Source organism: Somniosus microcephalus, chromosome 16 (assembly GCF_052327205.1).
Source record: "Somniosus microcephalus isolate GS21.2 chromosome 16, FLI_Smic_1.0, whole genome shotgun sequence".
Lineage (NCBI taxonomy): Eukaryota > Metazoa > Chordata > Chondrichthyes > Squaliformes > Somniosidae > Somniosus > Somniosus microcephalus.
In genome coordinates, this window is record NC_141002.1 from 13254417 (window position 1) to 13398595 (window position 144179).

General features: G+C 49.0%; 1 protein-coding gene across 1 annotated transcript; it reads left to right on the plus strand.

The window, feature by feature from the left end:
* Nucleotides 1–7986: 7986 nt before the first annotated feature.
* On the plus strand, nucleotides 7987–114756 carry LOC147105983 (uncharacterized). Its single transcript, XM_086009781.1, has 2 exons — nucleotides 7987–9201; nucleotides 114619–114756. The coding sequence occupies exons 1-2, from the start codon at nucleotides 7987–7989 to the stop codon at nucleotides 114754–114756; spliced, it is 1353 nt and encodes a 450-aa protein (XP_085865907.1).
* The last annotated feature ends 29423 nt before the right edge of the window (nucleotides 114757–144179 follow it).

Sequence of the window (144179 nt, forward strand, 5' to 3'; positions counted from 1 at the left end):
TTATTTAATGTAATTTATAGTTTATTTAAAAAGTGTGATGTTTTTTTAAAAATTTATTTGAAGGTTTACTGCTATTTTGGGCCAGTAGTATTTATAAGTTTTGACAGGTCTACTTGTTAATCTTATGAATGGGCTTTTCCCTCCTCTGATTGGCTGCCCATGGCTCACGTGATCCCAGGGGGCACATCGCGCTAACTACGCCCCTGGGATACGCAAGCACAGCGCGCCGGCAGCTGGGCCAGGCCCTGGAGCGGAATTCCACAGGGCCCTACAGCTCAACTGCCGGCGCGCAAGGTAAGTGCAGGTCGGGAGCTTGCACCCGCGGGAAGCCCCCGACCCGAATTTCTGGGCCAATATAAACTTAAGAAAGCAGCTTAAGCTAAGAGAGAGAGAGAGGGAAGCACACAAGGTGGATTTTATCGGATCCCACCCGTTCGGTGTTGGGGGGACCCGGGAGAAGGCGGGAAACCCAGAAGTTCGGGTTTCCCGGCACGCTGATCGACAGGCTGGCTTCCAGTCGTGTGGGGAACGCGGACAAGGAGACCACAGGACCAGCTAGGTGCTGGGCCCAGGATGGTTGGGGGTCCGATCCCCGACCCCGGGGCTGGAGTCATGGGCCTCGATTTTCATTGGGCCATGAGGCGGGCTTTTAGGCATGCGGGGGGTTAAAATCGCAAAATCTAGGGGTCGTGAACCCCCCCGCCTGGTTCCCACCTCCACGCTATTTCAACCTAGGTGTGTCTGATTGACCCGAATCAATCCCGCCTGCAACAGGCGGGACTTGTCTTTAGGGCCCTTAAACAACACTGATTGGCCTTTATAATCCCATTTTAACAGGCCCTTGCCTGTTTAACCCTTTTCCCATGTAAAACGCGCCTGGTGGGGATGACCCCTGTGAAACCTGGCGTGAACACTATTGGCTTGTTGACTATCAGCTGCAGGTCCAAAATTAAAGAGGATATTTGATCAGTCATCATTTGCAGGTGGCAGGACTTTTTTGTCTCAGGTCTGGGGGAACATTTACCAGGCATAACCACAGCTGTGGAAGTTTGGAGCCTGACACCCATTTCCAGTGTGTCCTCCTGCGAGACCCCTCTCGCCACCCTCACTCAGCGCTTCCTCAACTGAGGCACCTACCAGAAGCATGGGAGGCCCTTTTTTCCTTCCCCTCTTGGCATTAGAGGACCTCCAGCGCCATTCGTGAAATGACACACGCCACAACTGCAGAAGTTGCCATCAGAATTTTTATGAAAAACACACAACTGATGGCATTTCCACAAAATGCACAGCATTTCACCTCTTACGCGTGCTCCTATGTAGTGGTTCCCCTGTGGCTTCAGCAGATGTGGAGGCCCCTTGCTCACTTTCCTGCTGCTCCTGTCTCGACACCTTTGGCGGGCGTTCTCTGGGGTGGCGAGCCTGTGAAGGCTCGCCAGTAGTCTGCTGCTCCTGCGGCTGTGCAGAGGTTGAGACCTCTATCTCTGTTGGGTGTGTACTCTGGCGGGGCTCTGACCGAGGGCTCTGCAGTGGCATGGAAGTGTGAACGCTTGGAGAGGAGCCCCCACTTCCTTGAGGTCTGCCACCAACCTCCCACTCATGGGTCAGGTCCCCCTCAGTGCCTGCAAGTGGCTTGAGAGCGGCTTGCTGCACATCAGGGGGGCCATGGGGACCCGTATCTGCAATGGTATTCCTACACAGAAGGACTTCCATGAAGGTCTGGTTTCTCTGTTCAATAGATGCCCATCGCTCCTCAAGAGATGTCATTCTATTCTGAACACTCACCATGTTTTCCATATCCTGGCGACTAACCTCCTCCATGGCCGTAGCCCTCCTCTCCTCTACCATAGCCAGCCTTACCACGGAGGCAACAATCATTTCCACGTAGGTAGCCATCCTTTCCGTGGTGATGCGTTCATGCGCCAATGACTCCACAAAGGCTCGGCTCATGTTCGCAATGGACTCCTCCATTCGCTCCACACTCGCAGTGACCCTAGAGACAAAACTTGCCAGAGACTCCTGCATCTGTGCCTGGAGTTTCATCACCTCTGATGTTACGGATGGACCCAGGGGCAGAGGGTCAACATGCAGCTGAGCCGAGCTGGCAGAGTCCTGCGCCCTCCGACGAGGACTCTCCACTGCTGTCCCTGTCTCCACAATCTGCTGATGCTCACTTGTGAGCTGTGATGCACCAGGTGACAACTCTACTCTATGTCCCGAAGGTCCCACCGAGGTGTGAGTGTCTGTGCTGGTGCTGGGTGCGCTTATTTCTGATGACACTGCGCCCTCAGAGGTTGCAGATTCCTCTGAGGAGTCTGGCTGCTCAGGCTCTTCCTCCTGCACCGTGGGGACGGGGCTCTCGATGGTCCTGTGGGGGAGTCAAGGAAAAAGTTAGAGGTGTGATGCCAAGGTTACATGCACATTGCATTTTGCAGATGATCATAAGTCCATATGATGTAGCTTCAGAATCATTATCAGCGACTCATGCAATGCCAATGAGAGAGATGGAAAACTATTCTGTCACCAGCTTGCGGGGATGCTCCTGCCTGTCCTTCCCCAACGTCCACATCTCGGTCAGCCCCGGCAATCTCCAGGACGCCTTCCTCCCTAATGAGGGTGGCCCTCCTCCTGTCCTGGCTCGTTCTCTCCTGTTGTAAGCTCTCTTTTCCTGCAATGAGGGAGACAAGTGGAGGTTGAGTGAGAATGAAGGAGTGAGTGCAGAGATTGCATAGCATAGATACTTAGAAGGAGACAAAGATGGAGTGAGGTTGCAATACCAAGGGTGTCAGTTGTGTTCAAAGCATCAGGGTGAGAGGAAGTGTGAGGGCTGCATGGTGGCATAGTTCTGTGAATGTGAGCATAGAGAGAGAGGGAGTGGGTAAGGGTGCATGGATGTGAGTGTCTAGCGGGATGTGCAGGAAGAGATTGCTAAAGCTGAGTGCTGGTGAGGAAAGGCAATGGGGATCAGATTGAGGGTGATGGAAACATCATACAGTACTTACTTTTCCAGTGCGAAGAAGGTCATGGAATCTTTTCCTGCACTGCAACCACATTCTTCGTGTTAGCCCCAAGGAGTTGACTTGACCTGCCACCTCTAGCCACACAGCCTTGGTCTGGCTGGGAGGCCTCTTCCTCCCTGAAGAAGGGAAGAGGACCTCCCTGTGGGCCCTAGCACCATCCAATAATGCCTGTAGTGAAGCCTCATCAAATTTGGGCACAGATCTGGCCCTCCCACTGGCCGTTCCTCCTGCAGGCTCCTGTGCCATCTTAATGTTGAATGTTGGAAGCCTGCAGAGGAAGCAAGGCTTGCTGTGGACCTTAAAAGCAGCAGCAATGATGACGTCATATTCTGCGACTTTCTGACTGGAAATACTCAATTGCCAAGGCTTCCCACACGCTGGAAATCAATTGGTCAATTGTACTAAATTTGCATCAATCTCACAGACCCATTTACAATCGTGTCGGAATCACTAAATTCGGGGAACCCGCCAATTCCCCTCACCTGAACTAAAATCGACCCCACGATCTCCGGAGGGGGGAGGTGTTCCTGGATCAGACCCCCTCCCCCCACCCCAGGCCGGTGGGGGGGTGCGGGCTACCGGTGGGGGAGCTTGGGGGGCCGGGGGGAAGCACTCCTGCTCCTCCTGACTGACCCACAAGGATTGCTCCCCGAGGCTGAGGCCGCCTCGTTGCAGCCAGCAGGTATCCCGATCCCCGGCCGCCTGCAGTAAAACCTGCAAAGCAGGTTAAAGTAGAGGCTTCAGGCCTCATTATTATATTTAAATTGCCAACCCGTCTCCTGGTTGGGTTTTACATTTTTACAACTTTCACTCACCACCCCTCCGTGCCTCCAACCCACCCGTTCTTACCTCTGAAAATTCTGGCCACAGTCTTTCCTCATTGTAATTTGAGTTCAAAATAAATGAGTTAAATTTTGAAAGCAAACAAAGCCTTTATGTATCAAATGATTATTACCTATGCTTTATTGATAGTTAGTAAATGTAAACTTTCTAACTTTTGACCTCTATGAGACACAGAGTGAGAGAGAGATACAGATAGATGGAGGGGCAGTAACAGAGAGAGATGCAGAGATATACTTCCAGAAACTAATTACAAAACACCAATGTGTAATATTTGCAGAATAAGTTACACACACATGCTGCCAGCTCTAGAATGATCCACTCCCACCCAATGCTACTGACAGACACCAGTGATCCACCAGTAAACCAAACCTTTCCCAGTATACTGAACTAACAGATATCTAACTCCAACTGGTAGATCTCACTAGTATTCTATGCTTTAAAGCTGGTAGGGGATAAGAATTAAATACAGATGTAAGATTATATGTATACCACTTATTTATAATTTTCACAGAATATTAACCAGAGCCTTTGGAATTCAATCCCCAAAGCATAGGTAACAATCTCATGTTATATTCTATTTAATTTAAATGGGATTTGATGTATTTAGTTATTGCAAATCAATGGCCCTGATGTTATTCCGTGAATGGCACAAACACCCCTATAGTTATAAGGAAGTGTGTCTTCTGACTCACCATGTGGAGCGCCAGGAGAGATCAGTTTGCATTTTTAAATATTCAGAGCCCCAGTGATATTAACTTGTATCTTAATGAATTATGAAATGATATCAGTTCATTGGGCAGTGAGTTGTGGGGACTGAAGAAGGAATTGCATTTAAGGGGAAGCTAGATAAACACATGAGGGAGAAAGGAATAGTAGGTTGTGTTGATGGGGTGAGATAAGGAAGGTGGGAGGAGGCTCGTGTGGAGCATAAACACCAGCACAGACCAGTTGGACTGAATGGCCTGTTTCTGTGCTTTAAGTCCGATGTAATGCTGTGTAATATTATAAACTCAATAGAGGAACATGCCCGAAAAGAGGGGGGGAAGCGGGGAGTCGCTCTCAAAAACATTTCTGGTTCATTTAGGATGTTATTTTTACCGGTAAAGTTCAGGTAGACAAAAAGAATTCAAAATGGCAGCTCAAGCCAACTTTACCAAATTATTTGAGTGGCTACTTCCTGCTTCTTGCCATGTGTGGATTGGTACTTTTTTGTTCAAAAAAGGAACAATTTGATTGCTCAGTTTTCTGCTCACTTGTTCCTCATTGGTGCTTCCTGATGAAGCAAACTGTTTAGTCCGTTGTTTTTTAGTCAATCGTTTATTTGATTGATGACTTAAAAGACCAATCCTCATTTCAGCAAGATGTCCTGGAGAGTGACACCATACGTAGTTGAAAGGGATGGTATAATGGATATGTTTGAGATAGAAGACTATTATATACATATGTAAACCATAAACAATAAGCACAAATACATTTAAGTTAGTTTATTCTGTCATCAATTGAGCCAGGTGTCAGCCTCTCAGGTGGGCATAAAATAACCCATGGAACTATTCGAAAAAGAGCAGGGGAGTTCTCATGGTGTCCTCGTCAATATTGACTCTTCAATCAACACCGAGAAAAAGAGTTTAATTGGTAATTTATCTCATTGTTGTTTTTGTGGCCTTGCTGTGTGCACATTGGCTGCTGCATTTCCCTAGATGACAGCAGTGACTTCCACTTCAGACATACTTCACTGGCTGCGAAGCATTTTGGGAAGTCCTGAGGTAGTGAAAGGCGCTATAGAAATGCAAGTTTGTTCATGATTTATTAAGCTGAAACTGGCTCTCCTTTCCAATTCCTTCTTCAGTCCCCACAACTCACTCAGTCTTTGGGGAGGCTTCCTGATCCTTTCTGGATAGTGCCTTTCCCGAGTGTCTTGCTCTTGGTGCGGAGGCGATTCTGGCCCCCTGTCGTCGGTTGGTTCATCAGCTTCCGATGCTACTGTTTCTGGGGTAGATGCGACCTGTACGTCGGGTTCATCACCAGGTACGTATGGGCGAGGCATGGGGTTGACTTGTTCCTGTGACTCTAGGATCTGGTCAGCATGGCATCTCACGATGCTCTCCCCAACGTCCACTGTGTACATTAGTGGTCCCTGCCGTGTGCATATCGTTCCTGGCTGCCATTTTTCTGTTCAGTAGTCGCGGGCCAAGACTGGTTGCCCTACATTGAAGCTCCTTGTTGGCTTCTCATGGATGTGCTGGAATTGCTTACTCTCAACATCTCTTCGTACGTTTGGTCTGAGCAATTCTAGGCGAGATCTTAACCTTCGGTTAAAGAACATCATGGCTGGGGCCTGGTTGGTGACTGCATGTGTCGCATTCCGGTAGGCGAACAGGAAATTGTCCACAGCGGAATGTTTTCATTGTACATAGCCTTTATTGCCTTCTTAAAGGTTTGTACGAACCTCTCAGCCAATCCATTTGTGGCTGGATGATACGGGGCGGATGTGTAATGCCTTACCCCATTCTTTTTCAAGAACCTCCGGAACTCTTCGGACACAAACTGTGGTCCGTTGCCGGAGCAAATCTGTTCTGGCAAGGCATTCCTGGCAAAAATGGTCCATAGGACTGCAATAGTTTTCTCCGTGGTGGTGGAGGACATTTTGATGACCTCAGGCCATTTCGAGTGCGCATCCACAGCTATTAAAAACATTGAGTCCATGAATGGACCAGCAAAATCAATATGCACCCGTTGCCATGGAGATGAGGGCCACTCCCATGGGTGTAGAGGGGCCTGTGGTGGTGCATTTTGGACTTTCTGGCATCCTGAGCAGCTCTTGGTCAGGTCCTCGATTTGTTTATCGATTCCCGGCCACCACACATAAGCCCTGGCTAGGCATTTCATTTTTACCCCTCCCAGATGACCCTCATGAAGCTCATTGAGCACTCTATCCCTTATCTTGGGTGGAATTACCACTCGGGATCCACACATCAAGGTCCCCCGGCACACTGACAGCTGTTCTCTCCTTGTCGAGAATGCTGGCAACAGTGAGTCGCCATGTGCTGGCCATCCCTTCACCGTCAAATCATATACCCGAGTCAGTGTCGGGTCATTTCGGGTATCCTTTTCAATACAAGAGTTAGTTACCGGTAGGTATTCAACTATAGTCGAATGGAATATTTCGACAGGATCCACTGCTGGTGCTTCCTCTGCAGTAGGCAGTGGAAGGCGTGATAGCCCATCAGCATTTCCATGCTGTTTCGTGCCCTTATATTCAATCTCATAGTGGTGCCTAGAAAAAGTGACCATCTTTGTAGTCGTTGCGCAGTCATCACGGGAACGCCCATCTTCGGATTAAAAATGGAGACAAGAGGCTGGTGATCAGTCAGCAAGGTGAATTTCTGCCCGTGCAGATAGTGATTGAACTTTTTCACTCCCCACACTAGGCTGAAGGCCTCCCTGTCAATCTGGGCGTAGTTACGCTCGGCTGAGGTTAGTGATCGTGACGCAAATGCTATTGGCCTCTCTGAGCCGTCCGAGAATTTCTGCGACAGCACCGCGCCAATGCCGTAGGGTGACGCATCACATGCCAACCGAATTGGTAATGCTGGGTTGTAATGGGCCAATACCTCTTTCGATGTGATTTGTGTTTTGCTCTTCTGGAAAGCTCGTCTACATTCGTCACTCCACTTCCATGGCACCCCAGTTTGCAGTAGGGTGTTCAGTGGGTGTAGTATTGCAGACAAATTTGGCAAGAACTTATGGTAGTAGTTTACCAGCCCGAGGAACGACCTCAGTTGTGACACATTTTCCGGTGCTGGAGCCTTGACTACTGCCTCAATCTTCTCTGGGGACTTATGTAACCCCTCTTTATCGATAACGTGGCCACAATACTGTGGTAAACCACTAATCTGCCTGTACATAACATGTCTGGGCATGCCTCAGCTGGCTCCGCCCCTGGCTCCACCCCTAAGCCCAGGTATAAAGGTGATTGACCTCCAGTCCCCCTGGCTTTAAGGATCGGTCTACCAGCAGAGGCATGCTCGTATTCTTTTGTTAATAAAAGCCTACTTGTTATAAGTTTAACTCTTAGTCTTCTGGAGTTATTGATGGCGCATCAATTTTATTAACAAAAAGTTTTGAAATGGAGCAAATCCTGAAACTGGAATGCCTGGAACTGGACCCTCAAACGGCGGATGCATCAAATAAGTTCGAGCACTGGCTGAGCTGCTTCGAAGCATTCCTGCAGGCCTCCAGCACTATCGTCAGGACCGAAGCCGACAAACTGCTAGTACTGAACTCACGGGTGAGCCACCAAGTATATTCGATTACCCGAGACGCTGTATCCTACACGGCCGCTATCACGATACTAAAAGAACAATATACTAAGCCAGTCAACGAGGTCTACGCTAGACACCTCCTGGCTACCCGCAAACAGCGACCCGGGGAATCGGGTGATGAATACCTACGGGCACTGAGAGTCCTCGGCCGGGACTGCAAGTGCAAATCGGTGACGGCCGCGGAAAATACTGATGACCTAATCAGAGACGCCTACGTCGCCGGCATCAGGTCCAGCTACACTCGACAGAGACTGCTAGAGCAAAGTGGGCTCAACCTGCAGAAGGCTGTGGCCCTTGCTAACTCGCTGGACGTGGCCCTCCGACACATGGATGCCTACCCCCCCCGACCATACGGCCCTCCCCGCCCCGTGGATGTCGCGGGGGCCGCCATCTTGGGACACGGTAAGGCCACAGGCCTGCGCCACGCCACCACCTGCATCCCAACTACAGCTGCGATGTCCAGAGGCTCAAAGTGCTATTTCTGTGGCCAGGCCAAGCACCCCAGACAACACTGCCCGGCGAAGGACGCGATCTGCTCCAAATGCGGAAAGAAGGGGCACTATGCCAAAGTGTGCAGGGCGAAACCGACCAACTCCAGCAGCGCCGCGTGTGAGCCGTGCAGGTCGCCATCTTGGACACCACCAGCCGCGTGTGAGCCGTGCGGGCCGCCATCTTGGACATCACCAGCCGCGTGTGAGCGGTGCGGGCCGCCATCTTGGACGTCACTTTGGGACCAGGCCCCTGACTCCCCCACTGCCTCGCGCGAGTACAACAGCGACCCACCGACCTCAACGATGGCCTCCATCATCCTGGACCAATCCAGGCCTCACCAACTGGCCAGGTCCACGATGGACATCAAGGTAAACGGTCACGCAACAAACTGTCTATTTGACTGCGGGAGCACGGAGAGCTTTATCCACCCCGACACGGTGCGACGCTACTCCCTATCAGTCATGCCCACGCGCCACCGGGTCTCTATGGCCTCCAAGTCCCATGCGGCGGACGTCGGCGGCTACTGTGTAGCGACCCTGACAATAATGGGCACAGAGTACAAAGACTTTAAACTCCTTGTCCTGCCACAGCTCTGCGCTGCTGTGCTACTGGGACTGGATTTCCAGTGCCACCTAGAGAGTGTCACGATGGCGTACGGCGGGCCCCTGCCCCCACTTACAGTCTGCAGCCGGCAAAATTTTAAACAACCACCGCGCACAATATGCAGCCTATCCACCCTGAAAGTCAGCCCCCCCCCCATTGTTTGCTAATCTCGCCCACGACTGCAAGCCCATCGCAACAAAAAGCAGGCGGTACAGTGCCGGGGATAGAAGCTTCATTAAAATAGAAGTAGAGAGACTCCTGCGGGAGGGGATTATCGAGGGCAGCACCAGCCCATGGCGAGCCCAAGTAGTGGTCGTGAAGACTGGCGAGAAACAGCGCCTGGTCATTGACTACAGTCAAACAATCAATAGGTATACCCAATTAGACGCATACCCACTTCCTCGCATATCTGATATGGTCAATCAGATTGCACAGTACCGGGTATTCTCTACCATTGACCTGAAGTCGGCATACCACCAACTCCCTATCAGACCTGAAGACCGCCAGTATACTGCCTTCGAGGCAAACGGCCACCTCTACCACTTCCTCAGAGTCCCCTTCGGCGTCACCAACGGGGTCTCAGTCTTCCAAAGGGGGATGGACCGGATGGTTGACCAGAACGCGCTGCAGGCCACTTTTCCCTACCTGGACAATGTCACCATCTGCGGCCATGACCAGCAGGGCCATGACGCCAATCTAGAAAAATTCCTCCGAACAGCCCAGCGCTTAAATTTGACATACAACAAAGAAAAGTGTATGTTTCGCACCACCCGCCTCGCTATCCTTGGCTGTGTAGTGGAAAACGGAGTCATCGGCCCCGACCCCGACTGAATGCGCCCCCTTCTGGAACTACCCCTGCCTCACTACCTCAAAGCCCTGAAGAGATGTCTGGGGTTTTTCTCTTATTACGCCCAATGGGTGCCCAATTACGTGGACAAAGCCCGGCCCCTTATCAAGTCAACCTCCTTCCCCCTGGCGGCAGAGGCCCGTGCAGCATTCACCCGCATAAAAGAGGACATTGCAAAGGCTACAATGCATGCCGTGGACGAGTCCATCCCTTTCCAAGTGGAGAGCGATGCGTCTGACTTCACCCTGGCCGCAACCCTTAACCAGGCGGGGAGACCTGTGGCCTTCTTTTCACGAACCCTCCAGGGCCCCGAAATTAGACACTCCTCAGTCGAAAAGGAGGCCCAGGCTATAGTGGAGGCTGTACGGCATTGGAGGCATTACCTGGCCGGTAAACGCTTCATCCTGCTCACTGACCAACGATCAGTAGCATTTATGTTCAATAACAAGCAGAGGGGCAAAATCAAAAACGACAACATATTGCGGTGGAGGATCGAATTATGCATCTACAATTATGATATCTTATACCGGCCCGGGAAACTTAATGAGCCCCCGGACGCCCTATCCCGTGGAACATGTGCCAATGCACAGGTCGATAGGCTACGGGCCCTCCACAACGATCTCTGCCACCCGGGGGTCACCAGGTTTTTCCACTTCATTAAGGCCTGCAACCTGCCTTACTCCATCGAGGAGGTCAGGACCATGACCAGGAACTGCCAAGTCTGTGCCGAATGCAAACCGCACTTTTATAGGCCAGACAGGGCGCACCTGATAAAAGCCACCCGCCCCTTCGAGCGCCCAAGCGTAGATTTTAAAGGGCCCCTCCCCTCCTCTGACCGCAACACGTACTTCCTCAACATCATTGACGAGTACTCCCGTTTCCCGTTCGCTATCCCCTGCCCGGACATGACCAGCGCCACAGTCATCAAATGTCTCAATGACCTCTTCGCCATATTTGGTTTTCCCAGCTACATCCATAGTGACGGGCTCGTCGTTGACAAGTGACGAGCTGCGCCAGTACCTGCTCGAAAAAGGGATAGCCACGAGCAGGACCACCAGCTACAACCCCCGGGGTAACGGACAAGTAGAAAGGGAGAACGCGACAGTGTGGAAAACCGCCATGCTAGCCTTAAAGTCCAGAGGCCTCCCAACCTCCCGCTGGCAAGAAGTCCTCCCCGATGCGCTTCACTCCATGCGGTCACTACTCTGTACCGCCACGAACGCCACCCCTCACGAGAAAATGTTCGTCTTCCCTAGGAAATCCACCTCGGGGACATCGCTACCGCCATGGCTGACGTCTCCAGACCCCGTCTTGCTCAGGAAGCACGTGAGGAGCCATAAAACAGACCCCCTGGTTGAAAGAGTCCACCTCCTCCACGCCAACCCACAATATGCATACGTGGCGTATCCTGACGGGCGGGAGGACACGGTCTCCATACGAGCCCTCGCACCCTCAGGTGCCACCGAAAACACCATTACCCACTACCCATTACCATTACCCACTACCATTACCCACGACACACCCCTAGAAGGGAATCCACATCTAACCCAAGTAGACGGCACGCCAGGGCCCTGTATCCCACCCTTATACACCCACCGACCCCGCACCCACGAAGACGACACGCCGGTGCTCCGGCCCATGCGGGAAACGGCCGCGGGAAAAGAACCGCCGCAGCCGGCACCACGACGATCACTACGGCAGACAAGACCCCCGGAGAGACTTGCCTATACGAACTTCTGAGACACTTCACCCCGCCGGACTCATTTTAAACAAGGGGTGAATGTGGTAAACCACTAATCTGCCTGTACAGAACATGTCTGGGCATGCATCAGCTGGCTCCGCCCCTGGCTCCACCCCTAAGCCCAGGTATAAAGGTGATTGACCTCCAGTCCCCCTGGCTTTAAGGATCGGTCTACCAGCAGAGGCATGCTCGTATTCTTTTGTTAATAAAAGCCTACTTGTTATAAGTTTAACTCTTAGTCTTCTGGAGTTATTGATGGCGCATCAAATACGAGATCTGTTTTCTAAAAAACTCGCATTTGGGGCAGTTAGCTCGGAGCCCATATTCCTGCAATCTAGTGAGCACCTGCTCCAGGTTGGCAAGGTGATCACTGTCATTTTCGCCCGTGACCAGGATGTCGTCCAAATAACACTGGGTCCCTGGGATCCCTTGCAGGATTTGTTCCATTGCCCTCTGCCAAATAGCCGGAGCTGATGCTACTCCGAATACCAGCCGGTTGTATTGGTAGAGACCTTTATGGATGATGATTGTGAGGTATTTTTTTGATGCTTCTTCTACCTCCATTTGCAGATACGCCTGGGCCAGATCAATCTTAGTGAAGCGTTTCCCTCCAGATAGCGAGGCGAAAATATCTTCAATCCGCGGAAGTGGATATTGTACGGTGTGAAGGACCGGGTTACCTTAAAGTCCCCACAGATGCGAAGCTTCCTTGGTTCCCCAGGTGTGCTGCTCAACAACTTTTTCATCACAGGGACGATGGGTGTAGCCCACTCGCTCCAGTCTACCTTGGACAGTACACCTGAACGTTCCAGACTCTCCAGCTCTGCTTCGACGGCTGGGCAGATCGCATAAGGTACCGGTCTGGCCGCAAAAAATTTGGGGCTTGCGTTTTCTTCAATTTTAATCGTCGCTGTCATGCCTTTTAGTGTTCCGAGTCCTTGCTGGAACACTTCTTTCGCGTCAGTTAGGATCTTTGACAGTCGCCCAGGTGTGACGTCGTCATCCTTTTTGTCAGCCACAGTCAGTGCCTGTATGGAATGCCAATCCAGTTGTATTTTCTGGATCCATTCACGTCCCAGTAATGGTGGTCCTCCATCTTGCAATACATACAGGTCTAGTTTTGGTGTTTCCTTACCGTTATATATAACGGTCACCATTATTTTTCCTTTGGGGTAGACTTTTTGCCCCGTGTATGCCTTCAAAATAATTTTTATGTCTCTCAAGGGTATGTGTGAGAATAGCCGCTCGTAGTCCCGTCGGTTTATGACCGTTAGGGCTGATCCTGTGTCCAATTCCATCTTTACCTGGACTCCTGCTATCCTGAGAGTGACCCAAATGGTTCGGTGATCCTCCATTGTGATCACATTATGTAGTTTCAGACAACTCAGTTCCCTGCTTTCGGAGTCGTTACCACTCTTTTGTTCGTCTGAACTATTCTCCGTCATCTTATGTACCTTCTTGTACTTTTCTTTGATAGGTTTCTTATTGCTGGTTTTCTCTCCCGACCTGCAGACTCGTGCCATGTGTCCTACTTTTCCACACTGTCTGCACACTTTGTCTTTGAACCAGCAATCATTCTGGTCGTGTGTTGTTCTGCCGCAGCGATAGCACTTTTCTGTTCTATATGACATTTCGTTTGTGCCATATTCTTGCGGTCTCTGTTGTATCTCTGCAGCGCCCCGTGCTGCTGCTTCATATGATATCGCAATGCTGAAAGCCTTTTCCAGCGTAAGGTCCTTTTCAGATAAAAGCCATTTCTGGGTTCCTTCACTTTGAAGCCCACACACAAACTTGTCCCTTAAGGTATCTGCCAGTCCCGCTCCAAACTGGCAGTGTTTCGATAGTTTGCGCAGCTCTGTTAAATAATCAGCATTGCTTTCATCCTTATGCTGGTTCCGTTTTGAACTTGAATCTTTCCGCTATCAGCAGCGGTGTGGGGTTTAAATGTTCCTTTAGTATCGTTACTATGCCTTCAAAACTCTTTTCCATTGGCTTCGTTGGGGTTACTAGATTTCGTAATAAACCATACGTCTTTGCACCCATTAAATTTAACAATACCTGTAGTGTATGTGCTTTAAGTCAGAACTACTTTTTACAGCTCCTGTATACTGTAGTACTGGCAGTAACCACACTGGTATATAAGCTGTGCGCATGCCTCTGTACTCCAGTCTAGAGATTGCCCTCCTCCAGTAAAGACTTGTTATTTGTTTATGTACAGCATCCGTGTAATTATTTATCCACTGAACCACGGATCTAACAGTGGCGACGAGTGTTGATGCGAATCTACCTGCAACATTAAACAAACAAAAAAAAAATAGTCGAGTCCAGGAACACGGGCGTCGACCGCGAGCAACCGCCCAGCAGTCAGGTAGAGATCCAACTTCACTGGGGAGGCTGTGGAGAGAAGGGCTTGGTTCCCCAGCCACAACGAGCAGTAAGAGACCGACGACAGGTCCAGAGCAGACCCTTCCCGAGCAGCAGCGGCTGGAGCTGACCGACGGCAGAGAGAGAGAGCCGGGCAGTATCGACGGGGTAAGAAAAAGGGTGAAGAGAGCAGGGCGCAGCCAGGGGTTGATCACCGAGCGGCGTCGAGGAAAAATACTGCAAAACCGGAGAGAGAGCGGGTAAGAAACAGCCAGGTTCTAGACTGAGCGGCGTCGACAAATATCAAGAGAAGAACGCGCAGAGCAGAACCAGGGATCACGGGTTGATCAGTGTCTGCGGGGCGAAGCAAGGGGAGGCGCCAGTGAGCCGCGGAGAAGAAGGAAGAGCGTGGGAGACGCCATTTTGCGAAGCCGCAGCAGAGAAGACGGGCGAGCGCGGGAAGGAAGGAAAGCGCGGGAGACGCCATTTTGTGCCAGCGGAGATGAAGGGGAAGCGCGGGAGGCGCCATTGGTGATAGTTAGCGCACAACCAAGGATGCCGAAGAGTGGCAGTATCTCTTCGTTCGACAATGAAGTCGAAGATTGGGCGACATATGTGAAACGTATTGAGGTGTACTGCAGGGCGAATGAAGTGCCAGATGCTAATAAAGCACTGGTTTTGTTAAATTCCATGGGTGCAAAAACTTATGGGTTACTGCGAAATCTAATAACCCCAGAGAAGCCGGTAAACAAGAATTTGGAAAGCATAGTAGAAATCCTACAGGACCACTTAAACCCCACACCGCTGCTGATAGCAGAACGATTTAAGTTCCATAAAAGGAACCAACACAAAGATGAAAGCAATGCTGAGTACCTAACGGAACTGCACAAGTTATCGAAATACTGCCAGTTTGGAGCAGGACTAGCAGACACGTTAAGGGACAAGTTTGTGTGTGGGCTACAAAGTGAAGGAACCCAGAAACGGCTTCTATCAGAAAAGGACCTTACGCTGGACAAAGCTTTCAGTATGGCAGTATCACACGAAGCAGCCGCAAGGGGCGCTGCAGAGATACAACGGAGACCGCAAGAATATGGCACCAACGAAATGACCTATGGAACAGGGAAGTGCTATCGCTGCGGCAGAACAACACACGACCAGAAAGATTGTTGGTTCAAGGACCAAGTGTGCAGACAGTGTGGGAAAGCAGGACACATAGCAAGAGTCTGCAGGTCTGGGAAGAAAACCAACAGTAAGAAATCTCCACAGGAGAAGTACAAAAAGGTACACCAGGTGATGGACAGTGGTTCAGATGAACAGAAAAGTGACACAGACTCCGGAAGCAAGGAGCTGGGTTGTCTGAAACTACATAATGTAACCGAAATGGAGGATCACCAGACTATCTGGGTTACACTCAAGATAGACAGAGTCCAAGTGGAAATTGAATTGGACACAGGGTCAGCTCTAACAGTGATAAATCAAAGAGACTACAAGCGGCTATTTTCACACATACCCTTGAAAGCTACAGAGATTGTCTTGAAGATGTATACGGGGCAAAAAGTCTACCCCAAAGGAAAAATAAGGGTGAAAGTAACATATAAATGTCAGGAAATACCTAAAATGGATATATATGTATTGCCAGATGGAGGACCACCACTGCTAGGACGTGAATGGATCCGGAAGATACATTTAGATTGGCATTCCTTACAGGCACTGAAGGTGGAGGCCAAAAAGGATGACGACGTCACACCTGGACGACTGTCAAAAATGCTAACTGATGCAAAAGAAGTGTTCCAGGAGGGACTAGGAACACTAAAAGGAATAACAGCAACAATTAAAATAGAAGATAATGCAAGCCCAAAGTTTCTGAAGGCCAGACCAGTGCTTTATGCGATCAGACCAGTGGTTGAAGCAGAGCTGGAAGGGTTGGAACGTTCAGGAGTACTGTCCAAAGTGGACTGGAGCGAGTGGGCTACACCCATCATTCCTGTAATGAAGAGGTCGTTGAGTAATACGCCTGGGGAACCAAAGAAGGTCCGCATCTGTGGGGATTTTAAGGTGACAGTGAACCCAGTCCTTCACACGGTGCAATATCCGCTTCCACGAATTGAGGATATTTTCGCCTCACTATCTGGTGGTAAACGCTTCACAAAAATTGATCTAGCCCAGGCGTACTTGCAAATGGAGGTAGAAGAAGCTTCGAAACATTACCTTACGATCAACACCCATAAAGGTCTCTATCAATACAACCGGCTGGTGTTTGGAGTAGCCTCGGCTCCGGCTATCTGGCAAAGGGCAATGGATCAGGTCCTGCAAGGGATTCCAGGGACCCAGTGTTATTTGGACGACATCTTGGTCACGGGCAAAAATGACGGTGATCACCTCGCTAACTTGGAGAAGGTGCTCGCCAGATTAAAGGAATATGGGCTACGAGCTAATTGTCACAAGTGCGAGTTTTTCCAGAAACAGATCTCGTATTGCGGCCACGTCATCGATGAAGAGGGGTTACATAAGTCCCCTGACAAGATAGAGGTAGTAGTCAAGGCTCCAGCACCGGAAAATGTGTCACAACTGATGTCGTTCCTCGGGCTGGTAAACTATTACCACAAGTTCTTACCAAATTTGTCTACGGTATTACACCCGTTGAACACGCTACTGCAAACAGGGGTACCATGGAAGTGGGATGACGAACGTAGATGAGCTTTCCAGAAGTGTAAAGAATTGATCACATCAAAAGAGGTGTTGGCCCATTTCAACCCAGCACTACCAATTCGTTTGGCATGTGATGCATCACCCTACGGCATTGGAGCGGTGCTGTCGCACAAATTCCCGGACGGTTTGGAGAGGCCAGTAGCCTTTGCGTCTCGGTCACTAACCTCAGCCGAGCGCAACTATGCCCAGATTGACAGGGAGGCCCTCAGCCTAGTATGGGGAGTAAAAAAAATTCAACCACTATCTGCATGGACAGAAATTCACCTTGCTGACTGACCACCAACCACTTGTCTCCATCTTTATTCCTAAGAAGGGCGTGCCAGTAATGACTGCACAGCGGTTACAAAGATGGTCCCTGTTTCTAGGGGCGAATCAATATGAAATAGAATATAAAGGCACGAGACAGCATGGGAACGCTGATGGGCTATCGCGCCTGCCACCGCCTACTGTTGAGGAAGCACCAGCAGTGGACCCTATCGAGATATTTTATTCGTCGATAATTGAACGATTGCCAGTAACAAACACGGATATAGAGAAGGAGACCCGCAATGATCCGACGCTGTCATGGGTATATGAATTGACGGTGAGGGGATGGCCAACACATGGCGACTCACAGTTGCCAGCATTCTCATCCAGAAGAGAACAGCTGTCAGTATGCCAGGGGACAGTGATGTGTGGATCCAGAGTGGTGATTCCACCCAAGTTAAGGGAGAGAGTGCTAAATGAGCTACATGAAGGTCATCTGGGGGGAGTGAAAATGAAAAGCCTAGCTAGGGCTTATGTGTGGTGGCCGGGAATCGATCAACAAATCGAAGACCTAACTAAGAGCTGCTTAGGGTGCCAGAAGGTCCAAAATGCACCACCACATGCCCCTCTACACCCATGGGAGTGGCCCTCCTCTCCATGGCAACGGCTGCACATTGATTTCGCTGGTCCATTCATGGACTCAATGTTCTTAATAGCAGTGGATGCTCATTCAAAGTGGCCTGAGGTGATAAAGATGTCTTCAACCACTACAGAGAAAACGATTGCAGTCCTACGGACCATATTTGCCAGAAACGGGTTGCCAGAGCAGATCTGCTCTGATGATGGACCACAGTTTGTGTCCGATGAGTTCCAAAAATTCATGAGAAGGAATGGGGTAAGGCATTACACATCCGCCCCCGTATCATCCAGCCACCAATGGATTGGCTGAGAGGTTTGTACAAACCTTTAAGAAGGTGATAAAGGCCATGTGCGACGAGGAAATTCCACTACAGCATAAGATGGACAATTTCTTATTAGCCTACCGAAACGCGACACATGCAGTTACCAACCAGACCCCGGCCATGATGTTCTTTAACCGAAGGTTGAGATCTCGTCTGGACTTGCTCAGACCAAATGTGTGAAGAAATGTTGAGGAGAAACAATTCCAGCACATCAACGAGAAGCCGACAAGGAGCTTCAATATAGGGCAACCAGTCTTGGCCCGGGACTATCGAACAGAGAAGTGGCAACCCGGAACAATATGTACAAGGCAGGGGCCATTAATGTACACAGTGGATGTCGGGGAGAACATTGTGAGACGCCACGTCGATCAGATCTTAGCATCACAGGAATGCGTCAACCCCATGTCTCGAGTACCTGGGGATGAACCCGACATACCGGTAGTATCTACTTCAGACCCAGTAGCAGTGGAACCCGATGAACTACCCGATGAAAGGGGGTCAGAATCGCCTCTGCACCAAGAACAAGAACCTCTGGAAAGGCGCTATCCCGAAAGGGTCAGGAAGCTGCCCCAAAGACTGAATCTATAAATGGACTTTTGTTATTGAATGTACATGTAAAAATGTAATTGTTATTTGAATATTAAGGGGGTATTATTAATCTAAAAAGGGAGGATTTGTAATGTATGTGCTTTAAGTCAGAACTACTTTTTACAGCTCCTGTATACTGTAGTACCGGCAGTAACCACACCGGTATATAAGCTGTGCGCATGCCTCTGTACTCCAGTCTAGAGATTGCCCTCCTCCAGTAAAGACTTGTTATTTGTTTATGTACAGCATCCGTGTAATTATTTATCCACTGAACCACGGACCTAACAATACCGACGCTTTCTTGTCATCTGACACCTCATTTGCCTTGCAGTACACCTCTATTCGTTCGACATATGTAGTCCAATCTTCGACTTCATTGTCAAATGCGGTGATACTGCCACTCTTCAGCATTTTGGGTGTGGTTTAAAATGGCGTCTCCCAATGGCTAAAAATGGCGTCTCCCGCGCTTTCCTTCCTCCCCGCTGCTGCCAATGCCGCTCTCGGTGGTCCTCGTGGCAATGGCGGCGCCTCGCAGGTTTCTGCGTGTCTCTCTCTCCCTCTCTCCGATGCTGCTCGCCTCCGGAACACCGGCTGCGCCCTGTGCGCTCTGCCCTCTCTCTCTCTCCCCCGTCGACGCTGCTCGGCCCTTTGCTGTGCCGCTCGGTCGGGCTCTAGCCCACCGCTGTCCGGGAAGGGTCTGCGTACTACCTGTTGCCAGCCCATTTTGCTGGACCACCTCGACTGGAAAGCCAAGCCTAGCTCTCGACAGCCTCCCCCGCAATTCTCGAGTCTCTGCTGGATGACTGGGCGGTTGCCCGTGGTCGACGCCTGAGTCTCTGGCCTTGACCTCCATTCCACTGATCTCCAGGAACGAATCCCCGGGAGGTGATGCAGAGTTGCAGGTAGGTTCGAACTTGCCTCGTCGTCAATGTTGCGTCCGTGTATAATAAGACACAGACTGCGGAGAACGGTACAACAGGTGTTTACTCAACGTGGCTCACACTGCAACTGATCTGTACAGATTACTACTCAGGGCTATATACAGGTGTGGTCACTGCCGGTACTGCAGTATACATGAGCTGTAAAAGATAGTTCCCCACTTAAAGGTATATACATTACAAACCCCAACACCGCTGCTGAGCTGTGGTACAACAAGAGCCATCTCACCACCAGAAACATCGTTGAGCAGACGATCGGTGTGCTCAAGCAATGGTTCCGCTGTCTGGACCACTCAGGAGGAGCCCTGCAGTACTCGCCTAAGCGAGTCTCCCTCTTCAGGGTTGTGTGCTGCATGCTGCATAACCTGGCAATCCTCAGGAACCAGCCAATGCCACCAGGCCTTGGAGAACTACCAGAGGAGGAGGAGGAAGCGGAGGAGGAGCAGGAGGAAGAGGAGGAGGAGCAGGAGGAAGAGGAGGAGCAGGAGGAAGAGGAGGAGGATGATTAGCAGCAGCATCAAGGCGGGAGGGAGGCCCACAATGTTGAAACTGCTGATAACAAGTCGCTTCTAGGCCCCTGCTGAGGAAATGGCTTCTGTCATTGAGAACAACATGAATGAAACCAACCCGCAACCCCTAAGCCGGCCAAGGCAGCAATGATTCCAAAGGCCAAACCTGTACATTTTGAATACAAAAACTTTTTTATTTTACAAACTCTGTGTGTGTCATTTCTTCATGACAAACTAATAGAAACAAACACAAAAAATCATTCATTAATATAACTGGTTCTCTCAACCTGGAGATAATGTCCAAAACACTAAACCAAAGTTTGAACACGAACCTCGGCCTTTAATAAAAAATTGACCAACATTTCGTCACACCTCCTACTGTTTGCCCTTCAAGGGTGATCTTCCCTTGCGCACTTCCCCCCTTCCCACCCTCCTCTGTAATGGGGCCTCAGTGGCTGTAGCAAGGCTGCTGGAAGGCTGCTGATTGTCAGGACCTGAGACTGCAGATGCCCTTGAAGGACGGCCTCAACCAGCTCTGGGCCTGGAGGGCCCGGCTGCAGACTCCAACAACTCTGCATGGGCAGCAGCAGTCTGGGCTACAGGCGGTGGCAAGTGCAATGGGGAAGTGACAGTGGTGGCAGCAGGAATGCTGTCATCTTGAGAGAGGACAGCAACTCCCTGCTCGACCGACACACTGGCACTCCCAGGGGCAGCACCTCAACTTCCGGAGCAATCTGCTGGAGCACAAATTGCTGTCCATCTGCGGCGCGGTGAGAGCCCCTGGGAAATGTGTTCGGGCCAGCGAGGATGGCAGCAGTCAATGCTTGCGTGGCCTCAATCTGAGTCTGCTTGAGACCAGTCTGAGATTGGATCACAGCAGACAGTGACTGAATTGCAGCACTAAGCATTTGCGTGGCATCCGCCTGTGCTACAGCATAGTGCTCCACACTCGCCAGTGATTCAATGCATTCGGGCACCCTACCCAGTGCACCCATGAGCTCAGTGTGCATGTCCACCGCCTGGGTGTTTATTTCAGCGAAGAGTCGCTCCTCCTCTGCGTCCAGTGCAGCAGGACTCGCTGGCCTACTCTCCCTCTGGGGAGAAGGCCCCCGAGCTTCCCTAGCCACATCGCGCTGCTGCAGCCCGCTGGGTCCTGGAGCTTTACCCTCACCAGACCCTTCCCCCCTGCTCCCCTCCAGGGAAGACATGGTCCCAGTGTGGGAATAGGCTCCCTCGGGAGAGGGTGGCGTTGATGCTCCGGCTTCCTCTTCCTCCTTGCCTGCGGCTTCACTCCCACTGGCAGATTGAGGGCCCGTCTCCTCAGCTGGTGAATCACCATCTGAAAGCAGGGAGGTACAAAAGTGGCTTTAGCATGAGGACAGGGGGGCAGTAAGGGAGGAAGGAGTGCAGCGATTTAGTAAGTTGGATTGAAAGTGTCAAAGGCTGGTGTTGTGAGGGACAAGTGGAATGAGAGTGGAGAGAAAGCTGATGACCTTACCATTGCTGTCCAGAACAGGGTCGACCTCTCCAGGGTCGATGGGACCGATCACCTGTCTTGCCACAATCCTGTGGACGCGCGCCTCAAGATCGCTGAGGGGTTGCAGCTGAGGCCGCCCTCTACCCGTCCGTTGCTGCTGTCTCCTATTATGAGATACCTAAGCCTGCAAGAAAAAGGACGGCATCTGAAACATAGAAACATAGAAGATAGGAGCAGGAGTAGGCCATTCGGCCCCTCGAGCCTGCTTCGCCATTCAATGAGATCATGGCTGATCAGCCAAATTTAGTAACCTGTTCCTGCTTTCTCCCCATATCCCTTGATCTCTTTAGCTTCAAGAAAAATATTTAATTCCTTCTTGAATATATTTATTAAGTTGGCCTCAACTGCCTTCTGTGGTAGAGAATTCCACAGGTTCACCACTCTCTGGGTGAAGAAATTCCTCCTCATCTGAGTCCTAAATGGCTTACCCCTTATCCTTAGGCTGTGACCCCTGGTTCTGGACTCGCCCGCCACTTGGAACATCCTTCCTGCATCTAGTCTGTCTAATCCGGTTAGAATTTTATAAGTTTCAATGAGATCCTCTCTCATTCTTCTAAACTCTAGTGAATATAAGCCTAATTGACCCAATCTCTCTTCATATGTCATTCCTGCCATCCCAGGTATCAGTCTGGTGAATCTTCGCTGCACTCCTTCCATGGCAAGGACATCCTTCCTCAGATAAGGCAACCAAAACTGCACACAATACTCAAGGTGTGGTCTCACCAAGGCCCTGTACAATTGCAGCAAGACATCCTTGCTCCGGTACTTGAATCCTCTTGCTATGAAGGCCAACATACCATTTGCCTTCTTAACCGCCTGCTGCACCTGCATGCTTACCTTCAGCGACTGGTGCACAAGGACACCCAGGTCTCGTTGCACTTCCCCTTTTTCCAATCTATTGCCGTTCAGATAATAATCTGTCTTCCTGTTTTTGCCACCAAAGTGGATAACCTCGCATTTATCCACATTATACTGCATCTGCCACGCATCTGCCCAATCACCCAACCTGTCCAATAATACAATTTCTCTGCATCCTCCTCACAGCACACACGCCCACCCAGCTTTGTGTCGTCTGCAAGCTTGGAGATATTACATCTAGTTCCCTCGTCTAGGTCATTAATATGTATTGTGAATAGCTGGGGTCCTAGCACCGACCCCTGCTGTACCCACTAGTCACTGCCTGCCACTCGGAAAAAGACCCGATTATTCCAACTCTTTGCTTCCTGTCTGCCAACCAGTTCTCTAACCAAGTCAGTACCTTACCCCCAATCCCATGTGCTTTAACTTTGCACGCCAATCTGTTATGTGGGACCTTATCGAAAGCCTTCCGAAAGTCTGGTTTTCCCTTATCTATTCTACCAGTTACAAACTCAAAAAATTCCAGTAGATTAGTCAAGCACGATTTACCTTTTGTAAATCCATGTTGAGTTTGTCCGATCCTGTCACTGTTTTCCAAGTACTCTGCTATTTCATCTTTTATAATGGACTCTAGCATTTTCCCCACTACCGATGTCAGGCTTACCGGTCTATAATTCCTTATTTTCTCTCTACCACCTTTTTTAAACAGTGGCGTTACATTAGCTACCCTTCAATCCATGGGAACTATTCCAGAGTCTATAGAATTTTGGAAGATGACCAGCCACTTCTTTTTGTACCCTAGGATGTAGATTATGAGGCCCTGGGGATTTTTTGGCCTTCAATGCCATCAATTTCCCTAACACCATTTCCCTACAAATGCTGATTTCATTCAACTCCTCCCTTTCATCAGACCCTATGTTCCCCGACATCTCTGGAATGTTATTTGTGTCCTCCTTTGTGCAGACAGAACCAGAGTATGTATTTAATTGGTCTGCCATTTCTTTGTTCCCCATTATAAATTCCCCTGATTCTGACTGCAACCTTTTTCTCCAATCTTTTTCTCTTCACATATCTATAGAAGCTTTTACATTAAATATACAGCCATGCTATTGCCTGATGTGCCTCCCATAAGTGAATAGCCCTTACTGTATGCAGCCATGGTCTTGCCTGATGTGCCTCGCATAGTTGAATAGCCCTTACTGTATGCAAAGTGTGGAATGTACATGTGTGTTTCATGAGAGGGCCATAGGTGTTGGATGAGTGTTGGGCATTGGGGTTTAAAGACCCTCTGGCCATAGAGTGAGGTTGAGATGGAGGGATGGAGAGGTATTGAAAAAAAGCCAATCACCATGACGACCCGAGTGAGGTCGTTGAACTTTTTGCAACATTGAGTATGGGTCGTGGCCACCTGGAGGAGACGTGCTGAGCCACCTCCCTCCACACTCTTCTGTAGTCATGCAGGAAAGGCCTCCTGCCACTCTCAGGGTAGAGTATAGATCTTCTGCGGTCCACCGTGCCAACCAGAGCCTCCAAGGCCCGCTCGCTGAAGTGCTGAGCTCGTTCCCTCACCCGCTCCATAGTCCTTGGCTGGAAAATGTAGTCATAGTTCTCTCCAGGCCGAGATTCAAGGCTCCAATGAGCAGGGTGTGGCTGGAGAGCAAGATCGACCCTCCCCTTTAAGAACTGGCCGGCGCCAGTGTGTCTGTGTTCCATCGCTAACTGACATCACCTGCGCTGCGCCTGCGCTCTGAGTTAGCTCCTCGCTCCTCGGCCTTTGCGCCTTAAGGCAGGTGTGCAGCACCTGATTTAGTGCTCCAATCACCTCCAGGGGCGATAGAAACCAAGTTTGCAGTCACAGGCGTTAATTAGCGCCAGGAGCTAAATTTTGCACCCGGCCGATAATCGCGCCCCAAACGGGGCGATGCTGAATTTCTTCCCCTTTGTCCCTTCCTGTCACACTCTGGTTATTATTTCCCCCATCTCTATCCTGCTCTATTGCTTTCTCATTTCTCATTGACTTTTTAAATTCCCGCTCACCTGGATCCTCCCCCCCACTATTTAGTTTAAAGCCCTCTCTACTGCCCTAGTTATTCGATTCGCCAGGACTCTAGCCCCAGCATGGTTCAAGTGAAGCCCGTCCAAACGGAACAGCTCCCTCTTATCCCAGTACTGGTGCCAGTGGCCCACAAATTGAAACTCATTTCTCCCACACCAGTCTCTGAGCCACTCGTTCATTTCTCTGATCTTATTTACCCTATTCAAATTCGCTCATGGCTCAGGTAGTAATCCAGAGATTATTACCTTTGTGGTTCTGCTTTTTAATTTAGCCCCTAGCTGCTCATACTCTCTCAGCAGAACCTCTTTCGTTGTCCTACCTATGTCATTGGTGCCTACGTGGACCATGACAACTGGATCCTCCCCCTCCCACTCCAAGTTTCTCTCCAGCCCAGAGGAGATGTCCTTAACCCTGGCACCGGGCAGGCAACACAGCCTTTGGGACTCACGCTCTCGGCTGCTATGAACTGTGTCTATCACCCTAACTATACTGTCCCCTATCACTACAACATTTCTTTTTACTCCCTCCACTTGAATGGCTCCCCGTACCACGGTGCTGTGGTCAGATTGCTCATCCTCCCTGCAGTCCCTGCCCTTGTCCATACAGGGAGCAAGAATCTCTTACCTGTTAGACAATGCCAAGGGTTGAGGCTCCTCCATCACTACCTCCTGGATCCCAATACCTGCCTTGCTTGTAGTCACACCCTCCTGTCCCTGATCATGGGCCAAATTGGAAGTAACTACTCTAGTGTCCAGGTAACGCTCCCCCTCCCTAATGTGTCACAGTGTCTGAAGCTTGGACTCCAGCTCATCAACTCTGAGCCAAAGTTCCTCGAGCAGCCAACATTTGCTGCAGATGTGGTCGCCTTGGACCTCAATGGTGTCCACCAGCTCCCACATGTAACAACAACAACACATTGCCTGGTCTCCCATCTCAATTAATTAAGTAGTTTTAAAATTTGGAACATGTATATCTTTTAATCTACACAAAGGCACTTAAATTTAGACACCCAAGTTTGGAAATAAAGTGAGAAATATAGAAATACTCACCAACCAATCACTTACCTGCTTTCTGGTGACGTCGCACTTCAATTACTTTTTACTTCTTTACACTCACCGGTCTGTTGTAGCGGCTCCCCTGGGCCCCTGCTCCCCTGGGCCCCTGCTCCCCTGGGCTCCCGCTCCCTTGGGCCCGCGCTCCCCTGGGCCCCCGCTCCCCTGGGCCCCTGCTCCCCTGGGCCCCTGCTCCCCTGGGCTCCCGCTCCCTTGGGCCCCCGCTCCCCTGGGCCCCTGCTCCCCTGGGCCCCTGCTCCCCTGGGCCCCCGCTCCCTTGGGCCCGCGCTCCCCTGGGCCCCCGCTCCCCTGGGCCCCTGCTCCCCTGGGCCCCCGCTCCCTTGGGCCCGCGCTCCCCTGGGCCCCCGCTCCCCTGGGCCCCTGCTCCCCATGGCCCCACTGTTTTTGTAGCTCCGAACTCTCGCTCTCTCCTGGGCTCCCGCTGTGTTTGTAGCTCCGAACTCTCGCTCTCTCTGTCCTACCCCATCAACAGTGCGCTGGTATTCCTGCTCAAGTTGGGAGATTGACATTTGCTGCGTCACCTCGATACTGCTGGATGCCAGCGTGAACACTAGATAATTATAATAGAATTAACCGCAACTTGGTGGGCGTTTCTCATGTCATTGTAAAACCCTACTGGAAACTAGAATGGAGCACTAAATGGTTGGAGATCTGACATAATGGCCCAGAAATTCGGGTCGGGGGCTTCCCGCGGGTGCAAGCCCCCGACCTGCACTTACCTAGCGCGTCGGCTGTTGAGCTGTGGGCCCGCGTGGAATTCCAATCCTGGGCCTGCTCCAACTCCCGGCGCGCAGTGCTTGCATATCCCAGGGGTGCAGTTAATTCAATGCATCCCCTGGGACCACGTGGGCCAATCGGAGCAGGGAAATGCCCATTCATAAGTTTGACAGGAAGAGCTGTCAAAACTTTTAAATACTACGGGCCCCAAAACATCATTAAATCTTCAAATAAATTTTTTAAAAATCACATTTTTTAAATAAACTATAAATTACATGAAATAACTATTTTAAACAATAATTTAAATTTTTGAAAAAAATAATTTTATTTTCTAACAGGGCTAAAAATAAACTTACCTTTCTTTAAAGTATTTAAAAACAATAAACCTGTGGTAAAAATGTTTTAATTTTAATTAATTCACCACTTACCTTGTAAAAAGCAGGCCTTATGCCTGCTTTTTAAATGTGTAAATTCTGGAGACTTACCCTCCCGGAAAAACCTGCAAAAAAAACGTAAATTCGATGCGCACGCGCTGCCTCTCCTGCGCACGCGTTCGAACTCTGAACCCCTTCTTTCAGGGTAACGGAAGTGCTGGTTTCCCGCACATGCGCAGTGCATGCAGGAAACCAGCACTTCCATTGGGCCTGCGGGTGAGTACCCCGTGCGTACTCACCCGTGGAGACCCGAATTTCTGGGCCATTGAATTTCCACCCATTTTACCCTGCTACTTGAATGTACCCAATCGGAAAAACTACCTTACAGTGTAATACAATGCAGACATTCACACTGTTTTCATAATAAGATAGGTAGCTGGATACTAGTGGATCTCACATGGCCTTTCTGACGAGTCGGAGGACACACGGTAATGTGAGGATTTTATACAATTTTAAAAAGAATTACATAGATTTTACAGCATAGTAAAAAGCCATTTGGCCCAACTAGTCTGTGCCGGAGTTTGTGCTCCGCACGAGCCTCCTCCCACCCTTCTTCATCTAACCTGATCTGATTATCCTTCTATTCCTTTCTCCCTCATGTACTTATCTAGCTTCTTCTTAAATGCATCTATGCTATTCGCCTTAACGACTCCTTGTGGTAGCGAGTTCCACAATCTCACCACTCTCTGGGTAAAGAAGTTTCTCCTGAATTCCATATTGGATTTATTAGTGACTGTCTTATATCTATGGGCTCTAGTTTTGTACTCTGCCCATCTACACCCCCAGCCCCCGGCCCCCACAAGTGGAAACATCTTCTCTACGTCTACCCTATCAAACCCTTTCATTATCTTAAAGACCTCTATCAGGTCACCCCTCAACCCTTTTCTAGAGAAAAGAGCCCCAGCCTGTTCAGTCTTTCCTGATAAAAAATATCCTCAGTTCTGGTATCATCCTTGTAGATCTTTTTTTCACCTTCTCCAGTGCCTCTATATGTTTTTTGTAATATGGAGACCAGAATTGTACACAGTACTCCTAGTGTGGTCTAATCAAGGTTCTATACAAGTTTAACATAATTTCCCTGTTTTTCAATTCTATCCCTCCAGAAATGAACCCTAGTGGTTTGTCTGCTTTTTTATGCAGGGAGTTCCAGGATTTTCACCCAGCAACAATGAAGGAATGGCGATATATTTCTAAGTCAGAATGGTGTGTGACTTGGAGGGGAACTTGGATGTGGTGGTGTTCCCATGTGCCTGTTGCCCTTGTCCCTCTAGGTGGAAGAGTTCGCAGGTTTGGGAGGTGCTGCCGAAGAAGCCTTGGTGAGTTGTTGCAGTGCATCTTGTAGATGGTACACACTGCAGTCACGGTGTGCCGGTGGTGGAGGGAGTGAATGTTTAAGGTAGTGGATGGGGTGCCAATCAAGCGGGCTGCTTTGTCCTGGATGGTGTCGAGCTTCTTGAGCGTTGTTGGAGCTGCACTCATCCAGGCAAGTGAAGGGTATTCCATCACACTCCTTACTTGTGCCTTGTAGATGGTGGAAAGGCTTTGGGGAGTCAGGAGGTGAGACACTCGCCGCAGAATATCCAGCCTCTGACCTGCTCTTGTTGCCACATTATTTATGTGGCTGGTCCAGTTAATTTTCTGGTCAATGGTGACCCCCAGGGTGTTGATGGTGGGGGATTCGGTGATGATAATGCTGTTGAATGTCAAGGGGAGGTGGTTAGACTCTCGCTTGTTGGAGATAGCCATTGCCTGGCACTTCTGTGGCGCGAATGTTACCTGCCACTTATCAGCCCAAGCCTGAATGTTGTCCAGGTCTTGTTGTATGTGGGTATGGACTGCTTCATTATCGGAGGAGTTCTGAATGGCGCTGAGCACTGTGCAGTCATCAGCGAACATCCCCATTTCTGACCTTATGTTGGAAGGAAGGTCATTGATGAAGCAGCTGAAGATGGTTGGACCTAGGACACTGCCCTGAGGGACTCTTGCAGCGATATCCTGGGGCTGTGATGATTGACCTTCAACCACCACAACCATCTTGCTTTGTGCTAGGTATGACTCCAGCCAGTGTAGCATTTTCCCCCCAATTCCCGTTGACTTCAGTTTTACTAGGGTTCCTTGATGCCACACTCGTTCAAATGCTGCCTTGATGTCAAGGGCAGTCACTCTCACCTCAGCTCTGGAATTCAGCTCCTTTGTCCATGTTTGGACCAAGGCTGTAATGAGGTCGGGAGCTGAGTGATCTTGGCAGAACTCAAACTGGGCCTCAGTGATTATTGGTGAGTAAGTGCTGCTGGATAGCACTGTCGATGACACCTTCCATCACTTTGCTAATGATTGAGAGTAGACTGATGGGGTGGTAATTAGTTGGGTTGGATTTGTCCTGCTTTTTGTGGACAGGACATACCTGGGCAGTTTTCCACATTGTCGGATAGATGCCAGTGTTGTAGCTGCACTGGAACAGCTTGGCTAGAGGCGCGGCTAGTTCTGAAGCACAAGTCTTCAGCACAATAGCTGGGATGTTGTCGGGGCCCATAGCCTTTGCTGTATCCAGTGCGCTCAGCCATTTCTTGATATCATGTGGAGTGAATCCAATTGGCTGAAGACTGGCTTCTGTGATGGTGGGGACATCAGGAGGAGGCCGATATGAATCATTCACTCGGCACTTCTGGCTGAAGATGGTTGCAAATGCTTCAACCTTGTCTTTTGCACTCACGTGCTGGGCTCCATCATCATTGAGGATGGGGGTATTCATGGAGCCTCCTCCCCTCGTTAGTTGTTTAATGGTCCACCACCATTCATAACTGGATGTGGCAGGACTGCAGAGCTTTGATCTGATCTGTTGATTGTGGGAATACAATTCTGCTGCTGCTGATGGCCCACAGCATCTCATCGATGCCCAGTTTTGAGCTGCTAGATCTGTTCTGAATCTATCCCATTTAGCACAGTGGTAGTGCCACACAACGCGATGGAGGGTGTCCTCAGTGTGAAGATGGGACTTCGTCTCCACAATGACTGTGCGGTGGTCACTGCTACCAATACTGTCATGGACAGATACATCTGCGACAGGTAGATTTGTGAGGACGAGGTCAAGTAGGTTTTTCCCTCGTGTTGGTTCTCTCACCACCTGTTGCAGGCCCAGACTGGCAGTTATGTCCTTCACGACTTGGCCAGCTTGGTCAGCAGTGGGGCTACCGAGCCACTCTTGGTGATGGACGTTGAAGTCCCCCACCCAGAGTGCATTCTGTGCCCTTGCTACTCTCAGTGCTTCTTCCAAGTGGTGTTCAACATGGAGGAGTACTGATTCATCAGCTGAGGGAGGGCGGTAGGTGGTAATCAGCAGGTTTCCTTACCTGTGCTTGATCTGAAGCCATGAGACTTCATGGGGTTCGGAGTCAATGTTGACGACTCCCAGGGCCACTCCTTCCCGACTGTATACCACTGTGCCGTCACCCCTGGTGGGTCTGTCCTCCCGGTGGGACAGGACATACCCAGGGATGGTGATGGAGGAGTCTGGGACATTGGCTGAAAGGTATGATTCTGTGAGTATGACTATGTCAGACTGTTGCTTGACTAGTCTGTGGGACAACTCCCCCAATTTTGGCACAAGTCCCCAGATGTTAGTGAGGAAGAGTTTGCAGGGTCGATTGGGCTGGCTGTGTCATTGCCATGTCTGTAGCTGGTGCCGAGGTCGATGCCGGGTGGTCCGTCCGGTTTCATTCTTTTTATTGTTTTTCGTAGCGGTTTGTTACAACTGAGTGGTTTGCTAGGCCATTTCAGAGGGCAGTTAAGAGTCAACCACATTGCCGCGAGTCTGGAGTCACATATAGGCCAGACCGGGTAAGGACGGCAGATTTCCTTCCCTAAAGGACATTAGTGAACCAGATGGGTTTTTATGACAATACGATAGTTTCATGATCACCATTACTGAAGGGTAGAGAATTCGAGGATGGAGGCTATTCCCGTGAGAATGAGAATCGGTTGCAATGCAGAAAGACGATGGCGAAGTTGACGCGAAGTTGGAGGTCACCATACATCAGAAGTGATGGAGAATTGTAAAACCACTAGCCAGCAGCCAACAAAGCTGAAAAACCAGTAGAATGAATCACCCAGCTCAGCAGAGTAACAGCAGCAGTGGGGGAAGATGGCCAAAGTTACTGTAAAATATTTTAGCAGCAGAATCAGAGGCACAGCAGATAAGTCTTATGGTGTAATCCAGTGTAGTCCAGAGCAGAAGCATAGTGGTGTAATCCAGTGTAGTCCAGTGCAGAAGATTCGTCTTGATGTCCCGAGAAGTCCAGGAATTCAGCAACCAAATTTGAGAAGAGAATTCAGCAGCTCAGTGAGAGAAGCAGATAGCAGAGGGGTGGGGGATGGGTAACGGCGGTTGACAATATGAGTTGCAGTGAGGGCGAAAATGCACCAACTAATGGAGCCAGGAGAACTTGAACAGTGGAAGCGAGAAGATTTGGGAGAGAAAGATCAAAGGATGGCAGCAGATTCCCATAGGTAAAAGTGAAGCAATGAAGCGCTCCTTATGGAACTGCCAGCCTAGCAGCAACGATCTTGGGTAGGATAACATGGTATAGCACTGCGGGAGGCCTGCTCTCTTGGAGTTGTCATCTTTTAAAGTGAGCCCCATCTGCCTGTCCTGATAGTTTAGATGGATACTAAAGTTCCAAGGCACTATTCAGAGAGGAGCAGGGAGTTCTTCTCATGTCATAGTCAACATTCCTCACTCCAAAAACACTGTCAAAAACACATTAGCTGGTCATTCATCTTAGTGCTGTTCATGGGATCTTTTGTGTATAAAATGGCTGTCATGTTTGCCTGCAAAACAACAGCTGTTGTACTTCAAAGTACTACACGTAAAGCACTTTGAGATGCCTGAGAGATTTGATAAGGCTTTATATAATTGTAGGATGCAGGAAAGATTGGAAGTAAGGAGTTACATATTTTATGAGCTCCTGGGAAAGAATGAGTTAGAATAGGAGATTGTGTGATTTCAGCACAGTGAGAATGCAAGGAGGGGGAACAGTATAGGAACATAGGAGCAGAAGGAGGCCATTCAGCCCCTCAAGCCTGTTCCACCATTCAGTAAGATCATGGCTAATCTGTATCTGAACTCCATTTACACACTTTAGCTCCATATCCCTGATACCTTTAACCAACAAAAATCTAGTGAGCTCAGTCTTGAAAATTTCAATTGCCCCCAGCATCCACAGACTTTTGGGGGAGAAAGTTCCAGATTTCCACTACCCTTTGTGTGATAAAGTACTTCTGGATTTCACTCCGAAATGGCATAGCCCTAATATTAAGATAATGCCCTCTTGTTCTGGATTCCGTTACCAGAGGAACCAATACGTAGAATAGTGTATTTTTTTCAGGCCAGGAGGGACAGTGGAGAAATATCAGGAAAGCACTCATTGGTAAGTGATAGAGAGAGGAAAAACAAGCACGTGTTGGTGGAGAAGGAGGAATGAGAGGCTTGCACAGAGAAAAGGAAACTCGCCTGCCATAATGTGTGCGACCTGAATAAAAATGGTTAACCAGCTGTTTTCCTTGGTTTGCCAGTATCTTCAAGCTGTGGCAAGATTTGAAAGCCAAAGGTACAGCTGTCCTTCGGTCTTAATTGCTCTGCTCCCTGGAGTTGTGCCTTTTATTGCCTGACATGAGGATAGTTGTTCTGACAAGCCAGTTGAGAAAATATTTTACTGTGCTTAATTTGAATATTCTAATTTCCTTGAGAATAATTATGCAAGTTTCAGGCACATGTTGCAAGTCTTTCCATCTGGGCTGTCTTCTCACCTACAATAGGATTACCATATATGCCTTATACGGATGAAAACGTGTTATTTCAGGAGACAACTTATCATAGAATCACAGAATAGTACAGCACAGAAGGAGGCCATTCGGCCTATCGAGTCTGCGTCGGCTCTTTCGAAGAGCAATCCAGTCAGTCCCACTCTCCCGCTTTTTCCCCATATCCCTGCAATTTTTTTCTCCTTCAAGTATTTATTCAATTCCCTTTTGAAGGCTGTTTTGAATCTGTATCCACCACCCTATCAGGCAGTGCATTTCAAATCATAACCACTCGCTGTGTAAAAGAGTTTTTCCTCACGTCGCCTCTGGTTCTTTTGCCAATCACCTTAAATCTGTGCCCTCTGGTTATCGACCTTTCAGCCATTGGAAACAGTATTTACTCTATCTGAACTGTTCATGATTTTAAACATCTCTATTAAATCTCCTCTTAGCCTTCTCTGCTCTAAAGAGAACAACCCCAGCTTCTCCAGTCTATCCACGTAACTGTAATCCCTTATCCCTGGAACATTCTAGCATTCTAGTAAATCTCTTCCGCACCCTCTCCAAAGCCTTCACGTCCTTTCTAAAGTGCGGAGCCCAGAATTGGACACAATACTCCAGCTGGGGTCGAACTCGTGTTTTATAAAGGTTTAGCATAACTTCCTGGCTTTTGTACTCTACACCTCTATTTATAAAGACCAGAATCCCATATGCTTTATTAACTGCTTTGTTAACCTGTCCTGCCACCTTCAAATATTTGTGCACAAACACTGCCAGGTCTCTCTGTTCTTACAACCCCTTTAAAATTGTACCATTTGGCGTGTATTGTCTCTCCTCATTCTTCCTACCAAAATGTATCAGCTCACACATTTCTGAATTGAATTTCATCTGCACATGTCCACCCATTCCACCAGCCTGTCTATCTCGTCTTGAAGTCTATTTCTATCTTCCTATCTGTTTACTACACTTTCAAGTTTCGTGTCATCTGCAAATTTCAAAATTGTGAACTTGCTGGTTATTAGAACAATTGATTGTTTAGCTTTCTTTTCTATTGCTAACTGTTACTGACTGCCCATTCCCGATTTGTAGCTGTTTAAACTCCATCATTGTTGGTTTTCCTTCTTGCATGCTACCTGCTGATCAATATGTTTCCTGTCTGTTCAGTTGTTTTTCTTGCTGTTTTATGTATAAGAAAATTGAGTTGATCAGGTGCAAGTGTGATGCAGAAACTTACATAGATTTACATAGAATGTACAGCACAGAAGCAGGCCATTCGGCCCAACTGGTCCATGCTGGTGTTCATGCTCCACACGCGCTTCCTCCCACCCCTCTTTATGTAACCCTATCAGCATAACCCTTTATTCCATTCTCCATTATCCAGCTTCCCCTCAAATGCATCTCTGCTATTTGTCCCATCTACTCCCTGTGGTAGCGAGTTCCACATTCTAACACCTCTCTAGGTAAAGAAGTTTCTCCTGAATTCCCAATTGGATTTATTGGTGACTATCGTATACTGATGTAAAATATAAGAAATCACACAACACCAGGTTATAGTCCAACAGCTTTATTTGAAATCACAAGCTTTCGGAGCGCTGCTCCTTCGTCAGGTGAAGTGGAGAGATGCATAAAAACACAGCTTATATCGTCAGGGAATAATGTCAGATGTTTACAGGTAATCTTTCTAACTGCCATTTATCACACCTCGGCAGAATCACTGAAAAGACTACACGACAACATCAACAAGTTCCATCCCACCATCAAACTCACCATGGACTACTCCTCAGAATTGGTTTCATTCTTGGACACACGAATCTCCAACAAAGACGGACACCTTAGCACTTCACTCTACCGCAAGCCCACGGACAACCTCATGATGCTCCACTTCTCCAGCTTCCACCCTAACCACATTAAAGAAGCCATCCCCTATGGACAAGCCCTGCGAATACACAGGATCTGCTCAGACGAGGAGGAACGCGATGGACACCTACAGATGCTGAAAGACGCCCTCATAAGAATGTGATATGACGCTCAACTCGTCGATCGACAGTTCCGACGGGCCACAGTGAAAAATCACATAGACCTCCTCAGAAGACAAACACGGGACACAACCAACAGAGTACCCATCGTCGTCCAGTACTTCCCCGGAGCGGAGAAACTGCGCCATGTTGTTCGCAGCCTTCAACATGTCATCGATGACGACGAACAACTCGCTAAGGCCATCCCCACACCTCCAATATTCACCTTCAAACAGCCGCCTAACCTCAAACAGACCATCGTTCGCAGCAAATTACCCAGCTTTCAGGAGAACAGCGACCACGACACTACACAACCCTGCCACAGCAACCTCTGCAAGACATGCCAGATCATCAACACAAATACCATCATCACACGTGAGGACACCACCCATCAGGTACATGGTACATACTCATGTGACTCGGCCAACATTGCCTACCTCATACGTTGCAGGAAAGGATGCCCCGGAGCATGGTACATCGGTGAGACCATGCAGACACTGCGACAACGGATGAACGGACACCGCGCAATAATCGCCAGGCAGGAGTGTTCCCTCCCAGTCGGGGAACACTTCAGCAGTCAAGGATATTCAGCCTCCGATCTTCGGGTAAGCATTCTCCAAGGTGGCCTTTGAGACACACGACAACGCAAAATCGTCGAGCAGAAACTGATAGCCAAGTTCCGCACCCATGAGGATGGCCTCAACCGGGATCTTGGGTCCATGTCACGCTACATGTAACCCCACCTGACGTAGGGTCATCCAGACTCGAGTCGTTGTTGGCTTGTTCTCTCCACACAGATGCGGCCGGACCTGCTGTGATTTCCAGCAAAAAAAATGTTTTTTGTCTGTTTTTTTGTTTTTCATACAGACCCCAGCATCTGCAACATTTGACCCCTTGTGACCCCACCTCATTGTTCTTTGATGTAATGTTTTCCTGACTGACCTGTTTGGACACCATTTACACCTTTGATTGCTGTGATTATCTCTCTGCCGAGGTGTGATAAATGGCAGTTAGAAAGATTACCTGTAAACATCTGGCATTATTCTCTGCCTATATAAGCTGTGTTTTTATGCATCTCGCCACTTCACCTGACGAAGGAGCAGTGCTCCAAAAGTTTGTGATTTCAAATAAAGCTGTTGGACTATAACCTGGTGTTGTCTGATTTCTTACATTTGTCCACCCCAGTCCAACACCGGCATCTCCACACGATGTAAAATATAGAAGAAAAAATGCTAACAAAAAGTACAGAAAAGATGGATTAGGTTGAAATTATAATTTTAAAAAAAATAGGACAGACAGAAAGGAAGAGGAACTCTCCCAGAACCACGATAGGGTTCCCCTTGTCCTCACCTTTCACCCCACCAGCCTCCACATTCAACAGATCATCCTCTGCCATTTCCGCCACCTCCAGCCTGATCCCACCACCAAACACATCTTCCCCTCACCTTCCCTTTCAGCATTCCAAAGGGACCGCTCCCTCCGCGACACCCTGGTCCACTCCTCTATCACCCCCAACACCCCTTCCCCTTCGCCCGGCACCTTCCCGTGCAAGCACAGGAAATGCAACACATGCCCTTATACCTCCCCTCTTCCCACTGTCCAGGGCCCCAAACACCCCTTCCAGGTGAAACAGCGATGTACTTGTGCTTCTCGCAATCTAGTGTACTGTATTCGCTGCTCATGATGCGGTCTCCTCTACACTGGGGAGACCAAACGCAGATTCAGTAACCATTTTGTGGAACACCTCCGTTCAGTCTGTAAGGAGGACCCCGAGCTTCCGGTCACCTGTCACTTTAATTCTCCACGCCACTCCCACTCAGAACTCACCGTCCTCGGCCTCTTACATTGTTCCACTGAAGCTCAACATAAGCTCGAGGAACAGCATCTCATCCTTCGATTAGGCACTTTACAGCCTTCTGGACTCAACATGTCCTTCTGGAGCAAGGCGGCAGCGGTGATATAAAGAGGCGAGGAGCAGGTAGGCTCCACAGCGGCGGTGGTGGCAGAACTGCGTGGAGCGAGGCGGCGGCGGTGATATAAAGTGGCGAGGAGCAGGTAGGCTCCACAGCGGCGGTGGTGGTAGAACTGTGTGGAGCGAGGCGGCGGCGGTGATATAAAGTGGCGAGGAGCAGGTAGGCCCCACAGCGGCGGCGGACCTGAGTGGAGCGAGGCAGCGGCGGTGAGTTTAAGAGGCGGCGAGGCTCAAGAGGCGTACCAATCTCCGAGCTCAGAGGGAGGGAGAGAGGAAGTAAAAAGTAATTGAAGTGTGACGTCACCAGAAAGCAGGTAAGTGATTGGTTGGTGAGTATTTCTCTCTTTCTCCTTTTTTCCAAACTTAAATTTTGTGGTTTATAGTTTATAGGGTGTCTGTGTTATAGTGGGGACTGCTGGTAAACCACAGCCCTTCAGTATATCATTTAATTGTAGTGTAATTGGTGGGATTTGTTAGATCCGTGATTCTGGGAGTATGATGTTTTTCAATAACCACACGGATGCTGTAACTTAACAATCAACAGGTGTTTACTGGAGTAGGGTAGTCTCAAGACTGGGGGTACAGAGGCATGCTCAAGGCTTATATACAGGTGTGGTCACTGCCGGTACTACAGTATACAGGAGCTGTAAAAGTAGTTCTCTCTTAAAGGTACATACACTACAATTCCTCCCCTTTTAGATTAGCAGTACCCATAATATTCAAATAACAATTAACACTTTAACATGTACATTAAACAACAATAGTCTATTTATAGATTCAGTCTTTGGGGCGGTTTCCTGATCCTTTCAGGATAGCGCCTTTCCTGAGGTTCTTGTTCTTGGTGCGGAGGCGATTCTGGCCCCTTTTCATCGGTTAGTTCATCGGGTTCCACTGCTACTGGTTCAGTGGTAGATGCTACCGGTATGTTGGGTTCATCCCCAGGTATGCAAGACATGGGGTTGACTCGTTCCTGTGACGCTAAGATCTGATCAACGTGGCGTCTCACAATGTTCTCCCCGACATCCACTGTGTACATTAATGGCCCCTGCCGTGTGCATATCGTTCCGGGTTGCCATTTCTCTGTTCGGTAGTCACGGGCCAAGACTGGTTGTCCTACATTGAAGCTCCTTGTCGGCTTCTCATTGATGTGCTGGAATTGTTTATCCTCAACATTTCTTCGCACATTTGATCTAAGCAAGTCCAGACGAGATCGCAACCTTCGGTTAAAGAATATCATGGCCGGGGTCTGGTTGGTAACTGCATGTGTCGCGTTTCGGTAGGCTAATAAGAAATTGTCCACCTTATGCTGTCATGGAATATCATCATCGCACATGGCCTTTATCGACTTCTTAAAGGTTTGTACGAACCTCTCAGCCAATCCATTTGTGGCTGGATGATACGGGGCGGATGTGTAATGCCTTACCCCATTCCTTCTCATAAATTTTTGAAACTCTTTGGACACAAACTGTGGTCCATTATCAGAGCAAATCTGCTCTGGCAAGCCGTTTCTGGCAAATATGGTCCGTAGGACTGCAATCGTTTTCTCTGTAGTAGTTGAGGACATTTTTATCACCTCAGGCCACTTTGAATGAGCATCCACTGCTATTAAGAACATTGAGTCCATGAATGGACCAGCAAAATCAATATGCACCCGTTGCCATGGAGAGGAGGGCCACTCCCATGGGCGTAGAGGGGCATGTGGTGGTGCATTTTGGACCTTTTGGCATCCTGAGCAGCTCTTGGTGAGGTCTTCGATTTGTTGATCGATTCCCGGCCACCACACATAAGCCCTAGCAAGGCTTTTCATTTTCACTCCCCCCAGATGACCTTCATGTAGCTCATTTAGCACTCTCTCCCTTAACTTGGGTGGAATCACCACTCTGGATCCACACATCACTGTCCCCTGGCATACTGACAGCTGTTCTCTTCTGGATGAGAATGCTGGCAACAGTGAGTCGCCATGTGTTGGCCATCCCCTCACTGTCAAATCATATACCCGAGACAGCGTCGGATCATTGCGGGTCTCCTTCTCTATATCCGCGTTCGTTACTGGCAATCGTGCAATTATTGACGAATAAAATATCTCGATAGGGTCCACTGCTGGTGCTTCCTCCACAGTAGGCAGTGGCAGGCGCGATAGCCCATCAGCGTTTCCATGCTCTTTCGTGCCTTTATATTCTGTTTCATATTGATTCGCCCCTAGAAACAGGGACCATCTTTGTAACCGTTGTGCCGTCATCACTGGAACGCCCTTCTTAGGATTAAAGATGGAGACAAGTGGTTGGTGGTCAGTCAGCAAGGTGAACTTCTGCCCATGCAGAGAGTGGTTGAATTTTTTTACTCCCCAAACTAGGCTGAGGGCCTCCCTGTCAATCTGGGCGTAGTTGCGCTCGGCTGAGGTTAGTGACCGAGACGTAAAGGCTACTGGCCTCTCCAACCCGTCTGGGAATTTGTGCGACAGCACCGCTCCAATACCATAGGGTGATGCATCACATGCCAAACGAATTGGTAGTGCTGGGTTGAAATGGGCCAACACCTCTTTTGATGTGATCAATTCTTTACACTTCTGGAAAGCTCATCTACGTTAGTCATTCCACTTCCATGGTACCCCTGTTTGCAGTAGGGTGTTCAGTGGGTGTAATACCGTGGACAAATTTGGTGAGAACTTATGGTAGTAGTTTACCAGCCCGAGGAACGACCTCAGTTGTGACACATTTTCCGGCGCTGGAGCCTTGACTACTGCCTCAATCTTTTCAGGGGACTTATGTAACCCCTCTTCATCGATGACGTGGCCACAATACGAGATCTGCTTCTGGAAAAACTCGCATTTGTGGCGATTAGCTCGTAGCCCATATTCCTTTAATCTGGTGAGCACCTTCTCCAAGTTGGCGAGGTGATCACTGGCATTTTCGCCCGTGACCAGGATGTCGTCCCAAGTAACACTGGGTCCCTGGAATCCCTTGCAGGACTTGATCCATCGCCCTTTGCCAAATAGCCGGAGCCGATGCTACCTCGAACACCAGCCGGTTGTATTGATAAAGACCTTTATGAGTGTTAATCGTAAGGTATTGTTTCGAGGCTTCTTCTACCTCCATTTGCAAGTACGCCTGGGCTAGATCAATTTTGGTGAAGCGTTTACCTCCAGATAGCGAGGCGAAAATATCCTCAATTCGTGGAAGCGGATATTGTACTGTGTGAAGGACTGGGTTCACTGTCACCTTAAAATCCCCACAGATGCGGACCTTCTTTGGTTCCCCAGGCGTATTACTCAACGACCTCTTCATTACAGGAACGATGGGTGTAGCCCACTCGCTCCAGTCTACTTTGGACAGTACTCCTGAACGTTCCAACCCTTCCAGCTCTGCTTCGACAGCTGGTCTGATCGCATAAGGCACTGGTCTGGCCTTAAGAAACTTTGGGCTTGCATTTTCCTCTATTTTAATCGTTGCTGTTATGCCTTTTAGTGTTCCGAGTCCCTCCTGGAACACTTCTTTTGTGTCAGTTAGCATTTTTGACAGTCGTCCAGGTGTGACGTCGTCATCCTTTTTGCCCTCAACCTTCAGTGCCTGTATGGAATGCCAATCTAATTGTATCTTCCGGATCCATTCACGTCCTAGCAGTGGTGGTCCTCCATCTGGCAATACATATATATCCATTTTAGGTATTTCCTGGCCTTTATATATCACTTTCACCCTTATTTTTCCTTTGGGGCAGACTTTTTGCCCCGTGTACATCTTCAAGACAATCTCTGTAGCTTTCAAGGGTATATGTGAAAATAGCCGCTTGTAGTCCCTTTGGTTTATGACTGTTAGGGCTGATCCTGTGTCCAATTCCATTTTCACTTGGACTCCGTCTATCTTGAGTGTAACCCAGATAGTCTGGTGGTCCTCCATTTTGGTTACCTTATGTAGTTTCAGACAACCCAGCTCCTTGCTTCCGGAGTCTGTGTCACTTTTCTGTTCATCTGAACTACTGTCCATCACCTGGTGTACCTTTTTGTACTTCTCCTGTGGAGATTTCTTACTGTTGGTTTTCTTCCCAGACCTGCTGACTCTTGCTATGTGTCCTGCTTTTCCACACTGTCTGCACACTTGGTCCTTGAACCAACAATCCTTCTGGTCATGTGTTGTTCTGCCGCAGCGATAGCACTTCCCTGTTCCATAGGACATTTCATTGGTGCCATATTATTGCGGTCTCCGTTGTATCTCTGCAGTGCCCCTTGCGGCTGCTTCGTGTGATAGTGCCATACTGAAAGCCTTGTCCAGCGTAAGATCCTTTTCTGATAGAAGCCGTTTCTGGGTTCCTTCACTTTGCAGCCCACACACAAACTTGTCCCTTAACGTGTCTGCTAGTCCCGCTCCAAACTGGCAGTGTTTCGATAGCTTGCGCAGTTCCGTTAGGTACTCAGCATTGCTTTCGTCTTTGTGTTGGTTCCTTTTATGGAACTTAAATCGTTCTGCTATCAGCAGCGGTGTGGGGTTTAAGTGGTCCTGTAGGATTTCTACTATGCTTTCGAAATTCTTGTTCACAGGCTTCTCTGGGGTTATTATGTTTCGCAGTAACCCATAAGTTTTTACACCCATGGAATTTAACAAAACCAGTGCTTTCTTAGCATCTGGCACTTCATTCACCCTGCAGCACACCTCAATACGTTCCACGTATGTCGCCCAATCTTCGATTTCATTGTCGAACGTAGAGATACTGCCGCTCTTCAGCATCCCTGGGTGTGATTTAACTGTCAAAAATGGCGTCTCCCGCGCTTCCCCTTCTTCTCTGCTGGCACAAAATGGCGTCTCCCGCGCTTTCCTTCCTTCCCGCGCTCGCCCTTCTTCTCCGCTGCGGCTTCTAAAAAAAGCGTCTCCCGCGCTCTTCCTTCTTCTCCGCGGCTCAATGGCATCTCCCGTGCGTTCCCTTCTTCTCCCCGCGGACACTGTTCAGCCCTTGAGTCCTGGCTGTGCTCTGCGCATTCTTTTTGTGCGCCTTTCCCGTTTCCGCCGCTCGGTCCTGAACCCGGCTGCTGCTTTACCCTCTCTCTCTCCATTTTGTTTTTCCTCAACGCCGCTCGGTTTTCAACCCCCGGCTGTGCCCTGTGCGCTTCACCCTCTGTCTTACCCCGTCGACGCTGCTCGGCTTTCTCTCCGCCGTCGGTCGGCTCCAGCTGCCGCTGTCCGGGAAGCGTCTGCGCTGTACCTGTCGTCAGCCTATTGCTGATCGTCATGGCTGGGGAACCATGCCCGGCTCTCCACAGCCTCCCCTGCGATGTTCACTCTCCGCCGGACGACTGGGCAGTTGCTCGTGGTCGACGCCCGTGTTTCTGGCCTCGACTTTCTTCCACCGCCCTCCCGGAGCGAATCCTCGAAGGGAAATGCAGAGTTGCAGGTAGATTCGAATCGACACTCATCGCCACTGTTAGATCCGTGATTCTGAGAGTATGATGTTTTTCAAAACCACATGGATGCTGTAACTTAACAATCAACAGGTATTTACTGGAGTAGGGTAGTCTCAAGACTGGGGTACAGAGGCATGCTCAAGGCTTATATACAGGTGTGGTCACTGCCGGTACTACAGTATACAGGAGCTGTAAAAGTAGTTCTCTCTTAAAGGTGCATACACCACAGATTGATTTGATTTAATTTAATTTGAATTAATTAAAGGGTAAGTCATGGCAGGACAGCTCGGCCATGTGGTATGCACCTCCTGCGCTATGTGGGAAATCAGGGACACTTCCTGTGTCCCTGACGACCATGTGTGCGGGAAGTGTATCCAGCTGCAGCTACTGACAGACCGGATTGCGGTGCTGGAGCTGCGAGTGGATACATACTGGAGCATTCGTGATGCTGAGGACATCGTGGATAACACGTTTAGGTAGTTGGTCACACCGCAGGTAAAGGCTGCACAGGCAGGAAGAGAATGGGTGACCACCAGGCAGAGTAGTAGGTGCAGGCAGGTAGTGCAGGGGTCCCCTGTGAACATCCCCCTCTCAAACAGATATACCATTTTGGATATTGTTGGGGAGGATGGCTTATCAGAGGAAGGCAACAGCAGCCAACTTCCTGGTACAGTGGGTGGTTCTGCTGCACAGGACGGGAGGAAAAAGAGTGGGAGAGCTATAGTAATAGGGGATTCTATTGTAAGGGGAATAGATAGGCGTTTCTGCGGCCGCAAACGTGACTCCAGGATGGTATGTTGCCTCCCTGGTGCAAGGGTCAAGGATGTCTCAGAAAGGCTGCAGAGCATTTTGGAAGGGGAGGGTGAACAGCCAGTTGTCATGGTGCATATAGGTACCAACGATATAGATAAAAAATGGGATGAGGTCCTAAAAGCTGAATATAGGGAGTTAGGATGTAAATTAAAAAATAGGACCTCAAAGGTAGTAACCTCAGGATTGCTACCAGTGCCACGTGCTAGTCAGAGTAGAAATAGAAGGATATTTCAGATGAATACGTGGCCAGAGGAATGGTGCAAGGGGGAGGGATTTAAATTCCTGGGACATGGGAACTGGTTCTGGGGGAGGTGGGACCAGTACAAACCGGATGGTTTGCACCTGGGCAGGACCGGGACCGATGTCCTAGGGGGAGTGATTGCTCGTGCTCTGGGGGAGGGTTTAAACTAAAATGGCAGGGGGTTGGGAACCTGAGCAGGGAGACAGAGGAAAGGGAAACAAGGATAGAAGCAAAAGACAGGAAGGAGAAAAAACAAAGGTGGCAGTCAGAGAAATCAAGGGTTTAAATCAAACATGGCCACAGTAAATAATAATTCTAAAAGGTGTAAGAGTGTTAAAAAAACAAGCCTGAAGGCCTTGTGTCTTAATGCGAGGAACATTCATAATAAGGTGGATGAATTAGCTGCACAAATAGAGGTAAACGGATATGATATGATTGGGATTACGGAAACATGGCTCCAGGGTGACCAAGGCTGGGAACTCAACATCCAGGGGTATTCAATATTCAGGAAAGATAGGCAAAAAGGAAAAGGAGGTGGGGTAGCATTGCTGGTTAAAGAGGGGATTAACACAATTGAAAGGAAGGATATTAGCTCTGATGATGTGGAATCTGTATAGGTAGAACTGAGAAATACAAAGGGGCAGAAAACATTAGTGGGAGTGGTATACAGACCTCCAAACAGTAATGCGGAGGTTGGGGATGGCATTAAACGGGAAATTAGAGACGCGTGCAATAAAGGCACAGCAGTTATCATGAGTGACTTTAATCTACATATAGATTGGGTTAACCAAATTAGTAACAATACTGTGGAGGAAGAATTCCTGGAGTGTATACGGGTTGGTTTCCTGGACCAATATGTCAAGGAACCAACTAGAGATCAGGCCATCTTAGACTGGGTATTATGTAATAAGAAAGAATTAATTAGCAATCAAATTGTGCAAGGCCCCTTGGGTCAGAGTGATCATAATATGATAGAATTCTTCATTAAGATGGAGAGTGAAGTAGTTCACTCAGAGACTAGGGTCCTGAATTTAAATAAAGGAAAATACGATGGTATGAGGCGCGAGTTGTGTAGGATTGATTGGGGAATGTTACTCAAAGGGTTGATGGTCGATAGGCAAAGGCAAACATTCAAAGATCGCATGGATGAACTACAGAATTTGTTCATCCCTGTTTGGCATAAAAATAAAACAAAAAAGGTGACTCAACTGTGGCTAACAAGGGAAATTAGGGGTAGCATAAGATCCAAGGAGAAGACCAGAAAAAGCAGTAAACCTGAGGATTGGGAGCAGTTTAGGATTCAGCAAAGGAGGACAAAGGGATTAATTAAGAGGGGGAAAATAGAGTATGAGATTAAGCTTTCAGGGAACATAAAAACTGACTGTAAAAGCTTTTATAGATATGTGAAGAGAAAAAGATTGGTGACGTCAAGCGTAGGTCCCTTGCAGTCAGAATCAGGGGAATTTATAATGGGGAACAAAGACATGGCAGACCAATTAAATACACACTTTGGTTCTGTCTTCACAAAGGAGGACACAAATAACCTCCCAGAGATGTCGGGGAGCATAGGGTCTAATGAGAGGGAGGAACTGAAAGAAATCAGTATTTGTAGGGAAATGGTGTTAGGGAAATTGACGGGATTGAATGCCGATAAATCCCCAGGGCCTGATAATCTACATCCTAGGGTATTTAAGGAAGTGGCCCTAGAAATAGTAGATGCATTGCTGGTCATCATCCAAAATTCGATAGACTCTGGAACAGTTCCCATGGATTGGAGGGTAGCTAATGTTACCCCACTATTCAAAAAAGGTGGTAGAGAGAAAACGGGGAATTATGGACCAGTAAGCCTGACATTGGTAGTGGGGAAAATGCTAGAGTCCATTATAAAAGATGTAATAGCAGAGCACTTGGAAAACAGTGACAGGATCGGACAAAGTCAACATGGATTCACAAAAGGTAAATCGTGCTCGACTAATCTACTGGAATTTTTTGAGGATGTAACTGGTAGAATAAATAAGGGAGAACCAGTGGGTGTGGTGTACTTGGACTTTCAGAAGGCTTTCGATAAGGTCCCGCATAAGAGATTAACGTGTAAAGTTAAGGCACATGGGATTGGGGGCAAGGTACTGACTTGGATAAAGAACTGGTTGGCAGACAGGGTCTTTTTCTGAGTGGCAGGCGGTGACTAGTGGGGTACCGCAGGGATCGGTCCTAGGACCCCAGCTATTTACAATATATATAAATGATCTAGATGAGGGAACTAGATGTAATATCTCCAAGTTTGCAGATGACACAAAGTTGGGTGCGTGTGTGTGCTGTGAGGAGGATGCCGAGAAACTCCAGTATGATTTGGACAGGTTGGGTGATTGGGCAGAAGCATGGCAGATGCAGTATAATGTGGATAAATGTGAGGTTATCCACTTTGGTGGCAAAAACAGGAAGGCAGATTATTATCTGAATGGCAATAGATTGGGAGAAGGGGAAGTGCAATGAGACCTGGGTGTTCTTGTGCACCAGTCGCTGAAGGTAAGCATACAGGTGCAGCAGGCAGTTAAGAAGGCAAATGGTATGTTGGCCTTCGTAGCGAGTGTAGGATTCTCAAAATTGGACTTTGTATTAATAAGGGTCAAATGGCAGAAGAGGCCGTGATTTTAAAGACTGTTTTAAAAGAAGCCCAGAAAAAGGGGCATACAAAATGGCCACCATACCATGTGACCAGCTTACTGGGACACTTTAAAATGGTTCCTGCGAATCCTCAGACAGCTTTGTGGATTCAACCCACAGCAAGTTCTGGAAGCCGTTTCTGAGAGAACGAAACCAGACCCACACATATACATATGGATTAGATGCAGATCCAGTCAAGATTGGCCTGGAGACAGAGGCCATCCAAATGTTGACCCAGACAAAAGGGGACAATTTCATATTCATGAGAACAGCACCCAGGACTAGATAACGGGATCAGCAGGACATTAAAAATAATGAATGTCATTCCAGACCGGAGATGGGCCTTTACCGGCCGTTTAAAACATTTTAAAATATAATAACTACCCCGCTGTGCTCCCAGCCTGCCAAAAGTTAAACAAAGACTAACCTGATTTTGGGTGGGAAGTGAAGACTGCTGAAGAAAGGTATAACTGGAGGGGTTGGAGTGGTATGGACACTCAGGCAGAAGAGACGGCAGACACACACTCGGAGAGAGACACATGACCGAGTGGCAGTGGGTGAAGAGGAGTCGCTTCGGGAGAAGATCAGTAAATTCCTCTCCACCACTGGAGGAGGAAGAAGAATTAAGCCAACATCAAGAAGGCCGCTCGAGCCAGCGTCCCGCCCCGGGGAAACACATCGGGAGATCATCGACCATCCCCGGGCCATTGCCAAAACGAGAGGCCATCGACCCAACTCGGGAGAAGAGACAAAAACGAACTGAAGAAACGATGGGAGCCAGCCCAAGGCTCCTCTGACCGGGGTCGAGCCGACGATCCCCAACCCCGCCGACAGCCAGAACCAGCCGGTGTCCAGCTGCCCCCGACCCCCACCTCAGGAGAGGTGTGGCGCAGCTCATTGGGGCTCCACGATCCATGTGGAGACGGAACGCCTGAAAGGATCAAACACAGGCTGGTTCAAAACCTTGTACTTTCTAGTTGGATTGGTGAGCATGTTTCTGCCCTTCACAATCAGATCTAGATAGGTTTAATAAGGGGGTGGATTTAAGGGTACAATTAACATGGGTTGTTGTCCCTCGATGTTCCGTGTTTTTCCTTATTTCATGATGATCTTTTGTAGAGTATAAGATGCCTGTATTTGCCTTAGTTAGTACTGTGTCATTATGATTTGTTTTGTGTTTTTCCCTCCCATGTAGTCTCTTATCTGCTTGCATTTGATTTGATATTTTTCCTTATGCAATAACATTTCATTTTGTTTCATCAAACTTGGTCTACAAGAGTTTTCTCTACATTGTAGTTCCTGCCCCAAAGCCCAGAGTACAGAATCTAAGGGGCGAGTGGGTCGAACCACTCAAAGTTTTACTGTGCAAGAGAGAGAGGCCTCTAGAGAGAGAAACCTCAGGGACACCTCTCGAGGAAAACCCCTTACACGAGAGGGTTCGAGTACAAGAACAAGGATGTCTTGCTGCAGTTGTACAGGGCCTTGGTGAGACCACACCTTGAGTATTGTGTGCAGTTTTGGTCGCCTTATCTGAGGAAGGATGTTCTTGCCATGGAGGGAGTGCAGCGAAGATTCACCAGACTGATACCTGGGATGGCAGGAATGACGTATGAGGAGACATTGGGTTGATTGAGCTTGTACTCGCTGGAGTTTAGAAGAATGAGAGGGGGTCTCATTGAAACTTATATAATTCTAACAGGACAAGACAGACTAGATGCAGGAAGGATGTTCCCGATGGCGGGGGAGTCCAGAACCAGGGGTCACAGTCTAAGGGTAAGGGGTAAGCTATTTAGGACAGAGATGAGGAGGAATTTCTTCACCCAGAGAGTGGTGAACCTGTGGAATTCTCTACCACAGAAGGCAGTGGAGGCCAATTCATTAAATATATTCAAGAAGGAGTTGGATATATTTCTTAAGGCTAAAGGGATCAAGGGGTATGGGGAGAAGGCAGGGACAGGGTACTGAATTTGGATGATCAGCCATGATCGCTTTGAATGGTGGAGCAGGCTCGAGGGGCCGAATGGCCTACTCCTGCTCCTATCTTCTATTGTATCTATGTAACATAGTGTTCAACAATTTCAGATCATAACCTCAGCCCCTATCATATATATTTTTTTCCACACTTTTTTTTGTTTGTGTTTTCTTTTCTTCTCTCCCACAGGCCAGCTATCTTTCACTCTGCCAGCGCAATTTACACTTCATCTCAAGCCATCTTTTCTTTCTTAACCTGCCCCATTACCATCTCCTTTTGCCTTGAATATCTCTTAATATCTCTTAATGTCTCTTAGCCTCTCCTGCCTTCTATCCTATCACAGACCTTCCCTTTTGTTCTTTCACCCCCTCCCCCCCCCCTTTCCCAGCTCCTGCACTTGCTTAAAAACCTGTTCCAGTTCCTGCTTTTTTCCTGGTCATCGACCTGAAGGTCATCGACCTGAAACGTTAACTCTGTTTCTCTCTTCACAGATGCTGCCTGACCTGCTGAGTATCTCCAGCATTTTCTGTTTTTACTTCAGAAAGGAAGAGGATTGTGTTTGGGTAAGAGTGCAAGACAAGCCAAAATAAAGCAATAATTGTTTCCTCTCCAGTTAAGGATGTTTTAGCGACTTATGTTAGTACTTTAATGTTACAATAATAATGGTGCTCCTGACATTAGAGCAGCATTGTTACTGCAATATTAGCCATTGTCTCAGTGTGTGAGCTGAAACTGATAAAACTGTTGAGCCCAGGGAGACTGTTATTTCCCTGGGCCTGTCAATTCACATAAAGATTGTGTGATGGACAAAATGCACACTCGATATATTATGTACAATATGGTAAGACAAGATAGATAACCATCAGCATCCTTTCATGGTTCAGGAGATATTCATCTCACTCCTGTTAGTTAAACGGTCTGTTGTCGTGGGAGTGATTTCTGGCAAAAACAATCTTGTGTAAGTCAGAGGAGATCGGTCAGGTCTCCAAGCTGCGGACTGCTTTAACTGCCTCCTCAGAGGTGCTTTCCGTATTTAGCATTTCTCTCTCGTGAGATGGGGAAGAGCAAGATCCGTATGGAGACAATTCCCTTAAAGATATAAAAGACCTGGTAACAGCTGAAGGAACACTTGGCTGATTTGCAGGGGAATTGGACGCTATAAAGGTATGGTAGTCATGGGATAGTATGTAGTCTAGTGGCTTACTCAGACTTCTTTGACTTCCTTTGATAACAGGCTTTCAATATTCCTTCTCATAAAGACTTCTCTCCCTTATCCAACAATTTTCAGTCTGGGGGGCTATAGCTAACACCGAGGAAGAATAATACAAGAAGGCATTAGAAAACTTGCAGACTGGGTAGTTAAGTGGCAATTAAAAATGTCACTGATTACAAGAGAATTACATAGAATCTACAGCTCAGAAATAAGCCATTTGACCCAACTGGTCTATCCCCATATTTATACTTCACACGCGCCTCCTCCCACTGCACATTCATTGTGGAGACGAAGTCCCGTCTTCACACTGAGGACACCCTCCATCGTGTTGTGTGGCACTACCACCATGCTAAATGGGATAGATTCAGAACAGATTTAGCAGCTCAAAACTGGGCATCCATGAGGCGTTGTGGACCATCAGCAGCAGCAGCATTGTATTCCACCACAATCTGTTACCTCATGGCCCAGCATATCCCTCACTCTACAATTATCATCAAGCCAGGGGATCAACCCTGGTTCAGTGAGGAGTGTAGAAGAGCATGCCAGGAGCAGCACCAGGCGTACCTAAAAATGAGGTGCCAACCTGGGGATGCTGCAACAAAGGACTACATACATGCTTAAAAGCAGAAGCAGCATGCTATAGACAGGGCTAAGTGATCCCACAACCAACGGATCAGATCAAATCTCTGCAGTCCTGCCACATCCAGTCGTGAATGGTGGTGGACAATTAAACAACTAACAGGAGGAGGAGGCTCCATGAACATCCCCATCCTCAATGATGGTGGAGTCCAGCACGCAAGTGCAAAAGACAAGGCTGAAGCATTTGTAAACATCTTCAGCCAGAAGTGCCGGTTGGATGATCCATCTTGGCCTCCTCCTGAGGTCCCCACCATCACAGAAGCCAGTCTTCAGCCAATTCGATTCACTCCACGTGATATGAAGAAATAGCTGAGCGCACTGGATACAACAAAGGCTATGGACTCCGACCTATTTTGTAATGTAGGAAACGTGACAGCCAATTTGCATACAACAAGCTCCCACAAACAGCAATGTGATAATCTTTTTTTCGTGATATTGTTTGAGGGATAAATATGGGGATGCAGGACACTGGGAATAACTCCCCTGCTCTTCTCTGAAATAGTTCCATGGGCTCTTTTACGTCCACCTGAGAGAGCAGATGGGGCCTTGGTTTAACGTCTCATCTGAAAGACGGCTCCTCTGACAGTGCAGCACTCCCTCAGCACTGCACAGGAGTGTCAGCCTGGATTTGCACTCAAGTCTCTAGAGCAGAACTTGAACCTACGACCTTCTGACTCAGAGGCAAGCGTGCTATCAACTGAGCCACAGCTGATACCCTATCCCAATCACTGTTCCCAGCTCCTTCACCCCAATCACTGCTCCCAGCTTTTGTCTCTTTCCCTGCCCCTTTCATTTCCATCCTTTTCCCCATACCCTTCATTGCTATTCATTTCCCTCAAGCCCTTCATTGCCATCCATTCTGCCCATCCCTCTCCCCTCACTCCTGCTCCAACCTGAGTGATGTGCTAATGAACAAAACTAAACTCCTCTGTAAAATGTAAATTCTCTCGTGAACAGAATACAAAAGGACAAGGATCAAGCAAGACACTGTCGTTATTTTCTAACTTTAAAGAATTTAATTTAACTTAAGATGCGATGGATTTTACCAGAAAGAAAGTGATAGCTTCTCATACAACCTTTTTCCAGCAACAAAGGATTGATGAAGTCCCTTGTTCTTGGCAGGAATAGAAGTTTCCTCCTACACAGTCTTTGTCGTATTATTCCAATGTCATATGTGGTTCTCCTGTAAACCCTTGTAGAATGTTTCATATGTTTTTCTCTTCAAAATCTGCTGTTTGACCAGCTTCCATATATGGGTTGTTTTTCAAAGCCTAATACCAACACTAACTGACGAAAGGTCATTGACCTGAAACGTTAACTCTGTTTCTCTCGCCACAGATGCTGCCTGACCTGCTGAGTATTTCCAGTACTTTCTGTTTCTATTTCAGATTTCCAGCATCTGCAGTATTTTGCTTTTGTACTAAAGAATCTCTTATTAGAGTCACAATCCTTGCTTCCTTATCTCTGCAACTGTTAGAAGTGTTTCTTTTTATCAGTTCCATGGACCTTGTTTGCCAGTCCTGGTCTTGTAGCTTCCAGTCTTGGTGACACACACCCATGATCCTTTGCAGGACATGTCAATGGTCAAATTTCCCAGCTTTATGCTTTTGCTCAAGTTAACAGTTTGGTCTTTTATCAAATAATCGAGGGTTTCAAGTCTGTTCATTTAGTCTGCTTTAAAAACAAGTATTAAATGTCCGTATTGAAAAGTCCAACACCCTTCACCTGCCTGCTCATCATCGCTCCTAGCGTTAACGGAAGTGATTCCAGCTGCCGTGTGCCGCAGGTGAGAATTCCTGTCCTCCTGAGAATTCACAGCTGTCGTATGCAGCCAGTGGAACCACTTCCCTTAGTGCTGAGGGTGGTCCTGAGAGGAAAGGGACTGGGCTGGTCCATTCGCATCCGGACTGGGATCAGAGCAGCAATGAGGGGTAAGGGGCCTGGTCTGCGCTGAACACTGATCCTCTAACTGGGACCTAGAAAGCCTGCCATCAGTAGGAAATTCTGATGGTTCTGTATGATGACAGGTCTTGGCCATTCATGAATAATTCTTAATATTTGGTTTAAAACTGTGGGAGGAGGGGAATTGCTTCAATTCTACGTTGGATCCCAGACACAGCAGATGGCCATCTGCCAGCACCTGTTTCCTCATATAGTCAGACCTATTCTCTATGCTCATCAAGACAGTATTCTGATGGATTTGTGAAGAGTACACTTCCAAGGGTCTCAAAACTTTCCTCCTTCTAATTCACGCAAGACATGCTCAAATTTAGACATCTTTTTCATGAATGGGATGTTTATGAAAAGTTGACGTGTTGCCATATTGATCCTCTCGCATTATCTGTCCATGGTTCCTCCATTATTGTGTGGCAGGATTTCAGCTTAAATCCTGACATTGATGCTTCAATCTCTCTTTTGGGAGATCCCATTTGTGTTTTGGCTTATCACTTAGAGCTGGTCCTTTCTGAAGAAGCTGACACAGACTGAGGGACATTCCATGGATGTCGGAAGTCCTCTGGTGCCTCATCCAAGCAGTTACTCTTCACCTATTATCGCGCAGAGCGAGTATCAGCAGTCTGTTCAACCATGGGCAGCAGCACAGCTGAGCTAATCTTGTCTAGGACTACTGAATTCCACTGCGCTGTACTGGGCCTACTGCAACACCACACATGCTACTGAGTGGCCTTTCAGGAGCCTTGTTTAATAATCTCTATAATTTAAAGCAGGCAGCTGATGCCCGCATACTACTTTTTCCATCTGAATGGTCAGTGCCAAGACTTCCAGACTTAGAAATTGGACCTCGACAGAAACCAGGTGATGTCACTGCAGCCTCGAGATAACGGCCGCAGAGCTACCGGGCAGAAATCCGCGCTGGGGGCTGGAGATTTGTAGTGCAGCACTAAGTTACCATGTAACGCTCTCCTGGTAGCATTAACAGAGGCCTCCGACCCGAAGTTCCCATCCAGGAGCGGCGTTGCAGCTTCTTATAGCCTCTGGGAGCAAGGCTGTGGAGTTCGCAAGGCATTGTGGGCAATGACAAGGACTATGAATTAAAGGGGCCATGCACTCAGAACTAATAAAAATTACAATGCAGTGAAAAAAAATGCAGTTTTCAGCCCTCTCTTCCTTTCAAAAAAACCATTACCATTATAAAGAATTCCCAAATGGGAATCTTCAATTCTTAAAGCTGAATTCCATTCCGAACCTCAAAAAATGGGAAAAGTGCCTCAGCACTAACACAAATGGCTCAGCAAGCCAGGGCAAGGCACCCAGGGTCTTGGACGCAGCACTCCAGCTTTATGCAGAGTGTCAACACTGCAAGAGCGGCCCTCTACCCACAGGGGCCAGGAGGTCCTCCAGAAAGAAGGATGTGGGACCAGATCACTGAGGCCGTCACCGTCAGTCGTGTCACCCCCACCACCTGGCTCCAGTGCCTAAAGAAGCTTCATGACCTCAGACCAGTGGTCAAGGTCAGTGAATGCATCTTCAAAAGCCGTCTCTTACCAGCTGCACCACTAGCCTCACGCACTGCTCAATGCACGACTCTCCCCCCAAATCACTCACCTACCAACAACCTGTACCAATCACGAGGCACATCTTCCATTCCTAGCCTCACCTCACCCCCTTGGAGGAGATGGTGCAGGCCATTCTTGGCAGAGGCATGGCTGGGCCTTTGGCCAATGGTGGGGCTGAAAGGATAGAAGATGCTGGTATCCTCATATATTATCCTCTTTCTCACATACACCTCTTGCTTTCCTGCCCTCCCCTCACCACAACTCCACCCTTGTGCCTTCCTCATTTTACACACCAAAGAAATGCAGCCTGCCCAGCCAGTGGAGAGGAGTGTGAAGAAGAAGAAGAAGATGAAGACGTTTGATTTGACACTCCCAGCCACCAGCTCCTCAAGGTCGACCAGCAAGGCCATTTGCAGTGTTCCCCACTGAAAGTCAGCAGCCTTCTACCAGCCATGTTGAAGCCACTTGGTAGCACTGCGTGACATCACTAGGATAGGCAAAGGCACACACACAATACAGTCACTAAGAAAATGCATACGGGTGATGAGTTGATTTCTTGATGTCACATTGGATGGATAGATGTGTAAAGTTGTATTGGAATGTTTGTTTTGTGGTGGCTTTTATTTCAGCATTGTAGCCTAAGGACGCTGTGATGGTCAATAATAGAGAGAAGGTAAGGTGTGGGACAAATGTTGAAAGGGGAATTGGGGTTGCTGTCACTGGGACCGCAGGTGGATGATTCCATCCCAGATATCCTGACCACAAAGGTACTGTCTGGGATGCATCCTTCCATCTGCTTCCTCCTCTACTGTTTCCTCCTCCTCAGCTCCTTCCTCTTCTGTTTCTTCCTCTTTTGTGTCTTCCTCTTCCCTCTGCGAGTGAATGCTGTAAATCTGAAATTACAGCATAAAATGCTGAAAGTACTCTGCAGGTCAGCTAACATCTCGACCTGAGATGTGAACTCTGTTTCTCTCTTCACAGATGTTGTGTGACCTGCAGAGTATTTGTAGCATTTTCTGTCTTCTCAGAGGCCTTCCTTTACCATCCGAGGCCTTGCAAGCATCCAGCAGCACTCCCTACACACTTAAAAAACTTTGAACATGTATTGCAGCAAATCACTACTTCAATAAAATCAAAAAAAAACAGTCCAGAAGTTTAAATGCATACTTACCTGAAAGACGTGTGTGTCCCTTTAAGAGGTGCTGACCATACCTCAGTCCGTCTGCTTGCACATTGGGTTTACCTGGCATGCTTAGAACCCAGCGTGCAAGCAGCGCTAGGGTCGAAGTTGGCCGTGGCGATGGATTTTCAGAAGGCCATTGATAAAATCCCACATAAGAGGTTAGTGTGCAAAATTAAAGCACATGGGTTTGGGGGTAATATACTGGCATGGATTGAAAATTGGTTAACAGACAGGAAACAGAGAGTAGGAATAAATGGGACTTTTTCGGGGTGGCAGGCGGTGGCTAGTGGAGTACCGCAGGGATCAGTGTTTGGGCCCCAGCTATTCACAATATATGTCAATGATTTGGATGAGGGAACCAAATGTAATATTTCCAAGTTTGCTGACAACGCAAAACTAGGTGGGGTTGTAAGTTGTGAGGAGGATGCAAAGAGGCTTCAAGGCGATTTAGACAAGTTGAGTGAATGGGCAAATACATGGCAGATGCAGTAAAATGTGGATAAATGTGAAGTTATCCACTTAGGTAGGAAAAACAGAAAGGTAGAGTATTATTTAAATGGTGCTAGATTGGGAAATGCTGATGTACAAAGGGACCTGGGTGTCCTTGTACATCAGTCCTGAAAGCAAACATGCAGGTGCAGCAAGCAGTTAGCAAGGAAATGGTATGTTGGCCTTCATTGCAAGAGGATTTGAGTACAGGAGCAAGGATGTCTTACTACAGTTGTACAGGGCCTGTGTGCAGTTTTGGGGCTGGATTTTCATTGAGGAGGCGGGTAGGAAGCGGGACAACAACTTTCGGGGTTGTAGTCCTGCCTCCATCGAGTTCTAGCCAACCCACGCGATTTTGACTTGATTGACCTTGTTGAGCCCACCCAGCGGGCTCAGCAGGCCAATTAAGGGCCACCCGGCAACAGGTGACGTCACAGATTGATGTTTCATCTGTCAAGACCTTTTGACAGATGAAATATCAGCATTTGACAGCTGTTTGAAGCTGTCAAACACTGACAATCTGTACTCCAGGTTAATTCCTTCCTCTCAGGATGATTCAGAGATCTCCCCGGATCAGAAAGCTGAATGCTGCAGATTTTGACAGTTCGCGGCCATTTTGCTTTCTGTGCTGGTGAGATGAGGGACTCCTGAGGCCTGAAGGAAGGAAGGCTGTAAAGTTAAGTACATCATAATCATCATAATCATAATCAACTTTATTGTCATTGTTAGTGCACAAGTGCAGTACAACAAAATGTAGGCTTGCGGCTCCCGAGAGTGTACATTTAGATTAAGACATTTAAACATTCAACATACATTTGGCTTGTAATACATTAACATAAACATAACCATAATAAAGTGCATTGGCAGATGTGCAGGCTTTAGAGTTTATTTGTGGAGTTCAGTAGGATGACAGCCCTGGGAAAGAAGCTGTTCCTAAACCTGGTCGTATGGGTGCGAATGCATCTGTAGCGTCTCCCAGATGGCAGGAGGGCGAACAGACTTCTTTAAACACTTTACACACACCAAACACACTCATCTCTGCACTCATGCACCCATCACTCACCTGAACACCAGCCATCTTGACCCTTCCAAGCCCTTCATCCCGACGGTCCGCCTCGCTAACTTGGCGTGGTTTGGAGCCGTCGGGAATCCCACACTTGAGGAATAAAAATAGGGATTAGGCTAAAAACTGCCTGTTAACTACCTGTTAACAGGCAGTTAATTGGCACTAATCCCCTTCCCGCCTCGGGGAGGCGGCTCCCAGTGCGGGTCGGGTACCCGCCTCCTTTGAAACTGGCATGGAGGCAGGTTGGGGGCGGGATGGGTTCGTGCCCCCCCCGATTTCAAGGTTTTAACCCCCCACACGCCTCCAATCCCGCCTCCACAACTCAATGAAAGTCCTGCCCTTGGTCTCCTTACCTAAGAAAGGATATACTTGCCATAGAGGGAGTGCAGCGAAGGTTCACCAGACTGATTCCTGGGATGGCAGGACTGTCGTATGAGGAGAGATTGGGTCAACTAGGCCTGTATTCACTAGAGTTTAGAAGAGTGAGAGGGGATCTCATTCAAATGTATAAAATTCTGACAGGGCTAGACTGACTGGATGCAGGGAGGATGTTTCCTCTGGCTGGGGTCTCTAGAACGAGGGGTCACAGTCTCAGGATACAGGGTAGGACATTTAGGACTGAGATGAGGGGAAATTTCTTCACTCAGAGGGTGGTGAACCTGTGGAATTCTCTACCACAGAAGGCTGTGGAGGTCAAGTCACTGAATATATTTAAGAAGGAGATAGATAGATTTCTAGACACAAAAGGCATCAAGGGGTATGGGGAGAGAGCGGGAATATGGCATTGAGATAGAGGATCAGCCATGATCATATTGGCTGGCGGAGCAGGCTCAAAGGGCCGAATGGCCTACTCCTGCTCCTATTTTTCTACGTTTTTATGTCACCTCTCCACCATTTTTTTTTGCTGGGTGCTACCTCAGAACGACCATGCTACTGGGACTTTGAAAACAGAGGACGCTACAGGACCCGCCACCAGCTGGCAGAAGAGCATCGGCCACCGCTTCCTTGACATTATGTCACGCTAACAGGTGGGGCTAAGGTAGGGAATTCCCCCCTCACCCCCAGTGCCTACATCCATCTCCATACCATCGCCTATCTCTGCCCCGCCTCAGCTCATCTGCTGCTGAATCCCTCATCCATGCCTTTGTTATCTTTAGACTCAACTATTCCAGTGCTCTGCTGGCTGGCCTCCCACCTTGCATCCTCCAAAACCCTGCTGCCTGTATCCTAACTCATACCAAGTCCTGTCCACCCAGCACCCCTGTGCTCCCGGTCCGACCCCACCTCGATTTCAAAATTTTCATCCTTGTTTTCAAATCCCTCCATGGCCTCGCCCCTCCCTATCTCAGACTGCGGGGAAAGGTTGTGGGGGGAATGGGACAGATCGGCGGGGGGGTCAGACAGATCGCGCAGGGAGTGCGACAGATCGCGGGGGGAGTCAGACAGATCGCGGGGGGAGTCAGACAGATCGCGCAGGGAGTGCGACAGATCGCGGGGGGAGTCAGACAGATCGCGGGGGGAGTCAGACAGATCGCGGGGAGTCAGACAGATCGCGGGGGGAGTGGGACAGATCGCGGGGAGTGGGACAGATCGCGGGGGCAGTGGAACAGATCGCGGGGAGTCAGACAGATTGCGGGGGGAGTCAGACAGATCGCAGGGGAAGTCAGATAGATCACGGGAGGAATCAGACAGATCACGGGGGGAGTCAGACAGATTGCGGGGGGAGTCAGACAGATCGCAGGGGAAGTCAGATAGATCACGGGAGGAATCAGACAGATCACGGGGGGAGTCAGACAGATCACGGGGAGTGGGACAGATCTCAGGGAGTCAGACAGATCGCGGGGGGAGTCAGACAGATCGCGGGGGGAGTCAGACAGATCGCAAGGGGAGTGGGACAGATCGCGGGGAGTGGGACAGATCGCGGGGGGAGTCGGACAGATCGCGGGGGGAGTGGGACAGATCGCGGGGAGTGGGACAGATACCGGGGGGAGTCGGACAGATCACGGGGAGTCAGACAGATCACGGGGGGAGTCAGGCAGATCACGGGGGGAGTCAGACAGATCACGGGGGGAGTCAGACAGATCACGGGGAGTCAGACAGATCGCGGGGGGATTCAGAGAGATCACGGGGGGAGTCAGACAGATCGCGGGGGGAGTCAGACAGATCATGGGGAGTGGGACAGATCTCAGGGAGTCAGACAGATTGCGGGGGGAGTCAGACAGATCGCGGGGGGTTCAGACAGATCATGGGGAGTGGGACAGATCTCAGGGAGTCAGACAGATCATGGGGGGAGTCAGACAGATCACGGGGGGAGTGGGACAGATTGCGGGGAGTCAGACAGATCACGGGGGGAGTGGGACAGATTGCGGGGAGTCAGACAGATCACGGGGGGAGTGGGACAGATTGCGGGGAGTCAGACAGATCACGGGGAGTCAGACGGATCTCGGGGAGTCAGACAGATCACGGGGGGAGTCAGACAGATCACGGGGGCAGCCAGACAGATCACGGGGGGAGTGGGACAGATTGTGGGGAGTCAGACAGATCACGGGGGGAGTGGGACAGATTGCGGGGAGTCAGACAGATCACGGGGGGAGTCAGACAGATCACGGGGGGAGTGGGACAGATTCCGGGGAGTCAGACAGATCGCAGGGGGAGTCAGACAGATCACGGGGGGAGTGGGACAGATTGCGGGGAGTCAGACAGATCACGGGGGGAGTCAGACAGATCACGGGGAGTGGGACAGATCTCAGGGAGCCAGACAGATCGCGGGGGGAGTCAGGCAGATCGCGGGGGGAGTCAGACAGATCGCAAGGGGTGTGGGACAGATCACGGGGAGTCAGACAGATCACGGGGGGAGTGGGACAGATCGCGGGGAGTGGGACAGATACCGGGGGGAGTCAGGCAGATCACGGGGGGAGTCAGACATATCACTGGGGGAGTCAGACAGATCGCGGGGGGAGTCAGACAGATCACGGGGGGAGTCAGAGAGATCACTGGGGGAGTCAGACAGATCGCGGGGGGAGTCAGACAGATCACGGGGGGAGTCAGAGAGATCACGGGGGAAGTCAGACAGATCACGGGGGGAGTCAGACAGATCACGGGGGGAGTGGGACAGATTGTGGGGAGTCAGACAGATCACGGGGGGAGTCAGACAGATCACGGGGGGAGTGGGTCAGATTCCGGGGAGTCAGACAGATCGCGGGGGAGTCAGACAGATCACGGGGGGAGTGCGACAGATTGCGGGGAGTCAGACAGATCGCGGGGGGAGTGGGACAGATTGCAGGGAGTCAGACAGATCGCGGGGGGAGTCAGACAGATTACGGGGGGAGTCAGACAGATCGCGGGGGGAGTCAGACAGATTGCGGGGAGTCAGACAGATCACGGGGGAGTGGGACAGATTGCGGGGGGGGGTGGGACAGGTTGCGGGGAGTCAGACAGATCACGGGGGGAGTGGGACAGATCACGGGGGGAATGGGACAGATTGCGGGGAGTCAGACAGATCACGGGGGGAGTGGGACAGATTGTGGGGAGTCAGACAGATCACGGGGGGAGTGGGACAGATCACGGGGGGAATGGGACAGATTGCGGGGAGTCAGACAGATCACGGGGGGAGTGGGACAGATTGTGGGGAGTCAGACAGATCGCGGGGGGAGTCAGACAGATCGCGGGGGGAGTCAGACAGATCGCGGGGGGAGTCAGACAGATTGCGGGGAGTCAGACAGATCACGGGGGGAGTGGGACAGATTGCGGGGGGGGGTGGGACAGGTTGCGGGGAGTCAGACAGATCACGGGGGGAGTGGGACAGATCACGGGGGGAATGGGACAGATTGCGGGGAGTCAGACAGATCACGGGGGGAGTGGGACAGATTGTGGGGAGTCAGACAGATCACGGGGGGAGTGGGACAGATTGTGGGGAGTCAGACAGATCACGGGGGGAGTGGGACAGATTGTGGGGAGTCAGACAGATCACGGGGGGAGTGGGACAGATCACGGGGGGAATGGGACAGATTGCGGGGAGTCAGACAGATCACGGGGGGAGTGGGACAGATTGTGGGGAGTCAGACAGATCGCGGGGGGAGTCAGACAGATCGCGGGGGGAGTCAGACAGATCGCGGGCGGAGTCAGACAGATTGCGGGGAGTCAGACAGATCGCGGGGGGAGTGGGACAGATTGCGGGGAGTCAGACAGATCACGGGGAGTCAGACAGATCACGGGGGGAATGGGACAGATTGCGGGGAGTCAGACAGATCGCGGGGGGAGTGGGACAGATTGCGGGGAGTCAGACAGATCGCGGGGGGAGTGGGACAGATTGCGGGGGGAGTGGGACAGATTGCGGGGAATCAGACAGATCGCGGGGGGAGTGGGACAGATTGCGGGGAGTCAGACAGATCACGGGGGGAGTGGGACAGATTGCGGGGAGTCAGACAGATCACGGGGGGAGTGGGACAGATTGCGGGGAGTCTGACAGATCACGGGGGGAGTGGGACAGATTGCGGGGAGTCAGACAGATCACGGGGGGAGTGGGACAGATTGCGGGGAGTCAGACAGATCACGGGGAGTCAGACAGATCACGGGGGGAATGGGACAGATTGCGGGGAGTCAGACAGATCGCGGGGGGAGTGGGACAGATTGCGGGGAGTCAGACAGATCGCGGGGGGAGTGGGACAGATTGCGGGGAGTCAGACAGATCGCGGGGGGAGTGGGACAGATTGCGGGGGGAGTGGGACAGATTGCGGGGAATCAGACAGATCGCGGGGGGAGTGGGACAGATTGCGGGGAGTCAGACAGATTGCGGGGGGAGTGGGACAGATTGCGGGGAGTCAGACAGATTGCGGGGGGAGTGGGACAGATTGCGGGGAATCAGACAGATCGCGGGGGGAGTGGGACAGATTGCGGGGAGTCAGACAGATCGCGGGGGGGTGGGACAGATTGCGGGGGGGTGTCCACAGTTACTTTCCTCACAGTTCTTTAAGTACACCTGGAATGGTCTGGCTCAGGTGGAGGAGGCACAAACGCTGATGTCATTCAAGAGGCAGATCGATATGGTGTTGGGAATGGAGACGGTCAGTTTCTGCAGCCAGAAGAGCTAGATAGTCTGAATTTCCACTCTCATCTGAACTTATTGTGAACTGAAACCATTAAAACAAAGAGATTAGCTGGCCATCCATCCCAGTGTTGTTTGTGGGATTTTGTTGCGTTGATATGCGTAACAAAATCACTGCACTTAATAGAGTAAGTAGAGTAAACCAACATTAAAGCGATCCAATTTGCATTAAGTATCTGCTCTACATAAATAATCAGAATAATTAATTACTAATTAATTTGAAATCAAACTAATTATTAATAGACTTCAAGTGATTCTATTAGTTCTAGATATAAATTAATACTGTAGGAATTAACGAATTCCTACGAATAACTGAGATCGACACAAGAGAACAATTAAACAGGTCTTTACTCAACGGAGATGCCAGGAGGACTGCCTGGGCAGCCCCGTGGTTTGCAACGTGACATCATCGCGTTTGCCCGCGTTTTCCGGCGCTCTTAAAGGGGCCACGCCCCGTACATGCAAACTCTATATACAAAACACAGTAATGCCTAACACAATGGTACAGGTTTAGGCTGGTGTTGGAACATCGTTAAAGAGAATTATATACAGTTAGCCAGAGTCATTCAGTGGTTCTGCCACATGCGCCCCCCCAGAATTCGCTTTAACGGACAAAGTCAAACAGTGAGGGGGTCTGACGAGCCTGTCAGAACGACTCCTGTACTCTCGATGCGGACGCTGCTGGTCGGCTGGCGGTCTGCCGGGCGGTGGCACTCGGTCTGCCGTAACGACGATGGGTGGCCGACCCCGTTTCAGCAGTTGAGCTGTCTCGACGGGGCGGCCGAGGTCTAAATGTGCTGGCTTTAAGCGGTCGACCGAAATGTGGTCCGGTTTACCACCGACATCTACCGTAAAGGTTTTGTCCCCTGCGTCCAACACGCAGAAGGGACCGGTATATGGGACCTTGAGCGGAACCCTATGTGCGTCATGGCGAATAAAAACGTATTCAGCCTTGTGAAGCTCCGTGGGAACGTGTGACCTCTGCAGCCCGTGGTGCGGAGTGGGCACCGGTGCGAAACATCTGGCCACCTCTTGGTGACTAGCAAGCTGGGCAGACGCGGACCATGGCTCCGTCGATGTTGGTAGGAAGTCCCCTGGGACTCGCAGCGGCTGACCATACACAAGCTCCACTGATGAAGAGTGAAGGTCTTCTTTGGGGGCCGTGCGAAGGCCCAACAGGACCCACGGTAGCTTGTCTGCCCATCCAGCGTCCTGGAGGCTGGCCCTCAGGGCGGCTTTCATTGACCAGTGGAAGCGTTCACAGAGGCCATTCATAGAAACATAGAAACATAGAAGATAGGAGCAGGAGTAGGCCATTCGGCCCTTCGAGCCCGCTCCGCCATTCAATGTGATCATGGCTGATCATCCAAATTCAGTACCCTGTCCCTGCCTTTTCCCCAAATCCCTTGCTCCCTTTAGCCTCAAGAAATATATCCAACTCTTTCTTGAATATATTTAATGAACTAGCCTCCACCGCCCTCTGTGGCAGAGAATTCCACAGGTTCACCACTCTCTGGGTGAAGAAATTCCTCCTCATTTCAGTCCTAAATGGCTTACCCCTTATCCTTAGACTATGACCCCTGGTTCTGGACTCCCCGGCCATCAGAAACATCCTTCCTGCATCTAGTCTGTCCAGACCTGACAGAATTTTATAGGTTTCGATGAGATCCCCTCTCAATCTTCTAAACTCCAGTGAGTATAAGCCCAATCGACACAATCTCTCCTCATACGTCATTCCTGCCATCCCAGGTATCAGCCTGGTGAATCTTCGCTGCACTCCCTCCATGGCAAGAACGTCCTTCTTCAGGTAAGGTGACCAAAACTGCACATAATACTCAAGGTGCGGTCTCACCAAGGCCCTGTACAACTGTAGCAAGACATCCTTGTTCCTGTACTCGAACCCTCTTGCTACGAAGGCCAACATACAATTTGCCTTCTTAACCGCCTGCTGCACCTGCATGCTTACCTTCAGCGACTGGTGCAAAAGGACACCCAGGTCTCTTTGCACTTCCCCTTCTCCCAATCTATTGCCATTCAAATAATAATCTGCCTTCCTGTTTTTGCCACCAAAGTGGATAACCTCACATTTATCCACATTATAGTGCATTTGCCATGTTTCTGCCCAATCACCCAACCTGTCCAATCGTACTGGAGTTTCCCGACATCCTCCTCGCAGCTTACCCTCCCGCCCAGCTTTGTGTCGTCTGCAAATTTGGAGATATTACATCCAATTCCCTCGTCCAGATCATTAATATATATTGTGAACAGCTGGGGTCCTAGGACCGATCCTTGCGGTACCCCACTAGTCACTGCCTGCCACTCGGAAAACGACCCGTTTATTCCAACTCTTTGCTTTCTGTCCGCCAACCAGTTCTCTATCCAAGTCAATACCTTGCCCCCAATCCCATGTGCCTTAATTTTGCACGCTAATCTCTTATGTGGGACCTTATCAAAAGCCTTCTGAAAGTCCAAATACACCACATCCACTGTTTCTCCCTTATCTATTTTACCAGTTACATCCTCAAAAAATTCCAGTAAATTAGTCAAGCACAATTTCATCAGACCTTATGTTCCCCGGCATCTCTGGGAGGTTATTTGTGTCCTCCTTTGTGAAGACAGAACCAAAATATGTATTTAGTTGGTCTGCCATTTCCTTGTTTCCCATTATAAATTCCCCTGATTCTGACTGTAAGGGACCTACGCTTGACTTCACCAATCTTTTTCTCTTCACATATCTATAAAAGCTTTTACAGTCAGTTTTTATGTTCCCTGCAAGCTTACTCTCATATTCTATTTTCCCTTTCTTAATTAATCCCTTTGTCCTCCTTTGTTGACTCCTAAACTGCTCCCAATCCTCAGGATTATTGCTTTTTCTGGCCAATTTGTATGTCCTCTCCTTGGATCTTATGCTATCCCTAATTTCCCTTGTTAGCCACGGTTGAGTCACCTTTTTTGTTTTGTTTTATCGCCTGTGGGTGGTAGGCTGTGGTGCGGTGTAATTTGACATCGAGTCCTTGGGCCACTGCATTCCAGAGTTTGGAAGAAAACTGCAGTCCCCTGTCTGACGAAATATCTGCAGGCACTCCGAAACGGGCGATCCAGGAGGAAATGAACACCCTGGCCACGTCCGCCGAAGTAGTGGATGACAGGGGGACTGCCTCCGGCCATCTGGTGGTGCGGTCAACCATGGTCAGGATGTGTGAAAAACCATGGGAGGGTGGGAGTGGTCCTACCAGGTCCACGTTGATGTGGTCAAAACGTCGCTCCGGAACTGTGAAGGTGGGCAATGGAGCTTTGATGTGGAGCTGTACCTGGGCCTTTTGGCAGACCACGCAGGTGTTGGCCCACTGCATGCCATGCCATACAAATTTCGCTGACATCAGTTTCTGAGAGGCCTTCATTCCTGGGTGTGACAACCCATGTGTGGCATTGAACAATTTGCGGCGCCAGACGACCGGCACGACAGGGCGAGGATCCTGTACGGAGACGTCACACAACAGCGTGGTACCTGCCGAATGGAACTTGACGTCGGCCAACTAGAGGCCAGTGATGGCCGTTCTGTAAGCTTGGACTTCCAGGTCTGAGGCTTGGTCCACTGCCATGAGGGCGTAGTCGATGCCCAAATGAACCGTATTGACGATCGCGCGGGAGAGGCAGTCTGCCACCAGGTTGTCCTTACCGGCCACGTGCTGTATATCCGTGGTGAATTCGGATATGTAGGTCAGTTGACACTGCTGTCGGGCTGACCACGGTTCGGCGGTCTTGGCCATTGCAAAGGTTAGCGATTTATGGGCCACAAAGGCGGTGAAAGGACGTCCTTCACATAGGAACCGAAAATGGCGGATGGCCAGAAAAAGGGCGAGCAACTCCCAGTCGAACGTGCTGTATGCTCTCTCGTTCTGCCGTAGTTGATGGCTGAAGAATGCCAATGGCTGCCACGTCCCGTTCACCCACGGCTGTTGCACGGCACCGACTGCATAGTCCGACGCGTCGGTGGTGAGGGCGATGGTGGCTCCTGGCAGCAGGTGCGCCAGCATAGTCGCGTTGGCTAAGGCGCTTTTGGTGTCGGCGAACGCTTGGGCCATGTCATCCGTCCAGTCTACCGGGTTCTTGCCAGTCTTGCCCTTGAGGGCCTCGTACAGGGGCTGCATGAGTAGTGCCGCCTTAGGCACGAAACGGTGGTAAAAGTTTACCATGCCTAGGAATTCTTGCAGGGCCTTTACGTTCTGCGCGCGTGGAAAGGATGTCACTGCCTCTACCTTCGAAGGTAAAGGAACCGCTCCCTCTGAGGTGATGTGATGCCCCAGGAAGTCAATTTGGTGCAGGCCAAACTGACACTTGGCTGGGTTGATAATCAGGCCGTGTTGGCTGAGGCGTCGAAAAAGGGTGCGTAGGTGACAGGCATGTTCTTCCTTCGTAGGACTGGCAATTAGAATATCGTCCAGGTAGATGAAGAGGAACTTGAGGTCCCGCAGCACGAAGTCCATCAGGCATTGGAAAGCCTGGGCGGCGTTCTTTAACCCAAACGGCATCCATAAAAACTCGAAGAGGCCGAATGGGGTGATGACTGCGGTCTTCTGGACATCTTGTGGATTAACTGGGACCTGGTGGTAGCCCCGGACGAGGTCGACTTTTGAGAACACGGTGTTCCCTGCCAAATGGGCAGAGAAATCCTGAATGTGGGGGATCGGGTACCGATCAGGAGTGGTGGCGTCGTTTAGGCGTTGATAGTCGCCGCATGGCCGCCATCCGCCGCCAGGCTTCGGGACGATATGAAGGGGTGAAGACCAGGGACTATTTGACTGGCAAATAATCCCTAACCGTTCCATGGTTGCGAACTCCGCCTTTGCGACTGCCAGCTTGCCAGGTTCCAGGCGCCGGGCCCGCACGTAGACCGGGGGGGCCGTTGGTGGTGATGTGGTGTTCCACACCATGTTTCGTGGCTGTGGAGGAGAACGTGGGTCTTGTCAGGTCGGGGAGTGTTGCGCAGTCTTCTATTTCAGATCTGGCCAGGGCAGCTTGTACCTGTTCAGGCAGTTGGCTGAGGAAACTCTCGTGGAATAGGAAGCATTCCCGTTCTGAGCCCAGGAGTGTGAGCATTTGGCTCATCAACTCTGAAGGCTTGGAGTCCCCGAGCCCGGGCATAGCGAGTAATCGACGGGCGCGCTCCGATTTTGTGAGCCCGAAAACCTGCAGTAACCGCGCTTTGAGGGTTTCATACTTGCGCTCCGTTGGGGGGTTTTCGAGGAGGCTGACGATCCGAGAGGTGGTAGAGCTGTCGAGTGCGGAGACCACATAAAGGTACTTGGTCTGATCCGCATCGATGTTCCTCAGGGCAAACTGGGCCTCGACCTGAATAAACCACGAGGGCGCTTGCTGCTCCCAGAACTGCGGTAGCTTCAGTGAAACGGCGTTTGCTTCCATGCTGTGCTCTTCTTTTGTGAAAACGTTCACAAAAACGGGGTCACCAATGTAGGAATTAGCGAATTCCTACGAATAACTGAGATCGACACAAGAGAACAATTAAATAGGTCTTTACTCAACAGAGATGCCAGGAGGACTGCCTGGGCAGCCCCGTGATTTGCAAAGTGACGTCATCGCGTTTGCCCGCGTTTTCCAGCGCTCTTAAAGGGGCCACGCCCCGTACATGCAAACTCTATATACAAAACACAGTAATGCCTAACACAATGGTACAGGTTTAGGCTGGTGTTAGAACATCGTTAAAGAGAATTATATACAGTTAGCCAGAGTCATTCAGTGGTTCTGCCACATTACTAACTAATAAATACAGATCAGAGATGGTCGCACAGGCAATGTGTCAGGACTGATATGTGGGGGTTTGTGGGCAGCAAACTGTCCCATGTTGGCACATTGGCAGGAAATGTCTCTGCCTTGAGTCTCTCCAACTCAGAGTCATTGAGCTAAATGGGGGTGTTAAAAACTCTGACACATAAGACTGGATAGTTTTCTCCAGAGTACAGTCACACCTCAGAGGAAAGCACAGGTGCAGGAAGGGGAGAGTGCGACTGTTAGTCAGCAGGGTAAGGGGAACGTAGGGAAGGTAGAGAAGGAGGTCCCCTAATAGGTACAATATACTTCCTACCCGTGAGGATAAGAATGAGGGCTGTAAAGAGGAGGGCCATAATGCTAGTCATGGCATCGTGGAGCAGGAGGCAGTGCAAGGGTGGCGGGGGGAGGGTAGTGGGGATAGGAGCAGAATAGAAAGCTTGTAGTCTTGGGGATAGTGTCCTCTGCAGTCACAACCGAGAGTCCAGAAGAGTGTGTTGCCTACCTGATGCAAAGGTAAAGGATATCTCGGAGCAACTGGAGAGGAACTTGGAAAGGGAGGGGTAAGGTCCAGTTGTCGTGGTCCATGTTGGGACCAATGACATAGGGAAGAAAAGGGAGGAGGTCAATCTAAGGGAATAGCAGAAGTTAGGAACTAAATTTAAAAAACAGGTCTTCACGGGTGCTAATCTCGGGATTGCTACTCGAGCCATGTATTAATTGGTATCGTGATGGACAGATCAGAAAGGTGAATGCGTGGCTGAAAGACTGGTGTGGGAAGGAGGAGTTCCCTTTCATGGGACGCTGGCACCAGTGTGGGGACAGGAAGGAGCTGTACCGCTGAGATGGACTCCACCTGAACTAGAGTGGGACCAGTTTTCTAGTGGAAAGGTTAAATAATCATGTGGATAGGGCTTTAAACCAGTAAGTCAGGGGGAGGGATCTGATGAAAATAAGTCTGAAGCTAGAAGAAATAGGTCAGACCAGGGTAAGGAACAAGGGGAACATAAACAGTCAAAGAAGAGATGCAGCTATAGAATGCAAGTTTAAAATGACTGTTAAAAATAAAATGAGGGGAACAATTAATAAAAACTAATTAAATTACCTGTATAGCATTGTGCACAGCATCTGAATCAAAACAGGCAATAATCCGAAGCAAGGAGCCAGATGTAGTAGGGCTAACTGACACATGGCTATATAAAGAATAGGACTGACAGTTATATATCATAGGATATAAAATACTTTGAAAGGATAGGGAAGGAAGACGGGTTGGGGGTGAAGTGTCTGTACTAATAATGCAGTAGACAAAAGGGACATAACTAACATTGAGATAGAAACAGAATCCATACAGATTGAGACAAAGTATAAGAAGGGATCAATCCCGTTAGTGCTGATATTCTGCGGACCAGCTAATAGTGGAAAGGAAGTGGAGGAAGAAATATGTAAGTAAATCTATGAAATGAGTAAAGGTCATCGAATAATAATCTTGGGAGATTTCAACTACCCCCAAATAAACTGGCAAGAAGTGGTAGGAAAAGGGAAAAAAACAATGGAGTTATTACAGTGTGTACAAGACTCCTTTCTTACCCAGTATGCAAGACGCCCCCAAGAGAGGAATCACTACTGGATCTAGTATTGGGAAATGAATCAGATTGGGTGGGGGGGTGGAATAGTCAACCTGAGGAGGACTGCAACAAATTACAGGAAGGCATTAATAAACTTTCAGAATGGCATATAATTGGCAAATGAAATTCAACACAGGTAAATGTGAGGTATTACATTTTGGTAGGAAGAATAGGGAGGTCATTTATCACTTGGAGGGTGCGAGTCTGGGTGGGGTAGAGGAGTAAAGGGATCTCGGAGTACAAATACACAAATCACTAAAAGTAGTGGCACAAGGCCATGAAAAAAGCAAACCAAGCACTAGGATTTATTTCCAGAGAGATAGAATTGAAAAGTAGTGAAGTTATGCTAAACCTGTATTGAACCTTGGTTAGACCACACTTGGCGTACTGCGTACAGTTCTGGTCGCCATATTATAAAAAGGATATAGAGGCACTGGAGAGGATGCAGAGAAGTTTTACAAGAACTTCACTACTTTTCAATTCTATCCCTCTAGAAATAAATCCTAGTGCCTGGTTTGCTTTATTTATGGCCTTGTTAACCTGTGTCGCTACTTTTAGTGATTTGTGTATTTGTACTCCGAGATCCCTTTGCTCCTCTACCCCACCCAGACAAGAAATGTGAGGGTACACCTATCAGGAAAGGGTGAACAGGCTGGGTCTCTTTTCTCTTGAAAAAAGAAGGCTGAGGGGTGACCTAATAGAGGTCTTTAAATTATGAAAGGTTTTGATAGAGTGGACACAGAGAGAATGTTTCCACTTGTGGGGAAGAGCATAACTAGAGGCCTTCAATATAAGATAGTCAGATATCCAATAGGGAATTCAGAAGGAACTTCTTTACCCAAAGAGTGGTGAGAATGTGGAACTCGCTACCACAGGGAATATTCGTTGAAGCGAATAGTATAGATGCATTTAAGGGGAGGTTAGATAAGCATATGAGGGAGAAGGGAATAGAAGGTTATGCTGATAGTTAGAAGAGGAAAGACGGGAGGAGGCTCGAGTGGAGCATAAACACCGGCATGGACTGGTTGGGCCGAATGGCCTGTTTCTGTGCTGTATAATAGCAAAATACTGCAGATGTTGGAAATCCGAAATAACAACAGAAAATGCTGGAAAAACTCAGCAGGTCAGGCAACATCCGTGGAGAGAAATTTGAGTTGACGTTTCGGGTTTGACCCTTCTTCAAAACTGGAGAGAAAAGGAACTAGATCGAAGGCAGGGCTGCGATCGGACAAAAGAATAAAAGAACCAAAAGAAGTAAAAGAGATTCGAAGCTAGACGAGATGGTAATAGGCTGTGATTAGGTGTAAAGTGTACTGGCAGGGCAAAAGATAGCTGCCAGGTGTGAGAGAGAAACAAAAGGAAAGGGGGGGGGGAAAGGAAAGGAGTGGAAAAATATAAGTGAAAATGAAATGGGGGCCGAGGTTATGATCTGAAATTGTTGAACTCGATATTGAGACCGGAAGGCTGCAGACTGCCTAATCGGAAGATGAGGTGCTGTTCCTCGAGTTTACGTTGAGCTTCCGTGGAACAGTACAGGAGGCCAAGGACGGTGAGGTCCGAGTGGGAATGGAGCGGTGAATTGAAATGACAGGCGACCGGAAGCTCGGGGTCACCCTTACGGACTGAACGGAGGTGTTCCGCAAAGCGGTCACCCAATCTGCGTTTGGTCTCCCCAATGTAGAGGAGACCGCATCGTGAGCAGCGAATACAGTATACTAGATTGCGAGAAGTACAAGTAAATCGCTGTTTCACCTGGAAGGGGTGTTTGGGGCCCTGGACAGTGGGGAGGGGGGAGGTATAGGGGCAGGTGTTACATCTCCTCCGCTTGCACGGTAAGGTGCCAGGCGAAGGGGAAGGGCTGTTTGGGGTGATAGAGGAGTGGACTAGGGTGTCTCGGAGAGAGCGGTCCCTGCGGAATGCTGAAAGGGGAGGGGAGGGGAAGATACGTTTGGTGGTGGGATCACTTTGGAGGTAGCGGAAATGCCGGAGGATGATCCGTTGAATGTGGAGGCTGGTGGGGTGAAAGGTGAGGACAAGGGGAACCCTATCGTGGTTCCGGGAGGGAGGGGCAGGGGTGAGGGCAGAGGTGCGGGAGATAGAACTGACACGGTCGAGGGCAGTGTCAACCACGGTAGAGGGGAATCCTCGGTTGCGGAAAAAGGAAGACATGTCTGAAGCACTGGTGTGGAAGGTGGCATCGTCGGAGCAGATACGGCGGAGGCGGAGAAACTGGGAGAATGGAATAGAGTCCTTACAGGAAGCGGGGTGGGAGGAAGTGTAGTCCAGGTAGCTGTGGGAGTCAGTGGGCTTGTAGTAAATATTGGTCGATAACCTATCCCCAGAGATGGAGACGGAGAAGTCGAGGAAGGGAAGGGAAGAGTCAGAGATGGACCATGTGAAGGTGAGGGAAGGGTGGAAATTGGAGGCAAAGTGAATGAAATTGTCAAGTTCGGGGCGAGAGCAGGAAACGGCACCGATACAGTCATCAATGTATCGGAAAAAGAGGTGAGGGAGGGGACCCGAGTAGGACTGGAATAAAGATTGTTCCACATAGCCCACGAAAAGGCAGGCATAGCTAGAACCCATGCGGGTACCCATGGCAACACCTTTGATTTGGAGGAAATGAGTGGAGTTAAAGGAGAAGTTGTTCAATGTGAGAACAAGTTCAGCCAGGCGGAGGAGGGTCGTGGTGGATGGGGACTGGTCGGGCCTCTGTTCGAGGAAGAAGCGGAGTGCCCTCAGGCCATCCGGGTGGGGGATGGAGGTGTAGAGGGATTGTACGTCCATGGTGAAAAGGAAGCGGTTGGGGCCAGGAAACTGGAAACTGTTAAAGTGGCGGAGGGCGTCCGAAGAGTCGCGGATGTAGGTGGGAAGAGACTGGACAAGGGGAGAAAAGATAGAGTCAAGATAGGAAGAGATAAGTTCCGTAGGGCAAGAACAGGCTGAAACGATGGGTCTACCAGGGCAGTCCTGTTTGTGGATCTTGGGAAGGAGGTAGAAGCGGGCTGTGCGGGGTTGGGGAACTATGAGGTTGGTGGCAGTAGGGGGAAGATCTCCAGAGGAGATGAGGTCAGTGACAGTCTTGGAAACGGTGGTTTGATATTCGGTAGTGGGGTCATGGTCCAGGTGGAGGTAGGAGCAGGTGTCGGAGAGTTGGCGTTCAGCTTCCGCTAGGTAGAGGTCAGTACGCCAAACAACAACAGCACCACCCTTGTCAGCGGGTTTAATGACAATGTCAGGGTTGGATCTAAGAGAATGGAGTGCTGCAAGTTCAGAGGGAGGTAGGTTGGAGTGAGTGAGGGGAGCAGAGAAATGGAGACGGCCGATGTCACGGCGGCAGTTAGCGATGAAAAGATCTAGAGAGGGTAAGAGGCCAGGGGGAGGGGTCCAGGTAGAATGGGAATTCTGCAAGCGGGAGAAAGGGTCAGCTGAGCTCTTTTTCCGCCGCCTTCGTCTCCGTGCCCACTTCTTTGGCCAGGAGTCCTCCCCCCGCACAACTGACCCTTTCTCCCGCTTGCAGAATTCCCATTCTACCTGGACCCCTCCCCCTGGCCTCTTACCCTCTCTAGATCTTTTCATCGCTAACTGCCGCCGTGACATCGGCCGTCTCCATTTCTCTGCTCCCCTCACTCACTCCAACCTACCTCCCTCTGAACTTGCAGCACTCCATTCTCTTAGATCCAACCCTGACATTGTCATTAAACCCGCTGACAAGGGTGGTGCTGTTGTTGTTTGGCGTACTGACCTCTACCTAGCGGAAGCTGAACGCCAACTCTCCGACACCTGCTCCTACCTCCACCTGGACCATGACCCCACTACCGAATATCAAACCACCGTTTCCAAGACTGTCACTGACCTCATCTCCTCTGGAGATCTTCCCCCTACTGCCACCAACCTCATAGTTCCCCAACCCCGCACAGCCCGCTTCTACCTCCTTCCCAAGATCCACAAACAGGACTGCCCTGGTAGACCCATCGTTTCAGCCTGTTCTTGCCCTACGGAACTTATCTCTTCCTATCTTGACTCTATCTTTTCTCCCCTTGTCCAGTCTCTTCCCACCTACATCCGCGACTCTTCGGACGCCCTCCGCCACTTTAACAGTTTCCAGTTTCCTGGCCCCAACCGCTTCCTTTTCACCATGGACGTACAATCCCTCTACACCTCCATCCCCCACCCGGATGGCCTGAGGGCACTCCGCTTCTTCCTCGAACAGAGGCCCGACCAGTCCCCATCCACCACGACCCTCCTCCGCCTGGCTGAACTTGTTCTCACATTGAACAACTTCTCCTTTAACTCCACTCATTTCCTCCAAATCAAAGGTGTTGCCATGGGTACCCGCATGGGTCCTAGCTATGCCTGCCTTTTCGTGGGCTATGTGGAACAATCTTTATTCCAGTCCTACTCGGGTCCCCTCCCTCACCTCTTTTTCCGATACATTGATGACTGTATCGGTGCCGTTTCCTGCTCTCGCCCCGAACTTGACAATTTCATTCACTTTGCCTCCAATTTCCACCCTTCCCTCACCTTCACATGGTCCATCTCTGACTCTTCCCTTCCCTTCCTCGACTTCTCCGTCTCCATCTCTGGGGATAGGTTATCGACCAATATTTACTACAAGCCCACTGACTCCCACAGCTACCTGGACTACACTTCCTCCCACCCCGCTTCCTGTAAGGACTCTATTCCATTCTCCCAGTTTCTCCGCCTCCGCCGTATCTGCTCCGACGATGCCACCTTCCACACCAGTGCTTCAGACATGTCTTCCTTTTTCCGCAACCGAGGATTCCCCTCTACCGTGGTTGACACTGCCCTCGACCGTGTCAGTTCTATCTCCCGCACCTCTGCCCTCACCCCTGCCCCTCCCTCCCGGAACCACGATAGGGTTCCCCTTGTCCTCACCTTTCACCCCACCAGCCTCCACATTCAACGGATCATCCTCCGGCATTTCCGCTACCTCCAAAGTGATCCCACCACCAAACGTATCTTCCCCTCCCCTCCCCTTTCAGCATTCCGCAGGGACCGCTCTCTCCGAGACACCCTAGTCCACTCCTCTATCACCCCAAACAGCCCTTCCCCTTCGCCTGGCACCTTACCGTGCAAGCGGAGGAGATGTAACACCTGCCCCTATACCTCCCCCCTCCCCACTGTCCAGGGCCCCAAACACCCCTTCCAGGTGAAACAGCGATTTACTTGTACTTCTCGCAATCTAGTATACTGTATTCGCTGCTCACGATGCGGTCTCCTCTACATTGGGGAGACCAAACGCAGATTGGGTGACCGCTTTGCGGAACACCTCCGTTCAGTCCGTAAGGGTGACCCCGAGCTTCCGGTCGCCTGTCATTTCAATTCACCGCTCCATTCCCACTCGGACCTCACCGTCCTTGGCCTCCTGTACTGTTCCACGGAAGCTCAACGTAAACTCGAGGAACAGCACCTCATCTTCCGATTAGGCAGTCTGCAGCCTTCCGGTCTCAATATCGAGTTCAACAATTTCAGATCATAACCTCGGCCCCCATTTCATTTTCACTTATATTTTTCCACTCCTTTCCTTTCCCCCCCCCCTTTCCTTTTGTTTCTCTCTCACACCTGGCAGCTATCTTTTGCCCTGCCAGTACACTTTACACCTAATCACAGCCTATTACCATCTCGTCTAGCTTCGAATCTCTTTTACTTCTTTTGGTTCTTTTATTCTTTTGTCCGATCGCAGCCCTGCCTTCGATCTAGTTCCTTTTCTCTCCAGTTTTGAAGAAGGGTCAAACCCGAAACGTCAACTCAAATTTCTCTCCACGGATGTTGCCTGACCTGCTGAGTTTTTCCAGCATTTTCTGTTGTTATTTCTGTGCTGTATATCCTATGTAAGGATAAAACCCCTGTTTCAGATGGATTGCATCCACTCATATTAAAAGAAATTAGGGAACAGATAGCAGAGGCACTATTAATTATATATAAAGATTCATTAGAAAAGGGAATAGTGCAAGAGGATTGGCGGACAGCTAATGTGATTCCTATATTTCAAAAGCTATTCACAATATATATTAATGGTCTGGATGAGGGAACTAGATGTAATATCTCCAAGTTTGCGGATGACACAAAGCTGGGTGGGCGTGTGTGCTATGAGGAGGATGCCGAGAAACTCCAGTATGATTTGGACAGGTTGGGTGATTGGGCAGATGCATGGCAGATGCAGTATAATGTGGATAAATGCGAGGTTATCCACTTTGGTGGCAAAAACAGGAAGGCAGATTATTATCTGAATGGCAATAGATTGGGAAAAGGGGAAGTGCAACGAGACCTGGGTGTCCTTGTGCACCAGTCACTGAAGGTAAGCATGCAGGTGCAGCAGACGGTTAAGAAGGCAAATGGTATGTTGGCCTTCATAGCGAGAAGATTCGAGTACAGGAGCAAGGATGTCTTGCTGCAGTTGTACAGGGCCTTGGTGAGACCACACCTTGAGTATTGTGTGCAGTTTTGGTCGCCTTATCTGAGGAAGGATGTTCTTGCCATGGAAGGAGTGCAGCGAAGATTCACCAGACTGATACCTGGGATGGCAGGAATGACATATGAAGAGAGATTGGGCCGATTAGGCTTATATTCACTAGAGTTTAGAAGAATGAGAGGGGGTCTCATTGAAACTTATAAAATTCTAACAGGACTAGACAGACTAGATGCAGGAAGGATGTTCCTGATGGCGGGGGAGTCCAGAGCCAGGGGTCACAGTCTAAAGATAAGGGGTAAGCCATTTAGGACAGAGATGAGGAGGAATTTCTTCACCCAGAGAGTGGTGAACCTGCGGAATTCTCTACCACAGAAGGCAGTTGAGGCCAACTTATTAAATATATTCAAGAAGGAGTTAGATATATTTCTTGAGGCTAAAGGGATCAAGGGTTATGGGGAGAAAGCAGGGACAGGGTACTGAATTTGGATGATCAGCCATGATCTCATTAAATGGCGGAGCAGGTTCGAGGGGCCGAATGGCCTACTCCTGCTCCTATCTTCTATGTTTTTATGGAACAAGTCCAGGGAACTATAGGCCAGTTAGCTTAACATTGGTGGGAGGAAAGATAATGGAACCTTTACTCAAAGATGTCATGGAAAAGCATCTGGACCGGAATTTTCTGGGGTCCATGCGGGCATGATCGGAGGTGGGTCGGGTGGGAAATTTGAATAAAGTTGGAGTGGGTTGGGAACCCGCTGCCATCCGCCCCCACGCGCCTTTCCCTCGGGCACATTTGCCAGTGCGGCAGCGATCCGACCGGCAGAAGCGGGCGACCTAATTGAAATCATTATAAGCTTGTTGTAAGAGCCTTTTTTCCCCTTCATTTTAAATTTCCCAGCCTGGCCACTGGATTCACGCAGCTCAGGAACCACGTCTGTCAATCTGAGGCAGGAGTTGAGTGACCATTGCTCCAGCTGATTACTTGACAGCATCAAATGTACTATAAAGGCTCCGACCTCACAGCTGATCACTTTTCTCAGGCAGAAGCTGTTACTGACTACATTGCCAGCACAGATTTAACTTTCGGTCGGCTGCAAACATTTCTAGCAAAGTCTCCATCCAGTGTCGCCTCATTGGAAGAACTTCTCTCACCATTGACAGATTGCTTCTGTCATCACTACTTGACCTGCCATCTATTCCATCAGCATGGGGTGCCGTTTATACTGTCTCACCTTGGTCCTCAGAATCGGACCACGATCAGCCCACACACCAGCAACACCAGGCACACCAGCAGCACCAACAAAAACACCGCCAACCTTCTCCGCATCCACCTAATGCTGCACAGGACAGAGGGCATCAGCACCCGAGCACATTGTTGCCCAGGAGGCCAGGGATGGCCTCATGATGTCCACATTTACTTAACTTTATGGTGTACACCTATACAATAACCAAGCCATTCACCATTGCTGGAGGTTCCATTATGTCTCACGAGCTACCGCAACTCACTAAGCCACTTCCAAAGGTGCACACAAATCTGTTCAAGATGGGAAAGTGGTGAAAATAAAGATTTTAATGGTTGACAATACATTAATGCAAACTTGCCATTAACATTGACTAAATCATTCAAGTGGCTATCCTTGTGAACCTATTTGTGAGTCATCTTTCTCTTCTGCATGCTTCTACGAGGTGCTACCCCTGTGGCTTCAGCAGAGGTAGAGGCAGCCTGCTCACTTCCCTGCTGCGACTGCATAGACACTTTTGGCGGACATCCTTTGGGTTTTGGAGCCTCTGATGGCCCTGCCTGTAGTGTATGTACCTTTAAGAAAGAACTACTTTTACAGCTCCTGTATACTGTAGTACTGGCAGTGACCACACCTGTATATAAGCCCTGAGCAGGGATCTGTACTGTTAGATTTTAGACTACCCTCATCCAGTAAACACCTGTTGATTGTTGATCTGCAGTCTCTGTCTATTTATTGAAGAACACCATACCTTAAGATTCATGGATTTAATAGTGGCGACGAGGTCGATTCGAACCTACCTGCAACTCTGCATTTCCTCCCAAGGATTCGCTCCTGGAGGACAGTGGAAGAAAGTCGAGGCCAGAAGCACGGGCGTCGACCAGGAGCAACCGCCCAGTCATCCGGCAGAGAGTGAGCATCGCAGGGGAGGCTGTTGAGAGCTGGGCTTGGTTCTCCAGCCATGACGATCCAGCAACAGGCTGGCAACAGGTACAGCGCAGACCCTTCCCGGACAGCGGCGGCTGGAGCCGACCGACGGCACAGAAAAGGCTGAGCAGCGTCGACGGGGTAAGAGAGAGGGTAAAGCGCACAGGGCACAGCTGGGGGTTGAAGACCGAGCGGCATCGACGGAAAACAAAAAGAGAGAGAGGGTAAAGCACAGCCGGGGTTCAGGACCGAGCGGCGGCAACGAGAGAGGCGCACAGGAGAACGCGCAGAGCGCAGCCAGGGCTCAAGGGCTGAGCAGCGTCCGCGGGGGAAGAAAGGAAGTGCGGGAGACGCCATTTGAGCCGCGGAGAAGAAGGGAGAGCGCAGGAGACGCCATTTTTGAAGCTGCAGCGGAGAAGAAGGGCGAGCGCGGGAAGAAAGGGAAGCGCGGGTGACGCCATTTTGAGCCAGCGGAGAAGAAGGGAGAGTGCGGGAGACGCCAATTTAGCCAGTCTAACCACACCCAGGGATGCCGAAGAATGGCAGTATCACAGCGTTCGACAATGAAGTCGAAGATTGGGTGACATATGTGGAATGCATTGAGGTGTACTGCAAGGCGAATGAAGTGCCAGATGCCAGGAAAGCACTGGTTTTGTTGAATTCCATGGGTGCAAAAATGTATGGCTTACTGCGAAACCTAATAACCCCAGAGAAGCCAGTGGATAAGGATTTCGAAAGCATAGTGGAAATCCTACAGGACCACTTAAACCCCACACGGCTGCTGAAAGAAGAATGATTTAAGTTTCACAAAAGGAACCAGCATAAAGATGAAAGTAATGCTGAGTATTTAGCGGAACTGCGCAAGCTATCGAAACACTGCCAGTTTGGAATGGGACTAGCAGATACGTTAAGGGACAAGTTTGTGTGTGGGCTTCAAAGTGAAGGAACCCAGAAACGGCTTCTATCAGAAAAGGATCTTACGCTGGACAAGGCTTTCAGCATGGCAGTATCACACGAAGCAGCCGCACGGGGCGCTGCAGAGATACAACGGAGACCGCAAGAATATGGCACCAATGAAATGTCATATGGAGCAGGGAAGTGTTATCGCTGCAGCAGAACAACACACGACCAGAAGTATTGTTGGTTCAAGGACCAAGTGTGCAGGCAGTGTGGAAAAGCAGGACACATAGCAAGAGTCTGCAGGTCGGGGAAGAACACCAGCAGCAAGAAATCTCCACAGGAGAAGTACAAGAGGGTAGATAAGGTGACGGAGAGTAGTTCAGACGAACAGAAAAGTGATACAGACTCCGGAAGCAAGGAGCTGGGTTGTCTGAAACTACAAAATGTAATCAAAATGGAGGATCACCAGACTATCTGGGTCACGCTCAAGATAGACGGAGTCCAAGTGAAAATGGAATTGGACACAGGATCAGCCCTAACAGTCATAAACCAAAGGGACTACAAGCGGCTATTCTCACATATACCCTTGAGAGCTACAGGGATTGTCTTGAAGACGTACATGGGGCAAAAAGTCTACCCCAAAGGAAAAATAAGGGTGAACGTGATATACAACGGCCAGGAAACACCAAAAATGGACCTATATGTATTGCCAGATGGAGGACAACCATTACTAGGACATGAATGGATCCGGAAGATACAATTAGATTGGCATTCCATACAGGCACTAACGGTAGAGGCCAAAAAGGATGATGATGTCACACCTGGACGACTGTCAAAAATGCTAACTGACGCACAAGAAGTGTTCCAGGAGGGACTCGGAACACTAAAAGGAATAACAGCAACGATTAAAATAGAGGAAAATGCAAGCCCAAAGTTTTTTAAGGCCAGACCGGTGCCTTATGCGATCCGCCCAGCCGTCGAAGCAGAGCTGGAAGGTTTGGGACGTTCAGAAGTACTGTCCAAAGTGGACTGGAGCGAGTGGGCTACACCCATCGTTCCTGTAATGAAGAGGTCATTGAGTAATACGCCTGGGGAACCAAAGAAGGTTCGCATATGTGGGGACTTTAAGGTGACAGTGAACACAGTCCTTCACACGGTACAATATCCCCTTCCGCGGATTGAAGATATTTTCGCCTCGCTATCTGGAGGAAAACGCTTCACTAAGGTTGATCTGGCCCAGGCGTACCTGCAAATGGAGGTAGAAGAAGCCTCAAAAAAATACTTCACGATCAACACTCACAAAGGTCTCTACCAATACAATCGGCTGGTGTTTGGGGTAGCATCAGCTCCGGCTATTTGGCAAAAGGCAATGGATCAAGTCCTGCAAGGGATTCCAGGGACCCAGTGTTATTTGGACGACATCCTGGTCACGGGCAAAAATGACAATGATCACCTTGCCAACCTGGAGCAGGTGCTCACCAGATTGAAGGAATATGGGTTACGAGCTAATCGCCACAAATGCGAGTTTTTCCAGAAGCAGATCTCGTATTGTGGCCATGTTATTGATGAAGAGGGGTTACATAAGTCCCCTGAAAAGATTGAGGCAGTAGTCAAGGCTCCCGCACCGGAAAATGTGTCACAACTGAGGTCGTTCCTCGGGCTGGTGAACTACTGCCATACGTTCTTACCAAATTTGTCTACAGTATTACACCCACTGAACACCCTACTGCAAATGGGGGTACCATGGAAGTGGAACGAAGAATGTAAACGAGCTTTCCAGAAGTGCAAAGAATTGATCACATCAAAAGAGGTGTTGGCTCATTTCAACCCAGCACTACCAATTCGATTGGCGTGTGATGCATCACCCTATGGTATTGGAGCGGTGCTGTCGCACAAATTCCCAGACGGGTTGGAGAGGCCAGTAGCCTTTGCGTCTCGGTCACTAACCTCAACCGAGCGCAACTACGCCCAAATTGACAGGGAGGCCCTCAAACTAGTATGGGGAGTAAAAAAGTTCAACCACTATCTGCACGGGCAGAAGTTCACCTTACTGACTGACCACCAACCACTTGTCTCCATCTTTAATCCAAAGAAGGGCATGCTGGTGATGACTGCGCAACGGCTACAAAGATGGTCCCTTTTTCTAGGGGCGAATCAATATGAAATAGAGTATAAGGGCACGAAACAGCATGGAAACGCTGATGGGCTATTACGCCTGTCACTGCCTTATGTGGAGGAAGCACCAGCAGTGGACCCTGTCGAAATATTTTATTCGTCTATAATTGAACGCTTGCAAGTAACTAACGCGGATATAGAGAAGGAGACCCGAAATCATCCGACACTGTCTCGGGTATATTATTTGACGGTGAAGGGATGGCCAACACATGGCGACTCACTGTTGCCAGCATTCTCATCCAGAAGAGAACAGCTGTCAGTATGCCAGGGGACAGTGATGTGTGGATCCTGAGTGGTAATTCCACCCAAGTTAAGGGAGAGAGTGCTCAATTAACTTCACGAAGGCCATCTGGGAGGGGTGAAAATGAAAAGACTTACTTGGGCTTATGTGTGGTGGCCGGGGATCGATCAACAAATCGAGGACCTAACAAAGAGCTGCTCAGGATGCCAGAAGGTCCAAAATGCACCACCACATGCCCCTCTACACCCATGGGAGTGGCCCTCCTCTCCATGGCAACGGGTGCATATTGATTTTGCTGGTCCATTCATGGACTCAATGTTCTTAATAGCAGTGGATGCACACTCGAAATAGCCTGAGGTGATCAAAATGTCCTCCACCACTACGGAGAAAACGATTGCAGTCCTACGGACCATATTTGCCAGGAACGGCTTGCCGGAGCAGATTTGCTCTGATAACGGACCACAGTTTGTGTCCGAAGAGTTTCGGAAATTTATGAGAAGGAATGGGGTAAGGCATTACACATCCGCCCCGTATCATCCAGCCACAAATGGATTGGCTGAGAGGTTCGTACAAACCTTTAAAAAGGCAGTAAGGGCCATGTGCGATGACGACATTCCACTGCAGCATAAGGTGGACAATTTCCTGTTAGCCTACAGAAATGCAACACATCCAGTTACCAACCAGACCCCGGCCATGATCACAGAAATCACAGAAACCCCACAGTGCAGATAGAGGCCATTTCGGCCCATCGAGCCTGCACCGACACATATCTCACCCGATCCCCGTAACCCCTACACCAACACATATCCCACCCTATCCCCGTAACCCCACGTATTTAATCCCCCTAACACTAAGGGTCAATTTATCATAGCCAATCATCCTAATCCGCACATCTTTGGACTGTGGGAGGAAACCGGAGCACCCGGAGGAAACCCACGCAAACACGGGGAGAATGTGCAAACTCCACACAGACAGTCACCCGAGGCCGGATTCGAACCCGGGTCCCTGGCGCTGTGAGGCAACAGTGCTAACCACTATGCCACCGTGCTTTAACCGAAGGTTGAGATCTCGTCTGGATTTGCTCAGACCAAATGTGCGCAGAAATGGAGAATAAGCAATTCCAGCACATCAATGAGAAGCTGACAAGGAGCTTCAATGTAGGACAACCAGTCTTGGCCCGCGACTACCGAACAGAGAAATGGCAACCCGGAACGGTATGCACATGGCAGGGGCCATTAATGTACACAGTGGATGTTGGGGAGAACATTGTGAGATGCCATGTCGACCAGATCCTAGCGTCACAGGAATGAGTCAACCCCATGTCTCGCGTACCTGGTGATGAACCCGACATACCGGTAGCATCTACCCCAGAAACAGTAGCATCGGAAGCTGATGAACTAACCGATGACAGGGTGCCAGAATCGCCTCCGCACCAAGAACAAGACACTCCAGAAAGGCGCTATCCAGAAAGGATCAGGAAGCCGCCCCAAAGACTGAATCTATAAATGGATTATTTCAGTTAATGTGCAAGTTAAAAGTGTTAACTGTTATTTGATTGTTATGGTACTGTTAATCTAAAAGGGGAGGAATTGTAGTGTATGTACCTTTAAGAAAGAACTACTTTTACAGCTCCTGTATACTGTAGTACCGGCAGTGACCACACCTATATATAAGCCCTGAGCAGGAATCTGTACTGTTAGTTTTTAGACTACCCTAATCCAGTAAACACCTGTTGATTGTTGATCTGCAGTCTCCGTCTATTTATTGAAGAACACCATACCTTAAGATTCACGGATTTAATACTGCCAAAGTCATAGAGTCATAGAGTTATACAGCATAGAAAGAGGCCCTTCGGCCCATCGCGTCCACACCAGCCATCAAGCCCTGTCTAATCCAATCCCATTTTCCAGCATTTGGTCCGTAGCCTTGTATGCTATGGCATTTCAAGTGCTCATCCAAATGATTCTTGAATGTTGTGAGGGTTCCTGCCTCTACCACCCTTTCAGGCAGTGAGATCTAGATTCCAACCACCCTCTGGGTGAAAAAGTTCTTCCTCAAATCCCCTCTAAACCTCCTGCCCCTTACCTTGAATCTATGCCCCCTTGTTATTGACCCCCTACTAAGGGGAAAAGTTCCTTTCTATCTACCCTATCTATGCCCCTCATAATTTTGTACACCTCAATCAGGTCCCCCCTCAGCCTTCTCTGCTCCAAGGAAAACAACCCCAGCCTGCCCAGTCTTTCTTCATAGCTGAAGCGCTCCAGCCCAGGTAACATCCTGGTGAATCTCCTCTGCACCCTCTCCAAAGCAATCACATCCTTCCTATAGTGTGGCGACCAGAACTGCACACAGTATTCCAGCTGTGGCCTAACCAGCGTTTTGTACAGCTCCATCATAACCTCCCAGCTCTTATATTCTATGCCTAGGCTAATGAAGGCAAGTATCCCATATGCCTTTTTAACCACCTTATCCACCTGTTCTGCTGCCTTCAGGGATCTATGTACATGCACACCAAGGTCCCTCTGATCCTCTGTCTTTCCTAGGGTCTTACCATTCATTGTGTATTCCCTTGCCTTGTTAGTCCCTCCAAAATGCATCACCTCACACTTTTCAGGGTTAAATTCCATTAGCCACTGTTCCGCCCATCTGACCAACCCATCTATATCGTCCTGCAGACTGAGGCTACCCTCCTCGCTATTTACCACCCCACCAATTTTCGTGTCATCTGCGAACTTACTGATCATACCTTTTACATTCACATCCAAATCATTAATGTAGACCACTAACAGCAAGGGACCCAGCACCGATCCCTGCGGTACCCAACTGGACACAGGCTTCCAGTCACAAAAACAACCTTCGACCATCACCCTCTGCCTTCTGCCACTAAGCCAGGTTTGGATCCAATGTGCCAAGGTACCCTGGATCCCATGAGCTCTTACCTTCTTGACCAGTCTCCTATGCGGGACTTTATCGAAAGCCTTACTGAAATCCATGTATACCACATCCACTGCACTACCCTCATCCGCACACCTAAGTCACCCCCTCGAAAAATTGAATCAAATTGGTCAGACATGATCTTCCCTTGACAAAGCCATGCTGACTATCCCTGATTAATCCTTGCCTCTCCAAGTGGAGACTAATTCTGTCCCTCAGAATTTTTTCCAATAATTTCTCTACCACTGACATTAGGCTCACTGGCCTGTAATTCCCTGGTTTATCCCTACTACCCTTCTTGAATAATGGTACTACGTTAGCTGTTCTCCAGTCCTCTGGCACATCCCCTGTGGCCAGAGAGGTTTTGAAAATTTGTGTCAGAGCCCCTGCAATCTCCTCCTTTGCCTCACACAGCAGCCTGGGATACATCTCATCCGGGCCTGGGGATTTATCCACTTTTAAGCCTGCTAAAACCGTTAGTACCTCCTCCCTCTCGATGCTAATATGTTCAAGTATATCACAGTCCCCCTGCCCGATTTCTATGCCTACATTGTCCTTCTCCATAGTGAACACAGATGCAAAAAATTCATTTAAAACCCCACCTACATCTTCTGGCTCCACACACAGATTGCCACTTTGGTCCCTAATGGGCCCTACTCTTGCCCTAATTATCCTCTTGCTCTTAATATACTTATAAAACACCTTAGGATTTTCCTTTATATTGCTCGCCAGTGTTATTTCATGGCCCCTCCTCGCTCTCCTAATTTCTTTTTTAAGTACCCCCCTGCACTTTTTATACTCCTCTAGGGCTTCCTCTGTCTTTAGTCCTTTGTATCTGCCAAAAGCCCCCTTTTTTTCCTAATCCATTCTCATACATCCCTTGACATCCAAGGTGTTATGTATTGTGTGTTCTCCTCCCACCTGTGGTGGCGCTGTCACAGCAGATACATGGTTGGGTGTTCTCTTGGTTAAGTTTAGCTCTCTTTGTTCGGAACTCTCCAGAACTTTCCTTTCCTTCCTGAATAAAGCACTTCATGTTTGAATATCTGGGTTCTGAGTTCCAATTGTGTCTAGGTAGAAGGGTACTGACACAACAAAGTGGCAACGAGAATCGGATGAATCTGCATTGTGGGAACTGTCTTGTTTTCGACTACTAAACACTCGGAACAGAGATTGCAGCATCACATTTACGTTACGGGTGCAGTGAGTAAACAGAAATTTTAATTTGAAACGTGAGATGGCTACTATATTAGGAAACATCGGTGATTTTGATGAAAATGTGGAGCAATGGAGCGCTTATACGGAACGTTTTGACTCTTTTGTATTGGCGAATGCAGCGGCAAACGAAAAGGTCGTGCCTACCTTTTTGAGTGTAATGGGGCCGAAGACATTCAATTTACTTCACAGCCTTGTGCTGCCAGATAAGCCAGGAACTAAAACATATAAGCAACTAGTGGAAATTCTTGGAGCACATTTTTCACCAAAACCTCTGGTTATTGCTGAGAGATTTAGATTTCACAAACAGAATCAAGAGGAGGGTGAATCAGTGACGATGTTTATTGCTGCGTTAAAAAGGTTGTCAGAACACTGGGAGTTCAAGGAGGTGCTGAATGACACCATTAGAGACAGACTTATGTGTGGTCTGCTAAGTGCAGCCACACAGAAGCGCCTTCTTACTGAGGACAACCTTACTCTTGAAAAGGCCATTGAAGTTAGTGTCTCCATGGAGATGGCGGAAAAGGAGGCTCACCAGTTGAGTTCAACAGGGAGAGTTCACAAGGTGTCGTCTGAACCTAAAGGTGCGCGGAACGGCACATGTTACCGTTGTGGGAAAACGGGCCATCACGCTAATGACTGCTGGTGTACGGAGCTGGAATGCCGAAATTGTGGCAAAAAGGGTCACATTGAATGTGCCTGTAGAGGTAAAAAAAGAACAGACAGAGCTGGGAAGCATGAAAGCAAAATGTATGTATTTGAACAAGAGAGGAAAAAGAGTGTTCATTCAGTGCAGTATGATGGAACAAGCAAAACAGAGGGGAGCGACACCTCTGAGGAGGAAGAGGTGCACATACTGATGGTTGCAGGTGGTTCAAATGGCTACTGGGTTTCACCACTGGTGGAGGGACAATCAGTGCGGATGGAGGTGAACACAGGTGCGGCTGTGTCCCTTGTTTCAGACACTGTCTACAACAAAATGCTAAAGCATCTTACCCTTCAGCCAACAAACATTGTGCTAAAGACGTATACCGGTGAACCTGTGGCCATGAGAGGCGCCATTGAGGTGACAGTTAAATTCAACGGACAGACTGCGAAACTGCCACTATATATGGTAAAGGGAAATTACCCATCGCTACTGGGATGTGCGTGGCGAGAGAAAATCACGCTGCACTGGCCTGCAGTCCGCATGATGTCAAAAGGGGAGTCAGGTCTGACTGCAGTGTTAAACAAACATGCAGAACTCTTCAATGGGGAACTTGGGAGCATGAAAAAGATCAGCGTGAGACTGGACATTAAACCTGACAGCAAGCCGAAGTTTCACAAAGCCCGGCCTGTACCCTATGCAATTAGGCCAAAAGTTGAGGCTAACTTGGAGGTCTTAGTCGAGAATGGAGTCCTGGAGCCTGTGAATGTGAGCAAATGGGGCACACCCATTGTTCCTGTCCTGAAAAAGGATGGATCTGTTCGAATCTGCGGGGATTTTAAAGTGACTATTAACCCGGTGCTGTCTGCGGAACAGTACCCTCTTCCCCTCATTGATGATCTTTTTACAGAGGGCAAAAGTTCAGCAAAATAGACTTATGCCAGGCTTATCTACAAATGCATGTCGATGACAAATCAAAGGAGCTGCTGACAATTGTGACACACAAGGGGCTATGCAGGTACTGCCGCCTTCCGTTTGGAATTACGTCAGCCCCTGCTCTATTCCAAAGGGCAATGGATCAGATTTTGAGTGGACTGCCAGGAGTCCAGTGCTACCTGGACGACATCCTTGTCACTGGGACAAATGAGGAGGATCATCTTCTGAACTTGGATGCGACACTACAACGACTGAAAGAGTACGGACTCAGAGTTCGTAAAGACAAATGTGAATTCTTTCAGTCTTCAGTTGAGTACCTGGGCATGTGATTAACGCTACTGGCCTGCATAAGGCGCCGTCAAAGTTCAAGGCGATCGTGGAGGCCCCAGCACCCTAGAGTGTGAGCCTGTTAAGTTCATTTCTGGGGCTACTTAACTACTATGGGAAGTTTATTCCAGACTTAGCAACATTGCTGAAGCCGTTACATCAGTTGCTATGTCAAGGCAAAACATGGAAATGGACTGAACTGTGCAACGAAGCATTCGCCCAAGCAAAGAAAGCATTGCTGAAATTGGAGGTCCTGACACACTTCGACCCAAAGCTACCCATGCAGCTAGCATGTGATGTGTCACCATATGGTGTGGGAGCAGTCATATCCCACATCATGCCTTCGGGTGAAGAGAAACCTATCGCCTTCGCATCACGCACCTTGAACAAGGCTGAGAGTAACTATGCACAGATTGAGCGTGAGGCCTTGGGAATCGTTTTTGGAATTCAAAAATTTCACCAGTACCTGTTTGGGAGAAGGTTCACACTCCTGACGAACCACCGTCCATTGACTTCAATCTTCGGGCCCCACACCGGAATTCCGTCTCTTGCTGCAAGCAGGATGTAAAGGTGGGCTTTACTGTTGTCAGGACACACATACGACATCAAATATCGCAAATCAGACTTGCACGGCAACGCAGACGGTCTCTCGAGGCTACCCTTGCCTGTTACTCCCCCAGAGCCTCGTCAGATAGACATCTTCTACTTTAGACAAGTGGAGGGAGCACCTGTCACGGCAGTTCAGGTGCGAAGGCACACCCGCAATGATCCAGTCCTGTCTGAGGTAATGGACGATGTCATTCGAGGGAGAGCTATAGGAGATTCTCCTAGTTTGAAACCTTACGTTTCAAAAAGAAATGAGCTCTCCGTCCAGGCAGGTTGTCTTCTTTGGGGACGCTGTGTCATCATTCCGCCACCTCTGAGGGAACCTATACTGCAACAACTTCATACAGGCCACAGTGGGATGGTTCAGATGAAGGAAATGGCAGGAAGCTACTTCTGGTGGCCAGGTCTCGATGGAAATATTGAGGAGAAAGCCAAAACATGTTCCCCATGTCAAAGGGTCTGGAATGTTCCACAGCTGGCAACCCTACACCCCTGGGATTGGCCTGCAGAAGTGTGGCAGTGAGTACATGTGGACTTCGCCGGTCCTTTCGAAGAGAAGATGTTTATGGTGGTTGTGGACGCTCGTAGCAAGTGGCCGGATGTCGCTGTGATGAGGTCTACCACGGCAGAGAAAACAATTGAGAAACTTGGTGAGATGTTCAGCCATTATGGCTCACTGGAACAACTCGTAAGTGACAACGGTCCACAATTTGTATCACAGGAGTTTTCAACCTTCCTGCATGTGAATGGTGTCCAACACATCAGGTCTGCGCCCTATCATCCCTCTACTAACGGCCTGGCAGAAAGGTTCGTGCAAACGTTGAAGCATGCCTTGAAGGCATCACAAGGTCAGGGCTCAATCCACCTGCAGGAACGAGCCGCATGCCACAACCAAAAATTCCCCCGCTTCGCTCATGATGAAGAGGCAGTTGCGGACAAGTTTTGACTTACTCAAACCTCCAAGGGCAGAACAGGTTGTCCATTGTCAACAACAAGCTCAAGTTGAAAGAGTGAGAAAAGAGCCAAGGAGAGACGGTTTCACCCTGGAGAGCACGTCCTAGCTCGAAACTACAACACTGGACAGAAATGGGTTCCTGCTACGGTGATCATGCAGACGGGCCCTGTGTCTTACACGGTTGAGACTGCTGAGGACGTCGTCTGGAGAAGACACACAGATCAACTGTTGCTAGGAGCAGAGACAGCCACAGAGGCTCCAACGGCTGGTTGGCCTGAACTGTTTCCGGATGATACCGCAAACCAGCATCCTTTGCCACAGTGCTCTTCTCCAACACAGGAAGTCAAAGAGACTGTTCCACCTGTGCAAACTCCTGACTTTCGACTGACACAGGCACCTTCTCTATCTAGGCCTGTGTCAATGCCTACTGCTGTGGAAGCCAGCGATGACCACCGGTATCCTGTCAGAGAGCGGTGGCCTCCAAGACGCTTGGATCTGTAGGCTTAGTGACTTACCCACAAGACTGGGGCAGAATAAACCCCAGGGTAAAGTCAGGGTTTGAGGCAGTCTACCTCTACCCTTGGTTAGTTGAGTGCATTGAAAGTAACTTACCTGTTGAGGAATAATGTGGACCTTTCATTTAAGAGGGGAGGAATATGTTATGTATTGTGTGTTCTCCTCCCACCTGTGGTGGCGCTGTCACAGCAGATACATGGTTGGGTGTTCTCTTGGTTAAGTTTAGCTCTCTTTGTTCGGAACTCTCCAGAACTTTCCTTTCCTTCCTGAATAAAGCACTTCATGTTTGAATATCTGGGTTCTGAGTTCTAATTGTGTCTAGGTAGAAGGGTACCGACACAACACAAGGTTCCCTGGGCTTGGTGGTCCCACCCTTGACCTTTACGGGAACATGTAGCCATTGTGCTCTCTCAATTTCCTTTCTGAAAGACTCCCATTGCTCCGATGTGGATTTTCCTACAAGTAGCTGATCCCAGTCCACTTTGGCCAGATCCTGCCTTATCATATTAAAATCGGCCTTCCCCCAATTTAGAACCTTTATTTCCAGTCCATCTCTGTCCTTTTCCATGACTACCTTAAATCTCACCGAATTATGGTCACTGTCACCAAAGTGCTCACCTACTAACACTTCTACCACTTGCCCGGCCACATTCCCTAGAATTAGGTCCAGTACCGCCCCCTCTCTTGTCGGACTTTCTACATGCTGGCTCTAAAAGCTCTCCTGGATGCACTTTAAGAATTCTGCATCCTCTAAGCCTTTCACACTCTGACTATCCCAGTTAATGTTGGGGAAGTTGAAATCCCCCACTATTATTACCCTATTATTTGCACATTTCTCTGAGATTTGCCTACATATCTGTTCCTCTATCTCCCCCTGACTGTTTGTGGGTCTATAGTACACTCCCAGCAAAGTGCTTGCCCCCTTTTTGTTTTTAAGTTCTACCCATATGGCCTCATTAGATGAACCTGTTAATATATCATCCCTCCTTACAGCAGTAATTAACTCCTTAATTAATATTGCGACACCCCCTCCTCTTTTACCCCTCCTCTGTCTCGCCTGAAGATTCTATACCCCGGAATATTGAGCTGCCAGTCTTGCCCCTCTCTCAACCATGTCTCCGTAATAGCAACAATATCATACTCCCATGTGTTCATCAACACCTTCAGTTCATCCACCTTATTCGCAAGACTCCTTGCATTAAAATAAATGCCATCCTGCCTTGCCCTACTCCCTTGTGCCGTTACATATTTGCTCTGCCTTCCAAGCTGACTTGTTTTTTCCTCTATATTTGGCTGTATATCACCCCCTGTTATAGCTCCACTCTGTATCCCAGCCCCCTGCCAAGTTAGTTTAAACCCCCCCCAACAGTGCTAGCAAACCTCCCCGCAAGGATATTTGTCCCGTTCTGATTCTGGTTCAGGTGCAACCTGTCCGACTTGTACAAGTCCCACCTTCCCCAAAAGCAGACCCAGTGATCCAGGAAACAAAAGCCCTCCCTCCTGCACCAACTCTTTAGCCACGCATTCATCTGCTCTATCCTCCTATTCCTATACTCACTAGCACATGGCAACGGGAGTAATCCAGAGATTACAACCTTTGAGGTCCTGCTCTTTAATCTGCTACCTAGCTCCCTAAATTCTTGCTGCAGGACCCCATCCGTCTTCCTACCCATGTCGTTGGTCCCAATGTGAACCACGACCTCTGACTGTTCACCCTCCCCCTTCAGAATGCCCTACAGCCGTTCAGTGACATCCTTGACCCTGGCACCAGGGAGGCGAAAAACCATCCTGGAGTCACGTCTACAGCCACAGAAACGCTTATCTGTTCCCCTTACGATAGAATCCCCTACCACTATTGCTCTCCCACTCTTTTTTCTCCCTTCCTGAGCAGCAGAAGCACCCCTGGTGCGAGGAAGTTGGCTGCTGCTGCCTTCCCCTGGTAAAATGTAAGGAGTACCCTTCGTCGTCCAGTACTTGCCCGGAGCGGAGAAACTACGCCATGTTCTTCGCAGCCTTCAACATGTCATCGATGACGACAAACACCTCGCTAAGGCCATCCCCACGCCTCCACTACTCGCCTTCAAACAGCCGCCTAACCTCAAACAGACCATCGTTCGCGGCAAATTGCCCAGCTTTCAGGAGAACAGCAACCACGACACCACACAACCCTGCCACGGCAACCTCTGCAAGACATGCCAGATCATCAACACAGATACCATCATCACACGTGAGGACACCACCCACCAGGTACATGGTACATACTCATGTGACTCGGCCAACGTTGTCTACCTCATACGTTGCAGGAAAGGATGCCCCGGAGCATGGTACATCGGCGAAACCATGCAGACACTGCGACAACGGATGAACGGACACGGCACAACAATCACCAGGCATGAGTGTTCCCTCCCAGTCGGGGAACACTTCAGCAGCCAAGGACATTCTGCCTCCGATCTTCGGGTAAGCATTCTCCAAGGCGGCCTTCGAGACACACGACAACGCAAAATCATCGAGCAGAAACTGATAGCCAAGTTCCGCACTCATGAGGACAGCCTCAACTGGGATCTTGGGTTCATGTCACGCTACATGTAACCCCACCTGACGTAGAGTCATCCAGACTCGAGTCGTCATTGGCTTGTTCTCTCTACACAGATGCGGCCAGACCTGCTGTGATTTCCAGCAAAAAAATAGTTTTTTGTTTGTTTTTTGTTTTTCATACAGGCCCCAGCATCTGCAACATTTGACCCCTTGTGACCTCACCTCATTGTTCTTTGATGTAATGTTTTCCTGACTGACCTGTTTGGACACCATTCACACCTGTGATTGCTGTGATTATCTCTCTGCCGAGGTGTGATAAAGGGCAGTTAGAAAGATTACCTGTAATCATCTGGCAGTACTCTCTGACTATATATGCTGTGCTTATATGCAACTCTTCACTTCACCTGATGAAGGAGCAGTGCTCCAAAAGCTTGTGATTTCAAATAAAGCTGTTGGACTATAACCTGGTGTTGTGTGACTTCTTACATTTGTGCACCCCAGTCCAACACCGGCATCTCCACATCATGTTCCCCTGGTAACTCATCCCCCTGAACAGTATCCAAATTGGTATACCTATTTGAGAGGGGGATGGATTTGAGAGGGGGATGGCCACAGGGGTCCCCTGCACTACCTGCCTGCTTCTACTGCTCTGCCTGATGGTCACCCATTTCCCTTCTGCCTGTGCAGCCCTTACCTGCAGTGTGACCAACTCACTAAACGTGTTATCCACGACCCTCTCAGCATCACAAATGCTCCAAAACTCATCCATCCGCAGCTCCAGCGCCTCAATGCGGTCTGCTAGTAGCTGCAGCTGGATACATTTCTGGCACACATGGTCATCAGGGACACCGACAGTGTCCCTGAATTCCCACATAACACAGCTGGAGCATAACACGGGGCTGGGCTGTCCTGACATGACTTACCCTTTAATTAATTTAAATTAATTCAATACCACCAATTAAAGATATACTCTAGGGCGCTTGTATGGCAGAAGTCCCGCTACACCAGAGAGACCCTAGAAAGTATAAACCACAGGATTGAAGTTACCTTACAGCTAAATTATATATTTAAGGGCTCTGGTTTACAAACAAACTAGATGATGATTATCACACCTCAGAAACTATAAATCACAGAGTTTAAGTTTAAAAAGAGAGAAATACTCACCAACCAATCACTTACCTGCTTTCTGGTGATGTCACACTTCAATTTCTTTTTACCTCTCTCCTTCCCTTTGAGTTCTGAGTTCGGAGACTGGTACGCCTTACCTGGTCTCTGGAGCCTTTTATAGCCCCGCTCTGCCGCTCGAGTTTCCCGCCGACGCTCTGAGGCCTTACCTGGTCTCTGGAGCCTTTTATAGCCCCGCTGCTGCCGCTCGAGTTTCCCGCCAACGCTCTGAGGCCTTACCTGGTCTCTGGAGCCTTTTATAGCCCCGCTGCTGCCGCTCGAGTTTCCCGCCGACGCTCTGAGGCCTTACCTGGTCTCTGGAGCCTTTTATAGCCCCGCTGCTGCCGCTCGAGTTTCCCGCCGACGCTCTGAGGCCTTACCTGGTCTCTGGAGCCTTTTATAGCCCCGCTCTGCCGCTCGAGTTTCCCGCCGACGCTCTGAGGCCTTACCTGATCTCTGAAGCCTTTTATAGCCCCGCTCTGCCGCTCGAGTTTCCCGCCGACGCTCTGAGGCCTTACCTGGTCTCTGGAGCCTTTTATAGCCCCGCTCTGCCGTTCGAGTTTCCCGCCGGCGCTCTGAGGCCTTACCTGGTCTCTGGAGCCTTTTATAGCCCCGCTCTGCCATTCGAGTTTCCCGCCGGCGCTCTGAGGCCTTACCTGGTCTCTGGAGCCTTTTATAGCCCCGCTGCTGCCGCTCAAGTTTCCCGCCGATGCTGCGACTGTGCAGGGGCCGACTCTGCCATCGCCATCTGAGGAGCCATCTGGGGCTCTGACTGGGATTTGGGGGGGCAATGGGGGAGAAGTGGAAGTGCTTTGAGAGGAGCCCACGCTCCCCTCTCCTCTCTCACTGTCATCCCTCTTATGGGCCACCCGCACCTCCCTGCTAGCAAGGAGCTGGAGAGAGCACCTTGCTGCACATCAGTGGGGCCATGAGAACCCACATTTTTGCTGACATCCCTCCTAGACAGGAGATCAATGAGCCTCTGCCATCTCTTCTCCATAGAGACCACGTGCTCCTGTGAGTGGCCCATTAGCTGTTCCATGCAGGTGGCCATCCTATCCATGGAAGAGCCTACAGTCACCATCGTCTGCAACACAGTGGTGCTCATGTTGGAGATGGACTCCTCCATGCTCTAAACATTTGCAGACATCGAGCTCGCAAAACGTTTCAGAGCCTCCTGCACTTCTGGTTGCATCTCCAGGAATGCCCTCTTTCTGGATGGCCCCCGAGGCTCAGCGTCTGCATGCAGCTGAGCAGAGCTGGGAGGGTCCTGTGTCCTCCGGTGAGGAGTCTCCACTGCTGTCCCTGTCTCCAACATCCCCTCTTGCTCACTTGTGACTTGTAACGGACCCGGTGACAACACTACTCTATCTCACGTTGGACCCACCGAGGTGTGCGCCTCTGCACTGGTGCTGGGTGCACTGTTCCCTCAGAAGCTGGAGGCTCTTCTGAGGAGTCACCTTGCTCTTCCTCCTGTACAGTGGCAGGGGGGTTCTTGATGGACCTGTGGGAGAGTAAAGAGATGAGTTAGATATGTCATATGAAGAATGGGCGCACATACCATTATGCACATGATGACCATTCAGTGGCTGATGACATCAGTCCCCATATGAGTGACTCATGTATGTCATGTAGCTGTATGAGATGTAATTCTGTTACTAGGTTGCTGAGATGTCCCCCTCTCTCCGTCCCCCACCTCCGTTGCTCGGCCACTCCCGAGACTTCCAACGCAGCCTCCTCTGCTGTTGTGAGGGTGGCAAATGATGGAGGCCCACATCCAGTTCTCTCCCTCTCCCTCTTATTGTGGGCTCTCTTTTGCTGCAAGGAGGGAAAGAAGAGAAGCTTGAGTGAGAGTGATGAATGAGTGTAAGGAATGAATGGGTTACATTTTAGAGGGAGACTATGAAGGATTGGGGTGGCAATGCCAAGTGGGCTCCTTGCATGTTGTTAGTTGGTATGATTGCATTATGATGAGGGTGAGTGTGAGGGGTGGCTGGTAAGATGGGGATGTGATAATGTAGATAGAGAGAGCGAGGGATGGGTGGACATGCAAGATATGTTGGTGTGAGTAATGATGTGCAGGAGTAGGGTTGGGAAGGCAGAGTGATGGGGATGTAATGAGAGACACAGCAGGATGAAGTTGAGTGTGGCTTTGTACTCACCTTTCCTGATCTAATGAGATAATTGAAATGTTTGCGACACTGCACCCAGGTCCTCCTCACCACGTCCCTGCTGTTGACCTCCTCTGCAATTTGGAGCCAGGCTCTTTTTGTCTCCTGGGGAGCTCTCTTCCGCCCATTGGAAGGGAAGAGGACCTCCCTACGTGCTCTGACTCCCTCCACAAGGGTATGGAGGGAGTCATCGGAGAACCTGGGTGCGGCCCTCGGCCTCTGTGCAGCATCTCTCCAAATGTTTGGAGCAATGAAACCCTCCAGTGTGCTGCCTGCACACTCCTGCATGAACCTTCAAATGCAATGTGGCTACGGCTCCTTTAAATATACTGGCTGACAACGCCTCGTAGATTAAGTCATCACACCTGCACCATTTAATTGGGCTGGGTAACATGCAGGACGGGTTTAATCGGCCCCATTAACGCAAAGTCAATTTCTGCAGTGGGATGGAAGCAGCCGACATGCCGCCCGCCCGCACCTGGCCCGCCCAGGTACAGAAAATTCCGGTTAGACCACACTTGGAGTATTGTGTACAGTTCTGGTCTCCATATAATAAAAAGGATATAGAGGCACTGGAAAAGGCGAATAAAATATTCACAAGGATGATACCAGAACTGCGAGGATATATTTATCAGGAAAGGCTGAATAGGCTGGGGCTCTTTTCTCTAGAAAAGAGAAGGCTGAGAGGTGACCTGATAGAGGTCTTTAAGATAATGAAAGGGTAGACATCGAGAAAATGTTTCCACTTGTGGCGGAATCCAAAACTAGAGGTTCGTGTGGAGCATAAACGCTGGTATAGACCAGTTGGCCCGAATGGCCGGTTTCTGTGCTGTAGACTCTATTTAACACTTCAAAGTGACTCACTGCACGTCTTGTCCTTTGAAATGATTCTGAGAGACATTAGATGCCATATAAAGGCAAGTTTTTCATTAGACTGTATGAGATGGGCGTATGATCCTGGTCTCACTGAAGTCTGCACCTGCAATTTCCAGCAAAGGTAACCAATGTTCCCGTTTAACATACGGCCCGGCCATGCTGCTATCTGAAGCTCCTGCACAGGCCGCTTGCCGGTTTCTCAATGGAAAACCCGCCCATGCGCGGAAGTTTGAATGGGCCACGCACCCAAAAAAAATTAGAGGGAACTTTGAAGCTAACAGCCAGGAGTGGTATCCCGGGCTGATATTGTTTCTCTCGACCCGAGGGCAGCTGAACAGTTGCCCCAACTGTGATCAGTGAAGACTGGAGATCCACCGTTCTGGTCGGTGGGGCTGAATTACATGCTACCTTTACCAACTAAACCAACAGGGCAGCTATCGTCGGGTGTGATTTTCTGGCCTGCAGACAAATCGCTGTGTCCCAGTAGAGCACCTCACCTCCAGAGGAAGGAAATTCTGGCAAGACCACCCTGCACCTCAGCAGGGTATCTTCCAGTTGAGTGATCATGGAGGAGGGCTCAGCACAAAACAGCAGAGTGTGAGGCCCAGATCGGCTTACTGCTTTCCTACAGAAAACACTTGTCTTGTCCCATTAGAGGCCTGATGGTTAGTTGCTGCAGCATGCAACGTACTGAAGGTAAAAGGAGCTCTCCCTCCGGTAGAGGCAACAATTAACTAAGTCCTGCAGCCTAGAAGCTGCCAGGTTTGTTCCTGGATTGTGCTGAGCTAGCTGATCTCAGCTCTTAGTGTTAGCCTCAGCATCCCTGGATTGAGAAGGGAAATCCCAGCCAGAATTCGCTCCAGTGAATATCCAGTGATACCCGCTGAAAAGAAAGGAAAAAGAAAAACTCGCATTTGTACAGCGCCTTTCACAACCTCAGGATGTCCCAAAGCGCTTTACAGCCAATGAAATACTTTTGAAGTGTAGTCACTGCTCGTGAGTGAACGTTGGGTAAGGCAGGATGGAGAACAGTGGTGGCGCCACCTCCATGGTCAAATAGCCTACTGTCTGGGCTTGTACCTGAAGAATGACCCTTGGCCGAGGCACTGGAATGTATTTATAAATCCATACCACAGCAAAATTCAGCACCTTCGAGAGATGTGTGCAGAAAATTGGAGGTTTTTTTTTAGAATATACATAAGGGGTCAGTTCTAGGACCACTGCTTTTCTTGATATATATTAATGACTTGGACATAGGTGTACAGGGCACAATTTCAAAGTTTGCAGGTGACACAAAACTTGGAAGTATAGTGAACAGTGAGGAGGAGAGTGATAGACTTCAGGAAGACAAACAGGCTGGTGAAATGGGCAGACGCGTAGCAGGTGAAATTTAACGCAGAAAAATGTTAAGTGATACAATTTGGTAGAAAGAATGAGAAGAGGACATATAAACTAAATGGTACAATCCTGAAGAGGGTGCACGAACAGAGAGACCTGGGGGTATATGTGCACAAATCGTTGAAGGTGACAGGGCAGGTTGAGAAAGCAGTTAAAAAGGCTTACAGGATCCTGGGCTTCATAAATAGAGGTATAGAGTACAAAAGTGTGGAAATCATGATGAACTTGTATAAAACACTGGTTCGGCCCCAACTGGAGTACCATGTCCAATTCTGGGCACCGCACTTTAGGAAGGATGCGACGGACTTAGAGAGGGTGCAGAAAAGATTTATGAGAATTATTCCAGGAATGAGGGACTTCAGTTAAGGGGATAGACTAGAGAAGCTGGAGTTGTTCTCCTTGGAACAGAGAAGATTGAGAGGAGATTTGGCAGAGGTGTTCAAAATCATGAGGGGTCTGGACAGAGTAGATAGAGAGAAACTGTTCCCATTGGCAGAAGGGTTGCGAACCAGAGGACACAGATTTAAGGTGATTGGCAAAAGAACCAAGGTGATGGAAGAAAAAACTTTTTTACGCAGCTCGTGGTTAAGATCTGGAATGGTGGTGGAGGCAGATTCAATCACGGCTTTCAAAAAGGAGTTGGATAAGTATCTGAAGGAAAGAAATTTGCAGGGCTCCGGGGAAAGGGCGGGGAGTGGGACTAGCTGAAGTGCCCTTGCAGAGAGCTGGCACAGGCTCGATGGGCCGAATGGCCTTCTTCCGTGCTGTAACCATTCTATGATTTTAAATATCAAGGCAGTTAATATAACTTTGAGTGAACCATAAGACAGAGCCAGCTAAGTTAATACTTAATGATATAATACTTTCTTCAATCAATAATGCATAACAAAGTGTCATCTCAAAAATCTCTGAAGATGAAGCACTGGAAATAACAAATACTTTATGTAAGAAAAATCTTACACTTATGAGGCAATGGAAAAAAGAGAAAGGCACACATAGGGAGAAAGGAAGACAGACTCCTTTTACTCTAATTTGATTTTTTTTAAGAAAAGTTGAACTTTTAACGCAAGCAAAGCCCCTTTGAGGGAAACAGATGGAAAGGTACGTTAGAAGGGATTGTTGAGAGAGATTGGGGATTGTGAGAAAGAGATGGAGGGTTGGCAAGGAAAGATGCCAACTTGGGTGGTCAGTAAGTGACTGTATTACGCGGCTAGGTTGTTCGAAAATGACTTGAGGTGTTAAGGCTTTGAAAGATTTGGGTGTGAAACATTGCATGTTGAAGATATGTCCTCCTCAGGTACAGGCATGCATGAGACGCAGAGAATGAGCTGTGAGGTTGTGTGAGAGCTTGACATGGGTGTGGAGTGCATGTGGAACAGACAACACTTTGTGGCATGCAACCTTTGGGTCACCCACAGGGTACATCACACTGTTGGATAGTCTTTCCTTTCCAGATTCCTTTAAGTGTGCCCTACTCTACTGCATCTGTTCCCTGGCCTGCATCAAGTATGCACAGTGTTGAACCCGCTGACTGTCTGTTACCACAATTGATGCACTGGTGCCCTCGGGGGAAGGTGCCCTGGAACGCCAACATGGGGCAACCCTCCTGGTGCCTACCTCATTTAGCAATCCATCAAACAGAGTCAGCTGCTGTACCGTTCCAAGACTCCTCCACAGAATCTGCACTTCCATGTTGGGTGTCCTTTCACTTCACCTACCTGCCCGCCACTTCTCCTCCTTCCACCAACCCCTTGGCCAAAACTGACCAATATCGGAAATTGATGCTGAAGCTTGATAAAAGCAATCATTTACTTTTTAGTGCGCACGCCCCTTTAATTTGAATGTGCCGGCCAGATTTGTCACTTCCCTCACTGGGCTTACTTCTGCAAAAGGCCGAAGCCTCACTCGCTACGGGTAATTATTGAAGTGTCCTGGAGTGGAAATTTGAGGCAGTTACTTCACTGCTCCTCCGACTAGCCTTGCTCCAGCATTGGGCACAAACTCCTCAAATGGCAGCAGCAAACATGAATACGGAAGCAAAGCATTGGCAGCAAAATCAATGGCAGAATGCCGAGCAAAAATGCCACTGGTGTATGTTGGACATCCTGGAGAGATGTATGCTGGACATCTTGGGGAGTTAAGGGTTAACAGTCGAACTTCTTTGTGTTTTAAAGCAACAAGCTTTCCAAGATATAAACAGGATGACTCTGAAGTGTCGTGAGGGGAATGCATTGCTTGTTTTCTGAGATGTGTAGTGCTTGTGTGAGGGAATAAGTGTTAGTAATGATGTCACCCGTGAGTGGTTTAGTTTTAGGGTAATAACCATGGGTAGTAGGGATCCATTAGCTACAGATAGCAGTTGCTAAAGCTTTTATTTCAAGGATACTAGCAAATGTTAAGTCAGGAAGTCCCATGTAGAGGAGTCGTTCTGAGGTAAACAATTGCAAACTGTTTACATGGATATTCTGTTTTCAAAGGATTTGGCAAATAGATACGTCATACAGGCTTGTCCATGACATTTTGCTTTGATGTAGTCAAAATATGGTGTATAAAGAGCATGATTTTCAACAGTATCTCAGAGTGTACTCGAAAGATACAGAAACCAGGAAAAAGTCACTCTCTGTCTTCTTAGGCAGTCCCTGGGAACTGAGGATGAATTGCTTCCACACTAAAAATGAGTTTTCAGGTAACTGATGAGTCCAATGCGGATCTACAGGGGGTGATTTTCATTCAGAAGTCGGGAAGGAGGCGGGGCTACAACTTTTGGGTTGTAGTCCCGCCTCCATCGAGATGCGGCCAATCCACACGATTTTCACTTGATTGACCTTGTTGAGCCTGCCCAGCGGGCTCAGCAGGCCAATTAAGGGCCACCCGGCAACAGGTGATGTCACAGACTGAAATTTCATCTGTCAAGACATGTTGACAGATGAAATATCAGTGTTTCACAGCTGCTTGAAGCTGTCAAACACTGACAGTCTTACTTCTAACCTGAGTCCTTCTATGTAGACTCAGTTAGAAATCTCGCTGGCACTGAAAGCTGCAGGCTGTCACTTTTGACAGATCGCAGCCATTCTGCTTTCTGTGCCGGCTGAATGATGGACTCCTGAAACCTAACAGAAGAAAGGCTGTAAAGGTAAGTATAGGTAATTTAAACTTCTTTACACACTTTAGACACACCAAGCACACTTACCTTTGCACTCATGCACCCATCACTCACCTGAACACCGACATCTCGCCCCTCCAAGTCCTTCAACCCGACGGCCCGACTCCTCTAACCTGGCGTGGTTTGGAGCCGTCGGGAATCCCACATGACAACCTTCAAAATAGGGATTAGGCTAAAAACTGCCTGTTAACTACCTGTTAACAGGCAGTTAATTGGCACTAATCCCTTCCCGCCTCGGGTCGGCGGGTCCTAGTGCGGGGCGGGTACCCACCTCCTTTGAAACTTACATGGGGGCGGGTTTTGGGCGGGATGGTGTCGAGACCCCCGAATTCGGGAATTTAAGCCCCTGCACGCCTCCAATCCCGACTCCACGGCACACTGAAAATTGACCCCATAGTCTCTGCCACAGGTGGGGCAGACAGTGGTTGATGGGGCGGGTGGGTGGGGTGCTTGGGTTGACGTGCGCTCCTTCTGCTGTTTGCGCTTGGCTTCCGCTTGCTCCCGGTGAAGAGACTCGAGGTGTTCAGCGCCTTCCCGGATGCTTCTCTCTGTATGCGGTTAAAGACCGAACAGCTTTTACTGAGTATCAATAAAGTCTGTTCCTTATGCTCCACGACAAAATCTCGTGCTTACTCGAAACTTGTTGTTGTGAACCAGAGGAGAAAGGAGGTTGACTGCTGACACTGTATAGGGCGAAATGTCATAATGATTGTGCCAGAAATGTAAAAAGCTGAACAGCCAGTAGGACGTGTAAGCCGTGGCTCAGTGGCAGCACTCTCGCCTCTGAGTCAGAAGGTCGAGGGTTCAAGTCCTACTCCAGAGACTTGAGTAACACTCCAGTGCAGTACTGAGGGAGTGCTGCACTGTTGGAGGTGACGTCTTTCGGATGAGACGTTAAACCGAGGCCCAGTCTTCCCTCTCAGGTGGATGTAAAGGATCCCACAGCACTATGTCGAGGAAGAGCAGGGGAGTTCTCCCCAGTGTCCTGGCCAATATCCCTCAACCAACATCACTAAAAAAACAGATTTAATGGTCATTATCACATTGCTGTTTGTGGGAGCTTGCTGTGTGCAAATTGGCTGCCACATTTCCTACATTACAACAGTGACTACACTTCATTGGCTGTAAGGTGCTTTGGGACGGCCTGAGATCGTGAGAGGTGCTACAGAAATGCAAGTCTTTCTATCTTTCAGAAGTTTCTTGAGCTGACCAGTCCCTTGGATCCAACAATGGCCACATATCAACTTGGTGAGCCGCACCTTTTGGGCGGTTCCTTGCCCGTGATTGGGCAGCCAAGCGAGGGCCAGCATTTAAAAATAATTCAATGGTATGACATTGAAAAAATCAGCCATAGGCCCGATTCCTTTCCTCCCGCGCAGTGCCGGGAAATGAAGCTTCACTCTACTCACAAGAGGGCCGTCCAGTTAGCTCCTCGTGGCAGCTAATCATTTCTTGAATGACTCCAGAGTTTTTGCCTCTACTACTCGACCCAGAAAACCTCTCCAGGAATTAATCACCCTTTGTGTGAAGAACTGCTTGCTGACATCTTGAATTTGGTTTTTGTTACCCATTTTTATTGTACCTGTGTTCTGAAGTTGTTATTTAACTTGAAGTAGTGCCCAGGATTGACCTTTTCTATTCCACTTATTCTCTTAGCTGCTTCAATAAAGTCCCTTTTCATTCACTTCTTTTCAAGGCTTAAGAGTCACAAGAATATTCGGAACAGAAGGAGGCCATTCAGCCCCTCAAACCTGCTCCATCATTCAATGCGATCATGGCTGATCTGCACCTCAACCTCATTTACCAGGCCTTTGATCCAAATCCCTTGATACCCTTACCCAACGAAAATCTATCGATCTGTCTTGAAAATGTCAACTGACCCTCAGCATCCACAGCCTTTTGGGGGAGAGAGTTCCCGATTTCCACTGCCCTTTGTGTGGAAAAGTGCTTCCTGATTTCACTCCTGATTGACCTAGTTCTAATTTTAAGATTATGCCCCCCTCATTCTGGACTCCCCCACAGAACAACAACTTGCAATTATATAGTGCCTTTAACATAGTCAAACATCCCAAGGCACTTCACAGGAGTATTATCAAACAAAATTTGACACTGAGCCACATAAGGAGATATTAAGACAAATGACCAAAAGCTTAGTCAAAGAGGTAGGTTTTAAAGAGCACCTTAAAGGGGGGGAGGGAGGGAGAGAGGTGGAGAGATTTAGGGAGGGAATTCCAGAGCTTAGGGCCTAGACAGCTGAAGGCACGGCCACCAATGGTGGAGCGATGAAAATCGGAGATGCTTAAGAGGCTAGAATTGGAGGAGTGCAGAGATGTCGGAGGGTTGTAAGGCTGGAGGAGATTACAGAGATAGGGAGGGGCGAGGCCATGGAGAAATTTGAACACAAGGATGAAAATGTTAAAATCGAGGCATTGCTAGACTGGGAGCCAATATAGGTCAGCGAGCAGGAGATGGGTGAACGCCACTTGGTGCAAGTTAGGATACGGGTGGCAGAGTTGTGAATGAGCTCAAGCTTACGTAGGGTACTGATGTGCCTCAATGAATCCGAGACTCGACATTAACGGAGCAAAGCAAGGCTTTTATTAACTCAGAAAGTAATACACATTGGAGAAGTGTCTCTCATCCAGAGATCTGCTGTACTGCTGTGAGACACGCTGGGGCTTGCTTAAGTAGGGGCCAGGTATGGGCGGAGCCCTACACACAATACAATACAGGAAAGGAAATGAAACTGAAACTAAACTAAACACAGGGAATACAGTGCCTGATGAATGGCATATTTGATCACAGGTACAAAGTGGGAGGCCGGCCAGGAGAGTGCTGGAACAGTCGAGTCTAGAGGTAACACAGGCATGGATGAGGGTTTCAGCAGCAGATGAGCTGAGGTGGGGTGGAGACGGGTGATGTTGCAGAAATAGTTCCTCTGTATCCACCCTATCGAACACCTTTATCATTTTAAACAGCTTGATGAAATCAATCTTCTATACTGAGGGGAGGCCAAGCTTTCCTTTCATTGCATTAGGCATCCTGTGCTGTCATCTCCGCACCACTTCCGTGACTAGTATTGAACACATCGTTCATTGCGCGGCCTATCCAGGGCACTGTAAGCTTCCGCACGATGGCCTTGGATTAAGAGGGCCCAATTCCGTGGTCCCTGTGGGGAATGCCCTCGCAGACAGTGCATTGCGGGGAATCGCAGGAGCACATCTCGTGATTTTCCACCTATTACAATTAATGAATGGAAAAGCACGGCTTATTTGCCTGTGATTTCCCATGATGCGCTGCCTGCGAGTGCCATTCCCCAGTCGGAGCACGGAATTAGCCCCACGCTCCACTGATTTGGCAGCGCAGAGCAGAATTCTGTTTGTGTTGTTAATTGCTGCTCTGCTCTAGACATGGTCAGGGTTGAGTCTCCCCTTATTCCCAAATCACTTTTAGCCTCCCTAAGAGCTAGTTCAACACCATTCATCAACTATGCACCTATTTTCTTTCTCCTGGTGTGTAAGACCTTACAATTCTCTGTACTGACGTTCAGCTACCATAGTTCTCCCCACTTGCAACCATTGTCTATGACCTTCCATCAATCTTTAGCTGCTTTATTAGACTCTACTCACTGCCTAATCTGGTATAATTTGCAAATATGGCTAACATACATAGAGATGAAGCATTAGACTAGATCAAACTGGGATCCTTCTGTGCCTGCCATTGCCTTTGATGTTGGATTACTTTTTTGAAATTGTGACAACTCATGAACAAATGCTTGTAAACAGGAATTTGCTGCTTACACGAAACAAATTCATCGCCGTACAGTGGGAGTGACTCAATGGCTCCCATATTAACTTGGAGACGCGTTGGGAGGGGACGGTTCCAATATCACGTGGGAAACCGGAAGCAAGCTCGGCGTATCTGTTGGTGGGATTTTAACGCAGCAAGCTCATTATCATGTTACTTCCGGGTTTGGTGTTGAATACGTGGCGTCGGGCGTGATGCGGACCCGCATGATGCGATCTGAACTCCAGTATTTAAAGGACCAATCCAAAGATGGAATTTGGAGGAGGTGGGGGTTTGCACAAAGAGAAGGAGAAGTTTCATAGTGGATTCAGGGCGGACAAGGGTTGCGCCTCGATTTAACGATACCTCGTTTGATGTGTTGCTGGGGGCAGTGATGAGCCGGAGAGAGATACGCTTCCCCAGCAATGGGAGGAAGAAACCTGCTGCTGCCACAAAGACTGGAGGTGGTCCAGGAGGTCAGCAGCAGGAGCATTGTGCCACGCTCCTGCATTCAGAGCAGGAAGCGCTTTAATGACCTAACCAGGTCAGGAAACGTGCGCACAGTTGCACATTCACCTACGTCCTGCTGTGCACGTCACCCCACCCCCTCACTCTGCCTTGTCAAGCATACTTCATCACATCACTCCTCACACCCACTTACCTTGAAAGTGCACCCATCCTGCTCCTTCTATGCACTTCCTCACATCCCCATCTAGCCATCCACCACTGCCACTCACCTTCATCCTTATGCAATTTCATGCCTCTCCCTGATAGTCACCCTCACCAAATGCACTGCATCCATCGGGTGAACACATGCCATTACACTCACTCAGAGGTCTGTTGTTTCCCTCCTTACAGGAGAAAAGACCATAGAACACCAGGGAGAGGGGGAGAATCGGAGGTGGTCCTCCCCGATTTGACAGCTAACAGAGGAGGAAGTGCTGGAGATCGGTGGCATTTCGGCGTCCCTGGCAGTCAGAGATGGGGAGATGGGGACCTCCCAGTTACCTGGTGACACAATTAAATATCAGCCACCCACATGTCATACAACACTCAGTCATATTGACTTGATTTCAGCAGCGAGTGAAATATGATCATCTTCATACTAATAAGTTGCAACATTCTTACCCTGCCAGTAGTAATTCACAGCTTTTCTCTCCGCCAGGAGGCCTTCACACATGTAGCAGGAGTCAGTGGATCTCGCAGACGATGAATCCTCAGAAGAGCTGATTCCTTCTGAGGGTGCACTGTCACAGGACTCCTGCTTACCATGCACCAGCTCAGATACTCGCACTTCGATGGGTCCAGGTATACAGATAGTTGGGTTTTCACCTGGTGACTCACACTTCACAAGCGAGCAAGAGCAGATGGTGGTGGCAGGGACAGCAGTGGAGAGTCCACATCGGATGGCGCAGGACACTCCATGCGCTGCTCAGCTGGGCACAGTTGCTGTACTCCGGGGGCTGTTGATGAAAAGGGTCATTATTGAGGGGCAGCAGGGAATGTGAGATGTGAGATGCGCTGATAGACAATGTTCCCTCTAATTTGTTTTTGGCCCACGCGGTCCCTTTAACAGGCTGCGAGGGCCATTCAAAATTCCGCGCATGCGCCTTTTTTTTCTATTTAAAAGCCGGCTCACCGGCTGCATGGGACCTTCGAAGGTCTGCATGGCTGTGCAGCTTAAAGGGAACATTGCTGATAGGCCGTCCAAGCACACTGTCCACGGTTGCAGAGAGAATGGAGGAGTCCGCCTCAAACACGAGTGGGTTGGTATCGCAGGGCATAGCGATGATGTCGTTTTCCATGGATAGAGTGGCCAGCTCCATGGAACGTCAATTGCAGCAATCAAATGAATCCATGTAGGTCTTGACCATGGGCGTGCAGACTCTGGATGCCAACAGGTCAGCCGCCTTAAATAGGAGCCTTGGCCCCACAGCGCCGCACTGATCTGCTCCCAAGTGCTCTCCAGCACAGTGGTAGATGTGAAGTGCGGCTGGCCCATGAGAGGGTGATGGCAAAAGGGGACATGGAAGTGGAACTCCACTCAAAACGCTTTTACTTCTCACCTGTTGACCCACCCACTCCCCACCCCGCCTCAGTCAGTACCCCACATGCAGCCTTGTCCCCCCATGGCCAAGTCTGCCCCTGTAGCAGTCTTTGGCGGGGCCATCAGGCGCTCCAAAACCCAGAGGTCATCAGCCAAGAGCATCTCAGCAGTCAGAGCAGCCATCTGAGCAGCCTGCCTCTACCTCTGTTCAAGCCACAGGGGTTGCACCACGTAGGAGCGATAGGAAATGGAAGATTAAAGCTTTGTAGTTCAACAAGTGTATGCACATGGGTGTAGGAGAAAATGTTATGTTGTGAAGTTCCCGTTTTTTAGTCGAATCATATAAATACTGTATTATTATTTTGCACCACTTTCCCATCTTGCCCATTCTTGGTTGCTGGGTGGCAACACGCCTTTTAACTTGCTTGATGATGGGCAGTAAATGCCAGCCTAGCCAGCAACGCCGTATCCCAAGAATGAATTCTTTATAAAGAACCAAAAGGATGCGTCGCCGAGTGTTAACTCAGCTCGAGAGATTGAAGGCGCACATGTGGGTTCGACGCAGAGATCCAGTCCAGATTGCAAGCGAGTTTCATTGTTCTATTCCTGGGTCCTGGAAGTAGCGGGGATGCAGCAGAACAACTCCCAGGCCAATTTCCCTCCCCGGCTCACCTGATACCACCTGGGAATGGGTGGGAAAGGAGAGGAAAATTCAGCGCACTAAAAAATGGATGACTCTCATTGTACTGTAGTTGGCAGATCTGTGTAGCTGTCCAGATTGTAGTCCTTCAGTGCACACAATCTCTGGTGCTCTCTGTGCAATGGTTCAGCAACTAACTCTTAGGCCCTGAGGCGGGGAGGGTGTGGGCGAGAATGAAGCGGCTGAAGAACCTGATAAGGGTTAGGGGGTACGGAGGTCCTGCCGAAGTTAACGGCAGGGCCTCGTTAAAATTTTTGATCCGTTTCCCGCCCAGCAGCCAGCCAAATGGACAACTTGACCGACGGGCAGGAGGGAACACCAGCGGCAGCAGGCTGCAGCCGGCTACCCTTGAGGATGGTCCCTGGCAATCGGGAGGGGGCAAGGTTGATGTTTGGGGCTTGAGGGGAGGTAGGTCTCGATTGTGGCATGTGAGGGTCAGTGATCGGGGCTTGGTGGGGGAGGGAGGCCATCGCGGGACGGGGGGAAGGTTGCCGATTGGGGGCTTGGGTGGGGGGGGGGATGTGATTGGCTGCAATTGGCTGGAGGGAGAGAAAGGACATCAGGGTTGAAAGGGGGAAGATCGGTGATCGAGACTGGGGAAGGCTAAAGGCATTCTTGAGGATGGGGGGAGCTACTCCTCCTGGTCCACAAGGAGTGGTGAGAAAGGCACTTACCTTGTAGAGCTGGCCACTCCCGCCTCCCTATCACTGACGGGTTTCCAGGCCCCTGAGAAACCTGTGCGACATGCGTAAAACTTAAATTGGGCTCCCAATTGCACTGTGGCAGCCCGATTTAAATAAGCTAACAATGGTTCCCACCTCTTCGTGCCAGGACACTCGCACACCCCGATATCCACCACTGTTAAAACAGCTATGGGCACATACACGGTGGGTTGGGGGTCACGAAGTTACTGTTCTGGGTGTAACGCTTTTTCAGAACCAAAACCTAAAAGATATATTCTGACTGGTCGCATTCTCAACTATGAGGTAGTAGGTTGTGAGTTCCAGCCCCACTCCAGAGACTTGAGCACATAATCAAGGCTGACAATTCAACACTAGGCCAATATTTGCAGGAGGGAGCAGAGGGGCGGGGGAGACTCGTAGTGACCAGGAAAACCGGAAATGTGGGGAACAGGAAGGTCCTGCCGAATTTAACGGCAGGAACCCATTTCAATTTTTTGACTCCATTTCCTGGCTGCACCCAGCTGGACTGAACGGCGGTCTGGCTGTCAGATGGGAATGCCTGCCCTGGAAGGCCACAGCCAGGAAGCAGAGAGGAGGGAGGGAGGGAGGAAGAGATCATGGATCGATGAGGGGACAACGTGGGACCAGAGAGGAGATCGGGGGCCATGAGTAGATCGGGGGTGGGTCCAATTGTGGGGTTAACAGGCTTGTTTAAGGGGCTGGGTGAAGCACTCCTGCTCCACATGGCCCATGTGCAGTGGCAGTACCTGCTGAATCCAGCCCGTCTCACCTCCCTTTAGCTGCCGGGTTTCGCGAGCCTTCGAAAACACGGTCCCGTCGCACTTAAATTTAAAAACTGTCCTAAAATTTGAACCAGGCAGCTTCATTAACATATTTATATTATTATGGACCTGCCTCTGGAGAGAAGGTTCATCACCGGCCCCCTCCAACCCGCCTCCGCTAGAACCGGAAGTGGGCGCATTGGAGCCGGATTGAGGTCGGGTTTAGAATTTTAACTCCACCCCACCCCCCCCGCTCCTCTCCCGCCCGTCCTATGCGGTTTAAATAACTCTCTTCAGTACAATACTGAGGGAGCGCTGCACTGTCGGCAGGGCAGTGCTGAGGGAGTGCTGCACTGTCGGAGGGTCAGTACTGAGGGAGCACCACACTGTCGGAGGAGCAGTACTGAGGGAGCGCTGCACTGTCGGAGGGGCAGTACTGAGGGAGCGCTGCACTGTCGGAGGGACAGTACTGAGGGAGTGCTGCACTGTCAGAGGGGCAGTACTGAGGGAATGCCGCATTGTCGGAGGGGCAGTACTGAGGGAGCGCCGCACTGTCGGAGGAGCAGTACTGAGGGAGCGCCGCACTGTAGGAGGGGCAGTACTGAGGGAGCGCTGCACTGTCGGAGGGGCAGTACCGAGGGAGCACCGCACTGTTGGAGGGTCAGTACTGAGGGAGCGCCACACTGTCGGAGGGGCAGTACTGAGGGAGCGCTGCACTGTCGGAGGGACAGTACTGAGGGAGTGCTGCACTGTCAGAGGGGCAGTACTGAGGGAATGCCGCATTGTCGGAGGGGCAGTACTGAGGGAGCGCCGCACTGTCGGAGGAGCAGTACTGAGGGAGCGCCGCACTGCAGGAGGGGCAGTACTGAGGGAGCGCTGCACTGTCAGAGGGGCAGTACCAAGGGAGCGCCGCACTGTTGGAGGGGCAGTACTGAGGAAGTGCCGCACTGTAGGAGGGGCAGTACTGAGGGAGCGCTGCACTGTTGGAGGGGCAGTACTGAGGGAGTGCTGCACTGTCGGAGGGGCAGTACTGAGGGAGTGTTGCACTGTCGGAGGGGCGGTACTGAGGGAGCACTGCACTGTCGGAGGGGCAGTACTGAGGGAGCGCTGCACTGTCAGAGGGGCAGTACTGAGGGAGAGCTGCACTGTCGGAGGGGCAGTACTGAGGGAGCGCCGCACTGTTGGAGGGTCAGTACTGAGGGAGCGCTGCACTGTTGGAGGGGCAGTACTGAGGGAGCGCCGCACTGTCAGAGGGGCGGTACTGAGGGAGCACTGCACTGTCGGAGGGGCAGTACTGAGGGAGCGCTGCACTGTCGGAGGGGCGGTACTGAGGGAGTGCCGCACTGTCGGAGGGGCAGTACTGAGGGAGTGTTGCACTGTCGGAGGGGCGGTACTGAGGGAGCACCGCACTGTTGGAGGGGCAGTGCTGAAGGAGCGTCGCACTGTCGGAGGTGCCATCTTTTGGAGTAGGCTCCGTCCGCCCTCTCAGATGGACATAAAAGATCCCATAACTCTGTTGAAGAATCATAGAATGATACAGCACAGAAGGAGGCCATTCAGCCCATTGTGTCAGTGCTGGCTCTTTGAAAGAGCTCTCCAGTTATTCCCACTCACCTGCTCTTTCTCCAGAGCCCTGCAAATTTTACTCCTTCAAGTTTTCATCCAATTTCCTTTTGAAAGTTACGATTGAATCTGCCTCCACTGCCCTTTCAGGCCATGCATTCCAGATCATAATGGCCCAGAAATTCGGGTCGGGGGCTTCCCGCGGGTGCAAGCCCCCGACCTGCACTTACCTAGCACACCGGCCGTTGAGCTGTGGGCCCCCGTGGAATTGCGATCCTGGGCCTGCTCCAACTGCTGGCGCGCAGTGCTTGTGTATCCCAGGGGCGCAGTTAGTTCGATGCGTCCCCTGGGATCACGTGGGCTATGGGGAGCCAATCGGAGCAGGGAATGCTTCATTCATAAGTTTGACAGGAAGGGCTGTCAAACTTATAAATACTATAAGCCCCAAAACATCACTAAATCTTCAAATAATTTTTTTTTAAATATCACATTTTTTAAATAAACTATAAATTACATGAAATAACTATTTTAAACAATAATTTAAATTTTTCAAAAAAATAATTTTATTTTCTAACGGGGCTAAAAATTAACTTACCTTTCTTTAAAGTATTTAAAAATAATAAACCTGTGGAAAAAATGTTTTAATTTTAATTAATTCACCATTTACCTTGTAAAAAGCAGGCCTTGTGACTGCTTTTTAAATGTGTAACTTCTGGAGACTTACCCTCTCGGGAAAACCTGCAAAAAAAACGTAAGTTCGATGCGCACGCGCTGCCTCTCCTGCGCACGCGTTCGAACTCTGAACCCCTTCTTTCAGGGGAACGTGAGTGCCGGTTTCCCACGCATGCGCAGCGCATGCAGGAAACCGGCACTTCCATTGGGCCTACGGGTGAGTACCCCGTGCGGCCTCACCCGTGGAGACCCGAATTTCTGGGCCAATAACTCACTGTGTAAAAAAAAATTCTCCTCATCTCCCCTCTGGTTCTTTTGCCAATTATCTTTAATCAGTGTCCTCTGCTTACTGTCCCTTCCGCCAGTGGAAACAGCTTCTCCTTATTTACTCTACAAAACCCCTCATGATTTTGAACACCTCTGTTAAGTCGCCCCTGAACCTTCTCTGCTCTAAGAAGAACAACACCAGCTGCTCTAGTCTCTCCACTTAAGAGCAGGGGAGTTCTTCCCGGTATCCCAGCCAATATTTTTTCCTGAATGAAACATCACTAAAACAGATTATCCAGTCATTATGGCCTAGAAATTCGGTTGGTAGCGCCAACGATTAGCGCCTAAAGAGCCCGAGAATTGGGGCGTTACCCAATTTTCGGGCAGGTGCTGTGAATATAGCGCCACCTCCCATATTGAGTATGATTTTAGCGCCGGCGCTAACTCTTTGCACGCGCCCGCGGGCGCAGGCAGATCATGACGTCATTTCAGTGTGCAACGCCATTTTTGCGCCCCGGACCGGATATTCGGTGGCGCCCGCAACCTTTCCGCCTGGCGCTATTAGTGACAGTTGGATGGAGCGTTCCCAGGCCCTTCTCGGACTCGGGGGGCGCTATTTAAAGGGGACAGCACTAGTATAAAAGCTGCAGCCATTTGGGCTGGCCATCCTGATCGTTGCTGGAGAGGGTTGCTGACCTTCTGTTGGACAGTAATTTTCTCATTGAGTCTTCGGAGGCACTGGCACTGGCAGCTTGAGGGCCCGGCTCCCGAATTGGTGATGCAGCATCTGAAAGCAGGGAGGTGGAAGAGTGGCTTTAGCAAAAGGACAGGTTCGCAGCAAGGGATGCCAGATTGCGGCAAGGCTATGACATGGGTCCACAGTGAGAAAGCATGCTGGCGGGGGGAACAAGTAGAAGCAGACTGTTGTAAGAGGTGAGAACCTTACCATCACTGTCGACAATGGGGTCGGTAGCTGCAGTGGTTACAGGATCACTCAGACGTCCTCCAAGAATCTGGTGGACTCTCTCCTCGAGACCCGTGAGAGTGACCACTTGTGGAGGTCCTCCACCGGTGCGAAGCTGGTCTTTGCCAATCTTCGCCAGCATGGACTGCAGGGGAAAGGAGGGGAAGTTATGTAACCTGATGCCCTGAGTGATCATCTCATGCCCCCCATGGTGCAAGAGCCCTTACATGACGCCCTGAGTCAAATGTGCATGTGTGTGCCCAGAAAGGGCCATGGGTGCTTGCTGGCAGATGGCCAATGGGGTACAGGCCACCCTGTAGCCATAAAGTCAGGTGCAAATGAAGGGATGCAGAAGTTTGCAGGAACAACAGCCACCCTCACGACCCGAGTGAGGTCGTTGAATTTCTTTCTGCATTGGACAGGGCTCCTGGTCACCATGCTGCTGGAGTTGACCCTCTGGCATACATCCCTCCAAGCTCGTCGGTAGTCCTTATGATTCGGCCTCCTACCATTGTCTGGGTAGAGAACATCTCGCCGGCGCTCCACTGCAGCCACCAATTGCTCCAGAGCCTCATTGATGAAGCGCTCTGCTCTCTGTCTCACCTTCTCCATCTGGTCCAAGTTTTTATTGCCAGAGAAGGGCCTGCGCCAATTCTGAGGCCTGCAAGGTGCAGAGTGTGGATGCTGAAGCTGACTGGCCCACCCCTTTAAGAGCTAGCCGGTGCCTGGAACTCTCGTGGTCATCGGTAATTGAGAGCACCTGCGCTGAGCCCGTCTGCTCTGATATTGGGTTGCGCCGGAAGTTTAGCGCCTTAGGAGTCCTGTGTAATGCCTGAATTCGTGCCTCAATCACCTTTAGGGACGATGCAACCCAATATCGCGCCAGGCGGCGATAAGTTTCGTCTGGCTATAAACTTTGCGCAGCGCCAGTTCTAACGCCTCAAGCCGGGCTATACCCAATTTCTAGGCCTATGTGTTTGTGGGACCTTGCTGTGTGCAAATTGGCTGCCGTGTTTCTTATATTACTACAGTGACAACACTTCAGAAAGTACTTCATTGGCTGTAAAACTTTGGGACTTCTGTGGTAGTGAAAGGCGCTATAGAAATGCAATTCTTCCTTTCTTTCTTTACGGATGCTGACTGAAGTTGAGGAGGGACCCTTCGCTTGTTAATACAGGATCGGGGCACTAAAATGTGTTACACCAGGAGCAAATTAATGAACACGGGCAAAAGATGGTGCTCCCTTCATGCATGCTAACCCACCTTCATGCATTCTTAGGTGCATTATGATAGAATATGGATGGGACGACCCACTACACAGCCTCAGAGTACAAATCCCAGTCTTATTTGGCATTCCTGCTGATCAGACTTCATAGTTACATGGAAATGTACACAAGGTGGGAATGATTGAACCTGTCACGTCTCTGCTTGTTTTAAAAAGGTTGCGTTGCATTTACATAATGCATTCTTATTCTTCCTTTTCTTCCAGCCAGTGAATGTTACATCTGCTTTCACTCCTGGAGGCCATTAAGCTGATGGTACCACTGCTCTACCCAAGACATTGGTGCCTCGCATTATTGGGTATTGCAGGCCTGAGGCCTGCTTGGGAAGTGCCCACTGGTTTGCCAGCCAACGTATGCAAGTTAGCTGAAAATGACACCATTTCGGCATCAACACAATTTCCTGGTGTTTATCCCAGCACCTCATCGATTCAGCTACTTCCCTGTGTAAGGTGAGCACCCAGGATTGTTAGGGGCTCTGACATTTATAGGAATGGAGTCAAAGAGCACAATTGTAAGATTGGTAGCTGCATTTGAGGATATTTCTTTCGCTTTTGCACTTTGCTTCTTTCTGTTTCCATTTAGTTGGTCAAGAGCCGTGGTGCCAGTTACTAAGGCACAGCCATTTCCCCAACTGCCACAATAGTTGTAAAATGAGCTTTCACACTGGAATGCCCCTTTACTTGTGTGTTTTAGAGGAAGATCAATGGAGGGTTGCTGGGGAGGAGGGCTGGGTGAGGCTGCACCAGCGGCCGTCTGTGCCAACCCGCTTGTACCCTCAATCCCACATCTACAGGCACGAGGAGCGCACGCCTCACTTTGTCAGTGGGTCCTGATTCACAAGGACGGTCATGGAAGTGAAGCTGCATGCCCCAAGGTGACCTGCAGTCAACCCCCACCACAGGAACTACAGTGGTCAGTGACTGCGAGAACCACTTCAGCCCTCACCTTTTATGCCTCAGTTTCATTCCATGCTCGCTGTTGTCCAATGCAAAGGATACAGTGAGGACAACCCCACCTCATGCATAAAATGTCCACATGTCCACAAGGAGTCAAATGCTGGGGCTGCCGGTCATTTGTCTGCAGACTCTGGTTTGTGTCTCCCCTTTGGAATCCTTTCGTCTCATTTTTTGCCCTGCACTTCCTTCCCCTCTGCCCCTTCCTGCCTCAGTAAAAGCTGCCAATGGATTGGAATGCCCTTCTGAACCTTTCCAAGGGCTCCAAAACCTTTCGTTCCACTTTGCGACCACTTAGCTTTAAGTGGCTGCGTCGCACTCAATTTGCATTCGACTAGCTCAGTGCACATGACCAAAGCTGCCAGGGAGCTATGAATAATTATGCAAATGAGATGACCGTGGCAAAATCAGCTCTCTGCACTGCTGGCCGGCTACGCACTAATTGTTAGCCATCTAAGACCTGTCAGCAACACTAATGCAAAAACACCTTCACTCTGCATCTAACTCGTGCTTATCTGACCTGGGCGTGCTTAATTGTGACACTGGCTGACTGGAGTGGGATGTGTCCTATTGCCTGGGCACTATCATCCCTCACCTTGATGACCATAAAAAATAATTACACCAAAAAACACAGTCATTAAAGAAAAACTGTCTTTATTATTTCAGCGAGGCAGAATATAAAAGCTGTTCATTCACTCTGTGGAAAAAAAAACAGCATGCTGTTTGCCTGCTCATTAAGCCTCAGATTATTGCCAATCATAAATCCTTTCCCAATGTCAAATTAAACCTGTCCCTCAGTTTATTTCTCAAGCACAGACCATGTGACGCAGGCTCCTCGGTCTCCGAGAAAGTGTGGCCCAAGTTAATCAGCCAAGATAAAGCACCATATTTGCACAGGAGGGATCCCGCTGATTCTGCAAACGTTGGCGTAAAATTTTCAACGGTGGGACTTCATTATTGTAACTTAGCTATCACTTTCATTTCGAGATATGTAATATTAATTGTAAAGGTTTAATTAATTTCCCTAGTGCACATTACCATAATCCACTGTAATTACTTCAAACAGGAAAGACCTGTGGATAGGTATGGAGGTTAATTCCTGAAGTGTATTGGAGTGGCAACTATGCATTGCACAGACTCCGTGGCTTTCCCTCTCCAATTTTCTTCTTTCCTTGGCTAAACACACTTGTTCATGCTGCGTTATATTTCTGCAGCTCGAGTGCCAGCACCTCGCCCAAGAGGCCGTTTGTCATGTGCGAGCCCTGATGCTGAATGTTGGCAGCTGCCTGACTGTGGAGGGCAGCGTGTGGCGCCCGCACACGGTTTTCCAGTCGGGTCCTGGAGCACGGTAAAGCGGCGAACAGGAGCAGGAGCCCAGGGTGATTTACGCGCCACCCCCTGCCCGTACGGCCTGCCCCACCCACCCACACCCCCCAGGCTAGATACACTGGCGACAGTCCAGTGTGGGAGAGGCAAACATCTGCAAATCCCGCAGGTGGGCTGTGCGCAGAGGAAGAGAAATGTAGAAAAGGAGAGAGGAGAAATAAACGAAAAGAGTGGCAGAGAAATTACAACAACAAAAACCTGCATTTATATAGTGCCTTTAACCTAGTAAAATTTCCCAAGGCACAGGTGTGTTATCAAGCAAAATGTGACACCGAGCCACAAAAGAAGATATTAGGATGGGTGACCAAACACTTGGCCAAAGAGGCAGGCGAAAGAGTGAAGGTACAGTATTGCCTTACTTTCGCAGCAATACAAATGGGAGGCACATTTTCACTGCCTGTTCATACCTCTGTGAGGTCTGTGCACATGTACTGAAATGTGTGCATGGATCTCTCCTCCCCAGCATCCCACTACCAGTACAGTTTTTAATGATTTAAAATTGTTGACATGTCAGTCAGTTCTTTCCAATCATTAACAAGTGAATGGTGGTACAGTGGGCTAACAGAATTTGTTTTAACTTACCTTTTTGAAGCAATATCCCTGAATTTTCTTTCAACAACTTCAGGCTCTTTGCCTGCATGGAGACCTGCTTAGGTGCGCAGAGTCTAACTGTCCCTGCTGGACCACTGCTCGAGATCATCCACGGGGATGTCCCAGAGTGACTCCATTGGTTGCAGCAAGGACCGTGACTTTGGGCAGGTGTGAGAGTCAGCCCAAGCTGCCCTGGGAAAGTACCCTAGCGGTCAGGCTAGAGAGTGACAGATCCAACAAAGAGCTCGACAGAGATTGCACCTGGCCTGATCACACTAAAATGGAGGTATGGGTGAGATAGAACTTTCCAAGGAGATAGTTGAAAGAGACCGAAGGGTGTTAGTTGACTTGTTGCTCACTATACCTAACCAGTGCGAAGCAACTGTGAACAAAGAGAATTGGGTTATATTGTGATCCACTGAGTTCAGATCCATGCTAAACCTGCACAGGTCCCACCTGTAGTACTGCTTGCTGTCCTGGTTGCTGCAACACAAGCGGGTCATTCAAGTGCATGAGTCAGAAATCAATGAGGCTGATGTCTGCTATCAGAAGGAAGAGCCACGGGTAATGGTTTGACAAGGTAGGGCTGTTCAGCCTCAAACAGATGACTCAAAGGGGTCCTTGTAAAGGTAAATAATGGATCAAATGCTGAAGCCAGTGGCTTAAGTGGCTTAAGCCAAGACAATGCATTTATTTAAGAACATAAGAACATAAGAAATAGGTGCAGGAGCAGGCCTTTCGGGCCCTCAAGCCTGCTCCGCCATTTAATGAGATCATGGCTGATCTGATCTTGGCCTCAACTCCACTTACCTGCCTGTTCCCCATAACCCTTGACTCCCCTGTAGTTCAAATATTTGTCTACCTCACCCTTGAATATATTCAATGACACCGCCTCCACAGCTCTCTGGGGTAAAGAATTCCAAAGATTCACGACCCTCTGAGAAGAAATTCCTCCTCATCTCCATCTTAAATGGGTGACCCCTTATCCTGAAACTGTGCTCCCTAGTTCTAGACTCCCCCATGAGGGGAAACATCCTCTCAGCATCTACCCTGTCGAGCCCCATCAGAATCTGATATGTTTCAATAAGATCGCCTCTCATTCTTCTAAACTCCAATGAGTGTAGGCCCAACCTGCTCAACCTTTCCTCATAAGACAACCCTTCCATTCCAGGAATTAACCTAGTGAACCTTCTCTGAACTGCCTCCAATGCAAGAATATCCCTCCTTAAATAAGGAGACCAAAACTGTACACAGTACTCCAGGTGTGGTCTCACCAACGCCCTGTACAGTTGTAGCAAGACTTCCCTACTTTTATACTCCAGCCCCCTTGTAATAAAGGCCAACATTCCATTTGTCTTCCTAATTACTTGCTGTACCTGCAGGTTAACTTTTTGTGTTTCATGTACGAGGACCCCCCGATCCCTCCATACCACAGCATTTTGTAGTCTCTCTCCATTTAAATAATATTTTGTTTTTCTATTTTTCCTAACAGTGGATAAACTCACATTTTCCCACATTAAACTCCATCTGCCAAATTTTTGCCCACTCACTTAATCTATCTATATCCCTTTGCAGACTATTTGGGGGCAAAATTCAGTTGTGTTACACCTGCCATTAGCACCCTAAGAGAGGGCGATAACGGGGCACAGAGCAACTAGCGCCCGACTGCAGCACCGCTAACGCCTCCCGCAAAATTCAGCGGGAGGTTAGCGGCGGCGGTAGCGCCCCGTGGTGCCGCACCTCCAGCCGCAAATTTCGGCCGCACCCCCTGACGTATCGCTGAGAGGTGCCGGGCGGCCAGTTTTTTGCTGGCCACCTGCCAGCACCTGCCCCCTCTGCCATCCTCCCGCGGGGTGCCGTCCACAATCGGGCAGCCGGGCACTCCTCTTGAGTTCCAGCTCTTTTGCCGGCACCCTGATCCCTGGTGGTGCAGCTGGGCCCCGGGTTGCGCTGCGCAAAGCCCCTCCTCTGTAATTAAGGGGAGGAAGGCCTGCAGTACCGCGGTGCCCCAAGAGGGAGGGGGATTTCTTCCAGTAGGGCCCCACCTCCTTCTTGGGGCGCTACCATTGAATTCGAGCGCGGGGGTGCTGACTTTTTTGGCGCGCTAAAAGTAGCGTCCCGGCGAAGTTAGTGCCCCAAAGGGGACACGACACAATTTTTGCCCCTTTGTGTCCTCCTCACAACTTGCTTTCCCACCCATCTTTGTATCGTCAGCAAATTTGACTACAGTACACTCGGTTGCTTCATCCAAGTCATTAATACAGATTGTAAATAGTTGAGGCCCCAGCACTGATCCCTGTGACACCCCAGTTTGCCAACCTGAAAATGACCCATTTATCCAGACTCCCTGTTTCCTGTTAGTTAGCCAATCCTCTATCCATGCTAATATATTACCCCCAACACCATGAGCTCTTATCTTGAGCAGTAACCTTTTATGTGGCACCTTATCGAACTCCTTTTGGAAATCCAAATACAAGACATCTACTGGTTCCCCTTGATCCACCCTACTCGTTACATCCTCAAAGAACTCTAATAAATTTGTCAAAAACAATTTCCCTTTCATAAAACCATGTTGATTCTGCTTGATTGTATTATGATTTTCTAAATCCCTTAATAATGGATTCCAGCATTTTCCCAATGACAGATGTTAGGCTAACTGGCCTATAGTTGCCTGCTTTCTGTCTCCCTCATTTCTTGAATGGGGGCGTTACATTTGCGGTTTTCCAATCCGATGGGACCTCGCCAGAATCCAGGGAATTTTGGTAGATTACAACCAATGTAAACTTGCTCTCGAGGCAGTACAAAGAAGGTTCACTCGGTTAATCCCGGGGATGAGGGGGTGGACATATGAGGAGAGGTTGAGTAGATTGGGGCTCTACTCATTGGAGTTCAGAAGAATGAGAGGCGATCTTATTGAAACATATAAGATTGTGAAGGGGCTTGATCGGGTGGATGCGGTGAGGATGTTCCCAATGATGGGTGAAACTAGAACTAGGGGGCATAATCTTAGAATAAGGGGCTGCTCTTTCAAAACTGAGATGAGGAGAAACTCCTTCACTCAGAGGGTAGTAGGTCTATGGAATTTGCTGCCCCAGAAAGCTGTGGAAGCTACATCATTAAATAAATTTAAAACAGAAATAGACAGTTTCCTAGAAGTAAAGGGAATTAGGGGTTACGGGGGGCGGGCAGGAAATTGGACATGAGTCTAGGTTCGGATCGGTCATGGCCCTGTGGGTGGCGGAGCGGGCCCAGGGGCCATGTAGCCTGGTCCTGCTCCTACTCCTTGTGTTCTAATTCTGTGTTAGATTTCAGGAAATGGTTCTGTTCACAGGGATTAGTGGCGACCTCGGGAACAGGCTGCCAGCTAGGAGTCCTTCAAGTGTAAATTGGGCTTGTTCCTGGCTGGGGTGGAGATCATCTTTTACAGAAGGTAAGTACTGCAGGAAATACAGGGACAGAGTGATCTCCTGGACGAGTTTCGATCGCCTAGATGGGTCGGAGAGGAATTTCCCAGATTTTTTCTCCCAAATTGGCCATTGGGTTTTTATCTGGTTTTTTGCCTCTCCCGGGAGATCACATGGGTTCGGGTGGGATGGAGAGTGGAAGTAGATTTGAGGTTAGGATCAGATCAGCCATGATCTTATTGAATGGCGGAGCAGGCTCGAGGGGCCGATTGGCCTACTCCTGCTCCTATTTCTTATGTTATGTTCTTATGTTCTTAAACTATCTTTGCAGCCACTTCTTTTAAGACCCTAGGATGCAGGCCATCAGGTCCAGGGGACTTGTCAGCCTTTAGTCCCATTAGTTTGCCAAGTACTTTTTCTCTAGTGATAGTCATTGTTTTAAATTCCTCCTTCCCTTTTGCCCCTTGATTATCTACTATTATTGGGATGCTTTTAGTGTCTTCTACCGTGAAGACAGATACAAAATATTTGTTCAAAGTCTCTGCCATTTCCTTGTTTCCCATTATTAATTCCTCAGTCGCATCCTCTAAGGGACCAATGTTTACTTTAGCTACTTTCTTCCTTTTTATATACTTGCAGAAGCTCTTACTGTCTGCTTTTATATTTCTTGCTAGTTTACTCTTTAAGAGACAACTAGATGAGATAATAGGAAGATGCTGGAGTTGACACTCTGGAAGGATGACATGAAATGGGTTGAAAGACCCTTTTCGTCTTGTGATCTTGTGCAACTCTTAGAGTCACAACGCAACTGCATTCAGTGGAGCTGCTCTGAGAGTCTGTTCACCACTAAGGTCACAGGACAACCAAGCAGTGAGGAGGGGCTCTAACCTAGCAGGTCTCGTACAGGTCAAGATTTCTGTTAAAGGAGGGCAAGGATCATTTTTATGAAAAATCTGTCTGGACACCATCAACTCCTCTGGTCCTCAGTCTCTTCTCTCATAGCTGCTTCTAGGACCGTCCTGGAGGTCAAAGGTAACCCCATGCTCCTTTTGTCCACTATCAACTGCTTTGATAAATCCTTTCCTCCTGCCCCCTCCACCTCACCTATAACAAGAACTCCAAGCAGCTCTTCATTACCTAGATACAGATCATCCATTTAGCTGCCTGTCTACTTCCCACCGCCCCCCCCACTCTTATCTATCAAACCACACCTCCTCCCAGTTCCCACCTTTCGCAAGCACGGTACCCCCCGCCCCCACCCCACCATCCCATCTTTCTCTAGTTTATCTCCCATTTCTCCCATGCTTTCAGCGAGCTCATCTTGTCTACAAGATCCAGCTCTAGCTCCCTCAATCTCATTCCCACTAAACCCCTGACCACCTACCTTCTCATCTTGGCACCATGCTGGTTGATTCTGCAAATGGTTCCCTCACCTCAAGCATTGGCTCCCTCCTTTTCGAAACTATGGTCTTCGCACCACTGTTGACAAATTCACCCATAACCCTTCTGTTCTTAAAATACTGCTCCATCTCTAACCTCTCTTTCCTTGAAAGTGTTATCACCTCCGCAATTCTATTCCCATCTTTCCTGCAACAACAACAACCACTTGCATTTATGTAGCACCTTTAACGTAGTAAAACGTCCCAAGGCGCTGCACAGGAGTATTTTAAGACAAAGAATTTGACACCAATCCACATAAGGGTAAATACGGGCAGGTGACCAAAAGCTTGGTCAAAGAGGTATGTTTTAAAGAGCGTCTTAACGGAGGAAAGAGAGGTAGCGAGGCGGAGACGCTTTGGCAGGGAATTCCAGAGCTTAGGGCCAAACAACAGAAGGCATGGCCACCAAAGGTTGAGCAATTATAATCAGGGATGCTCAAGAGGGCAGAATTAGAGGAGCGCAGATATCTCGGGGGGTTGTGGGGCTGAAGGAGATTACAGGGATAGGAAGGGGCGAGGCCATGGAGGGATTTGAAAACAAGGATGAGAATTTTGAAATCGAGGCGCTGCTTAACCGGGAGCCAATGTAGGTCAGCAAGCACAGGGGAGATGGGCGAACGGGACTTAGTGCGAGTTAGGACACGGGCAGCCAAGTTTTGGATGACCTCACGTTTATGTAGGGTAGAATGTGGGAGGACAGCCAAGAGTGCATTGGAATAGTCGAGTCTAGAGGTAACAAAGGCATGGATGAGGGTTTCAGCAGCGGATGAGGTGAGGGAAGGGCAGAGACGGGCGATGTTACGGAGGTGGAAATAGGCAGTCTTGGTTATGCTTTGAATCCCTCCAATCAGGTTTCCAATTTTCCCATAGCATCAAAATGTTCCTAAATGCACCAAAATGTTGATTGTCACTGTGACTGTAGCTTTTGAATGAGCTGATTGGTCTGTGGGAACAATATGACTGAAAAATCTCAACTGTAATTTGTCCACTGCGACCACGTGACGATTTCCATGGTAACTGGTGCTCATTGGGTTTGAGCACTGTGATTCATACATGAGAACAATGCAATTAAACTAAACTTCATCTGCTATAATAACAACAGAAAATGCTGGAAAAACGCAGCAGGTCAGGCAACATCCGTGGAGAGAAATTTGAGTTGACGTTTCGGGTCGAACCCTTTTTCAAAACTGGAAAGAAAAGAAAATAGATCAAAGGCAGGGCTGCGATCGGACAAAAGAAGTAAAAGAAACAAAAGCAGTAAAAGAGACAATAAAAGGTATTCGAAGGTAGACGAGATGGTAATAGGCTGAGATTAGGTGTGAAGTGTACTGGCAGGGCAAGAGATAGCTGCCAGGTGTGAGAGAGAAACAAAAGGAAAAGGGGGGGGGCGGAAAGGAGTGGAAAAATTACAAGAAAAAATGTAATAGGGGCCGAGGTTATGATCTGAAATTGTTGAACTCGATATTGAGTCTGGAAGGCTGCAGAATGCCTAATCGGAAGATGAGGTGCTGTTCCTCGAGTTTACGTTGAGCTTCCGTGGAACAATACAAGAGGCCAAGGACGGTGAGGTCCGAGTGGGAATGGAGCGGTGAATTAAAATGACAGGCGACCGGAAGCTCGGGGTCACCCTTACGGACTGAACGGAGGTGTTCCGCAAAGCGGTCACCCAATCTGCGTTTGGTCTCCCCAGTGTAGAGGAGACCGCATCGTGAGCAGCGAATACAGTATACTAGATTGTGAGAAGTACAAGTAAATCGCTGTTTCACCTGGAAGGGGTGTTTGGGGCCCTGGACAGTGGGAAGGGGGGAGGTATAGGGGCAGGTGTTACATCTCCTCCGCTTGCACGGGAAGGTGCCAGGCGAAGGGGAAGGGCTGTTTGGGGTGGTAGAGGAGTGGACTAGGGTGTCTCGGAGGGAGCGGTCCCTACGGAATGCAGAAAGGGGAGGGGAGGGGAAGATACGTTTGGTGGTGGGATCACTTTGGAGGTAGCGGAAATGCCGGAGGATTATCCGTTGAATGTGGAGGCTGGTGGGGTGAAAGGTGAGGACAAGGGGAACCCTATCGTGGTTCCGGGAGGGAGGGGCAGGGGTGAGGGCAGAAGTGCGGGAGATAGAACTGACACGGTCGAGGGCAGTGTCAACCACGGTAGAGGGGAATCCTCGGTTGCGGAAAAAGGAAGACATGTCTGAAGCACTGGTGTGGAAGGTGGCATCGTCGGAGCAGATACGGCGGAGACGGAGAAACTGGGAGAATAGAATAGAGTCCTTACAGGAGGCGGGGTGGGAGGAAGTGTAGTCCAGGTAGCTGTGGGAGTCAGTGGGCTTGTAGTGAATATTGGTCGATAACCGATCCCCAGAGATGGAGACGGAGAAGTCGAGGAAGGGAAGGGAAGAGTCAGAGATGGACCATGTGAAGGTGAGGGAAGGGTGGAAATTGGAGGCAAAGTGAATGAAATTGTCAAGTTCGGGGCGAGAGCAGGAAACGGCACTGATACAGTCATCAATGTATCGGAAAAAGAGGTGAGGGAGGGGACCCGAGTAGGACTGGAACAAAGATTGTTCCACATAGCCCACGAAAAGGCAGGCATAGGTAGGACCCATGGCAACACCTTTGATTTGGAGGAAATGAGTGGAGTTAAAGGAGAAGTTGTTCAATGTGAGAACAAGTTCAGCCAGGCGGAGGAGGGTGGTGGTGGATGGGGACTGGTCGGGCCTCTGTTCAAGGAAGAAGCGGAGCACCCTCAGGCCATCCTGGTGGGGGATGGAGGTGTGCTATTGGCCTTAGGTAATAGCTGCTCATTGGTTCCTACTAACTAGATGACTGTTTTGGGTATTGATATGCCTATCAATTAGTCCAATAAAAGGCGACGAGTTAAGAACGTAACTGAAGGTTTTTATTGGCTAAATAACAGAGCCCACCCTCGTGGGTGATCCGATCCAACAGGGAGGAATACTAGCCAGTCAGCTACCTTTATACCTGGGCAGGTAATGGGCGGAGTCGGAGGTGGTCAGCCCAGGTATAACAGTGCGACAAGAGGCGACCTCGTGTAGTGATGTGACAGTGAGAACAGTGAGAACAATATACAGTGATAACTATAACAGTGGTTTACCACATTCACCCCTTGTTTAGATTAGAGTCCGGCGGGGTGAAGTGTATTACCAGCTCTGGTATGTCAGTCTGTCCGGAGGCTTCGTTAGCCTCTCCGATCGTCGCAGCGGCGGTGTTACATTATCCGGTGTTAAAGCTGGTGTCTGCGTAGTCGGCAAAGGCTCGTGGGGTTCCGGCATGCCGTCTACCTCAGCTGGACTCGGGGGGTTGGGAGGGGGGGGTGAGGGTGCGAGGTCTCGTAAGGAGACAGTGTCCTCCCGTCCGTCTGGGTAAGCCACATAGGCGTACTGGGGGTTGGCGTGCAGGAGGTTCACCTTCTCGACCAGGGGGTCCGTTTTATGGGCCCTCACGTGCTTTCGCAGCAAGACGGGTCCCGGAGAGGTCAGCCAGGTTGGTAGGGTGGTTCCCGTAGTCGACTTCCTGGGGAAGACAAACATTCGGGCATGGGGGGTGGTGTTAATGGCAGTGCAAAGTAGTGACCGGATGGAGTGCAGCGCAATCGGGAGGACCTCTTGCCAGCGGGAGGTTGGGAGGCCCTTAGACTTTAAGGCTAAGAGGGTGGCCTTCCATACCGTCGCGTTCTCTCTTTCCACCTGGCCGTTCCCTCGGGGGTTGTAGCTGGTGGTCCTGCTTGCTGCAATACCCCTCTCCAATAGGAACTGACGGAGTTCCTCGCTCATGAAGGAGGCGCCCCGGTCACTATGTATATAGTTCGGGAACCCGAACAAGGCGAAGAGTTTGTTCAGGCATTTAATGACCGTGTTACTGGTCATGTCTGGGCAGGGGAAGGCAAAGGGGAAACGGGAGTACTCATCAACGATGTTGAGGAAGTACACATTACGGTCGGATGACGGTAGGGGCCCCTTGAAGTCGATGCTCAGACGCTCGAAGGGGCGGGTGGCCTTGATCAGGCTTGCTCTGTCCGGCTTATAGAAGTGCGGTTTGCACTCAGCACAGATCTGGCAGTTCCTGGTCATGGTCCTGACCTCCTCGATGGAGTATGGCAGGTTGCGGGCCTTAATGAAATGGTAGAGTCTGGTGACTCCGGGGTGGCAGAGGTCATTGTGGAGGGTCTGAAGTCTATCACTTTGCGCGCTGGCGCATGTAATGCGTGAAAGAGCATCAGGGGGGTCGTTCAGTTTACCGGGCCGGTACAAGATCTCATAATCATAGGTGGAAAGCTCGATTCTCCACCTCAAGATTTTGTCGTTCTTGATCTTGCCCCTCAGCTTGTTATTAAACATGAAGGCAACCGAGCGTTGGTCGGTGAGGAGGGTAAATCGTTTGCCTGCCAAGTAGTGCCTCCAGCGCCGTACTGCCTCCACAATTGCCTGGGCTTCCTTCTCGACCGACGAGTGTCGGGTCTCGGGGCCCTGTAGGGTCCTTGAGAAGAAGGCTACCGGCCTACCCTCCTGGTTAAGGGTAGCGGCTAGGGCGAAGTCGGATGCATCGCTCTCCACTTGGAAGGGGATTGACTCATCCACTGCGTGCATTGTGGCCTTGGCTATGTCTCCCTTAATGAGGGAGAAGGCCGCGCACGCCTCTTCCGTGAGGGGGAAGGATGTGGTTTTCAGGAGGGGTCTGGCTTTGTCCGCATAATTGGGTACCCATTGGGCATAGTAGGCGAAAAGCCCCAGGGTTCTCCTAAGTGCTTTTGGACAGTGGGGGAGGGGTAGCTCCATGAGGGGGTGCATTCTTTCGGGGTCGGGGCCGATGACTCCGTTCTCTACTACACAGCCAAGGATGGCAAGGCGCGCTGTGTTAAACACGCATTTCTCCTTATTGTAGGTGAGGTTCAGCCGTTGGGCCGTACGGAGGAATTTCTCCAGATTCACGTCATGGTCCTGCCGGTTGCGGCCGCAGATGGTGACGTTATCGAGATAGGGGAAAGTGGCCTGTAGTCCGTTCTGGTCAACCATCCGGTCCATCTCCCGTTGGAAAACCGAGACCCCGTTGGTGACACCAAAGGGGACCCTAAGGAATTGGTAGAGGCGGCCATTCGCCTCGAAGGCGGTGTACTGGCTGTCCTCCGGGCTGATGGGGAGTTGGTGGTAGGCCGACTTGAGGTCGATGGTCGAGAATACGCGGTATTGTGCAATCTCATTGACCATGTCCGATATGCGGGGGAGGGGGTATGCGTCCAGCTGGGTGTATCTGTTTATGGTCTGGCTGTAGTCGATAACCAGGCGATTTTTGTCGCCGGTCTTGACTACCACCACCTGGGCACGCCAGGGGCTGCTGCTCCCCTCAATAATGCCCTCTTTCAGGAGTCGCTGCACCTCAGAGCTAATGAAGGCTCTGTCCCCAGCGCTGTACCGCCTGCTCTTAGTAGCGACAGGTTTGCAGTCGGGGGTGAGGTTAGCGAACAGGGAAGGTGGCGGTACCTTGAGGGTGGATAGGCTGCAGGTGTTACGCGGTGGGCGGTTTAACTTTCGCTGGTTGTCGACTGTGAGTGGGGGGAGGGGTCCACCGTATGCTAGGGTTACACTTTGGAGGTGGGATTGGAAGTCCAGCCCTAGTATGATGGCAGCGCACAGCTGGGGGAGTACGAGGAGTTTAAAATTTTTATACTCTGTCCCTTTAACCGACAATGTCACGACACAGTAGCCGCTGATGTCTGTGGCGTGCGACCTCGATGCCATCGAGATGCGGCTGCGCGTTGGCAGGACGGGGAGGGAGTAGTGGCTCACCGTGTCTGGGTGGATGAAGCTCTCCGTGCTTCCGCTGTCGAACAGGCAGGTCGTGGCGTGGCCGTTGACTTTGATGTCCATCATTGAGCTGGCCAGGTGGTGCGGGCGGGCTTGATCCAGGGTCACGGAAGCTAGGGTGTAGATGAGCGCGTCGTTGTCATGACAAGATGGCGGCGAAGATGGCGGCCCCCGTAGTTCACATGAGGCTCTGTTTAAATCGTTTGCCCCGCACAAAGATGGCCGCCCCTGCTGTTCCCATGAGGCTCTGCAGGCTTCGGCTGCCCCGCACAAAGATGGCCGCCCCTGGTTTTCCCATGAGGCTCTGCAGGCTTCGGCTGCCCCGCACAAAGATGGCCGCCCCTGGTTTTCCCATGAGGCTCTGCAGGCTTCGGCTGCCCCGCACAAAGATGGCCGCCCCCAGGGTTCGCATGAGGCACTGCTGGCTTCTGAGGATTTGCTTCTGCAGGCCTTGGAGAAGTGGCCTTTCTTGAGGCAGGTTTTGCAGGTCGAGTTTTTGGCTGGGCAGCGCGACCTCGGATGCTTCTCCTGGCCGCAAAAGAAGCAGCCAGCGGCCCGATCGGGGTTGCCTGATGTCGGGGCCGGTACCGGGGCTAGCGGGCCCGGTCGGATCCGTGATGCAGACGCTGAGGTAGGTCCCGGGGGCAGCGCTGTGAAGGGTGGTGGGGTGGGGGTCGGGCCCGAGTCCCAGGGTCGCGAATAGTACCTGGCAAACGCTTCCTGGTCTTGCTGGGTGGCCTCTAGGGTGAGGGCGAGGGCTTCGGCCTTGTCCAGGTCTATGTCCTTAGCTTCAAGCAGTCTTTGCCGTGTGTAGTCGGAACGTAGGCCTCTCACCAAGGCGTCGCGGACATTGTCTTCCATGTTCGCAGTAGCCGTCACCGCTTTAAAGTCACAGTTCCTGCCGAGTTGTCTCAGCGCTCGTGAAAATTCAGCTATCGATTCTCCTGGCTGTTGCTGGCGAGATCTTAAGAGATGCCTAGTGTACATGTAGTTTACCGGGCTCCGGTACTGCTGTTTCAGTAGGTTGATGGCGTCGTCGTACGTAGTCATGTCCTGGATGAGTGTATATACTCTCGGGCTCGCTTGGGCTTTCAGGACTCTTAGTTTGGATCTCTGAGGGACGACGGCTTCCTCCAGGTACGATTCAAAGCAGTCCAGCCAGTGTTTGAAGTCGTTGGCTGAGTTTGGTGCCTGTGGGTTTAGATCCAGGTATGGTGGTTTCAAGGCTTGCAGCCAAGCCGGCTGGTGTGGCCCGTTGTCTGGAGGCTGCTGTTGCTGTGCTGCTGGGTGAGCTCCTTGCTGTTGCTGTTCATTATCAGACATCTTTAAAATTTAGTCAATAAAATTGATATGCCTATCAATTAGTCCAATAAAAGGCGACGAGTTAAGAACGTAACTGAAGGTTTTTATTGGCTAAATAACAGAGCCCACCCTCGTGGGTGATCCGATCCAACAGGGAGGAATACTAGCCAGTCAGCTACCTTTATACCTGGGCAGGTAATGGGCGGAGTCGGAGGTGGTCAGCCCAGGTATAACAGTGCGACAAGAGGCGACCTCGTGTAGTGATGTGACAGTGAGAACAGTGAGAACAATATACAGTGATAACTATAACAGTGGTTTACCACAGGTATGACATAACATTAGACAGTGTGTGAGAGGAATACAGAGTGCACAAGAGAAACAGAAAGATGAAATACAGAGAGAGGAAGACAAAAACAAACATCTGAGATGAGAAGAGAGTTACATAAAAAAGGCACAATTGTTTCTTAGCATTTTGTTTGGGAGCAATGTCACAAAATAGCAACTAGTTTTTTCTAAAATAGTTTTTGACTGAAGATATTAGTGAAAGTTGTTTTTAAATGCTTTTCAATTTTTTCCAGATGGGTAGCATCTTCTGCAAACTCGGCCCCTCTGTTGCTCCCCTCTCTGTTGTCCACCTGCCTGGTGTCCACCTGCCTGTTGTCCACATGTCTCTTGTCCACATGCCTCTTGTCCACATGTCTCTTGTCCACATGCCTGTTGTCCACATGCCTCTTGTCCACATGCCTCTTGTCCACATGTCTCTTGTCCACATGCCTGTTGTCCACATGACGCTTGTCCACATGCCTCTTGTCCACATGCCTCTTGTCCACATGCCTCTAGTCCACATGCCTCTTGTCCACATGCCTCTTGTCCACATGCCTCTTGTCCACCTGCCTGTTGTCCACATGCCTCTTGTCCACATGCCTCTTGTCCACATGTCTCTTGTCCACATGCCTCTAGTCCACATGCCTCTTGTCCACATGCCTGTTGTCCACATGCCTGTTGTCCACATGACGCTTGTCCACATGCCTCTTGTCCACATGCCTCTTGTCCACATGCCTCTTGTCCACCTGCCTGTTGTCCACATGCCTCTTGTCCACCTGCCTCTTGTCCACATGTCTCTTGTCCACATGCCTCTAGTCCACATGCCTCTTGTCCACATGCCTCTTGTCCACATGCCTCTTGTCCACATGCCTCTTGTCCACATGCCTCTTGTCCACCTGCAGCTACCACCACAGCACGCCCTTGCTGCTGCTGATGCTGATTGTCATCCTTATCTGAGAGTCAATCTAAAGCAGCCTTGGTGCTGCCCATCCTGATGTTCTCTGTGTGAACACCTCCAAACCTTACCAATATGTCTGTCACCACAAGAATTCTCAACAAACCGTTTAGCCGAGAGAACTGAGAAAGCAGCTGTGATCACTGAGCCTTTATTCATACCGGGAGACCTGCCCTTCAACCATCCCCAGTAAGTGCTGCTCAATCTCGCCTCCGTTTTACTGATGAGTTTCCTGATCCCAGGAAACCTGTGCTGGAGGTGTTAAATTCAAATCACAGTCAAAAATGGGAGGGATGTACCCTCATTTACATATTCTAATGATGGACCCTCTCGATCGGGTTACTCAGCCCCACCCAAACCCGCCTCCATTATAACCAGAAGTCCTCACATTGGCGGCGGGTTGGGGTTGGGATTCCCATTTTTGATATTTTAACCCATCCACCTGCCACTAACCCGTGCGTCATTGGGGATTACAATTCCCCCCCATTGATTTAATAATGTTTAGTTAGTAGTGTGACTGTCCCTATTCTGTGCTGTGCTCTATTCCACTCGAATGGCAGTGTGATGAGCAGACACCAGTGAAGTCTCCTTCTGTCATTGTTAGCCTGCCAGTAATTAGCTGCTTTTAGGTGCGATTCAGAAATTGGGAAATGCAAACGTCACTTCAGCACCTTCATTCATTCCACTCCATGTGCACGACCTTCCTTTTCAAAGCTCTGATTCCTCAAGGTTACCCTACTTGAAGATAAACCCTTGGGGCGTCTTTTCATATTTCTCCACGTGTCGTTTTTCTTCTTGACTGGTACCGACTTATTTACATCACTCAAAGTTTTATTTTCTCTTTTAAATGTTTTGCCTGATTTTTCTTATATGATTTCCTCTGTCATTGTTGCTGCATCCGTGCGATCACTGCTTCTCTAATGGAATAACAGCTGTGTGGTCTCTTGCTTAACACGGTGAAGTGGTAGAAACAAAGGATAAAGGAGCTTGAATTTCACGGAATTTGAACCAGTGTGTAACAAAAAATCAGAATGGAATATTAAAAGTTCCATCATTCAGTTACTCACTCAATGCAGAACAGAGAAATTGGGAAGATGGATTCAAAAAGTTAAAGGGCTTTGGCAATGATTTAAAAGGAGAATAAGAAGGATGATTATAAGAATATATTCAACATTGAATTTGTATTCATTAGAGAAAAGAAGATTGAAAGGAGACATAATCCAGGTTTTTAAAATGCTAAAGTAGATACATAGAATGTACAGCACAGAAACAGGCCGTTCAGCCCAACAGGCCTATACTGGAGTTTATGCTCCACACGAGCCTCCTCCCACCCCTCTTCATCAACCCTATCAGCATATCCTTCTATTCCTTTCTCCCTCATGTGTTTATCTAGCTTCCCCTTAAATACATCGATGCTATTCCCTCAACTACACCATATGGTAGTGAGTTCCACATTCTAACCACTCTCTGAGTAAAGACGTTTCTCCTGAATTCCCTATTGGATTTTTTAGTGACTATCTTATATTTATGACCCCTAGTTTTGGACTCCCCTGCAAGTGGAAACATCTTCCCTATCAAACCCCTTCAGAATCTCTCAGGTCACCCCTCAGCCTTCTCTTTTCTAGAGAAAAGAGCCCCAGCTTGTTCACCCTTCCTGATAGGTATAACCTACAGTCAGGTTATTTTATTTGCACCCGTGAGTGCTCGAGGGTATAGATTTAAAAAATTAACAAAACTCGAGCAAGTCTAAAGATTTATAGGAACTTTTCCCACCTCATTAAGCAGTGATTATGTAGAATGGATTGCCAGTTAAAACAATTAATGCTGCACTGATTGATTCCTTTAAATTAAAAGCTGAATGAATACCTGCTTAGAAACAGAATTGAGAGCTCGAGGTTAAGTAGAAATGGAGGAAAGTGAATGGTATGTCAAACATGATGGCAATGAACTGATGGGAGCTCGTAAACAATGCCATGGAAATCAGCCAGTCAAGAATGGGTGATGTATGAAGTGGAGTTTGATGAGAATTGTGTAGTTTGTTTATGTCATTAAGACAGGAGGAGGAACACTACAGACACACGATACAAACTGGAGTCCGAGTACAGTGTGTGGTCTGTGGAATGAATGAGCTTATGGGCAGAATGGCTTTTTCTCTTCACCTGCTTTTCAGCAACAGTTCAAAGGCAGAAAGGTGCAAGATTGTGTGGAGAGACCAGGTCACGGGTCTCACACAACTCCAAACAGAGCTGGCAAGAAATGCGCTTGGGCAAGTTTAGATGAAATATATAAGTTTAACTCTTCTGTTGATGAATTGCTACGATGAACCCTGACCTAACGATAGACAGTATGGCTTCTGTCAGTGGCTGATGTAGGAATACATGATAGGCACATATTTACAATCAAACTTGTGACAGACTTCTTGCTTTAGTTCTATTGTGAAATTGGCTGAAATAGGTGTTGAGGGTTGATCCAAATTTGGAGTAATTGGTTTAAATTGAAGGCTAGACTTTATCCTCCTTTTGCTCCTCCCAGCCCTCCACCTCCGCTGCTCACTTCAGTCTTAAATTTGCTTTGAAATTGCCATCTATTGCACTGCAAGGAGGTATGGCATGTGAAGGTGTAGAGGAGAGGGTGTCTGCTGAGAACTTTCACCCCAGCGAGCGTTGATGTGGCTTTTTGTTATTTCCTTGTACCCAATCCATTCATAAGAGTTATGTTTTCCTGGTAGTTGCTGCCTATATCTGGCCATCACATGCGAATTAGGGTTAGTCAAAGAAAGAAAAGCTGAGAGAAATCTGAGCCCAAATGCTTGCCTCTAGTCTGGCCTTGGGTCATCAAAAAAACCAGAAGCAGGAAAGGAAAACCACAGCAGGAACTGCAGTAACAGTGCTCTGCCACTATAGGTCAGCCTTGTGCTTCTAACTTCTGCCCTATAGCTGTCAAAGGTTAGTGAAAAGAAAGACTTGCATTTCTATAGCGCCTTTCACGACCACTGGACATCTCAAAGCGCTTTACAGCCAATGAAATACTTTTTTTTAAAGTGGAGTCACTGTTGTAATGTGGGAAACGCAGCAGCCAATTTGCGCACAGCAAGCTCCCACAAACAGCAATGTGATAATGACCAGAGAATCTGTTTTTGTTATGTTGATTGAGGGGTAACTATTGGCCAGGACCATGAACTTTAAAATAAATTTCATGTGTGTGTGAATGGGGCTTTATTATTGTCTCTGATCTTTGTTCACACTTTTACAAAATGATAAATATACTCCAGTGTTTTTTAGCTGATGTTCAATTGAATCAAAGTGTTAAAGAGTTAATGGAAATTTCAGTCAATGTATACTGTAAATTGTTAGGTTCTGAATAAATACATTGAATCCTCATTATCTGCACTCATGATTATCTGCTGAAATTTACATACAACAATGCCTTGCATGAGATGTAGCTTAATTTCACAGCTCATTATTTGTGTTTTCTATCTTCCGCATCTCCAGCCAGAATGTCCGTTCACTTGCAAACAAAGCCCTTGCTGTCCATGACCTTATCACCAAATCTCACCTTGTTTTGTCTTCCTACTCCTCTGGCACCTTCTCCTCCTTTGAGCACCTCACCTTGTTCCACTCCTCTCGCCTCCTTTAAAGACCTTGGCCTAGAAATTGGGTTGGGGTGCCAAAGTGGCGCAAAAGTCGGCTGAGCGCAGGATTTAGTGCAGCGATCGGAGTGATACCGATCGCCAGAAATTCAGTTTCAGTGCCCCTCGAGGGAGACGGGGCGAGGCTCGAGGCGCTCCACGTCCCTCTTAGGGCGCTGAAACTGATTATCGCAGCGCAACGTGCCGCAGCGCCACATGCTGCGGCACGGCACGCTGCGGTACTGCAGGCCTTCCTCCCATTGTTAAGGGGAGGTGCCTGCAACAGCGCGATCCCCGATCGCGAGTGCCGGCAAATGAGCCCGGCACCAAGGAGAAGTGCCGGGCTCTCGGGAAACAGCCGGCAATGCCGCGGGGGGTGGTTAGGAGGCTGGGGACGGAGGTGCTGGCAGGCGGCCGCCGAAAAAGCGGCCGCCCCGCACCTCCACCTTAACTTGCGCCGCTGCCAGCACAGCAAGGCCCCATGAACCGGGCGCAGGTAGCGAGCGGCGCAACTGCGGCGTTCGCTACCAAATATCGCGAACAGGGCACGAATGGGGCGCTGCGCACACCAATGACATCATCGGTGGCGGCACAGCGCAAATGCCTAACGCCACCATTAGCGCCCCTACTGAATATCGCCGCAGACGCAGCCAGTGGCGCTACAGCCACTGACTGCCTCTTTAGGCGCTAACAGGTGGCGCTACTCACCCAATTTCTCCCCCCTTGTTCTCTACTGTCCACCCAAGCCCCACCCCCTGTTTCTCACCGAGATATCCTCACTCCTTTCCTCCCTCAGCCTCTGCACCGAGTGACTTCTCATCCTCGGTGATTTCAACCGCCATCTCAAATCACCTTGCCCTCTCTCTTCTGTTCACTGCCCTGCTGTCTTCCCTATCGCGGTGAATGGAGGGCTAAAGGGTAGATAGTTGCGAGTTTGAAAGTGCCACTGTAATTGAGATGGTGGGAATAGAGAGGCCACGTAATATGGCAAGGTCAAGGGGGTGGCTGTGAATATGGGTAGAAGATTCTATATAGAATCCCTTTCCCTCCATATAGAATCTTGCCCAGGAAAACCCTTACTCTCTCCCACCCTGGTCGTTCCTCCTGGTACTGCGCTCATTTTTGCTCCCTTAAGTCCAAAGGGCACAAACCTGGATGTATACGGCTCACAACTGGTTTAGTCATTGATCGCCAGATCTGGATGGACCGCATCAAGCATTTCTCAACCTAAACTGCTCACTATTCCTGGAATGCAAAGGTAACCCCCGGCTACTTTTCTTCACTACCAACTGTCTCCTTAAACCCTCCAACAACAAGTGCAAGGAGCTGATGGACTTCTTTGTCATTAAGATTGTTTCTTGGTGTTTAAAATTACATAACAGGGCAATTTCCCGAATATGCTCCTGGCAGATTCCTGGAGTGCCCAATCAGACTATCAGCCCTAATATCTCTTTTGCTATTGGTGCCATATTTTTCTTCCTTCTTTTGCTTAGATATTGCTGTAGCAAGCACATACAGAGATACAACTCAACTTTGGGGACTCTTCATTACCTGTCCCTTTCTGTTCTTCACTGAGGAACATAGGAACAGGAGGAGGCCATTTAGCCCCCTTTAGCCTGTTCCACCATTCAGTGAGATCATGTCTGATCTGGGACCTTACTCCATCCACCTGCCTTGGCCCATATCCCTTAATACCTTTGGTTAGCAAAAATCTATCAATCTCAGGTTTAAAATTAGCAATTGACCTGTGTGCGGAATTTGCGGAAGAGACTTCCAAACTTCTACCACCCTTTGTATAGAAGTGTTTCCTAACTTCACTTCTGAAAGGCCTGGCTCTAATTTTTAGACTATGCCCCCTAGCCCTAGACTCCCCAACCAGCGGAAATAGTTTCTCTCTATCTACTCTATCAGTTTCCCTTAATACCTTGAAAACTTCAATCGTATCACCCCACTTAACCTTCTAAATTCTAGGGAATACAGTCCTAGTTTGTGTAATCTCTCCTCGTAACTTAACCCTTGAAGTCCAGGTATCATTCTGGTAAACCTACGCTGCACTCCCTCCAAGGCCAATATATCCTTCCTAAGGTGTGGTGCCCAGAACTGCTCCCAGTGCTCCAGGTGTGGTCTAACCAGGGTTTTGTACAGCTGCAGTATAACTTCTACCCCCTTGTATTCTAGTCCTCTAGATATAAAGGCCAGCATTCCATTAGCCTTTTTGATTATTTCCTGTACCTGTTCATGACACTTTAAGGTTCTATGTACCTGGACCCCCAAGTCTCTTTGGACCTCCACTGTTTCCACCTTTTCACCATTTAGAAAGTACTCTGATCTATCCTTTTTAGGTTGAAAGTTTCTAATACTTGCTTACTTTGAAATCCATTTGCCACAGTTTTGCCCATTCATTCAATCTATTAATATCTCTTTGTAATTAATGCTTCCATCTACACTGCTTACAATGCCGCCTATCTTTGTGCCATCGGCAAACTTAGATATGTGGCTCTCTATCCGATCAACTAAGTCATTAATAAATACGGTGAATAGTTGAGGCCCCATCACAGAACCCTGTGGGACACATCCTGCCAATTAGAGTAGCTGCCTATTATCCCTACTATCTGTTTCCTGCTACTCAGCCAATTACTTAACTAGGTTAATAATTTGCCTTTAATTCCATGAGCTTCAACTTTAGTTAACAATCTCTTATGAGGAACGTTATTGAATACCTTATGGAAGTCCATATAAATAACATCATAGACATTCTCCATCCACTACTTTAGTCACCGCTTCAAAAATTTCAATCACGTTCGTCAGGCATGACCTACCCTTTACAAATCCATGCCAAATCTCTCTGATAAGCTGAAAATTTTCAAGGTGTTCAGTCGCTCCATCCTTAATTATAGACTCAAGTAATTTCCCAATAACAGATGTTGGACTAACTGGTCTACAATTCCTTGGTTTCCCTTTCTCACCTTTCTTAAATAGCAGAGTGACATATGCATTTTTCCAATCTAAAGGAACGGTTCCTGAATCAAGAAAACTTTGGAAGATTATAGGTGTTGCTATGGGAACCCATATGTGCCCTAGCTATGCTTACCTTTTCGTGGGATATGTGGTACATTCTTTATTCCAGTCGTACTCAGGTCCCCTCCCTCACCTCTTTTTCTGGTACATTGATGATTGTATCGATTTCCTGCTCTCTCCCAGAACTGGAAAATGTCATTAACTTTGATTCTAATTTCCACCCTTTCCTCACCTTCACATGGTCCATCTTCAATTCTTCCCTTCCCTTCCTTGATTTCTCTGTCTCCATTTCTGAGGATAGGCTATCGACCAACATCCGCTATAAGCCCACTGACTCCCACAGCTACCTTGGCTACACTTCCTCCCGCCCCACTCTCTGTAAGGAGTCTATTCCATTCTCCTAGTATCTCCGTCTCCGTTGCATCTGCTCTGACGATGCCACCTTCCATACCGGTGCCTCCAACATGTCTTCATTTTTCCTCAACCGAGGATTCCCCTCCACCATGGTTGACATGGCCCTCAACCATGTCCGTTCCACTTCTCACATTTCTGCTCTCACCCCTTCCCCTCCCTCCCAGAACCACAATAGGGTTTCCCTTGTCCTCATCTTCCACCCCACCAACCTCCACATTCAATGGATCATTCTCCGCCATTTCCACCACCTCCAGCATGATGCCACCACGAAACACATCTTCCCCTCTCCTCTCCTTTCAGCATTCTGAATGGACCACTCCCTCCACGATGCCCTGGTCCACTCCTCAATCACCCTCAACACCCCCTTCCCTTCCCATGGCATCTGCCCGTGCAAGTGCAGGAGATGCAACACCTGCCCTTTTACTTCCTCCCTTCCCACTGTCCTGGGCCCCAAACACTCCTTCCAGATGAAACAGCGATTTACTTGTACTTCTTGCAATTTACTATACTGTATTCGCTGCTCACGATGCGGTCTCCTCTACAGTGGGGAGACCAAACGCAGATTGGGTGTCTGCTTTCAGAACACCTCCGTTCAGTCCATAAGCGTGACCCCTGGTCATTTTAATTCTCCACACAACTCCCACTCTGTCCCCTCTGTCCTTGGCCTCCTACACTGTTCCAATGAAGCTCAATGTAATCTCGAGGAACAGCACCTCATCTTTCTATTGAACACTCTACAGCCTTCCAGACTCAACATTTAGTTCAACAATTTCAGATCATAACCTCTGCCCCTATTTTTTTGAAAGGCAGCTGTTGGCAATGACTCTGCCATTCCCATTTACACCTCCTCGAGACCCATCTTTTGTTTCTTTACTTGTCCCATTACCACCTCTTTTCTCCTTGCACTATCATCCCTTTTGCCGCTCTTGCCTTCCATCCCATCACAGACCTTCCCTTTTGTTATTTCCTCCCCTCCCCCCTTTCCCTGCTTCTGTACTTGCTTAAATTCTGTTACATCTGTAACTTTTTCCAGTTCTGACAAAAGGGGATCGACCTGAAACGCAGGCTGAAATTTTGCCTACCTGGGTGGGTCCAGTGCGGGCGGTGCCCGTGGGAGGTCGCGACCCCGCTGCTGGCTCCATCCCGCTGTTGAAAATGAACTTGCCTTAATGGGACCTATTAAGCCTGCCCAGCGCGTTACCTGGCCCAATGAGATGGAGCGGGTCTGGTGACGTCATTCATGACGCCTTTTCAGCCGGGATCTTTAAAGGGACCATGGCCACATTAGATCTGAAGTTTCATCTAACAGAGTGCTGTCAGTGCACTGCAGCATTGGAGTGCTGCAAACACTGACAATGACTGCACAGAGGCAAAGGGCTGCACCCAGGTTCTCCGATGCACACAGGAAGGTCCTCTTCCATTCCGATGGATGGAAGAGACCTTGTCAGGAAACCAAGATAGCCTGGTTGCAGATTGCCAAGGAGGTCACAAGCAGGGATGCAGTCAGGAGGACCTGGGTGTAGTGCCGCAAACGTTTCAATTATCTCATTAGACCAGGAAACATTAGTATAAAGCCACACTCAACTGTATCCTGCTGAGCCTCTAATTACATCCCCATCACTCTGCCTTCCCTACCCTACTCCTACATATCCATATTCACACCAACATACCTTGCACGTCCACCCATCACTCTCTATCTACAGTATCACTTCCCCACCTGACTTGCCACCCCTCACACTCACTCTCATTCTAGTGCAATCATACCAACTAGCAACACACAAGGGTAGCCACTTGGGTGTTTTATCCAATGTTTATGAAAAGTTTCTGTTAACGTGGTGTCAAACATAAAAATCTTAATTTTCAACACTTTCCAGCCTTGGGCAGATTTGTGTGCACCTTTGGAAGTGGCTTAGTGAGTTGCAGTGAATGGTGAGACATAACGGTATCCCCTGCAATGGAGATGAGTGTGAAAGGAATGGCTTGGTCATTGTAGGGATGCTTTATGGTGTTGGTGTGGGCTGGTGCCAACCTGGCACATCATATGGTAGCCAGGGTGCACAGCGTCAAGTGAAGTAAATCTGGTCATGGTGAGGCCATCCCCGGCCTCTTGGGCAGCAATGTGCTCGGGTGCTGATGCCCGCTGTCCTGTGCAGCATCAGGTGATTGCGGAGAAGGTTGGTGTTGTTGGTGCTGCTGGTGTGCCTGGTGTTGGGGCTGGTCGTGGTGGGATTCTGAGGACCAAGATGGAACAGTATAAACGGCACCCATGTTGATGGAATAGATGGCAGATGACAGAAGCCTTCTGTCAATGGTGAGAGAGTTCTTCCAATGAGGTGACACTGGATGGAGACTTTGCTGGAAACAGTTGCAGCCTGCAGAATCTGTGCTGGGAATGGACTGAGCAACAGCATCTGCCTGAGGAAAGTGATCATCTGTCAGTTTGGAGCTTTTACTGTACAATCAGCTGGAGCAATGGCCACGGAACTCCCGCTTCAGGTTGACAGACGTGGTTCCCGAGCTGCATGAATCCCGTGGCCATGCAGGGAAACTTAAAAAGTAAGTGAAAAAAGGCTCTTAAGTGCCTGGAAACTACCTGATAATGATTTCAATTGGGTCGCCCGCCGCTGCCGGTAGGGTTGGCTCTGCGATGACAGGCACGCCAGGGGAAAGGCGCATGGGAGCGGGATGATGGCGGGTTCCTGACCTGCTGTCAAAAATAACAGCTTTCCCACCTGACCCACCACTGATCGTGCCCGCTACCATCCCAGAAAATTCTGGCTGTTTCTCTCTCCACAGATGCTGCCTGACCTGTTGAGTATTTCCAGCATTTTCTGTTTTTATTTCAGATTTCCAGCATCTGCAGTGTTTTGCTTTTGGAAGATTATAGTTAGGGAATCTCTATTGTTCTCATCTACTTCCTTTAAAACCCTGGGATGGAAAACATTTGGTTCTGGGGAGCTATCACTCTTTAGTGCCATTATTTTCTTCATTACTGTTATTTTGCTTACGTTAATTTTGGTGAGCCCCCATCCCTGATTCAATATTAGTTTCCTTGGGATGTTCCTCTGCTGTAAATACTGATGCAATGTAGTTAGTCAACATGTCCATCATTTCCTTATTTTAATTTACAATATCATCGTTATCAGTTTTCAAGGGGCCCACATTGCTCCTGACCACCCTCTTTTCTTAATATAATTGTAAAACTGTTTTGTGTTGATTTTGATATCCCTTGCCAGTTTCTTTCATATTCCCTTTCTGTAGCACTTACTATCTGTTTTGTCACTTTTTGCTGTTCTTTGTATCTTTCCCATTCACCAGGATCTGTGCTATTTTTTGCATTTTTGGATGCATTTTCTTTTAGTTTTATGTCGTCCCTTACCTCTTTAGTCATCCAGGGCTGTTTTTTTGACAAATAAAATAATCACAATTTTGATTATTTTTTTCACATTTGTGGGCCCACAGGGGGAACAATTACAAGGAAACCATCGAGAAAATAACCGTCCAGAGGAAAAGACCGATGGTGACCTGGGAACACTACATCTATTCCACAGGCAAGTCTTGACCAACCAGGGCATGGTCTGAAATATAGCAAATGGGGGTGATTTCCGTTATGTGCCGTGAAATACTGTTCACGAAACACCAGACTGCTGCTGTTTTGCCCCCATTTTATTTCTATGCATTCTTAGAACCCTGAAAGAATCCTCTTCTAACACCCTTGCTGTGATGGTATTTCTGTCCGTTCCATGTTGGTGGTCATGCTGACCAGTATACGGTCAGGTCCTTTATGTGTATGTGGGGCAAATAACTTATAACTTCTCAAGCCTGCTCGTAAAGTACCATTTGCACCAGCTCCTGATCTTGTCATGCAAAATTTTGATGTTTTGACGGCAAATCGTATGAGTTACAGTAAGTGTAGAAGTTTGGGTGATTTGTCAGAGGATACTGTGACACTCCACTCCACTTGACTTACTCATCGACAAGTGTTGTTGCCCAGTATAGATCAAGAATAGGTTCTGTTACAAATAGAAACCTTGACGAGAAGAAAATATGTGTATATTTTATATATGTGGGTGTGCTTTGTGCTGTGTATCTAGGTAGCCTGACTTGTTTGTCAGCTCATTAGTTTGGGTTTTTCACATGCACTGTATTTTGGGAGATTTGGTGTGTAATTATAATTCCTTCCAGGAACTGCTGGCTGAGGGGAAGGTTGAGGCTAATTTGTAATCAAAATAAGTCATTTATAAATTTGGGACAGTCGCTGCATGTTGATGGTATTAGTGCATATTTCCTGTTTCTTATGGATGTTTTGTCTATTCGCACTTTAATTCGGATGTGCTTATTAATTGGCAAGCGCACTGCTCCAGTCATTGAACTGACCCAGTCTGTAGGCGTGTGTCAGTGTGAGATAGCTAACACAGTGTGAGGGGGTGTAGGTATATGACCCAGTGTGCATGTGTGTGTGAGAATGGAGTATCTGACCCAGTCTGTAGGCGTGTGTCAGTGTGAGATAGCTAACACGGTGTGAGGGGGTGTAGGTATATGACCCAGTGTGCGTGAGAATGGAGTAGTTGACCCAGGCTTGGTGTGTGGGGATTTTTGATCCAGTCAAGGTGGGTTTTCTGACTTTCCACATCACTTAAGTATATTTCTTTTAAGGCTATTTCTTTAAAACTTTCTGGCCTAGAAATTTGTCTCGGGCTGTGGCACAAATCGGGCGGTATCAGTTTGGCTGCCCGTTGCAGTCACTGGAACTGAACATCAGGCGCTGCGTACAATGGATGGCCGATCAGATACCGCCGCACTGCGCCACTGCCCGAAACAAATTTCTAGACCTCTTCCACTTCATGGGGTGAGGTTTTACCTATAATATTATAAATTGAAAGCTGTTTTCTCCATTCTTTTTTGCCCCCCATATCTCTCAAAGTTTACATTTAATCTGTGTTTCTTCAAAGAGGAACCTGGAGTTCGTGACGATTTTGCAGACTAGTGAATCGCCCCTGACGTTGCCCACAGTGGGTCAGAGGATAGGCTGTTACCTAATAATATTATACCACGCAATGGACGATGCATTATTTAATGCCAGCATGAAACCTAAACAATGGGTGCAGTGGAAAATAGGATCCAGTTGCACATATGCCGATTCTCTGGTTTCAGGCTAATTAATTCAAGGCCCGATTTGAAGCTAAAAGATGGGCCAGAAAGCCTAGTAAAAGAAGTCACAACAAGGCTAATCTTAAAATTTAAGCACCAGACTTCTAAAAGAGGGACAGACCTTGCAAAGAAGCATTGTAGGAAAGATTTCAACACATTGTACGGATAAATTTATTGACTTTATTGTGAAATTATATAATTTTTATGTGACCTTGACTTTCCACTAATTGACTGCCGTAACCCTTTATTTTGTATTGAACTAAAACCCATTGCATTACTGACAAAACAAGATGGTGGCTGGAAACATTTTGAGTAATTATCTACAATAGCAAAATACTGCGGCTGCTAGAAATCTGAAATAACAACAGAAAATGCTGGAAACACTCAGCAGGTCAGGCAGCATCGAAGAGAGAGAAACAGTCAACGTTTCGGGCCAAACCCTTCATCAGAACTGGAAAAGGTTAGGGAAGAGAGATTTTTAAGCAGGGGCAGGGAGGAGGGGAGGAAAGAACAAAGGGAAGCTCTGTGACAGGATGGAAGGCAGGAGAGATTGACTGACAAAAGGGATGATGGTGCAAGGCAAAAGGAGAGGTAATGGGACAAGTTAAGAAACAAAAGTTGGCTCTAGATGAGGTGTGAATGATGATGGCAGCAGCATTAACAGCTACCATGTGAGGAGTAATTATCTATTGGCTCCTGTTTCTGAATCTGCACTGGTAGTTTGCTAACTCCTTGCTGTTTTTGTCCATTGTTAGGTTTTATACGTGTTCAGTTTTTAAAAGTTATTTTTATTGTTATAATTTTGAATAAAAATAATCAGTCACTCAGCACTGTTGACCCAGCAGTGATTGGTAACTTTTTTATGGTTACGAACGATGTTTGAGGCAATGAAGCAAATGTGCCAGACAATGTCGCAGGCATTTTGTGTAGGTGACACATTGCAGTGTGAGGAAGGCAGAACATATGCAAATCTTTTAGCTATATGGAGGTTTACACATTTTAGTAATCTCGATCAAACAGATACATCTCAAACAGTCTACTCTAATTAACTCAAAATCGTTCATTAGTCAGAAAAAATTCAAATTATCAGGTAATTTGAATGAAGCAATTGAAATGAAACAGCACAGGAGGTGTTTTTCACAGCTTCTTAATTTGAATTATCTGTTCATTCAAATTGAAATCACATAATAAAGGAATAGACTGCATACAAACAGTTATTTGAAAACAGTTTAAAAACTGATGTGAATGAAGATTTTCTCTGGGAACTGCTGTTCTGGTATGCCAGTGTAAGCTGCTTATGTGTCAAGACCTCTTTTGTCCCATATGGCCGAAGCCCTTTGTAGTCAAGCAAAATACATTCCTGAATGGATAATGTCAGTGCTCCTGAGCTTCACAGTTGTGGACTTGGAAAACAAGTAGGTAAGGAACTTTATTTTATGGAGATCCTAACGTGTATAGCATCAAATTGCTGTGGAAAGTACCAGAGAGTGGAGACCCAGGGACATGGAACAGTTTGTATGTGAAGTGAAGTCTATCCGGACGAGCTGATAATTCTGTACAGGCCCTCCCCGGCTACTGCTGAATCAGACTGTTTGCAACATCAATATCCTATCTGACTCCAAGCTGAGCACCGACCCCATGTCCTCTCCATCACCAAAACCACCGACAGTACTTCCACCTCTGTAACATCCCTTGCCTCTCCCCCCTACCTCAGCTCATCTGCTGCTGAAACCACCATCCCTGCCTTTGTCACCTCCAGACTCCACCGCTCTCCTGACTGGCCTTCCATCTTCCACCCTCCATAGACTTCAGCCCATCCAAAACTCTCTGCCTGTATCCTATCCTGCACCAAGTTCGATTCACTGATCACCCCTATCCTCATGGACTAACATTGGCTCCTGGTCACCCAATGCCTAAATTTAAAATTCTCGTCTTCCCTATATCTATAATTTCCTCAAGCCCTACAACCGCCCTCCCCCGCCCGCCCAAACCTTTGCACCCCTGACTCTGGCCTCTTGTGCATCTCCCCCTCCTTACAGCCCACCATTGGTGACCGTGTCTTCAGCCGCCTAGGCCTCATGCCCAGGAATTTTCTCCCTAAACCCCACCCTCTCTCCACCTCCCTCTCCTCTTTTAAGACCCTTCTTAAAACCCACCCTTAACAACCTAGCTTTCGATCACCCCAACTCATATCTCCCTTGGATCAGCATCGTTTTTTTTAGTACAGGAAACTCTTTTTTATCCGGCACCGACGGGACCGGCGTGGTGCCGGTTGATCAAAAAGTCCGGATTACAGAGCGGTATACTTACTAAGGTACGAGAGCCCCGTACACGGCCACAGGTGCAGGAGCCCCAGTTACATGGCACTTGTGCAGGAGCCCCGGTTACACGGCCACAGGTCCAGGAGCCCCGGTTACACGGCCACAGGTGCAGGAACCCTGGTTATACGGCACTTGTGCAGGAGTCCCGGTTACATGGCCACAGATCCAGGAGCCCCGGTTACACGGCCACAGATCTAGGAACCCCGGTTACACGGCCACTAATATATAGTAAAACTTACCTGAACCTACTCTTGAATTTTGCCGGTTAAGAGAGATTTCTGGATATTTAGGTGTCGGTTAAAAGAAAGTTTCCTGTACTCCTATGTGAAGCACCTTGGGACATTTATCTCCATTAAGAGTGCGATATGAATGCAAGTTTATTTAAAATAAAATGTATTTAAAGTTGTTGTTGTTGACAAACAGATGACTCTTGTACGCATTTTAATGTGTTTGGTTTGGAGAAAACTGATTTGTTTGGTTTACGCAACCAGCCAGACAAATGGCATCTATTTCAAGTGAGTTTGCATGAAAAAAAAATTGTAACTATACAACTTACAGATTTAAATAATATCAAATTCAAAAGTAAGCACTACTGTACCTATTTAAAGTGTCATTCCACAGCAATCTACCCATAAAAACTGCAGACTGGCATTGAGTGAGCAGGACAGGATAGGAACCTCTGTGCGTTATATTGTGAGTTAAAAGAAGGCTGGGAGTGATAAGTTTTGAACTTGGAGGGGGGAGGAGAGGGGTGGAATAGCTCGACTTCAGGTGATGAAATAAACCAAGAGAAGGAAACTTGAATCCACTGGGATTCTCACGATATTATTATAGTTCTGATATCATCCTTAGCTGTCTGTTGAAATAATAAATTCAGAGCTTAATTTTCCCTGGTAAATATGTTGGTGTAAAATTCCATTGTGCAATATTTTATTTCATAAAGTTTAACAACTGTGCTAAAATTACATGCAAATGAATTTTGACCAAAATCTGTTAATTGCTACCGGAGGGCAATAAATCCTATTG

Bases quoted from the DNA above. Each gene is read 5' to 3' on its own strand.
- LOC147105983 (XM_086009781.1), top strand. From the start codon at position 7,987: ATGGAGCAAATCCTGAAACTGGAATGCCTGGAACTGGACCCTCAAACG. The intron at 9,202-114,618 runs GTAGCGACCCTG...ATATTTCTGCAG, and splicing joins CGGACGTCGGCGGCTACTGT to CTCGAGTGCCAGCACCTCGC.